The sequence below is a fragment of the Accipiter gentilis genome, chromosome 19 (genome assembly GCF_929443795.1).
Source record: "Accipiter gentilis chromosome 19, bAccGen1.1, whole genome shotgun sequence".
In the NCBI taxonomy this organism is placed as follows: Eukaryota; Metazoa; Chordata; class Aves; order Accipitriformes; family Accipitridae; genus Astur; species Astur gentilis.
The window spans coordinates 12,961,112-13,105,290 of record NC_064898.1 but is presented as its reverse complement, the minus strand read 5'-3'; the positions used below and the strand labels follow the sequence as shown (position 1 = coordinate 13,105,290).

The 144,179-nt window shown below is 40.4% G+C and overlaps 5 protein-coding genes across 5 annotated transcripts; all 5 read right to left on the bottom strand.

Moving 5' to 3' along the window:
- Positions 1-2,842: 2,842 nt before the first annotated feature.
- Positions 2,843-7,229, bottom strand: MMP7 (matrix metallopeptidase 7). Its single transcript, XM_049822742.1, has 6 exons — positions 7,057-7,229; positions 6,301-6,524; positions 6,046-6,194; positions 4,282-4,407; positions 3,615-3,776; positions 2,843-3,059 (listed from the first exon to the last, which is right to left on the bottom strand). The coding sequence occupies exons 1-6, from the start codon at positions 7,162-7,164 to the stop codon at positions 3,037-3,039; spliced, it is 792 nt and encodes a 263-aa protein (XP_049678699.1). The 5' UTR covers positions 7,165-7,229; the 3' UTR covers positions 2,843-3,036.
- A 59,548-nt stretch (positions 7,230-66,777) lies between these two features.
- Positions 66,778-74,278, bottom strand: LOC126048151 (matrix metalloproteinase-27-like). Its single transcript, XM_049822741.1, has 10 exons — positions 74,138-74,278; positions 73,556-73,794; positions 72,805-72,953; positions 72,579-72,707; positions 70,378-70,539; positions 70,082-70,205; positions 69,659-69,789; positions 69,272-69,431; positions 67,087-67,190; positions 66,778-66,878 (listed from the first exon to the last, which is right to left on the bottom strand). The coding sequence occupies exons 1-10, from the start codon at positions 74,252-74,254 to the stop codon at positions 66,778-66,780; spliced, it is 1,416 nt and encodes a 471-aa protein (XP_049678698.1). The 5' UTR covers positions 74,255-74,278.
- A 5,488-nt stretch (positions 74,279-79,766) lies between these two features.
- LOC126048149 (interstitial collagenase-like) lies at positions 79,767-86,323 on the bottom strand. The gene is made up of 10 exons (XM_049822738.1): positions 86,270-86,323; positions 85,134-85,378; positions 84,707-84,855; positions 84,491-84,616; positions 83,578-83,739; positions 83,111-83,228; positions 82,299-82,432; positions 81,095-81,254; positions 80,075-80,175; positions 79,767-79,867 (listed from the first exon to the last, which is right to left on the bottom strand). Exons 2-10 carry the CDS (start codon positions 85,283-85,285, stop codon positions 79,767-79,769), a joined length of 1,203 nt encoding a protein of 400 aa, XP_049678695.1. The 5' UTR covers positions 85,286-85,378; positions 86,270-86,323.
- A 10,108-nt stretch (positions 86,324-96,431) lies between these two features.
- LOC126048150 (stromelysin-1-like) lies at positions 96,432-105,059 on the bottom strand. Its single transcript, XM_049822739.1, is given in 11 exon segments — positions 96,432-96,532; positions 98,216-98,316; positions 99,593-99,752; positions 100,293-100,426; positions 101,499-101,652; positions 101,787-101,951; positions 102,510-102,635; positions 103,659-103,702; positions 103,704-103,805; positions 103,896-104,137; positions 104,952-105,059. Coding segments are annotated over 11 exon segments (1,437 nt in total).
- Positions 105,060-111,167: 6,108 nt separating this feature from the next.
- Positions 111,168-117,673, bottom strand: LOC126048148 (stromelysin-1-like). The gene is made up of 10 exons (XM_049822737.1): positions 117,538-117,673; positions 117,145-117,389; positions 116,537-116,685; positions 116,309-116,440; positions 115,299-115,460; positions 114,486-114,705; positions 113,236-113,369; positions 112,554-112,713; positions 111,610-111,713; positions 111,168-111,396 (listed from the first exon to the last, which is right to left on the bottom strand). The coding sequence occupies exons 1-10, from the start codon at positions 117,640-117,642 to the stop codon at positions 111,296-111,298; spliced, it is 1,512 nt and encodes a 503-aa protein (XP_049678694.1). The 5' UTR covers positions 117,643-117,673; the 3' UTR covers positions 111,168-111,295.
- Positions 117,674-144,179: the final 26,506 nt, after the last annotated feature.

The following is a 144,179-nucleotide window of genomic DNA, read 5'->3' as shown; positions in this document are numbered from 1 at the left end:
TTTTGGGTCATCATTCTAAGCTTAGATTTGGTTACAGTTTGTGTAGTAATAGTTCCGAACTGACATCCTGAACCTGTAAATAAGTTGTGTTTGTCACAGCACTTACAACCTAATATTCCTGTTCAATCTGGCTGTTAAATTTCAATATCACATAACATACCTACTCAATTTGACGGTTGCATTTTGATATCATTAAAGAAAATTTACATCTGAAGTATATCACTGCTGGCCTAGTGTTTCTGTGACAGCCCAGCTGCAGGCCCATCAGCTCATGTGCTCACTGGAAGCTGTCTTCCAGATGTCTCCCATTGTCAGGACAGTCTTCCGAGGAATACACATCTGGAGCTTTATCTCATTGCTCTCAGTTCATGCAGAAATTAATTGTACACTAGAAAACAGATATGCTACTTTCAGTCAAGTATTTGTTCTCATGCCTTCCTCATTTGTCAGTACAGTGCCTCCTCCAGCCTGCTGCATGGATTGTCCCATGAGTCCTCAGGAATGATTCTTTCTGCACAGTCTTTCCTCTGATGACGCCTGTCTTCTATGCCTGTTTTCTCTTTAAGAAGCAATAGGGAGTGACTTGAGCTCAATAAAGAACATGGCGTGTCTCTGTTTTTTGCTATGTTCCCTGTGGGGACTTTGGCCAAGAGAACAGGGTACTTTCTGTCAACACTTCATCTTTCCAGGACTCACCAGGTCGACCCAAGTTGATTGAGCACCCACACAGGCCATGGAGCTCACTAGTCCCATTCTTCGTAGTCTTTAATGCAGTCTGGGATCTGCCCTTCTATTCTGGGACTTCCTGATTTTCTTGTACATCAAGACGCCTGTGCCACCAGATACTATCCACTTAGCACTAGCTACTTCATCTTTGAGCTTCATATGGAAGAAATGGCTCATAACTGATGGAAGTGTTTTCAAACTTCTGTCTTACCAGAGGTGAGAAACCTTTCTGAGGGGGAAGCACTTGAAGGAACCATGCTTCATACCCTACCCTTACATATCCTTGACACTCTGGATGACTGTCAGTGACTTATTTCAGCCATACCACTATCTGGTGCTGTTTCTTGCAGCAGATATTAGGTTAGATGGACTGGACTAACAGGAAATCTTTATGGAATAAACTGCTATGCATTGGGCAGGTTTGGAGCTCTAATTCTCTCTCCTCACCTCTTCAGCTGGTTGCTCCTTCTCCTTATGGAGAAGGTGGCTGTAGGGTTGCTCCCTTGCCATTGCTGGAGGCACGTCCAAGGCAATCACAGAGCAGTGGGAATCTCATGAATGGTGAAGATCCTTTTTCTGATGCAGTACCTTGAAGATAAAGTGTCATCTAGGAAGGAATTGATTAGAAGAGGTCAGAAGGAAAGCAGCAAAGGTAGTTTCCCAATGTGACAGAGAGGAATTGACCTTCATTCCTTACAACTTGTTTCACCTCCCTTCTAGCTCCAGGGAGCCAGCAGGAGCAAACCCCAGAGATCAGTTGGTACCCAGAAACTTGACTGGGAATTAGGCCTACCTTGAGAAGTATATTAGTGTTTAGATGCTATCCTAGGAAATGTTTATGTTTAGTGGCTGAGAGAGCAGGACGTGAGTCTTCTGAATATAGCTAGATTATAATTGCCTCTCCTCCTTTCCACCCGGCCCTTGAATTGCAAAAGATGCCACCACTTTCTTGTGTCCCACATTGCCTGTAAGCAGACTTCCTTCTCTCAGGTGTCCTGCACCAAACCTGGGCCTGAGCAAAACTTTTTCCCAGTTTTATGTGGACTCAGAGCCCTTGCAATACCAGGCAGCAGCTCTTGAACTGGAAAAGGCTTTTGGGTAAAGGCTGGGAAATGCTGTCAATATTTTGAGACACTAGACCTTTGTGCACATTTGGCAAATGCATTGAGGTAAAAGCAGCCTTCTCTCCCCACTAGGGAGCATAAAAAACTCCTAATGGAGAAACCATTGGTCTCATAAGAGTTTATCCTGCTAAATATACACAAAAGCTCCAGTGTTTGTAGACCAGTGCCTGTGTGCAAAGTAAGCTATTCTTATCACATCCTTCCCAGCCTCTCCAAGGACTGAGCCCAGTGGAGGCTTTGAAGTTTCTCAGGTGATGCTTTGCTCAGGGAGCCAGGAAGGCACAGCCATTTTCTCCTGGGATTGAGAGACAAGGATGCATTTTCCCATGTCATTTCAGCCTTTCAGTTATGCCAGGAAAACAGGCATCCCACCCTGCAGCAGAAAGCAGCTCAGGCCCCCAGGACAACTGGCCAGCTCCAGCAACCAGGAGGTTATCCTAGTGTTTCCCAGGTTATGCCTGTCTGTGCTTGGTTTTGTTTTCTGGCAATGTGGGATTAGTCTTCCAAAGGAGGGAAGGAGAATCCCTCTTTGGTTTGGTTTTTTTTAAAATTTCAAAATACCTGATAGGTGTTTGAGTATCACAGTGGACAATGGGAATCCTAGTCTACTACTTCGCAAACCTGCTTCTCTGGCAAGCCAGGGAGGACACGAAGCTGAAAAACTGTTCCCTTTGCAAAAGCATCCCAGCCCATGCTGAAGGAAGCACTGTGGAGACCTGCTCCTCTACGTATGAGCCATATGGGAAGCACACTGTGATTGTGAGGAGGCAGCAGTAGGTACTGTGAAGGGCCAGGACATGCATGGGAACTGAAAGCAAGCCAGGAGCAGTGTTTGTAACCCCAGCAGTAAATGCACACCCACTTTTTAGGTGCCTGTTCCTCTATTCAGAAAGATATTTGTCTGTCTGTCTATCACATGTGCAGGCATTATTTAATCCCCCAGTGAAATGCCAGAAATAATAATTTTTAAAAAAATTAGACAACAGAGTATACAAGTTTGAGGTTTTTTTAATTGTTTTTAATTGTTAAATGAAATTTTATAAAGTGCAAACAAATCAATATAAAAATTCCGGGAAAGAAAGTGCAGTCCAGGAGTTTACCACTTTAATTAGCTAGAGGATTAAAATTGATTTGGAACACCAAAACAACCAGATATGAATTCTTTGGTCTTTTTGAAGCACTTTCTTCAAGAGTTTGACGACTTTCTCCCTGTGGGAAAGAAGCACAAAACATGGAGACTGTACTGGAAATGGACATCACAGGCAACTATGTTGTATTCCTAGTGTTCCTCTAGCATGCCCTGAGGAAGGTGTTGCCTAAAAAAAAGCAAGCCTGGCAAAGTTTACCCCGTGGGGTCAATTCTGGTTATGCTCCACTCCTACTGCTGAGTAGTTTCTGCCTTCACTGAACTGTCCCATTGACTTAGTAAGTGCCACAGTATCTCTCATTTCCCTGCCAGTAGCTCCACTCACTGAACCAGCTGATTTGCAGAGCAAGGTCCACAGGATTTGTTTGGCAACATGTAGGTGTGCAGGAAGACAGTGCACCAGGCCACTGCACCGGTGCTCCATCACCTCTTGGTTACAGTGGGGACACAGTAGGGAAGGAACATAGTAGATGGAGCATAAAGGCATGTGTTTTTCCCAAGTTTGTCCCTCTTCTTTCTTTTTGGTAATATAACAAGGACATTGCAATCAGGGAGAGCAGTGAAACCTGTATCCCAGTAGGTTTTATCTTGAAAATCAAATCTCATCATGAATTTACCGTATAACTTCTGAATTCCTCGCCTATCATCCTCTGGAAGTCTGAAGAATGCTGGGTTCACATATGAGTAGATAGGGTACATCAGAGCTTCACGGTCATTTGAATGAGCAAGTCCCAAAGAATGGCCAAATTCGTGAGCAGCAACAAGGAACAAATTAAATTCTGCAGCACAGAAGCATAAAAAAGTATGTTAAAGGTATGGCATTTCTTTTTAGCATACAAAGAATTTAAGTAGCAGGAGAGTTTATATCTTTCATTCCCTTGGAATGAGACCTTGGAGTTTTGATCTTTCTTATGGAACTATAATATTTTAATAAAAACATTGCATACACATCTAGACCCTGAGTCTCTTTCTAGCTCTGCTTTTAGTGAACCTTATTCCTACAAGCAAGTCATTTTACCTTTTCATAATTTATGTAGAAAACAGCAGCTTGTAGTCCTTGTTTAGCCTGTGAAAAGTGCTTTAAAATATGGATGGAACAGGCATTGTGTAGCTGCTAATGATAATGAAGCACACGTACTGAGAAAGCTAGTTTAAAAGAACAGAAATGTTGGTACTTAAATGGTACCAAAACATGAAGAGCTATGGAAGGCATTTCCTATGACTGTGTTCTTCTAACATGTACAATATTTGCCTTTCCCCTTCATACACACATGTGGGTTTTACCTCGGTTGGACTCTGACCACCTTTCATCATCATCAAAATGAGCATCTCCACCAAGCCCTTCTCCAGGTGCAAATGCATGAGCTAACGTGTTACCTCTTCCATCAAAAGGATATCCGTCACCATGCTCTGCATTTGAAAAGAAATAAATGTCATCAGATGGCATCAGCTGTAATGTTTAAATTCAGCAAATTGAAGCACGCTGTTTGTTTGTGCTAGTTTTGTTCATTACCAATCCTTAAAAAAAAAAATCCTACAATAGCAGCAAGGTTGTAAAAATGAGGAGCAAGGCTTAGAAAACACTCTCCAAATTCATGACTTAAGTTCAAGACTTGTATTGGATAATTAAGGCTTCTGCATGTTTCAGAAAGAGCTGAACATTTTTTCTGAGCCTTTGTCAGAAATGTGGTTCTGAGGCAGCAATCAGAGATTATTTCAGAATAAATACTTAATGATTGACAACATTATAAGCACCTGAATGTTTTCAGTGTTGGAAAGTACTGGGCAACATTAGCTGCAGACATTCTCACTTGTACTGATTTTAGTGGAAGACAATGATTTGGGATAGATCGTCATGTTCCTGAAGAGCTAAGTTCATTTGCCCCCAGCCTTGGGGTACAGTCTATTACCTACTTCTATCACACTGCATGTGGAATGTTACCATTTCCTACACTGAGTGCAGGAGTTGACAGGATGGTATATTTGTACCAGCTCTGAAAATTTCCCCCTACCCCTTAGTGAGCCTCTGACTTGATTGAGGAGTATTTGGGAACTCAAATGTCTACGTCCTTTCCACCATATCATGTGGGTGGACCTCAGGGCAGGTCTGACAGAGGCAGAAGAGACTTAGTCCTAGTGTGTGACAAGGGATTAAAACCTATTCCAGCTTGCAAGATCCTGTCTCACTGATGGGCGCATTAGTCAACTCTTCATGGTAACATAGTATGCATGCATCAGTGAAGCATGAGCTTGGGACACTTTGGTGTTTATATGCAGTCATCTACTTGTAAGCCAGGTGTCTGATCTTCACTTGGAGAGTGAAGATCTAGGAAATATTGTCAATGGATCTAGAGAACAAGTCAGCTACCCTTAAAGTAGGCATTTAGTTTGGCTAAGTTAAGTCAGTTTAGGTGCCAGGCACGGGTTAAAGGTATGGCTACATTCATGTATTAGTCTGAATTGCAAGTGAGTTTCTGAAGTGACTCTACTGGTCATCTGCATTTACCATGCTTTGGCTTGCAGCTTGGTGCAATCTTGGAGTGCACCAATGGGATTCCTTCTAGAAGAAAATCAACCAGAAGATACTCTCTATGGCCAAACCTAATGCATCCCCACTGCCAAAGACTGTTTAGTCCAGGGAACCAGACTAGATCTGGACAAAAGTAAATCCGCCTGAACCTGCCTGAATCCAGCCTGTGGAGGCTGGACCTTCAGAACCCTCTGGTTTGCTCTACAGATTTGTTCCCATTAGTTTGCACTGTTTATCAAGGCAGACAGAGCTTTGAACACCTAAATTTAGGAGCGTCATTCTGGAGCTGAATTCTCCCTCCATTTCACAGCTGTAACTCTGAAAGGATTTTCTAATGGTTTCATAGGAGTAAAACTGAATCATAACATGTAAATTTGGGGGCATGGTGGAAGACAAAATTTATGCAGACTTCAGTATAATTCCAAACTCTTTGTTCTTTCTTAAAGCTGTGACTATAAAAATACATGCTTTGAGTCTAATATGGACCATTGCATTTTAAAAACGGCAGGTATTCTCACCACGACGTGCAAATTCAATCATAATGTCTGCATGTCTGTTGAATACTCTTTGGAACTGCAGTGGGGTCACATCACTCCATACCATAAAAGCCTTTCTAATTGCATCATCCACTTTCTTTTGGGGTAGATCAGGTGTATAATTGACAATCCTGACAGCAAAAGGAAACAGATTAATGTCATTTAGGGTGTGAAGAAAACCCGCATAGTTAAATACAAAGCAACCCCTTTCCCTGTAAAACCTGAAACATCACTAACTTGTAAGTCAAATGTGTCTTTTTCCATCTTGGATTTCCAGGAAATGTTTTGTAATCTTCTATATCAGGGACTCCACATCTGGGCTGTTTCATTATTTCTTCTGTTTCTGCATTTAATTTTCCAGTTACAGTCAGGTGGAAAAACCTCTGCATTTCTTTAAGCCTCTCTTCTAAGCTTAGGGTTCGTGTTTTTGTAAGAACTGGAAAGAATTTATCAAGATATGCCTGGAAGAAGAAAAGGAAAATAAAAATTAATATGTGTATCTGTGATCTTTTGGCAATGCATTTTACATTTGATTAAATTGTTTCATCATCCTGCAGTCACGGCTAGATTTGGATGTATTTTTTCTTCCCATTTCAGTTTACCAAATGCTGTTCTCTCTGTAGTGTAGATTAATTAGCATATATAAAAAGAATTGCAATAGCAGCAAAACACCGTAAGCAAGGAGTCCTTTTAAGTAAACACAATTTACAGAGCATTCAAATCTGCAGCCTTCCAGTGTAGTCTACATAATATTTTTGAGATGTTTTAAAAATTACATGCTCCCCTTTATTTGCCAGTTGGAACTTGGTCTCTTTTGTAAGTTAGACTTAGGGTGCCTAAGCTAGTCAGCAAGTTTAAATTGTTTTATATCACCTCTGCAAAAAGTGTTGTGGTAATGTAAGATAAGAAGATAATATAAACAGACAGGAAAGAAAGCTGAATCAAAGATCAGGTTATTCATATTGCAGTTATGTTGCGCCCCTGCTAACATACCTTTACATTCTCAGAGTCTGTGTTGCTCCATGATTCTGTTTTAAGTTGTGCTGGAAAAGCAAGACTCTTAGGTAGGAGGATGGCAGCACAAAGTAGGAGGTATTGCATAGTGCCCAGCTTGCCAAGGAGCCTTGCTGCAGCAGAAAGGGTTTGACCTTCTGTCTCCCAAGACCACAGCTAAAATGCTTTTATAGATCCTGATAGCTCCAAGCAGCAATTACGTATGTGACTCACTTTTTGGTGGTGTTAATGTAATGTCATCACTATTCTAAGAAGTAAATGAAAGCATGTTAAACAAATCTTTCCTTTAACTTCCCTGTTGATGTCATGTCACAGCTAGCAGCCAGCTTTGGCTCTCTCTTTTCATATTATTTCTGTAGCGAAACCTCAGGGTCATAGGGAAGTTCATTTTATGTAACTTCATCAGTACAGTTACTGTATAATCACTTCTTACTGTGCTTCCCCCAGGTTCTTTATACACAAAGGCATTTTGTAGCAGCCTTTTGGTCAGGCAGCCTGCCTGTGTTAGTTAATGCAGAGGCAGAGATGAGATGGATGGGAGTGCTATTTCACTGAAACTACTGGCATTTCCCCAGGAGCTTGCATCACACTGTCTAGGTAATTTTTCTGATTGAAATTCTTTTCTGAGAAATCCTATCCTGCAGGAAATCCAGTTCAGTGAAGTTAATGAGGTTTCTGCTGTTTTTACAGAGATCAGAAGAGAACTCTTTAAATGTGCCCTCTAGAAATAGGAGGCAATGGGAAGCCTTTGTCCTCCTCCTCCCAAATGAGATGGCCTTTCAGGATAGTCTCTTTACATTGGAGAACTAGATGTAAAATGTAACTCACAAGAATGGGTGAAAGCCTTCATGAAAAAAGAGAGGAGCTTACCCTAACAAATGTGGACCTATCTTCCACCTCCAGCTGTACCAATGCAATCTGACAGAGGTCCATGAAGCAGTGGCAAAGAAACCAAAGCTGAGCAGGGCAGCCACAACCTCCCTGGTCCCCTGATACTAACACTGGTCCACCAAACCCTACTGGAAGTGATAGCTTTTGAGGACTGTAAACATGAGTCCACAGTCTGGCTTGTTATTTTTTCAGGGTGTGCAGTTTTGTGACCATATTACCACTAATCGGAAAGGAAAGGCACATAAATGGGAAAAGACCATTACTGTTTCTTACAATAGGACAGCTCATATGGGTATAGCTGAACATGTATGGAAGAGTTTATGGATTACTAGCTTAAGTCCAATGTACTTCTGACTGACATAATGAGAAAGGCTTTGATTTCAGAGAGAGATGAGCTATGCCAAAACACTACTGAATTATACAGGAGAGGACTACATTACACAGTAAAGTCTGAAACAGTCACTAAAGGAACAATGGTTCCACCTGCTGTTGAAAACAGCCCAGATACCTGCCATGTGATCATTTCTGTACATTTTGGTAGGCTTACAGGAAATTTATCGATGTCCAAATTTTAAAGCTTGATGAAAAAAAGCTGGTTTATTGTTAGGAGCAGGTTCATTTTTTTCTTCCTCAACAGCTGACTTTATGTCTGACTGTGGCAGTAAAGTAGGATCTGGACCAGAGTCTGGGTGGCAGAACATGAGCGTGTGTTTAAACCACTTTGAACTTCATGACTCTAGCATGTGGTACTTATTATTTCCTCATATACACAAAAGGAATTCGAAGGCCTCCAGAGCCCCATTCTAGTTGACAGACTATTGAGCAACTCAAATATATCTTTAACTGGGCCATGGGCAAAACTGAAAAGGAGAGTTAGACGCAAGAGCTTGCTGTGAAAAGACAGGTGTCATGTTCAATTTTATTTTCTGCTGAAAATTTGTCAACTCCCCTTCCTTTTTTTTTTTTTTTTTTAGAGAGAGAGGGTTTCAATGAACATTAATTGAACTAAAAAACTTTCTGTGAAAAGAATGTTCATTTGTTTGGGCTCAAAATCAGCAGGAATCAATCTAATACTAATAAGATCAATATCAAAAGGAAACAGATGCTGATTTTTAGATTTAGCTGTGTGAATTTTCCAGACTTTATCTTTTTGTCTTGATCTTGACTGACAAAAACTGTTGTGGGCCAGGAAAAATAATTTCCTGCACAATCACAGTCATATAATTTACATTCAGCAGAGAACCTGTGCCTGTGCCAGAGAGTATGGCCCGTGTAGAGAAAGTTCAAGGAGGTCAGAAGAAACACTGTTACAGACATTTAATAACAGAAGTTGGTGTAGCCACACGGTGAAAATAAAAGCAATCCATGATGTAAAATTCTATTAAGAAGACTCACAATATTGCCACTGAAATGTTTACACTGTGATACCCTACCCACTGAGCTGGGTAACCCTGCTGTGAACAAGGATGCTTCATGAAACTATGTTCTATGTGGAACTCATTGATGGGCATCAAAGATTTTGTGGTCTAGAGAAAAATACATTGAAACTAAGAACTGAGCCTCCTTTGGACATGACTGGGATGAAAAAGTGAAGAGGAACTGAATGATTCAGTGCTAAATGCACACTGTTTCTTGGTCATTTGACTTGGACAGGACACTCAGCTGGATTCTGCCCAACCTGAATGCAGCCAACAGTGTTAGTGCAAGTCAAAAGCTGTTCAAATGTTGTTGTGAATGTTATGGGTCTAGCAGAAGAAGAAGGTGGAGTGAGGGTTGTCTTCCAAGGTAGTCATTGCCTGGAGACTGGCTGGACATCAATCTGCTTGTGGCAGCTGGTGAGCCTTTGCATCACTTGCCCCCCAAGCTCCTTTCTTTCACTTATTAAACCGTCTGTATCTCAATCCATGACTTTTTTCTCTTTTACACTTCCTAATCTCTCACCCATCCCATTGTGCATGGGGAGTGAGTGAGCAGCTATGTGGGTGATTACCTGCTGGCTGTGGTCTACCCATGACAGTGAATATCAACCAAAAAGACTGGCCAAAAATTCCTGGGAAATTTTTTGTTTGGGTCACTTGTGAATTATGCAATGTTGTATTTAAGGTCCTACCTAACAGGATAGACCTAGATTCTTATGGTCTCCAGGACACCTGATTTGTTTTGTTCTGTTATCTGGTTATTCAATTTGACTAACAAAAAATAAAATTCAAACATAGCAAACATTTCTTCAGAGTAAAATTTTTTTTTTTTTGGATTGCAATTTCTTCAGGCTAAGCCCAGTGAGGCACAGTCTGCTTCAGAAACTTCCTGTCATTTTTCCACACAATGAACCTTCATCCTGCCTGTCTCAGCTTTGCATGGCACACTCCTTTTGGACGCAACATGGCCTCTGAGCAGCACAAATTTGAAGTCCCCTCATGGTTGTTATAGGCCATTTTTCTTGGCTGGGGCCTAGACTGTAGAGGGAGGCACGTCTCCATGGCTTCTGCACTCCATTTCCATGGATTTTACCCCTGAGGGGGCTCTCTTCAAAGGAGTCCCTTGGCACCTGCTGTCCAGGGCTGCATATCCATTTTGCAGGCTGTGTAAGGGCAAAAACCTCCAGTCATCCCTGCCTGGGCGCCAAGGTCCTGCTGGGGCCCCTCGGCACTACATCAGCCCATCCCTGGAGAGAGGCAATCCAGTTCTTCCCTCCTCTTTGGCTGGATCAAGGTGCACTGAGCTATTTCCCAGCAAGATCTACCTCACATCCTACTGCTTTAGGACAGGAAAGGCCTGAGGAAGGGATTAGATGTTCAGGTTCAGTACAAACAATGTGACAAAAACTAACACCTCTAAGTTACTAATATTTAAGCAATCAAACTTAACATATCTCAATTTGTGGATTTACCATCTTCTTACAGTGTCTAGAATTGCTTTGTATTTACAACAGTTTAATTGGGACATCATGTGGGAAAAAGGTGTAAATATAAAGATAAGTTTTTACAATAATAATCTTGAGCAATAAATCACAAGGGAAATGGCATTCCTGTAAATGTTACCTACCTGTGTTAGCTCTGACATCCTCCATTTTTTAATTTGTCTGCTCCTTTGATCAATGATCAGGAGTCTGTCTTTCCTCCAGCTAACAGAGACATATGGATCTCTCAAAGTTTTCCATATAATAATTTGCTTTATTAAATTTAAATTGAAGTCAAAAGATAGAACCTTCAGGTGCATGCAGTCTTTTCTTCCTCCAGAAGCACATGTACAGGACATGGGGAAGGGAAGAGGGCAGGAGGGCAGTCAGCTGCATTTCACTGCAGTGTGGATCCAAACCTTGCTGGGCAGCAGCAGTGGTGTAATCTCCTGTAGTCACCTTTCATTTGTGAATTTCCTTTTTGTAGCTGGCTGTTTCCATCCATTTGTAAGTCTGGCTCAACACTGTCCTTGAAGGACTGAGTCAAGATGCAATCTAAAGCCCTGTGTACATCTTGTTTTGACAAAACCATATCCCTTGATGTAGGAAACCTTTAACTTAGTAGTTGGACTAAGGCAACCTCAGACTGCCTGTAATCCTGCAGCAAATCTCCATGATAAGCAGCAGAGTCCCATCTAAAACAGACTGATCACATAACGGTGTTGCAAGAGCAGGCAGAGTAGCTGTGACAGCATTAGGAGGCATGCTGCACTCTGTCCACACTAAATGTAACCCAAACTAAGGAGCAGTCAATGTCAAGCTTTTCCTGACTCATCCTGAGGATCTGCACATGTCTGTACATGCCGGGACAGCACAGTGAGTTTGGGCTTCGGTGATAATGGAGATCGGGGTTTGAAAGGCAGGGTAGACACAGCAAGACCTTACCTTTTTGTGCCTTTACTTGTGCTGAGCCTCTTTGGTCTTTGGAAAAAGTGCTGGGAGTATAAATAACATTAACCAAAATTTTGCTTTTAGCCTGATTTGCAAAATCCTATTTCTATCAAAAAGTTAAACAGCCCCAAAACACTAGAGAGTTGCTAGACTTCATTGTAACCTGACATGCAGTAAAGCAATTCCAGAGGAATTACAAACTTATCACCAGGGTTTTATGCTCCAGTATAGAAGGTGTGAGATGATTGAATTTGAATGCAGTCAACATAACACCAGTGCAGAAGCTTGATTTACCTCATGTGTATTAGAGGGGGCTGAGATTCAGATAGGAGGATTGTAAAAAACTAGGAACAGCCATATGTGAACACATAGGTAAAGAAAAATTTTAAACCAGTTTTTTCCCCTAGAAGTTGTCACATATGATCATGTTATTGTCTCTATTCAAATGATTCCTGATTCACAGCACTGAGTCATGGCTGCAAGTTGTCTGCTGGTCAGACAGGTCCTCTGGGTGTGAGACGGGTCCTTTTCTATTCCTCTGTCTAATTTCCAGTAACTGAGTATAAAGACAAAAACATTACCTTGTTGGTAAACTTGGTTTTACCACTGAGATGTTCTTTCAACAAAAATTTCCTTCCTTGAGCCGAGTTGCAGCCTCTGTTTCTCATAAAGCAAGTTATGCTGAGTTTTCCAACACAGTGGATTTTGACTTTGCCTAATGAGCAACACAACCATTAGAAAGCTGCAGAGCCAAATAAGGACTGCTTGCACTCGGGTGGTGAAGAGTGAGTCACAAAGAAAACTCACTAACTTTAGAAGTTATTCACGTAGCTGCTTACCAGCCTGAGTAGTTGCTTAACCAAATCCCATGTGAGCAACTATTTTTCACTCAGTTTCTTTGAAACTGAGGGTAACACTGGGCTTCATATCATGTAACTAGATTCCTAAAATCACCTGGATTTGTGGCTTGTAACTGCCTACTGATTACTGTCTGCCATAGGGGGACACTTAGCTGAGCATTCAGATGTTGGTACTTACATTACAGATACCTGAAGTGTGCTATTTCCCAGCTCACAAACTGTCATCCTTAGTTATTAAAAAGCCTCTTACTGTTACTGCATGTTTTCATAGTACTGGCTCCATCTGTGATGCATTTATCTCAGATTTTTCTACAAAACTGCAAGAAGAAATACAATCAGATAAAGCCACAAGACCTCTTAATTGTTCTCCTTACTCTGTTATGATGAATATATAATTTAAAGACAGTAAATTTGCCATTAAAAAATGTTTGCCTCATGCAGACAATATAAAAATTCTTGCATCATTGCCTCAAGGAGATCCACAGAGCATGGAACACCCTCTCACCTTTTTTGATTTTTATTTGCCATGTCTTTTTTATGGTCCAATATTTTACTTTTCCATCCTGTCTGCTTTTCTACATTTCAGTTTGTTTTTTTCTCAGAAGGTCTCTTCTCTAAAATTTACCAAACTGTTAAAGCTGCTCCATCCAAACAATATTGGACGAAAGAGTATGTTACAATAGTGTACAAAGTTTAGATGATAGATATAGACTTGATGGGGTTGCAGCTGATTATAGCAGGGTTTTGACAGTGTCTCATTTGTAAAAAGCTTCATAAAGAAATTAATACACACATTTTAAAAGAACTTTGGTGTTCATCTAAAAAAATTGATGTCTACATGTCATTTCATTTCCTGTAAGTACAACCTCCTGCCTTTTCTAAGGCAATAACCCAACCTCGGGCAAAGCATTACTCAAGTGAAGCCCTGTCCTTGTTCCCCTCTCCTTTTTCTCATTTTTCTTTGTGCACGAAATGAATTTTCCTTTGTTCTCACCCTCCCAAGGAGGCTACAGGCCAGAACCAGCAAGTACGTAAGTCATGTAAAGCAGGAGGTAGGCAGATGTTAGTGTATTTAGTTTATGTGGCAAGGTTTTGGTAGCAGGGGGGTCTGCAGGGGCCGCCTCTGTAAGAAGACACCAGGAGCTGCCCCCATGTCAGATACAACTGGTTCCAGCAGGCTCCAATAGACCTGCCACTGCCCAAAGTTGAGCCGGTCCGTGATGCTGGTGGCACCTCTGTGATAACATATTTAGGAAAGGCTAAGGAATGCCTCACAGCAGCTGGGAGAGAGGAGTGAGAACATGTGAGAGAAACAACCCTGCAGACCCCCAGGTCAGTGCAGAAGGAAGGGAGGAGGTGTTCCAGGCACTGGAGCAGAGATTCCCCTGCAGCCCGTGGGGAAGACAGGCTTCCCCTGCAGCAAGGGAGTGGAGCAGATATCCACCTGCAGCCCAGGGACGACCACAGTGGAGCAGAAATCCACCTGCAGCCCAGGGAGGACCCCACGGATGCCCAAAGGAGGCTGTGACCCTGTGGGAAGCCTGCACTGGAGCAGGTTTGCTGGCAGGACTTGTGACCCCGTGGGGGACCCACGCTGGAGCAGTCTGTGCCTGAAGGACTGCAGCCCGGGGAAGGGACCCATGCTGGAGCAGTTTGTGAAGGACTCTATCACATGGGAGGGACCCCATGCTGGAGCAAGGGAAGAGCATGAGGAGGATCGAGCGGCAGAGGTGAAGTGTTATAAACTGACTCCAATCCCCATCCCCCCTGCACCACTTGGGGGATGGGGGGCGGGGGGTAGAGGAGTTGAGAACAACGGAGTGAAATTCAGCCTGGGAAGAAGGGGGAGTGGGAGGAAGATGTTTTAGTTTTGTTCTTATTTCTCACTATCCTACTCTGTTATTAACTGGCAATAAATTAAATTAATTTTCCTGTAGTCAAATCTTCCCGTGATGGTCATTGGTAAGAAATCTCCCTGTCCTTATCTTGACCCACCAGCTTTTTCATCTTATTTTCTCCCCCTGTCCTGCTGAGGAGGGGGAGTGAGAGAGCAGCTGGGTGGGCACATAGCAGCCAGCCAAGATCAACCCACTAGAGTTAGAGAGTTTTCAGGGCAAAAAAAGGGAAGAGGGAATTCCACGTTACAATTTCATTACTGCCCAAAGTCTGCTTAGACTCTTTTCTAGGCACCAAAAACTATGCCTATATTAAAGGATAAAGTGGATGTGGAGGGTAAAAGAACAGGTGCTGAAGTCTGGGAACCCATGTGGGAGGGGGCTGCTCCAGACCAGCTCAGGTCTGGTCCAGCAGGCTAAGTGTCCATCAGTGGGGTGGTGTGGGTTTTTGGCTCAGTACCATCTGAAAGGGACACAGTTTCCTCATGCCCAGCTGATGCCAGTGTGAACTCAAGCGCAACAAGTGCAGATGGTTGGGAGACTGGTTTCAGAAACACGTGCCTGGTCTGGAATGAAATGCTCCTGGAGGCACACCCAGTGCCCCGGCCCTTTAAAAGCAATTTGACGTCACCACGTTTTCTCCAGAGGCAATTGTCACTGCCAGGTGATTATGGCTGATCACAGGTCAGGAACAATAGGCTTCTGTGTATTTTAATCCTTTATCATCCTTTAATATGTAACAAAAAAAGATTGCACATTAAAGGAAGACTCTTGCCAGTCATCACTCTGTGTCCCAAAAGTTTACTGTAAGTAAAGTTTGCATTTTTATATAATGCAAGTCTAAATTTCTATGGAAGGAGACTGGATTCTATGGAAGGAAACAGCCCTCTGCAGTAAGAATTAATCTGTCACAGCACCCTGTCTGAACATAACCTGTCCCAGCCAGTTGTTACTCTGGCTTGCTCTGGAGGTAGTTGTCACATATTGCTCTGCAAAGGGTGGAAGCGGTTTGACTCCATCGCATTAGTAACAGATCAATGACCGTACCATGACAAGGAGGGAAAAAAAGCAAACCCAGTATGTTTTACACAATTCCAATACAGCTGGTTTTCTGTAGTTTACAATTAGTTTAAATTCATCACTTATGTACAGCGAAACCAGAGGTGTTGCACTAGGGATGTGCTCCCTATCTAGGCCACAGCAGGACATTAGCCTGTATGGTTGTTACAGCTGTTGCCCTGTGGATTATGACAGCTTCCCAAATCCTGAGAAAAAAAGTAGTCACTTCAATAATGTGAAAGTTCTTGTCAAGCAAAGGTGGCTTTTCCTGCTTTTAATACAGACAATAGTGCCAGATCTTAAAAGAGCAAGTGCATCATGCTCTCAGTAACACCAGTATTTGTGAAATTAGTAGTCTTCGTTCCCTGCCTTCTTATCATAGTTTCTTGTGAACAAAAAAAAGTCTTATTGTTCTACTTTCACTCAGGATGTCTGACCTAAACCACTGAGGCTGGTTACATTAATTGCAAGAATATATGAGCAGGAGTCAGCTTTTGGGAAACTCTGCCCTGGTTTGCCATACCTGTCCTCAGGCTTCAAAAAAACCCCAGCCCATTCCTGCCCAATTGAAAACTTCAGTAGATCATAAAACAGCTCTATAGCTGCCCACCAAACCAAATTTGTAGGCATTGTTCCATGAAAGCAAAGTTCACATGCTCTCACTAGAGGTCTTCAAGATGAAAACTTAGATCAAAGTTTGAGCAACTGTTTTTATGCTGATGGACAGTTTTCTCTGTTGGACCCAACATATAGCTGGCCTGTTATATAGCTTATAGCATCTTTTATATCTCTACAGAATTTGACTGTGTTGCAGTAAGACATTTCCCATTATTCTTTTATTTCTACATATTATTTTTATGAATTTATATGGGCCTTCTCTCTTTGCAACTTTGTCTTGTAATACTAATTTAAACTGAAAAGAAACAGATGTGAAATCAGAAGACATGATTATTTACTTATTTTTTATTCAGAGTGCATATATGCTATCAGGCTGTTCACCCCATGTAATATTTATAGCAGCATAACATTAACTTGCGAAGCAGGTATAGGTACAGAAAGATGTTCTATCATTAGGGACTCTATACATATGGGTAAGTGAAATGAGAGACTAATGCTATGAATGGAACAAAGTGACATGAGTATACCTCAAGATGGCAATACATTTTTCATATGGTGAACAAGCAGTAAATGAATACACTAAGCAGCTAAGGGAATATTACGCTACGTGAATAGTGAAACTCTAATGCTAGGAGATACATAGGAGCAGAAATTCTTGAGAGAAAAGATTTGAATGTGCTTATACTTAATGGCAAAAATTTTATGGTTAATTGTGAAAAGAAAAACTTCTGTAATGATGAATCTGCTTGAAATTTGCCAGTTTCCATTTTAGGGATGCAACCTCATGCAACTTTACTGACTTACCAATTCAACTGTGTGGAGGCCTCACTTGGTTTAGCTATCATGTGGTGTAAGCATCCTTGCAGAGATCAGGAAGCTATCCCCACTTCCCCAGCGAACTGGGAAGCCAACCCACTTGAATATGACTGTATGTTTTTCAGCAATTTTCTAGGCAACACCATACAATGAGACTACAATATATCTTTGCAGGGGATGGAGAGGTTTGCTTACTTTATCTGTACTAGCCAAAGCTGCATTGCTGTCACTAACATCTTTTGAACATTACCAAAGAAAATAAAATTCTGCTTTCATTTCACCATTACAGCTGGGAGAAGTTTCAGACTAAACTGAGTAACTAGCTGTCAGATGAATCTCTCAGCTAAAGCTGCTCTCAGATGCATGACTGAGATAACTGGATATTCAGAAAAAAGTCTCTGGATTCATAGAAGCAGGATCCGAGAGACCCGCATTCTCAAAACCACACAAGGACAACATTTGCTGTCTTGTGGTAAGGCAGGGCTCAAGGTAAACAGAGCACAGTTATAGCATTACTATGCTCTAGAGTGGGTGAGGATGGATGAGCAATCCACACAGCTCACCTGGCCTAGATCTGCTAAAGCTGCAGGCTGATGTGGAGGTGGTTGTGTGGTATGAACTAGAACTTTAATCAGCTTCTTCACAGCCTCCAGCCTCTTTTCCCAACAGCTGGATTGCTTTCATGTAATACGGAAAAACCAACTGAAGTTACATTAGCTTTTAATGATTATACAGTACATCCCTGTGGGACTGAAAGAAGAGAATCCTACAATCGTAGATAGCCAGTATGAAAACACTGTAACAGAAAATAAGACATCTGAAGCTATTACTGTTGTGACAGAAATGCCATGCAAGAATTTTATAACAACTGGAAGAGAGAGTAGAAAGCAGGAAAGCAAGCAAGCATGGGCTAAGAATAGATACATGTATAACCCAAACTCTAGCTTTGCCTAAAATACTATCACATTTGGCCCTTCTGCACACACCCCTTTTTCCAAAAAAAGGCACATTGGCTTGTGGCACTTCTCCTGAGCCTCCCTTGAGCAGGACATCTCCTACAGGATTTTTTTTTTTATTCTCACCTTACTAATCACTTGACTAAAAGGCCTACTACAGTAACCCAATTCCTTCAGTTTTTAGGGGTTTTTTCCCCCCTCATGCTCTTGTATCTTAGTCTTTCAACTTTCACACTGTCCTGCAATCTCAGCTGGTAAATAGCTAAAGTTGCACAGATGAAGGTGGACTCAATTGCCTTTAAAAGGGCAACCACAGAAGTGGAAGGCATACTATATATTCACCTAGTTCAGGGGGTTTGGGGCACTTGGAAAGATCAAGTCTTATTAAATACAAAATTATAGTGATAAATGAACCTATGAATGCTGTAGAGAGGAAAATGACAGACAAACACCATAGCAAATATGTCCTTAAAAAGAGATGCTGGAGTCATGTGAGGTATGTGGAAGTTGGTTTGGTAGGAGTGACTAAACTCTTTGAATTCTGCATAATGAGGGAAGAGATCACAAAACAACAATATATGAGAGATCCAATTTTAGAAAATTGAGTAATCTAGTCAACATGAAATGTGGCAATATGACCTTGAAACAGAGGCTGACAAAACCTAAAAGGTATGATAAAAACTGGCAATGTTTGCTTCCTCCGTGGGGATCACATTACCCCATATAAGCCCAGTCCTGCTGTGTGCCTTGGTTATGGATGACCAGAGCACAAGTATGGTCCCCAGCCAAGGAGCAGTTCAGCAGGTGACCCGGAGGGTGTATGTGGCTCTGTAGGAAGCTGGTATAGGGACAGGGGCTGACTGCCCACCAGCAGCTTGTGCTCAGCTGCAAAGCACACAGTGCTGGGCTGGCAAACCCGCTGCTTCTCCAGACCTGAGCCTGGTCTTGAAGAGAGCTTTCCAAAAGGCAGCATTGCTGCAGCTGGTGACTGCTCCTGGTCTAGCTACTTCTGCAGCTTCTGGGTGCTGCATGTGGCCTGTCAGCTCCTCCTGGGCTGTAGGAGACATGAACACCCCTCCGCAAAGATGTTCTGTGTTGTCTTGTGCTGACCTGACCAAAGGGGATCCCTGGAAGTTTTCAAGCCCTAAAAGAAGACAAGCAGAGTTCATCATTGGCTTTGTTAAGGCTTATTAAGTCCAGCTCCAGAAGGGATAATGTTTGGCCCAGTGCAATGAATAATCAATGTGTTTAGGGGTAAGCAAAACATACCACCCATGGATATCCTGTGTGAAGGAATTTGCATGAACAGACATTATCTTCTACAAGCAAAAGCACATTGCTTTGTCTCTAGAAACCATTAAATAAACTGAGTTATTTTTAAGAAGTCAGTGTAGTACCACTCATTCCCTCCCTCAGTGCTTTGGCTTAGTTTGGTGTTGTAAATTTAAATGCCACTTTTACATGATGCTGACGTCCTGTTATGAGAGTTATGGAAAATGCTTAAAATGAGCAGATCATAGAATCATAGAATCATTTAGGTTGGAAAAGACCTTCAAGATCATTGAGTTCAACCATCATCCATCCCAACTAAACCATGTTATGGAGTACTCTGTCTATGCGCTTTTTGAATACCTTCAGGGATGGTGACTCAACCACTTCCCTGGGCAGCCTATTCCAATGTCTGACAACCCTCTCAGTAAAGAAATTTTTCCTAATATCTAACTTAAATGTCCCTTGCCGCAACTTGAGGCCATTTCCTCTCGTCCTATCTCCAGCCACCTGACAGAAGAGACCAGCACCCACCTCACTACAACCTCCTTTCAGGTAGTTGTAGAGAGCGATAAGGTCTCCCCTCAGCCTCCTCTTCTCCAGACTAAACAGGCCCAGTTGCCTCAGCCGCTCCTCATAAGACTTGTGCTCCAGGCCCCTCACCAACTTGGTTGCCCTTCTCTGGACACATTCCAGCCCCTCCATGTCTTTCCTGTAGTGAGGGGCCCAAAACTGAACACAGGACTCGAGGTGCGGCCTCACCAGTGCCGAGTACAGGGGAACAATCACCTCCTTGCTCCTGCTGGCCACACTATTTCTGATACAGGGCAGGATGCTGTTGGCCTTCTTGGCCACCTGGGCAAAACATGTGCTACTAGACCTACTTATGCTATCAAATCTTAACAAAACAGACCTAGCCAAGTTCTGTCTGGCCACATTATTAAAATTAGAATTATTTGTGTTAGTGTCTCATTCAAAGTGATGGGAACTCAACAAATTCGAGTTCCCCAGCTTAACCTTCCATAAGGAGGAGAGAACAGGGTTTTCATGTCAGCATCCTGCATAGAACAACCCAAGGGAAGCTAAAATCCATGGAGGGTGATATCTGTTTTGTTGAAGCCCTGCCTTGTAAGTTATTGTTTATTAAGTCACTATTTGGAATGAACACAAGGACATACCAGTTCCTCATGGGCTAGATAAAGGATTAACATTAGAAATAAGGATTCACAGACATAAACAAACAAACAAAAAAAGATGATAAAAAATCATTTTAAAAACTGGAGTTAGGAAAAAAGTCAACTAGAGACTTTTTTAATGAAACATTTCATGTGAAGTACAGGTATCATGGATAGAAGAGGTGAAGCCTTCTGGATTTTGCAGGTGCACATTAAATCAGACTGTGATACACATTTAAGTTGGAAACATACCATTTGACCTCCAAGACCCGGCAAAACAGGATGCAGTTTAAAAAGGAATTGAGATCATGTGCTGTGGTTCTGGTTAAATATTGCATATTACCAGGCAGGATGAGGAACTAGTTAATAGTTGATCACAAGCTGAATGAGAGTTAAAAAAAAAAAAAGTTCTGCTTTTTTGAAAAAGGCAAACATCATCCCGGAAGTAAAATGAATGAAATAATTGTTCTGTTCCAACAAGTTCTAATAAGTCCCTGAGGAAAGTTTTGCATACGGTTTTGTGCAACGTGCATCCGGAAAGGTGGGGACCAACTGAAGGAAGCACAGAGGTGAGCCACAGGAACGTTATCTGAAACGTAATTTCCATGGAAAGCTTCAAGGCAATGGGGTTGCTAAGTCTAGAGAAGAAAGGGTTGAAGAAAGACACGATACCACTCCACAGCTACATGGGTCATAGTGGCAAAGGGAAAAGAAGTGTCTGCTGTGAAAAGATTTAGCTTAGCAGATAGGAAAAATGCTCTAACACCAGCATAGTTGAGGTTGCAGCAGATTGCTTGGTAAGGCTTCAGAATCTCCATTACAGTAAACTTCTAAGCAAGTTAAAAGACATCACTTATTTATCGACCACTCTCCTTGGAGAACTGGAGCTCCATTTCTAAATGCCAGCTGGGTTTTAGGAAGATAGGAGCAGGATAACCAGAATTCCAGTATCCAAGTTTTAGATCTGTTGTACAAAAGCAAGTGAGGGATTTTTTTAGGTACTATCTTGTTTGACCAAATATATGTAGAATGCATCAGTTTCTAGTACCACAGGTGCTAGTATACTGAAAGATCTTACATAAAATATATACATGCTCAAAACTGCATGCATGCAAAGGAGTGCTCAGTACTCAGATCAACAGCTGCAGGCTGCCAGCATCCTTTTGATGCTTCTGGACTTTAACATCCAGGCAGAACTTTTTCCCATTTGTAGTTGTTTGCATGTTCTTAAGAATCAGAAAAAAGGTAAATGAAATCTAGAAGAAAAACCCAAATCTTTATTTAATTCTACTTGCTCATAGTTCCTATGAACTATGTGTAAGACTATGAACATTGTTGAGGTTAAGAGAAAAATGGATGTGCTGGACCACGGCCACATTGACCACAGACCAATGTGAATGCAAAGTAAATGGCTGAGCAACAGCTGGTTTTCCTTCTCTGTGCTCTGTAGTAATGATTGCAGCATGTTAGTGGTCTCAGCAGGCTCTGCTTGTCATTTTATGACTCTACAGCCATTGTAAAATAATCATAATTTTGTTTCAAGCATAATGGAAGTAATTTACAGGCAGTATTGATAGCTGACTGATGGAGTCAGTATATTCTGCAAAGTGAAGTGTACATGTGAAAAAATACTACATTTAAACCTTTTCCTTCAGCTCAACATTACATTTGCCCCCCACTTCCTCTTTCAAATCCTGCATTTTCTGCATTTTTAATCCCAGTGAAAACGTCTTGTATTTCTTTACTTTAAAGTACTTTGTGAATTTCATCAAAACTGAATGAAAATGTGTATACCTATTTTTGCTTGAAAGAACTGAATCAAAATCTCATGGAAACAGCTGATTCAAATAAGCAGTCTGTAACTATTCCCACACTATTACTTATTAGCAAATTAGCAAAGGGATATTAATATCAGTCACTTTTTGTCTTAAAATCCTGTCTAAAACTAAATGAACTCTTTCATTTGAATTCTTCATTCACATATTACTGGGAACATGCCTGTAGTGTTAAAGAGAGTCCTGAAGTGCTGGGGGCTCACGGGAAAGGTTTGTGGACAGATGGCCTCCAGTCAGATCCCAGAGGTGTAAAAAACTTTGAAACAGGGATGCAAACCCACTGACAAAACACTGATTTGTCTTAAAAATAATAAAAAAAAATAGGCCAGAGCTCACACATCTTTTTCTAAACCTGAGGCACTTGGAGAAAATGCAGAATATGGGTTTATTCTTTTAGATCTTGTTAAATTTCAGTACTTTCAGCTTGTAGAGATGACACATTGCTTATCATACAGTTTATTGAACTACTCCTTCCCAACAGTATATAATAAACATTCTCACCTAAAGGGTAGGTAGAAGGAAGTAATATTATAAAGGGGAGTGTGAACTTAACTGAAAGGATTTCAATAAGGTCACTGTGCAAGTAACAACAGGATTTTTATTATTTTTTTTGGCTGGAGCAAAAGTAGCTGTATATAAATTCTTCATTCTTCTGCATTCTGGATTTTTGTTCAATATGTTACTTATATTCCAAAATACTTGGATTTGTTGCAGAATGTTATGCAGTGAAAGGTGTTCTTCTTGAGCTAATTTTCCAGAGGACATGTAAGGTTTTCCCACTGGTTAAGCATACTTTTATGATTTTTTTTGAAAATGAAGACTAATATTGCTAAAGGACACTCATATATTCCATTTAGCTATAATTATACTATTCCCTCTGGGCCTCAGCAAATTATTCATCCAATTTTAGACTAGAATTAATGTTATTATGCTATGAGGTATTACAGGGGAGGAGAGAAGCTTAGCCATTCACATGGGGACCATTTCAGTACAACTTGCCATACAAGGGCTGTATTCTACCCAAGGGCAGAATTCCTATGAGCTGAAAAATTTCTATGTTGTGAATATGTCCAAGAGAATGGTCAAATGCATGAGCTATCCTACCCCACTGAACAGATCATGTCCTAACAAAAGAAGAAAATCCATTAGGCTTAACATCAGATTTGAAAGTACAGTTTAGCTTTTTGACAGACGAATAATTTCTGCCTTTTGTGATATATTGTAATAAACCAAACATATGGCACTTAGGATTTTTAGACCAGAAAGTACAGTTGTGATCATCTATTTTGAATTTCTTCATAGCACAAAGAAAAGAGTTTCTTTAGCTTTTGTCCTTGAATTCTGCTACGTTTTTGACTGCAGTTTCCTGGGGTACCGGCCCTGCAGTCATCTCCTTGGGGAAAGCCAAATTTGGCCTGAAATCTGTAACACATCTGGAAAAGGGTTTGACAAAAGGGATATGTTTCAATGGTGAGTAGTACAAAGGAGATCTGTAGTTTTGGTCAGATGCAGCAGCACTGTGGATGGGAAGCTGAGAGGAGCTAATGAAAGACAACTATTGAGAATATGTGCAATAACCCTAAACCTTCCATGCAGATAAACCCATTCCTGGCCTAAGCTAGGAAATGGAAGGAAGCAGTAAAAATCCTTCCTAAAAAGGATTCTTGTAAACTGATTGTTCTTCAACCCTTTGGCATGTATCACAACACAAAATCCCTGGTGAAAAAAACTAAACAGTTTTGACTGAAGGTTGATATGAATGTGCCCGCTGAGTGTCGGGGTTGTTAGCTGCTGCACATAAGCGGTTTTGGATTTTCACACTTCCTGGTTTGCCACATCATCGTTCTGGGCAGCTTCCAAAGCTCATGGAAATCGGCAGAAGTATTTCACTGGTAGGAGGTAGATGACTGAGCTTGTGGGACATATTCCATTGTCCAAAATTCCTCTTCAACTCAGTGAGCATCGCGTCCTATTTCCTCTCTTTCACATCCTTATACATGACCTAGCACAACATGACATCTATCAAATGGGAAAAAGTTCCCTTGTTGTAGCAAAATACATATTGGATTTTAGCTGGCAGTTCTTGTACTCAGAAAAACAGTTCAATCCGAAACTACTGTAATTTGAACTCAGAGGATAATAACCCCTGGATTTTTCTTCCCTCTTAAATTGGCTTTCTTTCAAATCCCTTGTACGTGTTAAGTCAACAGATCCTATATTCCCAGCTACAGTATGAGCAACATCTAGGATTGCAGGGAATTAAAATTATGTGGGCTAATTAAAGACATCCTTCCCCCAACATAGAGAACTGCCATGGGTCAATTTCTAAGGGCAGTGGTAAATAGATTCTCCTAAAGTGTCTGTCTCCTAGCAAATAGTGGAAGAATGCATCATGATTTAGCATGCTTGTGACATGTCCCTCTCTCTTTCTCTTACCCCTTTATGCCCAATCATATTTACAAAAAGAATTCTGGTTTTCTGGATTTCTTGGTTCAAGAGAAGGGAACGTGCTACAAGAGCCAGAAACATGTATTTTAAATATTTTGGTCATCAGACTAGTCATCTGAAATCCATCATATCTTATTCATCAGGTTCTCTGTACAGTCAAATATAAAGGCAGACTCACTTCCAAGAAGCAAATAATCCTCTTATAAGAGGCACAATAGGTGGGATGGACACTCTGAATCTCTTGTTCTCTCAGTACTGGCCATTGATGGAGTCTAGACTAGACACCAAACTCTTACATGCCTAGAATGGAATAAGATGACCAAGACTGAGGGTAGGTAAAAAATTCAACCTTTAAGAGGTTTTCTTTCACAGATGTTGCACATATATGTTTCTAAACATTGAAAACAATTTGTTGTGTGAGTTCCAAGACTTAGGTGACATATTTAAATGGCTTCCAATTAAACTATTCCCTTGTGTGAGGATTTCTTTGTATCCTGGTAGAATTGCAGTTTTAAGGTCGTAATATCACACGAAGGCCCATTTGTTCACTTCCCCTGTTGTGGGTGGAAGATAAACTGTGTGTCTGAAGGACTGGAGGGCAGAGCATCCACTGCCTGGTTCTGCAGACCTCCCTGATCTGCAGGATACAGCAGGAGGGATGAGAGCAACTGGAGGAAGAAGAGAGGCAATACTCAAGCTGGCACGCTGGGGATACCGCTTTGGGAGTGGGACCTACTTGTTTCAGTAGTATGCCTATTTGCTGCCCATCAAAAATTCACAGATGGAATTCATGCTGAATATTAGCCACCTTTAGATACCTGTGTAACTGAAACATACTGTGTACACTTAAGGACTTGTGTGCACTGCTTTTCCTTAGATCACTTAAATTTGGGCTTTGGTATTTTGCTGCAGGCTGGACTTGAATTTCTTTTGGAGCTTATGCCTTGTATGACTGAAACAAGTTGTACTTCCTCGGCAGTGCTTGCATGGGAGGGTGACATAACATGAAAATTCTCATCACTTTTCATAGAAAAAACCCTCTCACTTCAAAATGTCCTTTGGACAGGTGACTTAAAAAAACACACAGGAAAAGCAAACCTCTTTAGAAACAGTGGTTATTCTGGCAGCAGTGTCCTCACTTTGCAGTTACACAGAGTTCAGAGGTATCATGTTCCTTGAGTTCCTTAGAAATGTTTTGACTATTTGATTCACCTCTTCCTAATGCAGGTCTGTGTCACTGCGCATAAGGAAACTTAAAAAAATTTCAGTATTGATATACATATATTTTATTCTCTGGCCTAGGAAGTTCTGCTTTGTTTATAGCCTCATACAAGTAGTACTATGAACATCCACCCAGTTAGAAATTGACACTGGAGATTCCCTTTTTTCCTGGTTTCAGCTGGGATAGAGTTAATTGTCTTCCTAGTAGGTGGTATAGTGCTATGTTTTTGAGTTAGGTATGAGAAGAATGTTGATAACACTGATGTTTTCAGTTGTTGCTAAGTAATGTTTAGTCTAAAGAATTTTTCAGCTTCCAACAAGAAAGCTGGAGGGGCACAAGAAGTTGGGAGGGGACACAGACAGGGCAGTTGACCCAAACTGGCCAAAGGGATATTCCATACCATGTGATGTCATGCCCAGTATATAAACTGGGGGAGTGGGGGTGGGGAGATCACTGCTTGGGGACTAACTGGGTGTCAGTTGGCAGGTGGTGAGCAATTGCATTATGCATCACTTGTATATTCCAATCCCTTTATTCTTGTTATCATTATTGTTATTAGTTTCTTCTTTTCTGTTCTATTAAACCGTTCTTATCTCAACCCACGAGTTTTACTTCTTTTCCTGATTCTCTCCCCCATCCCACTGGGTGGGTGGGGGAAGTGAGTGAGTGGCTGTGTGATGCTTAGTTGCTGGCTGGGGTTAAACCACAACAGCTTTGTGTGGGGGAAATTGTCTGCAGACATAAGGAAGTTGCAAGTATTTTCCCTCCTTCATCAGATCCTGAAGAGCTACTGTAATCTGCTTCTAGGTATTGTTTAAACAGAATGACATAAAATGTATTCTTTACCTTTTCCCTTAATATGAATTCGTTGTGGTCTGAAGGTAATGGTGCATTTCAGTGTAAAATCAAGGTGACAAAGATGTGGACCACTGCTCAAAGTCTACCCGTATCGCAGAGAAAAGGTTACACTCTGCTTAATAGACAGGCAAAAACCCCACGGTGTTTGGCCACATCCTTTGAAAACCCACTCCTGTTCTGTAATGACCATGAAACTGACTATTCTAAAATAGCATTGCCTAATGGTCTAATTACTTTGACCAATGCAGGTTGACCCAGGAAGGATTTTGACTGACTATGTGGCTTCAGCAAATAGTTTTTAAGACTAGCTTGTCAAAAACTTTTTCCCCCCTAAGAATGTTCAGCATCTGTATCTCTTATTATTCTATCTGTAGAAGCAAAATACTCAGATTTATTTCATATACTTACTTTGGATGGTAATAATAGCATTGCGCTACCTAACAGAGCAAAAGTGTCCTTGCTTTTGAGTGACATCCAGTGGTATTATGTTGCTTAGTTGATTCTGAAAAAAAGTCTAGCTGTGTCACTTTATGGATGTTATGAATTATGTCATCATATTATGTCTTCATAATGACAAAGTAAACACAGACATCGTTAGAGCTTCATCAGGTCTCTTCTGACTAGCACTTCTGAGAGATAAAACATATATTCTAATATTATGTGTTAAAGGGAATATGTGACTTCACAATGCAGGACCAGGAAGCGATGCTCAGGTTGACTCCCAAGAAAATAGTTCAGGTAGAAGCAAATGCACTGGGGAATGAGAGAGGGCCAAGCAAGAGAGCTGTACTGGGTATACCAGCACAGTGATGGCATGACAGCATCAAACTGCTGTCATGCTAGAACAGGTACATGCTATATAGTGCTCATCTGTACACCGTGGTTATTCCTTTTTTCTCACTTCAATTTATCTATGTACAAGAATATTTTTAACATGTATTAGTTAATGTTTCTTTAAGATTTTGAAGGATGTGAGGTTATGTGAGTATGACTTTGGCAATCACAGCAACAGTGCAAAAGTGTGATACCATAGTCAATTTGCTGAATAGATTTTCTATTTGTTTAATTTTTCATTGGAGTGAAGTATTTTAGGTATTATCAAAAAGAGGACACTTTTCTGCTGTGTTACCATTCTACATCTCTAAAGCAGTGGAGTCACTATTAGTTCTGCAGCCAGTGTGTAAGGATGACAAACAGCATTCATATGAAACCAAGGGGAGAGAGAGAACTGCTGTGTCTTCACATCAGGGATTCCACATTAAGACTGTTCATCTTTGTCACTGTCTAAGTATCCAACTTTGTAGGGATATGAAACCCAAAGAAAGTTTGCATTTCTTTAATCTTCTTTCTGACGCATTAAACGTACCTGTTGGCAGTCCCTGAAGAACTATGGTCCATGCTATAAACCTGCTGCAGATATTTCTGTATGAAAGTAGCAGGCTCAGAAGTTGTTCATGTCAGGATCGAGATAGTCAAAACAAGAGGTAATATGTCTAGCATACGAAAGAAAACCTAAGAATATTGACATTTTAGGCAAAAAAAATCAAATGCAAACTCAGAAGCAAATATATGCTTTGTCATTTCTATTTTGCATTGGCACTGACTGAGGAGAGGTGAGTAAGGAACACAGCATGCAGGAAAATGCTGTTAACATGAGCTGGAGAACAGAGAAAAAATCATGCCCAGGCTGCGTGTGTGCCACTCCAACCCACCTCTCAGGCTATCTCGTTGAAAGACACAATGCAGTTTTCGGATGTGAGTCATTGCTCAGTGTGAGCACTGGAGGGGGTTGGACGAGACTGCAAGTACAGGAGGGGACTGGCAGGACCCAATCTGCCCCTAAGGAGGCATGTGTTGGTGTCAGAAGATACAGAAGCCAGTCTGGTAAAGATTAAGAGAAAATCCTATCTCCAACCTGTGTTAATAAGGCCCAACTACTTATATGCTACTATAGTATCAAAGGTTAATCCTGAAAATAAAATTAAATATTACATAGTGTTTATCAATGGTTATTCCAAAATCAAACCATGACATTTAAAAGGATGACCAGAAATACTCATCATACTGTTGCAGTGGTTTGGTCTGAAGCTGACACACTTGTTAATTGTTCTGCTTTTTCATTTCTGTAACCCAGCCATACACTTTGACTACAGCTGTCTTTTTAATCAACCAGAATAACCAGCTGGAGACAGATCAATTCCTGGGAGCTAATTCAAGCCCCACCATCTACTGCAGGCAAATTCTCCTTCCATCTGGTTCATCTGATTAAGGACCACAAGCATTGCTTCACAGGTATCATCAACTCTTGCTAATAACAAACAGCTTCTTACTCCACCCTTTCCCACTAACTTGACTAGGGCTATTTGCAGAGTCCTGCAGCATAGCCAGGGCAATGAGATCAGGATTTGGCCCACAAAGTCTGCAGCAGTCCTCAGAGCCCAACATCGCACTTGTGGGACCCATAGGTCCTGTCTTCTTTATTTTGGTGCATCCCAGGCTGTGAAAGGCTTTGCACCTACCTTGGCCAAGGGAAGATCATGATGAGTTATTCCTTCAGGCTTGTGTTGCAAGGTTAAGCAAAAATACAGCTGTCCTGGTTTCAGCGGGGATAGAGTTAACTGTCTTCCTAGTAGCTGGTACAGTGCTATGTTTTGAGTTCAGTATGCGAAGAATGTTGATAATGCTGATGTTTTCAGTTGTTGCTAAGTAGTGTTTAGACTAAAGTCAAGGATTTTTCAGCTTCTCATGCCCAGCCAGCGAGAAAGCTGGAGGGGTACAAGAAGTTGGTACAGGACACAGCCAGGGCACCTGACCCAAACTGCCCAACGGTGTATTCCATACCATGGACGTCCCATCTAGTTTAGGAACTGGGAAGTGGGGGGGGGGAATCACTGCTCGGACTAGCTGGGTGTGGGTCGGCGGGTGGTGAGCAATTGCCCTGCGCATCATTTGTACATTCCAATCCTTTTATTACTGCTGTTGTCATTTTATTAGTGTTATCGTTATCATTATTAGTTTCTTCTTTTCTGTTCTATTAAACCATTCTTATCTCAACCCATGAGTTTTACTTCTTTTCCCAATTTTCTCCCCCATCCCACTGGATGGGGGGGGGGGGGGGGAGTGAGTGAGGGGCTGCGTGGTGCTTAGTTGCTGGCTGGGGTTAAACCACGACAACAGCCCAGAGATTAACAAAAAGAAGAAAATTGACCTACTAACTTTGTATCTTCTAACAGAACATCCTTCTCACAACCAGTTTCCCCCATTGCCTTTATCTGGCTCTGTGGATGTGATTCAATCTTCCTATAAGTGATTTACACCTACTTATATTTTGTGTATCTGGAGTCTACTCCCAAACCCAAGATTATTATGGAGATGGCAACATGATAATAGGTGGATCAAATATTTTAGGAAGAACGTTGTTGTGAATGTACTTTAAGGTTGACAAAAAAAGCACTTGGACATAACAGGCAATAATTAACTCCAAGCACTTATTCTGTCCAGTCAAATTTCCCCCTTTGTCTCTTGCCACTAAAAACTGGTGATGTGTGGATACACCTTGTGCAAATGTACATGTAATGCAGAAACAGAGAAAGGTGCATTTTGCTAATACATTTCAAACAGGGTGGAGTGAACTTTCCCAGGAATATAATTCCTCAGTTAAAATAATGCACTTTCATGTTGAATAGAACAATTTGTGAGTTCAGCCTGAATTCATTAAATAATTTCAGCTCTTCCCAAAAGTTTGGTTATTTTACAACTTTTAGATAAAATAGTTTCATGCTTTTTTACAAAATTATGTTTCAAAGCTACATGTAACTAAAGTTTTAAAAAAAGTAAATTAAACATTTCAGGTCAGACAAAATACTTTGACTAAAACACTAGAACACTTACCAAATTTTTTGCTTGAGTATTGAAGCAAATCAGTTTATTCATAATCTGATGTCCAAATGTAAGTTTCTGTTACTGAGAGACTTTAGGTGAGGTATATTGCTCCAAACATGTAGTGCTTATCACCTTGTGTGGTAATCTTACCACTAAGGCAGCTCTCCAATAGTATTTATAGGATTTGATTCTTGGGTATTTGGACATTTTTCTTGGGATAAAGCTGTACCTTCAAATATGTTCTTTATGTTTTGAAAAGGAAGGTACCTCGTTTTTCTAAAGGAATCTGACTGGAAAAACGACTCTGGCACTTTGGATATTTAAACTGGGAAACTGAGGTTTGTATAACCAGTTCCTTGTCTTTGAAATGAGATTTACATGAATGTCAAAACTTTAAGAGGCTATGACAACACATGGCTTGAATGCTTAACTCCTTGTGGTCTTACAGGCTTATCCCTGTGAATTAACAAGATGTACATCAGGCATTGACTTCAACTCAGAAAGGATAGTATGTACAAGGCTAACAACATACAAAAGGACAACTTTAAGTTGTATCTGGACAATTGGCCCTAACTTGTATTCTCTGCAGTTCAGTATATTGGATGTACTGACTCACTTTCTCTTGTATAGCAATTATTGTTAAAATATTTGCATTTACCATTTATGCTGGATGAACTTAACTGCATCTGAATGTGTTTAATGGTAAACTAAATGTTTTTGTTTGACTGCCCCCCTACTCAGTAGACCCAGAACAGTCTTATTCCCTACTTTCTGGATTGTGTTTGGAAGAATGTAATCTACAGAAATTAGGACACATCAGTTTAGTGGGTTTTAATTGAAATTTAGTGGAAGAAGAATAACAATCCTTTCTTCTTCTACCCTCCCTAAAAAGCCAGCTAGGAGGAAACAAAAAATAAATTGTATGCCAATGAACTCTTCATTAAAACCCAGTCCAGAAACTTCAATAGATGTGCAGCTGTGTTATAGGAAACAGTGAAGCCATCACTTCCTCCAATTACGACCTAATCATGCAAAACCCCATTTCCCTCCTGAGAAAACCCAGGACTTCTTAAGTTAACCAGCATTTAGTGAGGATGCCAACCTTCTGTGGTTGAAAGATTTCTGGGCTGAATTTCCCACTGTGAATCTTAGTCATGTTCTCAAATCAATTTTTCCAGCCCAGTTCCTCAACTCTAGATTTGACAAGAGTTACACAAATATGCCCAGACTAGAGATTTCTAAATGACCTTGTTATGGAAATTATCTGTGTACAGACCTGCAGTATACTTAGATCTGACCATTAGATTGCTGATGAATGCATTCATTCTTCACAGACTTATTGAAGACATAGTTACAAACTATGTTTGCTTCCAAACTGTTTATTTCAACTAATCTGAGTTTGTCAAGTGTGATTTCTCACACCACTTATAGTGCATGAGTTGTGCTTCCTGACTTGGCAGTGAAACTTTTGAATGACACAGTGATCAAATTATGTTGAGTTTTGTGTTAAAAGATGCACGAGCATAATTATGTGCAGCGTCTGATAAGAACTTTGCTGAACTCAAAGATAATGATGAGAGATACTCTTTTGTGTTCTCTGCTTCACAGAACATTTCATAAAAAATCACATTTTATTGGTTTTATTTTTCAGATGTACATGCTTGTTAGCATGTGAATTTGGGTAATCTTATGCACAATGGACAGCAATTAAATAGTCATTGGGTACTTACTGATTTGCATTAAGCAAAAGAAGGAATCAAGCAGCTATTTAGGAATGCTAATTATAATTAAAACCTATACCTTTCGATGGATTTATAACAATGAACTGAAAATTACCATTTTCTCTTTAAACATGTAGTTGCTTATTTATGACAAATTATCATGACCTCAACTCAGATCTACAGGGTTGCTAATCTTCAAATTCTCTGTCTTCTTGTTGAACCTACTGACAAAGCAATATGGAAATTTCTTTCTTCCACCCTTTATACTATTCAGTGAAATGAGCAACTGTGAGTAACCCCTTGATCCTGTGTGGTTTGATGTCATACCTCTATTCTCAGCAGCTCATCTTCACTCTCTTCTCCTAGAACCTTATTTCAGTTGTTCATGGACAGAGTCTGAGATTCTTACAAGAATCAGAAACTGCTTACAATTCTTACAAACTCAGAAACTGCTAGAATATTTAACTTTTTCCAATGGTCCCTGTTGGCTATCATAGTATTCCTCCACATTTATTCTTCAAAATATATTTTTATTCTTCTCTACATTCTGACCCCAGCCATTCAACATTATGCCAGTTAAATTTACATGCCTTCATGTTTTTTTTTCATTTTCCTTTGTGGATACATCAGAGGAGGAGTGGGTAAATGAGCATGAATCAGTTAGATGGGTAACTTCCCCCTGCCCGATTGTTACATTAGCGTCTACAAGCTCATGAGTAAGGTACTCATCTAATGTTAGCTGGTCACGTGTGCTTTCTCTATTGACAAGAATGACGAACAAACACCACTAGGAAATGATTTATCCTATCCTAAAATAGGCAACAGAAAATGCTTCAGTCACCTGAAACAAACAGTAGAAAATGCTAAGTCATGGGTCATGCCTTTCTCCATAACTGGTATTATATCATTCATTTCTGATCCTTAGCTCAGAACTTTTTCCAAAATTGAGACACCTTTCAGCTGCTACTAAACTACACTTTGAGAGAGGAAAGAGGACAAGCTGGGTACAATTGTGTAGCCAAGAGATTAGTTTGTGTGCTAGGTGAGAGGAGACCTGGAAGAGCTAGACAGAGAAATTATTACCTGGGAGATCTTTTGGACCTAGAACATGGGAGAGGCACATAGCTGCTGGACACAGTCAACACTGAGATGTTTACAGACATATTCAGAAGCCAGCCTTTAAGTGGGGTATGGGTTTCACTTAGACATCCACACCTGAGGTGTCCAATTTTAAATATCTATTGAATCTCTTTTTGTAGTCGGTGGGAACAGAGAGGCACTTCCCACCTGTCTGCTCATCTCAGAGTAAGAAAAAGTTTCTTTGCATCCATTCTTATAGACACCATTATTTTCCTATAGCCTTTCTGTGCCTCCAGAAACCATCAGACAGAAAAATACCAGGATGAAGGTTAGAGAAAAGACTCCACAGTATTCTTTGCGGACAGAATCAGTAGCTGTCCCCCAAAACTCTGGGGAGCATAGCAGCTCTGAACAAGCATAGGACTGAACCAGGCCCGCAATCCTACTGCTCAGCAGGTCCTGGTCTGTATGCATGTGGTGATGAGAGGCAGAGCTCTTGCCTTGCTCACTTTGCTCCAAAATGGCCTCACCTGACACTTCAACAAATTGCAAACATTGCTTCAGTCCTTTTTCTTTTAGGAAACCCTTTGCATCTTGACAATGGCAACTTGAAGGTGATTGAATTATAGAATCATTTAGGTTGGAAAAGACCTTTAAGATCATCGGATCTGACCATTAACCTAGCACTGCCAAGTCTACCAGTAAACCATGTCCCTAAGCACCACATCTACATGTCTTTTAAATACCTCCAGGGATGGTGACTACTTCCCTGGGCAGCCTATTCCAACACTTGGCAACCTTTTTGGTGAAGAAATTTTTCCTAATATCCAATCTAAACCTCCCATGGTGCAACTTGAGGCCATTTCCTCTCATCCTATCACTACTTACTTGGGAGAAGAGACAGATACCCACCTTGCTACAACCCACTTTCAGGCAGTTGTAGAGAGTGAGAAGGTCTCCCCTCAGCCTCCTTTTCTCCAGGCTAAACAACCCCAGTTCCCTCAGCTACTCCTTATAGGACCTGGTCTTTAGAACCTTCTCCAGCTTCATTGCTCTTCTCTGGACATGCTCCAGCACCTCAATGTCTTTCTTGTAATGAGGGGCCCAAAACTGAACACAGTATTTGAGGTGCAGCCTCACCAGTGCCAAGTACAGGGGGACAATCATGTCCCTAGTCCTGCTGGCCACACTACTTCTGATACAAGCCAGGATGCCACTGGCCTTCTTGGCCACCTGGGCACACTGCTGGCTCATATTCAGCTGGCTGTTGACCAACACCCTCTGGTCCTTTTCTGCCGGGCAGCTTTCCAGCCCCTCTTTCCCAAGCCTGTAGGTTGGGAAAGTTTGCAGCTTACTCACCTGATGCTTTGGATCCCATTCCCCTTTACTAGAAGTTACTGCCAAATGTAATTTCACCAGTTTTCTTCCATCTCACATAAATCTGTTCCTTTATTCAGCTCATCATCCATCCCTTCTCTCTCACTCTTCCTGGGAGTTCTTTAGCAATTGTCACACTAGCCACAGACGACTCAAACAAATATACATTCTCCTTGTGTTTCACATCCTCTGTATTATAGAATCACAGAATCATAGAATGGTTTGGGTTGGAAGGGACCTTAAAGATCATCTAATTCCAAACCCCCTGCCATAGGCAGGGACACCTTCCACTAGACCAGGTTGCCCAAAGCCCCATCCAGCCTGGCCTTGAACACTTCCAGGGATGGGGCAGCCACAACCTCTCTGGGCAACCTGTGCCAGTGCCTCACCACCCTCACAATGAAGAACTTCTTCCTTACATCTAATCTAAATCTACCCTCTTTCAGTTTAAAGCTGGTTTGGGTTTGTGTGGCGGGATTTTTGGTAATGGGGGAGGGGCTGCAGGGATGGTTCCTGTGAGAAGCTGCTAGAAGCTCCCCCAGCTCCAAGTCGGACCTGCCTCTGGCCCAGGCCAAGCCCATCAGCAACAGTGGTAGCGCCTCTGGGAAAACAGATTTAAGAAGGGGAACTTACAGTGTGGGAGGAGATTGGGATATGAGAGAAACCCCTATGCTGACACCAAGGCCAGTAAAGAAGGAGGGGAAGGAGGTGTGCCAGAGGAGGGCATGCCCCTACAGCCCGTAGTGAGATGGCAGGCTGTCCCCCCCAGCCTGTGGAGATGAGCGGGGGAGGAGTTCCCCACCTCCAGCCCGGGGAGAGAGGAGTCCACGCCGGAGCAGAAGGATGCCCCCCAGGATGGCCAGGACTCCATGGGAAAGCCCATGCTGGAGCAGGCTGTGCCTGAAGATCAGCCTGTGGAAAGGACCCACGGCAGGGAAGTTCATGGAGAACTGTCTCCTGTGGGAGGGACCCCACACTGGAGCAGGGGAAGAGTGAGGAGTCCTCCCCCTGAGGAGGAAGGAGCAGCAGGGACAAGGTGTGATGAACTGACCCCAACCCCCATTCCCCATCCCCCTGCACTGCTGCAGGGGGGGGGGAGGTAGAGAAAATCGGGAGTGGAGTAGAGCTGGGCAGGAGAGAGGGGTGGGGGAAGGTGTTCTAAGATATGGTTTACTTCTCAGTACCCTTGTTTTGATTTGATTTGTAATAAATTAAATTGTGGGTTTTTTCTTCCCCAAGTTGAGCCTGTCTTTTGCCCATTACCATAAGTGGTGAGTGATCCCTCCCTGTCCTTGTCTTGACCCACGAGCTTTTCTTTACACTTTCTCCTAATCCCACTGGGGCCAGAGGGGAGGAGTGAGTGAGCAGCTGCATGGTGCTTTGTTACCAACTGGGCTTAAACCATGACAAAAGCCATTACCCCTTGTCCTGTCACTACATAGCCTTGTGAAAAGTCCCTCCCCAGGTTTCTTGTAGGCCCCCTTTAGGTACTGGAAGGCTGCTATAAGGTTTCCCTGGAGCCTTCTCTTCTCCAGACTGAACAACCCCAACTCTCTCAGCCTGTCTTCACAGGAGAGGTGCTCCAGCCCTCTGGTCATCTTCGTGGCCTTCTTCTGGACTCACTCCAACAGGTCCATGTCCTTCTTATGTTGGGGGTCCCAGAGTTGAACACAGTACTCCAGGTGGGGTCTCACGAGAGCTGAGTAGAGAGGGAGAATCACCTCCCTCGACCTGCTGGCCATGCTTCTTTTGATGCAGCCTAGAACATGACTGGCTTTCTGGGCTGCAGACGCACATTACTGGCTCATATTCAGTTTTTCATCAACCGACACCCCCATGTCCTTCTCCTCAGGGCTGCTCTCAATCCACTCATCACCCAGCCTGTGTTTGTGCTTGGGATTGCCCTGACTCATGTGCAGGACCATGCACTTGGCCTTGTAGAACTTCATCAGGTTTGCATGGGCCCACCTCTCAAGCCTGTCAAGGTCCTTCTGGATGGCATCCCTTCCCTCCAGTGTGTCAACCGCATCACACAGCTTGGTGTCATTGGCAGACTTGCTGAGGGTGCACTCAATCCCACCATCCATGTCTCTGACAAAGATGTTAAAGAGCGCTGGTCCCAATATTCACCCCTGAGGAACATCATTCGTCACTGGACTCCACTTGGACATTGAGCCATTGACCACAGCTCTCTGACTGCAACTATCCAGCCAATTCCTTATCCACTGAGTGGTCCATCCATCAAATCCATGTCTCTCCAGTTTAGAGACAAGGATGTCATGCAGGACAGTGTCAAATGCTTTGCACAAGTTCAGGTAGATGACATCCGTTGCTCTTCCCTTATACTGTACACTGTAATCCTGTCGTAAAAGACCACCAAATCTGTCAGGCACGATTTGCCCTTAGTGAAGCCATGTTGGCTGACACCAATCACTTCCTTATTTTCCATGTGCCTTAGCATAGTTTCCAGGAGGATCCACTCCGTGATCTTGCTGGGCACAGAGGTGAGACTGACTGGCCTGTAGTTCCCTGGATTTTCCTTTTTTCCCTTTTTAAAAATGGGAGTTATGTTTCTCCTTTTCCAGTCAGTGGGCACTTCCTCAGACTGCCACAACTTCTCAAATATGATGCATAGTGGCTTAGCCACTTCATCCGCCAGTTCCCCCAGGACTTGCAAATACATCTCATCAGGTCCCATGGACTTGTGCACATTCAGGTTCCCTAGATGGTCTCGAACCTGATCTTCTCCTGTGGTGGCTGGATCTTCATTCTCCCAGTCCCTGCCTTTGCCTTCTGTGACTTGGGTGGTGTGGCTGGAGCACTTGCTGGTGAAGACTGAGGCAAAAAAGTTGTGGAGTACTTCAACTTTCTCCATGTAACCAGTTCTCCCGTTTCCTTTTGGAGAGGAGCCACAATTTCCCTTGTCTTCCCTTTATCACCAACGTACCTATAGAAGCTTTTCTTGTTGCCCTTGATGTCTCTGGCCAGATTTAATTCTATCAGGGCTTTAGCTTTCCTGACCTGATCCCTGGCTTCTCAGACAATTTCTCTGTATTCCTCCCAGGCTTCCTGTCCTTTTTTCCACCCTCTGTAGGCTTCCCTTTTCTGTTTCAATTTGTCCAGGAGCTGCTTGTTCATCCATGCAGGCATCCTGGCTTTTTTACTTGACTTCCTCTTTGTTGGGATGTGTTGCTCCTGAGCTTGGAGGAGGCTATTATGCGTATTCTGGTAGCCTAATTATTAACATTGTTAATGGGCAATGGAGCGAATGAGAAGGTAGAAGGCATGGTGATTTGGTATGCCTTCAAGTGCAACTTTCTGTTGTGGTTAGAACATCTCTCCATGAAAACTAAAAATAACAGTAGTAGTAACACTATGAAATTGACCTCGCACTTCAATTTTTACCATTTTGATTCTTTTCTAATAATGGAGGAAGCACACATGAAATTCTTAAATGATGCATTTTATTTCAATAATTTTTTTTCTCTAACATGGCATTTTGAAAACTTGTGCATTGCTTGATAGATTCTATTCTACAGGGGTTATAAAATGTGTGACAGAATCCTTGTATTCAGAAAAAAAAGTACCTTAATATGTTGCATGCAGTTTAAGTTTCTCAATATAACACACTGAAGGTCACTCTTAACAGACAATTGTTTACTATTCAAACAATAGACAGATTATGTCTGTTTGTTTATAGTCTCAGATAAGAAGAAATAAAACTACATCCTTTTCTTTTGTCTGTTTTGAAAACAGATTAATTTGAAAATTCATAGAACAAACTATATAAAGATCAGAGAAATGTGGGTTAGTTTGCTTTCGTTCTTAAAAACCTTGATCAGGTACAAATGCACATTACTTAGCATTGAAGAGGCATTTCCTGGCTTTCCATAGCCTTTTCCTGGCTGTAGGATTTTGGGTTCAGGGGAGAGTCCAAGGCAGGAGAAGGAAATCACTTCTCCCATAAAACATGCTCAGGTAAGGAGTACCTTTTCTTCCTCATTGCTGATAAGAATGAATCAGAAAGTCCTGTTTCTGCTGGAATTACAAGATTTGTTATTCTCTTTGTTTCCCAGAATGAATATGTATAGTATTTACTGTACCCGTTTCTGAAGAACACAACACTTTTCTCCCAAACTACTAGCAAGATTGAATGTTAGGTTAGTTTTACCTGAGGACTTGGATTGATCATTCCTAGGTGATATAAAAGGAATGAAATCATCAACATATTTGTCCAAACACTAAACATATTTGCCAGAGCAAGGCCCATTGTCTACATGCTTTGCCTTGTACTTTCCAAGCACCTGCCACTGGCTGTCATGGAGACCTTGAATCTCATCTAGTAAGGTATTAGCATATGTTTCTTAAAGTCAGTGGCAGCTTTGCCAGAGATTTTCAATGGGGCCAGGATTTCAGCCCAACATGGATTTGATTCCTTATGAGATCCTTTAAGAAAGGAGAAAAAGATTTCTTGATTATACATTTCCTGTTGACTTTACACAGTAGTCAGGAAAGGTAGAGAGTATCTCTCAAGCTAATGTTAAATAAAGTGTGTTATGTTTGTAGCCTGAGGTGCCGTGCAGAGGATCTATGGCAGTGAGGATCTTGAGGAGAAACTGCATCTGCTGAATTTGACGTTTGTGTCTGTTGAAGGTTATTTTCTTTCCTGTGGTGGGTTTTATTCTTCTGTTCAGTTCCACCTGTTTTATTTCAACTTTAGTAGGGATGAATGAGATTTACAGTACCATAAAGAAAGGAAGAATCAAGACAGCTTTTTAAAAGAAGATCCGTGTTTTTCACATTTCTTCATGCTTATTTAACTTTGCACACTAAAGCATTTTCAGGGAAAACAGCAAGACTGCTCTGAGGAAACATTCTTTCCCTGTGTATGAGTGTTTCCAGAACTGAAGTCTGAGAAAGAACACTGCTCTACTTGCGAGTGCAGGTATAAAGAAGTATGTATCAGGAGGGATTTGCTGGGTTTGGCACACTTTATGGTTTCCTCAAACTTCACGTGTACTTTCAAAATGAAACCCTTGGGTTCACAAACATTATCTTTGTATTAGTGTTCCCTCCACCCCTTAACTCATCTTTGTATTTCCGTATTAAACCAGATGATGCTCTTGGCAGCAAGCCCTATTGGGTAACATAAAACGTCCTTTGATGCACTGAGTACTGTCATGGTTTAACCCCAGCTGGCAACTAAGCCCTGCACAGCCACTCACTCACTCCTCCCACATCAGGATAGGGGAGAGAGTCGGAAGAGTAAGTGAGAAAACTCGAGATAGAGACAGTTTAATAGGTAAAACAAAACAAGGAATTAATTCACCATGTCCCATGGGCCGGCAGGTGTTCAGCCATCTCCAGGAAAGCAGGGCTCCATCACATGTAATGGTGACTTCGGAAGACAAACACCATCACTCCAGACGTTCCCCCTTCCTCCTTCTTCCCCAACTTTATATGCTGAGCATGATGACATATGCTATGGGACATCCCTTGGGTCAGTCGGGGTCAGCTGTCCCAGCTGTGTCCCCTCCCAACTCCTTGTGCCCCCCCAGCCTCCTTGCTGGTGGGGTGGGGTGAGAACCAGAAAAGCATTGATTGTGTGCAAGCACTGCTCAGCAGTAACGAAAACATCCCTGTGTTATCAACACTGTTTTCAGCACAAGTCCAGAACATAGCCCCATACCAGCTCCTATGAAGAAAATTAACTCTATCCCAGCCAAAACCAGCATAGTACAGAACTGTAAAATGTAGCTCATATCATTCAGTGTCATTCATTCATGTGCATCCTCAAGGGAAGGTGGTGGCCCAGGAATGTTGTGGTTTTGGTATCTGGGTGCTTCAGATATGCTTGGTTTTGGAATGGGGAAGTCAGAGTAGTCAAACTGATGAGCAGCAACAAAGGGCAAGTTAACACCTTTAAAGGACAATGCAGTTAATGAAGAGGAGAAATAACAGTTTCAAAAGGTGAAGTAAGAGTGTGTCACAGGGAAGTAGAACACAGCTATGGTGAGGAACAGGTATGAAGCAACAGCTGGGGAATTTTTGTTTTGATACAGGGTGTCTCTGAACAAAATATGATCAAGGCTTGTTCTAGCCAGGCTTAAGCACCAAAGTGGAGTTACCCCCACCATTTTTTTCTCCCCTTTTTTCACACTACACATCAGGAACTTCATTTGTCATTCCCATCATAGTGTATGTCTACTTCAGATGCAAGTCCTAGCACAGGAGCCAATTGCCTCCCTGGCCATAGAAAGTCTCTATGAGCTACAAAGGTATGTATAAAAACATGATTCCTTTATGTTGCATACTAACTAGGCTCTTGAATCAGCAGACTAATCCACCACTGAGTTATCTACAGTATGTGCTTAGGAACTACTGAATGTAAAATTCAGTAAGTTTACAGAGCAAGGACAAAAGTATGCCCTCCCCTTAAATACATTTGAGTTATCTTTCTTTCAAAAGCTTATCACTGTAGCAGCTTTTCTTGCACTCTGTGGCAGAAATATCTGCGGGGCAATGTCACTCAAGACTCTTAAAACTGAAGAAACAAAGTTCTACACAGTATATATACTGATAGTCTGTAGAAAATAAGACAAATTCTTAAAAGACAAAGAAGTCTAGAAGCTTAGATGACAAAGAGAAAAAGTGAGAAAAAAGCTGAAGTTTTGGCTGAAGAAAGACATGGCACTGATAATAGTTAGTGATAGCTAAAATACCCATTGCTGTGATTAAAAAATGTAGCTTACAGGTACTTCTATAAGTCCAAGTTTGTTGGTAACTAAAGATGATTCCTCTACAATGTGTTGCAAAGTAATTAACAACTGCATTGTTTTAACATAACTATGGCCTAGTTCCACAGATGTTTGCCATATGTTAAGCTGGACTTCTATTTCCCTTTACTGGGCACAGTGCAGACCCTTTCTGCAATACCTAAGTTGAGCTAGACTGCACAGTGCTTGCTTGATTTTCTCTGAGTTACACAACTTTGTACTATGCAAGAAGAGCCGTTATTATAAATCACAGGGTATGAGAAACTTCAAAATGAGGAAAATACTTACATAATGGATTTATTGTGTAGTGGTTTGGTTACATAAGCATGGTACAACACACTTCAAATTATTATAAACTATATATGGGAGCAAGGCTTTGGGATGCTGGCTTCCAAAAGTTTTAAGTTTTAGGGTGAAGCCTCTGACCCCTTGAGGCCAGTGATAAAAATCATGGATTTCAATAAGGCCTGCATTTCCCTTCAGCTGCCTTCACCCCATTCTCACCAGCTGCTGCTCTGTCACAACCCATAGAGAAAAAACGTAAAGAACTCTCTCATTATAACCTACCTGTGCATCAGCCTTCAGTAAGAAAAAAATGTTACTGAATTAGACTGTCACAGTTTCTTTTTTAACTTTACAGAAATGAGGACAAGTTGAAAAGCAGACACAGTATGTCTCTTCAAAGAGAAGATTAAGAACAACACAAATATTATTTTCAATAAGCAAAAAAATATTATCTTGCTGAATATATTTACTGGTAGTAGATGGGACCCTTTTTCACACTGAAACTGGAAAACATTCATTTTTGTTGACAGCTTAGCTAGTACTTCAAAAGATTTTCACTGATAACATGAAATAAGCTTCTTGTTAATTTCGTAAATCATGGATATTAAAAAAAATACCCTTCCCTGTGCTTAGTCACAAACCAAAATATTAGGGAAAGATGTACTCCCATTGCGCAACACTGAATCTTTTGCAATCGTTTCTTTGACTCAAAAATTTTGGCATGAAAATAATTGGAAAATAATGCGATCTGGATGGTTCAGATATACTATGTTATGTTAAAATTCCCAAAATTACACTGAAAATCCCAACAAGAAAATTTACATAACAAAGAATAGAGAGCTTCTAATATTCTATTTCATTTTTAATTAGAAAATTACCATTGTTGATGGAACATCCGTGCACAGCTTCTTGCTAGGTTTATTAAAATCCAGTTAGCTCACAAGTTTCTTGGCATATTTACAGTCCATGCAAAAGTATTTAAATACAAGAATTACAGATTTGAACTGTTAACTTGTAAGTCCACAAATAAACATGTTTTCTACTGTGATAGTAGTGTCACTTAGAAGCTGTATTTTGATCATGTATAATTATAACACATTTTCTTTACATTTATTTAGTTTCCTATTTTGGTGTTTTAAAATGGTTTTATTCAATAACCCAGAATAGGTACAAAAATCAAAGCAATCAATTGCTTAGTACATATGATCCCAGAAGTAGATTCATTTCCTCCACAGAAAAATTATTCCTCTCCTTTCTCTATCCACAAGGCCAAAATCTTATTAAATTTCCTGTTTTCCCTGTATGAGGGGGTTCTGTTACAGTGGAGAGATAGTGGTATGGCTTCTCCAAATTTGCATCTAGGAGGTGTATTGCTGAAAAAAATCAGACTCTTAATCTAAGATTTTGATGACATGGAGAAGTCATCTATTAAAATAGCACCTGCATTTCTTATCTTGGGAAAAGTAATCTGCCTTTATCTTAGTCAGTTTTTTATGGACACTGTTGCAAAGAGTTACTGTGTTTCCTCATAGATTTGTGGCTTTGAACAAGTCTCTTTGAACAAACCTCTTGACAACTGCTTCCTTGTGTGTTTACACTGATTTTCAGGATTGCTCAATAATGTCAGCTAAATTCAATAACAGCAATAAATAGCTGTTCCCTTTTATCAGCATGTTTGACAAATCTTGTTTGCACTTTTTTGCTCAAAGAGCTAGAGATGAAAAAAGTTTTGTTTTTCACCGATGGCAGTAGAAAATAAAGGGATGTGTATGCAGGACTCTCATTTGGATGTGCAAAACTGGAGGCTATTTGTAGTAGTACCACACAGGGACAAATTTGTGCCAGTTTTGGATCACAGGTTTTTTTCCCACTTTGATGTGAAGTAGATAGAAAGAAAGATCCATCCACAAGAAGTGGGACAGGAAAGTCATTCAATGAGTTGCAGATACCTGAAATTATACCTGTACTTCTGCATAGGTTCCATAGTTCTGCGGGGAGGCATAACACCTTTATGACCCACTTATACCTTGGTCCCAGGCTGTTCTGGGGTTTAAAATGGCTGCTTTTGTCATATAAATAAATGGAACAGAGGCAAAGAAGCTCTTGCTTAAAATGCCTTGGGTGCATTTTGCACATTTGCACTTTCTCTGTAAGCCTGATCTATTGGCCAGTCTTTTGGCAGTCATCTAAAGAGCCCTGCCTGGAACAGTTTCTGGTAGAGAAAATTTGTGATTGGCATACAAAGGCACAAAGGAAGGAATATGAAAGGTACATATGTTTAAATATCAATTATTTTGATTTAATGCAAACAACTGTGACACGACGATGACAACAATAAGCACCAGACTTCATACATATCCATACTTTAAACTATGCTTCCCCAGTGTTTTAATGGGTGATATGCAAATCCTCTATCATTGTTTTCAACAAAGTAATTGTGTAATTACTTTGTCAGGCCTCATTCACAAGATCACACAATGAGTTCTTTCAAATTAAAATGGAGAAGTGGTGATTAGCTACTTCTCTGTCATCACCTTTTCCTTGATGAAAACAGATTGTGTTGATGAAAGGTCAGACCAAAGAGTCTGTAGACTGAACTCCAATAATTAGACACTGGATGGGTGTGAATATCTGCTGCTCTGCTCATCTGTCTTGCATAGGAGCGCTTAAACCACAAGAGCAGTTCCTCCTCTAGAGAGCTGCCCTTTCTGGGATATTTTTGCGGGTTCCATTGGGAAAGGGTCTGGTTAGTCACAGCTTCTGCAATGGTTTCCCATTATGTCAACCTATTTCCTGGAAATGCAGGTCCTTAGGAAGTGGTCAGAAACGATTTCTCACTGGATTTCATTAGAATTGATTCTAGGCAGGTGAAAAGTAACAATATTCTGAGTACAGGAGTTTCTGAGGTGAAGCTCTTCAAAATTCCAACATTGATGTATTTATTGGAATAGTTTTGTATTGCTGGGCTGAGTTGTAGCATTCCTTGTGCTATGTGTTTATGTAAAAGGAAAAGCTTAGAAAAAGAGTAACCTTGTTTCTGGTCCTCATGGTCCAGTTTTCACTTTCCTCTACTTTCATCTGATGATCTGCTGAGGACTGATACAGCAACCAATCTATGAACTGGTTTTCACAATATTAATCACATTTTCCTTCTCTCTGTCATATTTATAGGCTTTTGGACCAGAAAAGAAGTAAATAAATACTTTAAAATGAGAAAAAGGAAAAAGGAAGTGTTCATTAGAGGAACTAGCTCATTCTAAGGGCTCTGTTGCAATAGTTTGCAGCTACGTATGCATGTTACATAGTGACCATAAAATCTGAGTGACTTAAAACAAGTCCATATTTCCAGGCTTGTTTTCTAGCAGCTTTTTACGTTATAGAGCTGTAACATGCCTCATAGATTTTTAAAAACACAGAATTAGCGTATAATGCTAAATTACTAGTGATAAGTTTTAGGTCTGGGGATGCTAACTTTTGGGAGTCACAGTCAAGAACAAGTTCACACCCACACCCAGTTGTTTGTTTTATTACATCAGGGTCTAGTACAGGATTCCCAAATTTGGGGTAGCAGCCTCAAAGGTGCAGGGGAATTACATGCTGAACTGCCCATGCATAAGTACATAGGGAAATCTGATGTGCAGTGTCCCAGATGCCTTCCAGGTTCTTCTCCAGAAAGACATGGGCCCTCATTTGTTTTGTGTCATGTCTCCCTGTTCTGTGTGGATGTCTTGGGTACCTGACTCTTTGACACTAAGTAGTCAGCACTATGCATGTAGATGTAGATGACTGGATCTTGCCCCAGGTGTTTGACTTCTGAACAGCTAGTGCTTGATGCAGCTGTCTAAATGTAAGCATCAAGTGCTATTTGAAAGACCCTAGAATAAACTACCTGGCCCTCAGGTGCCTGTCCAGAGGGCATGACCTTACCATATATCCTGACTCATATCTACCAGCCCCATACAGGTGTTTTGGATACCCTCAGGCCTCTCATATGGCAACTGAATTTCTAAAGTTAGACAGGATTAACTTAACCTTCATGAACAAACCAGTTTCTAGCCTGATTTAAGAGAGCTCTATAGCCTACTTTGAAAGCAGTGTAGTTCAAAGACAGCCAAGTCAGCTTTAAACTGAATTGCTGAATTGCTTGCTAAAGTGTGAGTAGCTTGAAGCTTACTGTAGCTAAGGATTTACCCTGTTCCTATGGTATGTGCTTCATGCTGCTGCAAATCTAGGCTGTTCTTGAGGTGCTTTATCTAAACTTAGCTTGAATGTCAATGATATGTTTCAGACAGAATAGACAACTTCACTCTCATGCGTCTTTAACTTGCTGTCATGAAGAAAAAACCTGGTGAAGAATTTCTGGGATTGAACAGCATGCTTGCCACATCCTGTCTGCATTCATGAAATGCTCCTACTGCTATCTGTAGGGTAGAATGTCTATTGGCAAATCCACATGTATGTATTTGTTGTTGAGTCACTGAGAAGGATTTCACAATCATCTCTAGACAGAGCTCCCAGAAGCAGTTCCTGCTGTTGGAGAGTATGAGATGTGAGCCCCAGTAAGCACCATTTGCTGTGGACTAATAAATCTGAACATCTGCAGAACATGTTTTGTGTTGAATGCATGTCAGTAGCTATTGCTACCTGCGACAGGAAAAACTGTTTTCCTGGCTGTTACCAGCTCTCTTTTCAGGTTTTTTTATGCTCTAGACAAGTTATTTATATTTTGAAAAAAAAAGATCTTTCTGCTCTTAACTGTTTAATAACTAAATTACTTTTTCTGAAGAAAAAAAAAAAAGGTTGTTTATTTTATAGGGACTTTGTTACCTATTTAGAATCATAGAATCTTTTCAGTTGGAAAGGACCCTTAAGATCATTGAGTCAAATTGTTAACCTAGCACTGCCAGGTCCACCACTAAAACATGTCCCTAAGCACCACATCTACAGGTCTTTTAAATACCTCCAGGGATGGTGACTCCACCACTTCCCTGGGAAGCCTGCTCCAATGCTTGACAACCCTTTTGGTGAAGAAATTTTTCCTAATATCCAATCTAATTCTCCCCTAGTGAAACTTGAGGCTATTTTCTCTTGTCCTATCACTTGTTACTTGGGAGAAGAGACTGACCCCGACCTCGTTACAACCTCCTTTATTCATTGCAGTGATGGTCATCACCCCAGCAGTATGCCTCAGAGACTCAACTTACACCATTAGCCAATATTGAACTCTGTCTTACCCCAACTCTGTTTTTAGCAATACTTGAGCTGTTGACATGTGGTGTCTAAAGGTAGCACAGGCTGGGCTATCAGGCCTGCGCTAACTGTAGCACATTGATACATTCATTGTCAACCAACTCAAATTCATTGTCAAAGCAATTCTAAAATACTGATGTCCGTACAAACTAACAACTCCATTGTTATTAACATTCATGGGTTCAAAGTGGGCCACTCCCTTCTTCGTTATGGTAGGTCTTATGCCAAAATAAACATAGAATAGAATAGAATAGAATAGAATAGAATAGAATAGAATAGAATAGTTCAATTGGGAGGGACCTACAACAATCATCTAGTCCAACTGCCTGACCACTTCAGGGCTGACAAAAAGTTACAGGATGTTATTAAAGGCATTGTCCAAATGTGTCTTAAACACTGACAGGGTTGGGGCATCGACCACCTCTCTAGGAAGCCTGTTCCAGTGTTTGACCACCCTCTTGGTAAAGAAATGTTTCCTAATGTCCAGTCAGAACTTCCCCTGGTGAGGATTTGAGCCATTCCAATGTGTCCTGTCACTGGATCCCAGGGAGAAGAGATCAGCACCTCCCTCTCCACTTCCCCTCCTCAGGAAGGTGTAGAGAACAATGAGGTCACCCCTCAGCCTCCTTTTCTCCACACTGGACAAACCCAGAGTCCTTAGCTGCTCCTCACAGAGCATGCCTTCCAACCCTTCCACCAGCTTTGTTGTTTTTCTTGGACCTCCTCTTGCTATTGACATACTTTAAAAAGCCTTTCTTGTTGTCTGACACAACATTAGTGACTTTCAACTTTAGTTGAGCTTTGGTTTTCATGTCTTCTCCCTGCATATGTGAACCACACCTCTGTTGTCTTCCTGTGGAGCCTGACCTTGCTTCCAGAGATCATACAATTTCTTTTTCCTCTTGAGTTCCATGAGGGATTCCTTGTTCAACCAAGCTGGTCTTCTGCCCTGCTTACTTGACTTATGATGCAATGGAATTGCCTGTTCCCATGCTTGTAACAGGTGGTTCTTAAAAACTGACCTGCACTCATGGAATCCTAAGCCCCCAGAAGCATATTCCCAGGGGACACTGCTAAGTAGCTCCCTATGCAGCTTAAAGTTTGCTTTCTTGAAATCCAGGATAGCAATGCTGCTGCCTTTTTTTCTCATTACACTGAAGATTTTAAATTCAACCATTTTGTGATCACTATGGCCAAGAAAGGTACCTACCGTCACATCTCCCATGAGTCCTATATTCACAAATAACAAGTCTAGGAAAGTATCTTTCCTAGTTGGCTCATTGAGTACTTGTGACAAGACATTATCTTCAACAAACTTCAGGAATTTCCGAGTCTTGCTTGTCACAGCAGTATGGTATTCCTATAAAGTCTATATTGAGATTCAAATCTTTCCTGCTGGAGCTATAATTGTATGAGATTTTCAAGTCATTTTCAAGATTCAGAAAGGTAATTTTTTACTTGTGCAATAAATATGTATACAAAGTTTCCTAACTGAAATCTCAAAGGTTTTGTGTGCTGTGGCATTTTCAGCAAAAAACTGAAAAGAGAGTATAAAACTAACATGGAGAAAAATGCTAAACTAAATGCAGAATTGTATCTTGTGGTTTGATATCATCTGATGATTTCATGGCTTGGATGTAGAGCTGATACGTTGCAGAGTCTTTGTTAAAGCAGCTGGACAGGAAATCTCATTCAGCTTCATCACAGAGAGAAATCAATAAAAATGCTATTTTTGGAAACAGACATTGTGCTTATATTAACTTCTTTACTTCCACAGAGGACAGACTGGCAGGATCAAGCCTGTTTGCTGTGTAGTTAAATACACATTATTCACTTCCAGTGCTGTCAATACTTTGCTACTGATTGCTCTGAACTCTTTATGAATACTTTTTGGACGGTCTTTTCCCATCTTTCTTTTCTTTTCATCATAGCTTTGGAAAAGAAAAATTATTATAAATGGATCAGTGTTAATGCTAGTTTTTTCATACTTTTAAAAAATGTATTTGGAATGGCAAGGCTTCTTCACTGCAATCAAAAAATGAGATCTAAATAGTGCCTTTGATAGAGAACTTTGAATATGTGATATCAGAAAGTGGGCAGAGGCAGCTCTTTTCAACTTATTGGTGATGTATAAGGAGCAATAAGATAATAAACAACCCCTTCCTGCCTCTTTCTGCTGTCTCTCCCTCAGGAAAACATGCAACCCTTACACTTGCTCACTCCCAGTAGCCCTGCTGTGGCTAACTAACCTTTACTCTTCACCCATGCAATTGGTGTCAATATTTCACTTGGTTGTGCAGTTTACATAACATAGTCTGCATGGATGCAGTTAGACAACCTCATACCTTAAAAAAAAAATGGACTACATAGGCCAGAAAAGGAAATGTTTGAAGATTTTGGTTAAATGTGCTAAGTAGAAAATCTATAGAGAGCCACAGGAAACTGTTTGATTTAAAAAGAGAGCTATAGAAACTGCAAATAAGAAACGTCATTAGGTTTAGGATAATGGAAATTTTCCAAGACTGGTAGAAAAGGCTCATGAAAACCAACCCATGGTTGGTTTTCTCTAAGATTAGCATCCCACTGTCAAGTCAATAAAATGCAAAATCAAATTAAAAGCTTTCATGCTACTTTTAATGTTAGTCTTCAAGGATAGTTGGATGCTCTCTATAGTAACTTTGCTAAGTACTATCTACAGTAGTACAGACAATTGGTTTAGTTCCATCCATATTTATTTTATTACCCATGCCTATGCCAGAAAATACATATGCTCTGTATTCACCAAGTCAAATGAATTTAATACCTCCTATGAAGATTTTTATAGCTTTTCTGAATGTGGTTTCTTTAGAATGAATCAATGTGTTTGCTCAGTGGTTTGAACAGCTGTAATAATATTGCATTCACTCTGCATCCTTATTTCATTTGCTTAGTAAGCGTGAGCTGATTTTAAGATAAGCAGGTCAGAATTTTCCAGAAAACTTTTCTTGTAAAAGTCATGGATTTTATTTCTTTTTAGTAACTACATCTTTCTTAAATTTTCAGTTACCACTTTTTTTCCCATTTTATTAGGAAAAGCAAAGAAGGCAAAATTATTTAGACAGGTAAGAAAAAACCCCAATATGTTAGATAAGAGAGATAAATAATCAAAATTGTCTACGAAGGCAAAGATGTGAAAATATTTAATTGTTTTTTCACTGATTCCTCTTATCATTTTACCAATTTAAGATATTTTTATTCTTTATTACCTGAACTATTGTTAAGTATTTCAAATTGCACTTCTACTTAGATGGAGTTAGAACATTTTAAGGATGATTAATTCTATTTTAAATGCAGGTTTGATTAGACTGGCTTCTGGGCTGTGTATATTACTCCCCAGAATCTTCCTGGAGAGAAAACAAGTGAGTGTGGAAAAGGCGCTCATGGTAAGAAGGGATCTACTACACATACCTAACAAATTGTCTGCTGATTAAGGGCCTAGGACTTACGACATCTCTGTGACCTCTCTTGCTCTCTTCTTCTGGTGTGGTTTGGTGTTTACAGAAGATCTTTAGCTGAACAGTTTATTTCAGGACTGTTTTGTGTCTTGTACTATTTGGAAGAATATGAGATAAGTATTTTGTGGATCTTCTAAACATTGATACCTCTGAAACTGGACGAGCCAAAATTTTATGAACCATGCCTATACTTTGTGTTTAAGCATGGCATGAGAGTGTATCTTACTCTGCTTATGAAATTGGCAGCCTTGGGGAGGCTGGAGAAATGGCAGAGAAATCTCTGTTTGGCTTCAGCTCTGTTCAGTGGAGGCACCCTCTAAATTACTGTCCAGAGACTATAGTAAGTCACAGGTCCAGACTGAGTATAATGGGAGTCTTGCTTGAAATACTGTTATGCAGCCATATATGTTCTAGATGTCTACATTTTGTCAGATATAGCCCACGCTTCCAATGCTTTTAGTTTGTCTGCATTTCCTTAGTGAAAAATAAAATCTTTGTTTTCCTATAGATGTACAGTCCAAAAGAGTCAGATGGTAATGAATGTGTGTGTGATATTCATCACCCTCAAAGAAGAGAATCTCCTTTTCTTCCTTTAGGTAGTCCTCTGCATCAATGTGCTGCACTTGTTTGAAAAACCCTGAGTCAGAGATGGTATAAGAGGGGCTCTGTGTTTTAAATCCTTGAGTTACCCAGTAATGACGGCCTGAAAAAGGAAAGGTGTTATATAAAAATTGTCAGTTTCCTAGCAATTCTTGAATCTAAATTTGAAGGAAAAAGATGCCACTGCTATGATTCAGCACAAAAGAAAATAAAACAGCTACACGATGCAACTGGTGATGGTTTTCCATAGGATCTTATGCCATCAGCACAGACCAGGTTGAGCACTGGTCTTCCTATATATAGCTTTAGCATCTGACAGATGATATCTAAAGCCCTAAAAGGCTTTGGATCTGATTAAAGATGTTTCACTTTCCTATGCAAATTAATAGAAATAGTTCAAATGCTAAAACACCTCATTTAATGAATTGGGAAATCCTTCATCACTTGATGTCTTTAGATAAAGACTGGACCCATTTCATTAACAAAGCACAAAATGTAAGGCCTCTTGGGTGGAAGATAAGAAATGCTGGAGAAGTTTGTGGTCTCTGTGTTGCAAAAGGTAAAATGAAATGATGGAGTAGATCCTTCTAGATGTAAATATTCTTGTGTCCCAATCCAATGTCGGGGAAGGTTTCAATATGATCCCAAGAGTGAGATTAAGACACAAATGAGGTCAAATGCCGTACACCCCAAAGAGCTTTTATTATCAAAATTAGAAAATAGTAGCAATAGGATAGAATGGAAGAAAAGGCAGAAATTAAGCAAGTAGTCAGTATAGAGTTGCAAGGATAGTCACCACCACGGATCCAGTGGCATCCTGTTGGTCCTCAGTCTTCAATTCTTCGGTGATGGGTGCACATCACAGCTTGTCTCCACAGTTTTTTATAGGGCATAGTCTGATGATGCATACACATATGTACTGTTCATGCACTGTTCACGCACTGCAGGTTTCATCTACCACAGGACCTTCTCTTGATCAACACCAGAAACCAGTACCCTATCTCAAAGACTACAGTTTCCATGACAATGGTATTTTCCACATTCCTGCATGTTTCCCCCAGCTCCAGCCTGTCCCCTCCCCTGGAGGCCTCAGTGGCCCGATATGGCCTCATGGCCTCCTTATGGACAGAGGAGTGCCATGCTTAAACAAGCCACCTCTGCGATAAGTGGCTCGAGATACACAGTTCACAGTTCAGTCTCTCACAGCAAACAATTTTTGAGACAAAGGACTTGAGATAACAATTCAGTCTCTCACAGTTTGTAAATGGCTCCTTCGTTATTAAACCTTTTGGTACCCTAAACTTCACTTAGTGTTCAGCAGTATTCACTTAAATTCAGTAAGTGTTCTCTTCAGGAATAACTTTTCTATACAGAGCTAGAACTGCTGTGCAAGACATGAAGTCCTACCTCATATATAATTCTTCCTGTGACTCTTTAGGAAACTAGTATGTTGTTATAAATTGGAAAAGTGTGGGCAATATGGCTAAAAAGTGACTTAGAGAAGGCAGAGTTTGGTTTAATTTCCTGTTGTGATTGCTAAAGATAACCTTAACTGTTGTATCTTTCTCCACCTCCAGCTGACTGATCCACACAAAAAGCCATTGAACTTATATTTAGCTTTAGAGATTCCCACTCTCAGTGTTGGATCTGTACTCTAGTGACCCAAACTAATGATCAAAGTTATGGACAGTTGTGTTCATCTTCCAAGAGACCAGTAGGCTTGAGAGCTTTTTCCTTGCTAAACAAATTTACTCTTTTTCTATTTCCCCCCACCCCCGATATAATTGATCTCTGAAAAAATAAACCAAACCCCTCTCAGGAACTTCATAAGCAGCAACAACATTTAATATGAGGTGAGGAAAGGAAGGAATGATCAGTGAGCCTCACATTGTTGTCGATGGCCCCGCTTTGATGAATGGCACATGGCAGTGACTTCCTTGCCAGCTTCAATTTTGCGTTCCCTTCAAATGAAGAGATTAAAAAAACCTGTCAGAGTTGTAACACTGGGCTAGCAACAAGGAGAACACTAGTGTAGATCACACCTGAGTCTTTGTCATACCATCAGAAGTAGGTTTTGATGTCAAGTGTGGATTAATCTCTCCTGAGTTTAGCTGTTTGCTTTTGAATGAAACAGCTCATTCCCCAAAAGTGCTTGTTTCTCTGCACTGGCACTAAGGATTAACTTTCATGTAATCACCTGTATAGTAGATATCTATGGTTAAGTGAAAGGGATGTCACCTGCTGATGTCCTGTCTATTCTTCACTATCTGCTGCTAGGATGATCTAGCCCAAGACTCTTCATGACAGATAGATAGTCTGGGGCAACACAAAGTTCTGGTCAAGAAAACATCCTCCTCCATGCTTGAATCTGAACATGTGATGCAAGTGGAACATATGTAAAAGATTGATTTTTACAAGACTTTCATCTGGCAGGCAGAAAACAAATTTATAGGGAGTCTATCAAGAAGAGGCTGTAGAAAATCTGCACTAAATTTACTGCAACAAGGACTACTGCCTTGGTCATAGTAAACCCACAGCTACCTTGATGAAGGCTATGTGGAGTGAGAGGAAGAGCACAAGAGAGTCAAAGGGCTACAGATTTGCCGAGTGCAATTTGCCCACATGCAGCTACCACACACACAGCATCTCTGCAGTATGTTGGCTGGATCCTCCTCAAAGTTATATAAATATATGCACACACATATGTATATATACATGTGCTCTTGTGTGCGTGTGTATGTGTCTAAAAAGATTCTGTGCAATTTTACTGGGCCAGCTGTCCAAGGTAATCTTGTGTCTGTTCATCCTACCACTAGACAAATGTGTTTCACATCTGTTTTAAATAAGCAGTAGCAGTCTCCAAAGGATATCCTGCTTTATAATTTCTTCCCCTTTTTTATTGTGGTGTTGTGGCTGCCTGTAAGCCACTGATATGTTGCCTCTTGTGAAATGGTTGCAGCAGCTGCAACTCTGATTCAAATTCTTGTCAAAGTCATCCAAATTCTCTTGTCAGACTGCCAGGCATAATATTAAATGGGAACTAACTAACTGGGCATAAAATTGAAAGGAAGGAGACTAGGTGGGAAGAGCAGAAAGCATTTTGCCTTGTGGACCTCACTGGAAGCTGCTGCACTGGCATCTGTGGGCCTCGAGTTTGAGACAAATAGATGCTCAGGCTATGACTGGTATTAGTAAATTTTGTGGTACCAAAAAAACATTCCCAGGCACTAGATCTCAATCCTCTGTACTGCTAAATTGCTAGAGTGGCTCTTGGGTGGTTTCACTTCAGACCAACCCTCTGAATGGTTCCCAGGCCCTATTCAGAACGTGTCATGGGTCAGGGGCATTTCCAATAACCAGCTTGGGTGTAGCCAACCTATCTCAGAGATTAAGAGAGTTTAATAGCAAAGGCATGAGCTGCTTCATACTTGTTGGCATGTCAGAAAGTGGTCCCAATTGTATTTTATTTCCTGCTACAGTTGTAGCCTTAGGCTTTAGGCTCCATTTGAAATGCCATCTTACACATTTCAGTCTTATAGCCTCATCATATCAGTCCTATGATTTCTCCTCGATCTAGTCATATTGGTTATATCTACAGCTGAAGATCAGTCCCCAGCACTGATTAATGCATTAGTCCAGCTACAATCATGTTCCCTCTGGTCTGTCAGGGGTTTTTGCAGGTGGTATCTCCTCAGAATAAAAAACTTAAAAAAAAAAATTCCTGCTATAGATCTAGAAGATGACTCACAGGCCACAAAGGAAATGGCAACCAATTTATGAAATCTGGGGCATTTTTCAGTTCCTGATGAAAAATGAAATTTACATAAATTGCATTTCATTTTAGGAAGCTTTCTTTGTTTTCCAGAGTATTTTGCTGACAGTCATTTCTGGCAAAGTGCTATTAAGGCACAAGTCCAGTGAAATCCTGCATGACTCCCTACCAGCTCATGGTAGGCTGGGCTGAAGTGTGGCTGCAGTATATGGGATTTCAGTGGACTGTTGCTCCAAAATGGTACAAACATGCTGACTGCTTTAAGTCTGGAAAGCTCAAGGGAAACAGTGATTGCCACAGCTTTAAGCAGAATGCTGATTGATTGTTATCGGAAAGAACTTTAAATTTTTTGCAGAAGAGGTTCACGGTCCCCTTGGTCCCTGGCTTCACAGTTGCTGAAGTGGCAGGCCAGCAAAGAGGGAGATGTTGTCCCAGCTCAGAAGAAGAATTAGGGTTTGGGATTTCTGCTGTAAACTTGGGCTGAAATGGACCCAAGCAATTGTTTGCCACCCTCTTCTAAGTGATAATTTGATTGATGCTCTCACACAAAGGGCGTGCATCCATCTTCACCCTCCCGAGCTGCTGAAGTGTCTGCTCAGGAGGTAACAAGTCCAAGACAAACTGTCCTTGATTTCAAAGGAATCCTTGCAATGAGGAATGATCACCTGTCCCAAAGATGAAATATCATTATGTCTCAGAGTGTTCTTTTAGTCAAGGTATTGTAATCCCTTAAAGGCAGAGTCTTCCCCCAGGTATAAGGGAATTTATGACTGACTTCAGTGCAGTCGTGATTTAACCTCTTTGGAAGAAAGAAAGTGTTCATCTCCTTTATCCCAGCTGGACAACAGAGTCTTAAGAAAACATACAGTTTTCATCTCTTTCAAAAGCTTATTGCCAACAAAACCCTCAGGTTTCAGCTATTCCAAAATGAAACTATACGAAACATTGAGAAACTGTACAAAACAAAGAAACCGTGCAAAACATCTAGAAACATTTTAGTCAGGACTAGTGCATTGGATGACAGAGGGAGTGTAAACCTTACCCTTCTCTGAAGAAGAGAATTACTTTTCCCAGCACTGTAACAGCATCAAAAGAGGCAGAAACTGCCTGCAATTCCTTTCATTTCATGTTAAGTAGAATGTCCTTTAAGAGGTATACAGAATGTTCCATACAATGCTTGTATCACTTTCACATTGTCCTTTGGCAAACAAAATCCAAATGAAGACTGGTATTTTTAAGTAGGATACATGAAAGCAGATGGATCAGTTGGATGGCTGAGGCCCAGAGCATGTCCAAATTCATGGACAGCAACAGTGAATAAATTAAATCCTAAATTATTAAAACCAACCCACAGGTATTTCCATTATGGGCAGATGATTGTATTTCTTACCACCTGAGGGTTTGACGTCAGGTTTCTGAGTTTACACTGGTTTTCAGAAAAGGTAAAATTTTTCTATATCTCAGAAGACCAAATTTGGTGAACATTTGCAGAAACTTGGAGGAGATAGTAGCAATCTGTGCAAGTGGTGATATTTGTGTCCTTGGGAATGCGTTCATTTGGGTCAGTGATCTATGGCTGGAGTTGGACCTATCTGGTAAACTGAAGGAGAAATAGTGTGAGATTTGGCTCCTAGATTATTTAGATGAGACAATCTATATGGATGCTGAAATTAGGCAGATGAAAGCTGAGCTCTGAGGCAGATTAGAAAAAAGATAGTCCAGAGCATTGAAGATCCCGAGGTTTGGCAGAGAGGACTGCAGGCAGTAGCTTGTCAAATGCCTTGGACATCTTGGTTGTTGTTTTGACTAGAGACCAAGTGACATGGTAATAAAAGACATTAGTCTTAAGTCTGCCTTGTAAAGAAGGATTTTATAGAGTGTGGTTGGACAAACAGCAGGCATTGAACAGGACCTCCCATGGCAGTAGATTTCAGTAGCACTATCAAGCAAACCGACCCACACAGGACTGAGATGATTGAGAGGATATGCTCTCAAAGAACCTATTATGAAGCAGTGGAATATCCAGAAAAAAAGGATTTGCAATATTTTACAGGCTTTTATGGTTGGACCTCTGACTTCTAACTAAGGGTCAGGATTGTTTTCCTTATTAGCTCCCAAAAGAAAGATTACTAAAACCTGGATGTGCTATCAGAGCACCCGGAAGGGGAAAGGATTGCGTGAGACCCAGATGGATGACAGACAACCTATCAGGTGGGAACAAAACCTGATGATATAAACAAGAAAGCAGGATCAGTCATGTCATGCTTATCCCCATGAGTGTGGCAAGCCATCAAAGTACAAAGAGCAAACTGACTATTGCTGTACTAATAAAATAAATAGGCCTGGAACCACTCTTATCTAAAATTATCTTTCAAAACAGGGCAGGTACATGCAGACTGCTTTTTGAGGAAATTATTTGAATTGTACTGACTCCCAAATCATGTCCAAATGCTAGTTTGTCAAGGACAAAGCTGTGTCAGGGACAAAGTTAATGATTTAATAGTATAGATTATTACTTCTCTGACACTGCTTAATTTACTTTATTGAAGACAAGGAACTCACAGACATTTCAGGATTTTTCTCCTAAATAGTACAAGCTGATAAATATTCCAGCACTGATCTTGCAAAACTCTTCAGGATGGGTTTAGCATTAAACCACATGAACAGTCACTCATATTAGGGTGATACAACCACCTGTCACACAACAGGGAAACAGTTCTCCAGTGGCTCCTTAGCAAAGCACAACAATAAGCAACATAATGGGTTTCATTATGTTGCTTTATGTTTCATTATGTTACACAACTTATATACATGTGTTGATCCTCAGTGGCCAGCAGTAAAAACTGTGGATTGTGTTATTTTATTAAATTATAGTTACAGATAATGATGGATCAAATTTTGTTCTCCCAGATCCTGGTACACAATGATAGGTCAGAAATAACTCTTTCAGGATTTACTGAGTTAGTCCAGTTTTGAAAGAGTGACATTAGATCCTTTTCTTTATATGAGTTTTCTTGGGATTAAGGTTTATCAGTCTGTTCATGTAGTATCCACTTTCCAAACTGACCTCAGATTTATCCCCTAATAAAGGATTTCATGTTTCACACTTCCCCATTTTGAACTGTTCTGACATCCCACATTGTTATGCTGTTTCTCCTCAGGTAGCTCAGGAATAGACTGGTTTCTGGACGTAAATTTCAAGGATTGTTTCACAGGAAGTCCTTGAATCTGCAAAATTTGTAAGCTATATCCATGTACCATTTGTTCCCATGATCCACTTCTATGCACTGTCAAAATGATTGTCCCCTCCCAGTCCTTCACTGGGGCAAAAGCATGTGCCAGGGTCCCATGTGGGCCATCAAAGGGATAAGAGCCATGATGATATACCAAATAATAGCAGAAGAAAGAAAAAGAAACCCCCACTGCATAGGGTTTCAGAAACTCTATCCTTAATGAATACTGAGGCACTGCTTTCTTGAAAGAAAATATAACCAAGCATCAGCCTAGGAAGCAGATAATGAGAGAAGACGCCTTTTCACAGCTGTGACCATGAACAGCGACTGAAAGACTTCAGTGAAAAGGAATCATTTAGACACTTTTGGGAAGGAAATTGAGGATCAGATTTAGAAAAAGAGGTCATATCTTCAGTAGTGCAAAGACAATGATTCATGCCTACTTAGAGCATTCAGCTGAAGGGATAAGGCTGTGCAGTGCCATGAAATAGTATGACAGCATGGTTCTGATGCAATTTAAAGTCCCTTTCTCATCCCAAGTAATTAACTTATGATTTCAATGTGTTATGCATTCTGTCGCATGGCTTTGCCTCTGTAGTTAGGAAGGGATAAGTCTGACATCAGCTTTGGTTTTAGTATCATTCACTGTGACCAAAATTAATTTGCAGCGTTCCACTTTACACAAGGTACTAGGAGAGAATGAAGTCCTCTGAAGCACTTTTTTTTTTTCTATAGACGTTGATAGAGCAACCAGATTAAACCAGTGTAATCACAAAATACAGAGCTTGTCCTGTATGCTGATGAAAGTGGGAAGCTTTTTTGTTCTGTTCTACACAGAACATTGCCTTTTCCCCATCCCTCCCCTTTCTAGCACTTGTCCTTAGAAGTTGTGACCATGATGACAGAGGAGCAGGATTCACAGTCCAAGGCTGGGTACCAGGATGTGGTCCAGGGCTGTCTTCCTAGCTCTGATCTTTGCAAAAGGTCCCTTAACCTGCCATGGAGAGTATTCAACCCCATGACATGACATAGAGGATGTACCAAGTCTCCTTTTCTTTACAGTGTCCAGTTTGCCAGCTTCCTTGTAGGTAAACATAGCACGTTATTTCATCACCAAGCCCCCTAGTTAGTGTAATCTAGCTGTGAGCATGGGGCTGAAAGGCAAGGCCATTGAGTCAACTGAGTTGTAAATATAGGTAAGTCTATACTGACTGAAGGAACTAGACCTGATAAATTATTTTCTTTATATGATTTTAATTTGCATTGGGTAAGCTCTGTGTTTCAATTTGCTATGCATTATTTAGTGTTAGCATTGTGGTAATGCTGAAGAAGTCCTGTAATGAATCAGGGCCCACCTTGAAAGGTGGTTTAAAAACAGTGTAAAACCCCAGAAGAGGAAGGTGGTTTCAGGAGCCTTCCTGTATTCTTGTGTGTCAAAACAGTGTGATTCTTCCTGGAAAACCAGTAATTTAATACTGCCAAAAGCTAAAGATCAGTAAAGCTACCTTTTTCTCCGGCTATTCCCCTTACCCTGTGCAATGCTTTCTTCTAATTCAGCTGTTAACGAGATTCAGGCATTTGTGGGGACCGGTGGGGCCCTTTCATACTCTGACATCTAGTGGCAGCAGTGTGTAATAGTAACGAGATAAAAAAGCCGGAGAATGTCAGAAATATCATAACATGGGAAAATTTTAGCCATTAACATATCATGAGATCATTTCATTTTGTGATAGCCAACCTATGTTGTTAAATTTGCAGTCTTCTTAATGTAATGCAATGCACTTAGTGGTGCAGTAACAAGTTTGTGCTTCTCGCTGAAACAGCCCAAGAATTGCTTATTTGAACTTGCATTGTGCTCTTTTATAATACAGTCTTCCCTTAATTCTAAGTACTAGTAATTTCTGGAAAAATCATAGACACTCAGTACAAAGTCCTCACTGACTTTATAACAGAGATAAAATATTTGAAATACAAATAGGAGACAACATTGATAAAAATTAAAAGATGTTAATGGTGCTTTTAAATCATCCAAGCAATGCCTACTGATTTTCAAAGCCAGAAAACCCACAACTCATCCCCTGTGCATTCATGTATTCTTTTCCTCAGGTGCAGATTATTTTAGGACATAAATTCACAGTCTAAACAAATTCTTACTGAAATACCATGTGTGCAAGAATATCCCACAGCATATTCAGAAATGAATGAATGAGCTCTGATTTCCCTTTGTACAATTTGCTATTGGTTTAGCCTTTTGTCTTTTGATGGCACCGATTCCCTAAATTATGTCCTACAATAATCTGCACCTGAGGATAACCTTTGCAAAACCAGAGGCAGAAAGGTTTGCAGGGTGGCAGGTTAAGCTCTGGGGATGAGAGTTGAGGGGACTGCAAGGGGCAGGAAGATGGTGGGGTCCATTCTTGTTTCATGTGCAGATCACTTTGAATGTAACAGTGTGAATGCATATTTCTTCAGCCAAGTGCTTGAGGAATGGCCATGCTTTGTGTGAACTTTGTTATGGCAGTACGTTTCTATGTTCATAATAAGCACAGATGTATTCATTAGGACTGAGCAAAAGATTTCAGAAGTAGTGTTACTTAAATATGTGTTTCAATTTTGGCATGAGCTTGAAGGTTTTGCTGAATCAGCACCTTTTTCTTTAATTAAAGCCTGTCCTCTATCTCATGATGTACACAGGCTGCACTGTGATCTTGGAAATGAGGGAAGAGTTTATCACTCTTAGAAATGAAAAAGACTTTAAAAAAGGCTGTTCTCCTTCCATATTCTATTCTTGTTAAACAACATGTCCAGGTGATGTTTCTGTACATCTTTGTAAACAAACACTTGTTAATTTGCAGAATTTTGCTCCAGAACATACCTGTAGCAGTTTGGTTTCTTCCTGAGATCAGTGTAACCTTTACTTGCTTCTTTAAACAAAGTGTATTTCTTTTGCACTGAGAGCCTGGTTTGTTCACAATAATCCTGTGTGCAGTAGTATGAAGTGATAAATACACTGTTCAACTCCTTGGAAAAATGTAATAATCTAAGCTAAAGTACACCATGATTTAAAGAAAATAATTCATATATATGTTGTATAAATCAGTTCCTCTATAATCTTGGGTGAAAATCAAAAGCAGTTCTTATAAAAGTAATGGTGATAATCTGAAACATAGCTAGAGGTAAATATGCGTATATATTTGTATTATATACATACACACATCTGAAAAATATTTTCCAGTGCTTTTTGTAAACTATATGTTTTTCATCTTTATTACCAAGTTCTTCTGTATAATAATGACATTTACTGTATGTCTGTAAGCTATTTTTTTAAAAAACACTTTCATTTTTAAATATTGATTTTTAATCTTGACCAGTGTAACCTTCTCAGTCTAGAGTGAAACAGCTTTTACCAGTTCCTATAATAGTTGCTGACAATTTAGGGGACTCAGTCCTTCAGGATGTAGTTTCTAGTACTCTATCAATGTTTTTCTGTATGTTTTCTCTTTGGTGATTTCGAATCACCAGCGACATGGTAGACAGAGTGCTCAGTTTATTTAATTTAATTTACACTATCTATAGATTTAACAAAGCATGTTTCATTTTCAAAACTACGTGCTTCTCCTTGCATATATTTTTTCTCTTTAAAACACCTTTATGCAAACTATTACTTAGAAAATCGTGAGCTGCGCAACCACACAATTAAAATCGAGCATCTGAGGAGCTGAGCTGTGGGAGCTAACCTGGACAGATACTGGGGCCGCTGTGACCCGGGGGTGGCAGCTGTGACCCCCCACACCAGCCCAAGGACCCCAGTGAGCAGGGTGCTGGAGAGCAGCGGGCAGTCCCTGTGCGCTGTGGCAGTGGCATGCGTATGATGTGCTCTGCCATGTAAGCTCATAACTCCATCCTCTTGCAAGAAGCAGATTTCTTTGTCAGCCTGTGCTACTCTTTTGTATCCTCAGCAACTGCTCCAAAAGTAACCACCACCTTCATCCGTCCAAGGTCAAAGAGATGCCCCACAGTCACTTATATCAAAAGCCTGTGTTACCCACCCCATACCTAGTCTTTAAGAGCTCATGTTGGCTCTCTATCTGATGGTTTAAAACCTGTGTTGCTCAGTTATGTGGAGGCTGTATTGCCCTCAGTTCTACAAGCAGCATTTGTTCATAATATGCACAAAAGGCATTTCCATGCAGTTGCTGAGTTCCCCTACTCCTTTAGCCCCTGAACTCCTGCAGAGCCCCACAGAGGCTGCACAGACACACATGTACCCATGGGCAAGGCAATTCTATGGTGCACACAAACATACACACACACACGCACACATGCATCTATGTCTGCTCACTTATTGAAAGGTAGCAAGACACAGTGCTTACAGATAATAAAAACACGTGAAGCATATGACGCATGAGGAAAAACCCCAACAGACACTCTCCCTGCCCCCCCAAACTGATTTGATTAATTAATGCAGGCAGACCATGAAAAACTCTGATTCAGAACCCAGAACCTACATCTCAAACGTTTAGGTCCTGTCTACGAAGTATGCGTACAGGATGCACTCAGTAATGTCACTGAGACAGCTGCCATTAAGAATGCTCACCCTGCCAAGATCCCTGCCTGTGTTTGTAGCCCTCAGAGAAGTGCTCTTTCCTGTTCTATCCAGGCACATTGTGCAGCTCACCTGCATTTCTTGCCAGCGTCGTGTCTCAGTACCTGCAATGGCTGTACTAGGTTTTAGTACCCTGCTTTGGGCACGATTCTAGCATGTCTGAAGGTTCAGTGTTCAAACTTCATAAGCTGTCCAAAGAGTTAAGTTGGCTATCAATGCTTAAATACTGGCCTTGCAGCTTCCTTTTCTGTTATCAGGATTTTGGCAATTAGCAGCAAGAGACATGAAGTTATGAGCAAGTGCAGGGAAGACCAGGTATGTACATCCAGGTAATGACAAGTTCTTTCTCCATATGTAAGCCCCCATGCTTGTCTTTTTTCTTCCTTTCAGGTACCAAACCCTTAGAAAGATTCAGTATCAGTTTTCTCAATGCTTTTGGGGTACCTGTCTGTCACCCAAGAACACACTAGATAGGTTGCTCACCTGAAAGGGTAAGGGGAAGAGGTGGGTTTTAAGCTCTCTTTAGAAACTATTTGATTATACACAGCTCCTGCCCCACTCTGGTAGCTAAAGCACTCCCATACCAGTGCTGAGAGACAAGGCTCTTGCAGGCAGAGAAGTGAGCAGGACTTTTCAGACAAATCTACCAGGGACACTGTACTTCATGTGTCTCAGCAACACATTACATTAGGAGGCATCATATCATCATTTCCTAATCCAGTCTCATCATCACAATCTTACAATCCATTTGAAAAACAGCTGTTAAAGAAAAACATTAGTTGGCCAAGAAACAAATGGCCATTTTTTTTCTTTGTGATATCAAAAACAACTGGAAAGACAGGTAAGGATTAGCTTTCTCCTTGTTTTTCTATCTTTTCTGCCTTGCCTTGCCTGCCCTTCCAAATTCCTCTGGTCAACAGCAGGGGGACTATGACATTACAAAACCAAATGGAAATGTGCCGTGAAAAGCAAGAAGAATGTTTAGTAAAAACACTGAGACAATTACTTCAGCTTGACCACGTGGGATCCTTTTTTCTGTGTATCTGTTTGTGTGTCCAGCTGGTCCCACAGTAACTGAAGGTACTGGCAGACTTCAGCCAAGCTGAACTGAGACGCTGTAGTTCCTACAGGTTTTGTGGAAAATACCAGCTGGCTAGAGGAGAAAACACCCTGTTAATGGGAAGGTGGATAATTCATCCTTTGGCTGGGCTGTAGAGCCAGTGGCTGGTCAGCCCATGGGTAACTGGACAGCATTACTCAGCTGGTAACCTAAATGTAGCATGGGGACATGCATTATAAGGAGCTATAGGTGGCATAAGAGAATGCTGGGGAGGTGCTGTTGGGTGCTCTCTAGGGCTGTGGGAGGATACGGTGAGGTGCAAGATATAATAATCCCATGTTAGCCAGGCTCCTGGCAGAGATGGAGGGGAAGGACCACCACTAAGCACTCACCACTTACTGGATTTCTGCTGTGACACTCCTATTCTGGCTCCTATTCCTCCAAAGAAACAAGTGAAGAGGGAAAACTGAGTGACCAAGCTGTTTTCACTAGTCAAAAGTCAAGTCTTTTTGTGCTGAGAGTGACTTTTCAGGCCTTCTTCGCAAATAAAGGGAAAGCAGTACTCATTGCTTCATTTATTTTTGCAGGTGACCTGTAAACACACACTCCATGCTGTTTTAACAGAATGCCAAAGCTGCCAGTCAGAAAACTTCATTAACAGCATTTCACTGTTGAAGATTAACTTCCTTTAAGACAAGTTGTGAAGCAATGTTTCACCTGAGAAAAGAAGGAGCACAGAGTAGCTATGTTTGTTTATGTATCTGAAGACAGAGGAACTTGCCCATGTATTACAAAGGACTGAATAATTTCCTTGGTGACTCAATGATTAAACTTTTCTTGCAGCTAAAATTACAACTGTATTACACACTGAGCAGAGTGTGTGTGAAAAAGCAATCTTGCCTCTGAGTATAAACACTTGGGTGTAACTTGGCAGTTTCTGTGATTGGGCTGACTGATTTCTACACAGCCATCAACTGAATTGAATGCTGGAGAAGAGTTTAAGAAGGCTGGAAATGCAGAAATAGGTAAGGAACCGTCTCCATCCCACCTGCCTCCGGCATGTTCTGCTCTTGTCGTGGGATATCATGATCACTCCACAGGCAGTGTCAGTCCAAGCAGGTGCCTTCAGACAACTTTATCACTGGCTTGTCATGATATAAAAAGCTGCTGGTGTATCTTGCCAGAAAGTGAACATCAGAGAGGATAAAAACAGGATGTCCTTCTATTTTGGATCACATAAAAACTGAAAGATACCTAGCAAAGATACTATAAATGTCACCAAACTTTAGCTGTTTGAAAGTTAGCTACTCTGAGATAGTTGGCTAGCCTTCCTCAGCAAATAGGTGTTTTCTCCAGGGGCTGAAGGTACTGGTTTGCCCAGGCACAGTCTTTGGATGAGACGAGACAAGTAACATTGTGGAGAACTTCTCCCTCTTCTTTCAGTACAGGGATATTCCCTAACTCATGTAGAGTAGAAATGTAGATAGACAGAAAGCTAAAGTTAAGTCAGATGAATCTCACCCAAATGTCTAGCATTCCATCCCACTTTAAGTTTAAATTTTGTTAAGGATCTAGAGTGTGATGGTGTTTACCACGATTAGTTTTATAGATTGATGAAACAGCATATCTGAGCCTCTATTTTGATTTGCTGGTGGGAACCAAGACAGTGGGGTTCTTACAGCAATAGCAGCAAAATAATGGTACTCTCACTGTTTCCACCAAATCAGGTAGGTAAGGTTCAGATTGGGATCATTGCCTTGTTGTAACTATCTGGGACTGTAAAAGCATACAGCAAAAAGAAGCTTTTTATTCAAACATGCAACAGGTGTGCCAAACAGCCAGGTATGTGAGAACTAGGGAGCAGGAGGACAAGGCAATACTAATAAGAACATATTCACAGATATATTCAGCCATGCAGGCAGTGTGTTCTGGGCCTGTTTCCAGAATTAAATGTAAAGGAAATACTTGGAGAGGATATGGCTGTGACTTTATAGAGTTTGTCTGATTTTGTGAGGAGTTTGCTCCATGTGTGATGGCAGCATGTAATAAATCTCAGATATATGTGTACTTGAAAGCACATGCTTTGTGTTAGTGGACGAAAGGTTGTGATTCACGACATGGTAATTGAATCTATTTCTTGAGTAGGACAGGGCTGATTTATGAAGGATGTCATTCATAGATTCACAAAAAATGGCCACTGATGAAATGCTTATTGTTATGCTACAAAGACAGATCAGAGTTGGATAATGTATTTAGGCACTGGGGCTGGAGGGTGATTTTGGTGGCAAAATACTGATATGATATGATGTGAAAGGGACAAGGCTATAATACTCAAAGAAGAGCAGGAGAGGATGCAAGACAGGACAGAAAAAACAACTGATAATGAAAAGCCTGGATCTTGATGTTTGGAGAGAAAAGAAGTAAAATACAAACATTGTATGTTGGAAGGATATTAATATATTAACCTGAAGTCTTTCACACCTCAGAAATACAGAACACCTTCAACAGATGAAGCAGAAAATAGTTGACATCAACTTAAAACCATTTATTGCCAAAATATTTGAAAACCCATCTGGAATATTACTGCTAAATTATGTTGGACATTTTGCACTTAATCAGGAGAAAAAATGCGGTTTTGTTCTAGCCTTTGGAGATACAACTAGAACTGGCATGCTGATTTATTGAAATAGTAGTCATATATGAAAACTAGTCCTGTTGCCTCTTCTGTAGAGCAATGTAAATAGGAACGACCTCTGAGCAATCTATAATGATTTTTATTCTCATTTGCTGTGTATAAGTAAGTTTAATGATATTAACAATTAAACCAGCTGTTACTCTTTATTTCACGAATAACTTTTTTAGCAGTAGGGTCAAATTCCCACTGCTTCGATCCATGGAAGAAGTAGAATAATCCTGGAAATAAAAAAGTAAAGCATTATGTTATGGATACAAGAAACAGCTTCATTCTGACAAAGCAGGGAACATCATCTTCGTACACACAGGAGAGCACCTCTTCAGTTCTGTCTTTTGCAGGATACAGCAATAATGACATTCATCTTAACTCCAGAACTTATGTTATTTACAAGTAAACTGATTTTACTTAAAAGCTCATTTCATTTACCTTTCTGTTGGAAAACAGCATCAACCTTCTGGCTAATTCCTGGAAAGTCATCAACTGTCCGTCTAGGATAACCCTTCTCCATGGACTGGCTGTTTTCATCAAACCTAAATCATATGAAGGGAAACATGTAATTTTACAGAGTTTAGATATCAATTTTGCAAAGAATTAAGCAGCTGCTGAAAGGTGTCCACTGTCTATAGTTTGACTAATTTCAGTGGGGTTACAGAGAGTAAAGTTATCTACTCGCACAAATGTCTGTAGGATCTGGCCATTGCGTTTTCCATGACGTGGCTACCTGTTTGCTGATAAAGTGTTGTGGCTTAACCCCAGCCAGCAACTAAGCACAATGCAGTATTGGGGAAAAAAAAGGTAAAACTCATGGGCTGAGATAAAAACAGTTTATTAGAACAGAAAGGCAGAAACTAATAATGATAATAATAATAATAAAATTACAATAATAGTAATAAAAGGATTGAAATATACAAAACAAGTGATGCACAATGCAATTGCTCACCACTCGCTGACTGACGCCCAGTTAGTTCCCGAGCAGTGATTCCCCTCCCCCCCCAGGCCAACTCCCCCAGTTTATATACTGGGCATGACATCACATGTTATGGAATACTCCATTGGCCAGTCTGGGTCAGCTGTCCTGGCTGTGTCCCCTCCCAACTTCTTATGCCCCTCCAGCCTTCATGCTGGTTGGGCATGAGAAGCTGAAAAATCCTTGACTGAGTATAAACACCACTTAGCAACAACTGAAAACATCAGTGTGTTATCAACACTGTTCTCTTACTGAACCCAAAACATTACACTATACCAGCTACTGGAAAGATAATTAACTCTATCCCAGCTGAAACCAGGACATAAAGGCAGACATCTCCAAAGAAGCATCTGGAGTGAAACAAATTGAAGGAAGACCTGTGTTTTTGACAGCAGGGATGGGATTTACCTCCTCTAATGATAGCAGTGTGACAGACAGTGCGTGGAAACTGGACAGGTTGATTCCCACTATAGCGACTGCACATATTTATTGCATGAAATTTAAACTCCTCTTAGACTTTTATATGATATTGTACATAATCCTCTACTAGCTGACAGACTTAGATGGAGGAAAGGAAGCTGATATTTCTAGTACAATCAAGTTGTTCCTAACTGAGCCAGGACAATTTTTATGAGATTGGGCTGAATTTGGGGGCTGAAAGAAGGACCTGAAAGGTTCCTCAAATCTTGAGGAACCCTCTCAGGAAAAAAAAAAACAAACAAGCAAACAAACAAGTCTTTGTTTTACTTCTCCTTGGATACAAGAAATACTTTTCACAGGGACATGAGACTGAGAGAATGAGATACTAGGTAAGAAATCCTGTGGTTTTCTTGAATGCTTTTGTCTTGTGACCAAGGCAGTAAAATAGCAATACAAGATATTGTAAATACTCTTTCCAAAACTATCACAAAGGAAATGACATACAGCTCAAAATCCAGCTGACATTGTCTCATTGAGGAACTCCACAATTAACCACAATAAAGTCTGTTTGACCCATGCATGCTCCTGGCTGCCTGCGGAAGGCCTTTGCAGCAGTTGTCCTTGCAAACAGGAGGAATATATCAGCTTCCCAAAGCTGATTTTTTGCTTCCATTTGCATGGTATTTGGGTATCAGGACTCATTCATGACAGCTTGGGAATAGAATTTAGAAGCAGCATGTGCAAATCCAATACTAACTGGCCAAAGAAAGAAAAATTAACTAGCATTTCTATCTCTCTAAAAAAGATAAAATAACCCAGGACTTTTCAGAAATCAGAGAAATCCTGCACAAGCCATCCCAGACAGCCTTCTACTGAAGTAGGTTAGCTTTCAGATCTTTATTTTCTAGAAATAATTTTGTCTATCATGTTTGTAAAACTCTACATGCTGGAATTTTTGCAGCTTCAAGGTGTAATGCATCAAAATGGGTCCATATCTTGAATGCCCATTTCAGGGCACCCTTAAGCTCTCAAAAGTCAAAGCTATATTCTTCTCCTCCTGCAGGAGTCAAAGAAATGTTTCTAAGAAAAGTAGGATTACTATAGTCACCTGGTTACATATAGTTACCTAAAGGTCTACTTTCTCTTTTATCACATGGACAATTTTAACTGTATACAGATTATAATGGAGTCAATCATAATAAAACATTAGTCAATTTTTCTTACCTCCAGTACTTGTCACCTGTGAAAAAGACTGTCTTCCCTGTCTGCTTATCACAAACAGCTGCATCAATTTTCTTGACACCTTTAGGGAAGCCCAGTGTGTTGATATTCATTGGATAACCAAGCAACACCTGATATCCGCTGATAACCCAGAATTTATTGCCTGTTAAAAAAATCCCCAAAATACCTAGTTTCACCAATGATTTTCAGACAGTAAAAGAAAAAATGCATTCCCTTAGTGTAGATTGTAGGAAAACTAGATTTAATGTGTAAGTTTTTTATTTATTTATTTGAAAAGTCAATTCTATGCACATATAGCTACGCTTCCTTCCTCCCATCTTCCCACAAAATTAAAGGTAAGAAAAATTTACAGAAGATCTCATACTTCACCTTTGAAAAATAGGATCTGGTCTTTCGTGTTCTCATACACAGCTTCAGTACCAGGTGGCAGAGTTGGCCAGAAGGTAGAAATCAATTCACGTTCAACTTCTGAATTATCAGGATAGACTCGCCATAAGTGCCTGATTTAAATATGAAACAGTTTTTGTAGTAAATAGTAAACCACAGACACTTCTATATATGCACAAGAATATGAACCATGTTGTGACTTACAAGCTCTTTCTCGACAGTGGAGCTTTCAGACTCTGCAAAAATAGTAATATAACTTGTATCTGCTAAAAGTTTTATTTCCATGAACTGAAATCTATCCATTTGTCTCATTATCATAATCATGTGAACCACTAAAGTATTCAGTCTTTGTAGAAATCAGGAAAAAATAAACCTCACAGAGACAAATGTCATATCAATATTTACCTGCCCTTTAGAAAAATTAGTTCTCGTCGGAGTGTAGTTATAGCATCAAAAGACATCTGGGAGCCACAGGTTTCAGGGAAGGTAGGGATGGCTGGCCTTTTATCTGGGGCACTTGGTGGAGATCCTAAGGGAGACATTTTAGAAAGAATATACCAAATTTGTAGAAACATGAAGGTTTTCACATATAAATGTATTTTTGATATTATGAGAATACAATTATTTTTATCGCTAAAGTTTGTGAAAGAGATTATTTCTCTCCTGCTTACTTCTTTTTTTAAGCCATGGATTTTACTCACCGTAAATGGACTGAATGCCACTTATATCATCTGGAGAGAGGGGAAATTCACTGGGGCTGATGTAGGCATAATTGGGGAACATCAAAGCCCTCTGGTCATTAGAATGGGAGAGACCCAGGGCATGGCCAAACTCATGAGCAGCAACGAGGAACAAGTTGAACCCTTAAAAAATGGATGGACAGAAGAGATCAGTCTAATTTTGGTCTGCAGATGGCTGATATAAACACAACAGGGCTATTGCTCAGTGTTAGTTTTCATAGAATATGTTGACATTCACTAGGGTATGCACATACATAAACATTTTTTTAATAGGATAAAGTGGTGTACTTCCCCCACTAGAAGGGAGTGGCTTTTGGCTCTCTTTCCTGCTGTTCTTTCTGTTAGCTACTGAAAGTATGTGTGCGGCATGAGTAGCTGTCTGGGGGTGAGTGTGGGTGCAGCTCTGAGGAATGTCCTGGCAGGGTTTCCTGGCTGAGCTAGAACAGATTAGATAGTGAGTCAGGTCAAACTAACAGCTCTCCAGGGCAAGGACAGGACAATGCACTCCATGCTCGCTCAAAGTACCAACGTGTCACTCTGTGTGGCACTCTGTGTCCCCCTCCTACAAAACTAAGAAAGAAAAGTGAGATCAGGAATAGACAAGGAGAAATAGAATGTTAGCAGAATGATTTACCTTTTTATCATTAGGACTTTAAAGCATATGGTTTCTTTATAGCCTTGTCAAATAAAATATCTTTTTAAAATATTATGCTCATGCATGCTTATTCCCAGTGATATATGTTTACACAGTAAATAGATGAAAATGGAATTTCCTTCAACATGCATCCCTCCAAGTAACGCTTTTTTCTGAATTAGGGAAGAATGATCATCTGCCCTGCAGACCAAGAGCCAGCAATATCAAAAGACTTAATGAAGATCACAAGTCTGTGTCAGTGCAGAGGACTGGTCATTGATTGCCCAAGAAAGGCTGGCTGAAGCCAAGGTATCTACTTCTCAAAAAAACAAACAAAGCCTCAATTTTTCCACCCATATTTCCAGTCCTCCCTTCTCACAAGTCCTCCAAGCTCTGCAGTGAGTTCTGAAATGCCTGGCCACTGGAGCTGTGCTGTTGAGGAATAGCAGCAAAACTGGGGTTGACCCATTTAGTCCCAGTGTGGGGAAAACATTACAACTTATCAGTGTGACATGCCCACCCCTCGTCCTTTTTTTTTTCCCAGCACAATAAAGCAGCGCCTCTCCTCCTCGTGCAGTGTTCTTATAGCACCTTCCTGTTTGTTAGCTCCTTGCCTTTTCTACAGCTTGACTTCAGTTCTCCTGCTACAGTTATCCTCTGCAGTTTCCCATCCCCAAAACTGGATGAGAAAAGGATCTAAAGTACAAAAGAGTAATGTGCCCATGTACTGACAGATCTGTCAGAGGCAGCATGCGCTGTATAGCCAGCCTGGAGGTTGAGGGGAGGGGATTGAGGTGCGAAGATGGGTCCTGGCCAGGTGGTTGAGCACTCGGTATTCCCCCTCTCTTCTGGTCCCGTGGCACACATCTGTAGTCAGCTCTACACACTGCATCTCAGCCCGTGGGTGGCTTGAACAGCATGTTCAGACTCCCAGCTGCTGGCAGGCAGCTGAAATTGCTTGGAGAACACTTTCATGTATAATCCCATCCTAGCTTGAATACAGAGTAAAGCTGTAACAGCCTATAGCTGGACCTATCTTGGTATTATTAGTGAAGACTCTTTATTATCACTGGTGGCTGTAATGTTTTTTAGGTGGTGGGGATCTCCTCTGAGGGCTGCTGCAAGGCATGGTATGCTTCCTCTGCAGTGTGTGGTAGTGCCAGAATTGGTGCCTGCATGTGCACCAGGAGGGGAAAACGTCAGAAACCTTTTACCACGGGTTGTGAAACTGGTGGGCATGGGCCCTACCAACTCCCAGGTGAAAGTGGCCCGTGTCTGTAGCATTCATATGTGAAAAGGGTTGTCCTGGTGGTAACTTTAGCAGTGCTAAATAAGAACTAGAGTAGATCAGAATGATTTTATGTCGGTATTATTATAAGTATCCCAGTTGGAGGATGGCTGTAATAAGCTCAAACTGCTCTTATGGTTAATTCTGTGTTTCATCTCAGTCTATTCCTTCACTTACATAAAATCAAAAAGGAATTTACCCATATGCATAACACTTCAGAAACTTTTTTTTTTTACCTACCAGCTGAGCCTGTGGTCCAATCTTCATCCTCATCAAAGTGCACATCACCACCAAAACCATTGCCAGGTGGAAAGGCATGAGCGAGGATGCCAAGGGGGCCATCAAAATAACGAGGGCAACGTCCATGAGCTAAACGATAAGATGTTGAAACAATATTGAGTTTATGTCAAAACTATTGGAAAATCTTTACATTAATCTTACCATTGGTATGCAGTCAGTGTATTACCTTTGGTCCCAAAAGCAATCATTATATCTGCTATTCCCTCATGAATACGAGTGAAAATCAGCGGGGTGACAGTGCTCCACAGTTTAAATGCCTTCTGGATTGCTTTATCCACATCCTCTTTGCTCATATCTGGTGTGTAGTTCACAATTCTACAGTTATGAAGGTTCAAGTAATAATACTTAGTGTTTGCAGAAAGAATTTCTCCAATATTAAGATGATGAACAGAGATGTAAAAGAAGCAATGTAACCTGTAATCCAATAGCTCCCAAGATTCATTTCTGACTGAGTTTGAGGAATGTGATAACTGTCCAACTTGTCTTTTTCATAATAATAATTGTGTACACAGTATCTGTTTTTCTCAAAATGGCCCTTAGCCAGGAGGTCATCTCTTGAGATGAGGAAAGTCGTCTCCTCAGGTTTCTGTGACTACTAAACTGTTGGTCTTATCAAATTTCGAAGATAACAGGGTTTGTACAGGGTGCAATTCATATTTCTGCTTGGCTCACAGAATATTTATCAGGAGTGATACATGACAGGCAAAATACTGTGGTTGACTCAGAAATTGTAAAATACCCAACTTGACTCTCAGAAATTCCTCTCAGGAATATGCTTAGCTAACAGCTGGGAAAAGAGAAACATTTTTGTATTCCCTACTGGAAACAATTGCTATAGAACTTCTATTTAAATATAACAAATGTGGATACCCACAAAACCAAAATTTAAACTAAAAAAGTAATTATTGAAATACTACCTGTATGTCAGCTTGGTTTTCTTCCATCCTGGCAGAGTAACACCATAAAGACCCACATCAGGAACTCCACACCTGGGTTTCTTCATAATTTCCAATGTCTCACTATCTGGTTTTCCAGTTACTTTCAAACCAAAAAATTCCTGCATTTTCTGAAGTTTTTCAGCAATGGATTCAGCATTTATTTTCCATCCAAGTTGATTTGGATCTGGCTCAATAGCATAGAATTTATTTAAATAGTCCTAGTGGAAAAAAAAAAGCAAGCACATTTCACATTTTGATCTGTTTCTTAAACAAATACCTTAGGACTGATATTGTTTGTGTACTTTGCTGGCAAAAACCATCTGCCTGTGATTTTTGAGCACAATAGACGTATTCCTGAGGATTGTAGCTAAACAGAAGCAGACAACATTATCCCTGACTCTTATTTACTTGACATTTCCAGTTTCTACTGTTTATCCTACTTTAGTAAAGTTTGGGCAGCAAGAGTTCTGTGTAATATCATTGTCTCAGACAGCTGGAACACACAGATTGTATCTAAAAAGAGAAGGCTCAATAGATCTCAGGTATGGACAATGTAGTTACCTGTACAAGCTTTACATCTTCTTCTTTGCTGTCTTTCTCTGGGTGGATGGGAAGAGTGTTAGAAAGAGCTGCACATGTTAAGAGCAAAAGTGAAAGATCCTTCATTCTTACTCCCATCTCTGTCCTGGTAGGAGAGCAGTCTGCTTTCTACTCTGTGCGTATTCTCTCTCGCATCCCAGTTCGTACAGTTATGGGGTGTTTTGTAGAGTCAGCTGTAGACTGACTCAGAGTTTATCATGCTCTGCTTACCTCTGCACAGCCTATAACACTGACACGATAAAACATAATTAAACCCATCTGATTTCACAGACATCTGAAGTCAGTTAATATTTGAATAATCCTAAACTGCTTGGATACCATTTTAAAACTGGCACTCAATTTTAGTTATTTTACACTGAATTTTAGCAAACCTGAGCAATTTCATACCAGATGAAACCTTTTAAGTTTTCTCTACCCAGCTGCGTGAAATGAGGCCACCAAATGTACAGGGAGGGACTCCTAATTCTCAGCTTAGAAAATGGGAGTCATGCACCAGATATGAATCCCATCCAAAAAAATTAAAACCTTGGGAGAAATTACTGTAAGCAGAAAGTTTTCTTTTTAAGTTGATCCATAAAGTGAGAGTGGGTGATTTGGAAAATGGATGAAAACCCCAAATCATTCCCCACCTCTTCCCTGCAACTCTTTGAAAAGGTTTTTCCTAAAAATTATACTGGTAGAATCCAAGATATACATAATATACATAAACAAAAAAAAGATTTTACTCTATAAATCCAGCCTAAAGGAGGTGAATAATCTTATAGCTCTGTCTGCATTTATCTTATCTATCTATCTAATCTATCTATCTATCTACCTACCTACCTATCTGCCATTTCATCACAAAAGGTTTCTTCAGTTTAACCACATTAGCCACAGGGGATATGATTATTTCCTGTCTTAAGTAATTCAGAATAAAGGAAGTTTCAAGAGTCACACAAGCTGTGACAAATTACGGGATTTCACCCTATGCTGGCCAAGTACCTTCCTCTTCCACTGGCAGCAATGGAAGCTGAAGGTGTTCAGCATCTCAGAGGAATTCTGACAGAATGTACTCAACTTTTACAAAACACTTGTAAGAAATACGATCATGTTGGACTGTGGCTTTCTCAGGAAATCCTTGCTTCTGTGTTTTTGGCTTTTTTGATGTCACTCGCAGCCAACTTTTCTCCAGCTGGAGACGTTAATGACGAATTTTCTGCCCAAATTTCACAATGTAGCCTCGTTAGTTAAACTTCTTTGTTAACGGCATTTCTCAGCTACCATAAAAAAAAAAAACCCAAACCAACAAATCCTTCCTTTAATTTGTTTTTAGTATCATTGTATGGTATGGTAAGAAACCCGTAAGGCCTGGATCCCATTCAGTTCTGTAACTGAGGTACAAACTGTGACAACAAATTTTCCGAGATGGAGGGCTCGACTGAACTGATGCTGGAAATCATGTGTGTGTTTATCCAGAAGTGCAGACTTTTTTTTTGAGATCTGTCTTATGTTTTTAAATGGATATATTTGTTTGTCTCAAAGGTTTTAAAGCTAGAAGGAATGCCCATGGTGCTATCATCTGACTAGATACATGGCATATGTCACAAAAGACAAACCCCTGTTCAGTGGCTTTTGCACCAAGCATATTTTCCAATGGCACTAGAACACATTTTTGGAAAACATGTTTTGGCCTATATTAATTTAATTTTCTAAAAAATCAAGGCAGCACTATGAGCAGATTTGATATGAACTGGAGAAGTGGTTATCTTTTTTCCCACTGTGGTTGGCCATAAGATCCCCACAGCTGTCTACTGTGTAGCAGTAGAAGGATAGAGACAATGAGAGCAGCTATGTTAAGATTAGTTGCACCTAACTTTATACATGTATTAGTTAAGCATTCTTTTATAGAAAATGGAGAAATACGTATCTCTGGAGAGTGATTCAACCAGCTATCTTAGAGTAGGATGAACTGGCTTCCATAGGTTCCTTCTGTCTTTATTGAACATAAAGAACCTTAAACAACCAATTTAGACTACGTTTCTAGTTTCAGCCAACAGCTCAAGCTACATTAGTGTTTACTCAGAAGACGTTTGAGTGACAGATGATGGAGGCCTATGTCACTTGAAGCACTTTCAGGGTTTTGCAACTTGACCACCTCCACAACACAACAGCCAGTTCCTACTGCCCGTGGGAGAGAAGCCCAAACACGTTTTTTTGCATGCAGTTTCACAAATATGTCTATAGCTGCCCTTGAGATCTGGGAAAAGAAGCTGTATCAGCAGCTGATGGTTGTGGTTTCCTAATGCTTTTCTTTGACATTGGTTAGAGTTGGCTGATGTTGATCATGACTTCTTTTCTTATCCTAGAATTGGTTTTATCCACACTGCAATAATGTGACCTATGTTTTAGCCCAGAAAGGTAGCTGCCTATCTTCATCACATTGGTAGAACAAACTGATGCTACACAGAGCATCACAGGAATCATCAATACTGCTGCATCAGGGTGATCTTAACACAATACCAGCAAGGATTCATCTTCCCTAAGTGTTCACGACATGGGTGTCTGCACATGAGTTAAGTGTCTAAGCTTGCATTATATCAACAGAAATCTAATCAATATGGTCAAATGGCATCTAGAGAGCATTTCATCTGACCGCGTGTAAGAGGTAAACTTAGGATGGTTTGTGCAGCTCTGAGGAGCTCACCAAGTGTTTCAACCAACACCATTGACATGATGAGAGCCTAAGCCTAAGATCACATGAAAACACTTAGGCTGCAATTAAGATGCCTAGACAGTGATTTGCGGTGCTTTTGATACAGTCTAGTGAACCTGAGACATTGACACAGGTCTGGTGGCTGTGACCCAGGACCTAGAGGGGACATGTGGCTTCTAGACTGGTAGTTGGAGGCCAGCTGGAAACCTTCAGGTACCTTAATGGCACTAGATAACTGTTCAGTCAGGTGAGCTAAGCAACTACTTTGCAGGCTCAATCTTACCATAGAGTCAACAAAGGTGAATCATTACTCAGCTTGAATGAAAAACATGGGACAATGGCAAATGGCTCAAATAATATATTTAACCCTTGGCAAACCTTTAGCAAAGACTGCAGCCTGTGAAGGCATGATTCAACCACCTAAACATAGGAGCCTAGAGACAGTGTAGGCTCTGTGGGTCTTTGGGAAGTGCTGGGCTCCCAGCAGTCCTGTTTCATGCCTGTGTGAGTGACTTGGATACCCTACAGCACCTCAAATGCACTAAACATGTATTTAGGGAATTGGATCCCTTTCTGGGCAAATCTGTCTCAGTTAATAACGATATGGGCTATGAAGACACAAAAAACCAGTAAGTAACCAGACACTAGGGATTGGGACGGTACTCTACCATAGTACAGTAATTAGCAAATAGGACTGTAAATTTATCAAAAGAGAGCAAGAAAATGGCAGGTGATTGTGTGTACTGAGCAGGAAACAAGACCCAGATTCCAAATTACTGAAAGCAGTGCTTGTGTCTGCAGGCAGGTCAGAGCTGCTGGCACCAGATATGCCTTCCTCCTAATGGTGTGGCTGGAATGGAGCAATTGCCATGGTCACACAGGCAAAGGAAATATTCACTCACATAAGCACGGTGAATATTTGTCACAAAGAAATCCTTCATTTTGAGCTCTTGGTCTTCCTGCTCAAGGAAAATCCACAAAACAAATTTCAAAAATATGTGCCTGGCAACTGAAAATCAGAACTTCACAGGATACCAAAAAGCATGAACTAAAAATATGCCATTATAAACTTCATCCTCTCTTTAACTTCTTCATCTTCCATGGTCTGTAAATTACCCTTCACCTCTCTCTTTCCTCCAAAACATAACTACCTCCTTAGCCCTTGTCCCCATTTAACATTTTCTCTGCCCCATGAGTACCCACTACTTTTTTCTTCTAGAGAGGGATTCGTGTTCTGCTCTAAATCTGAGGAGCTGTTCTGGCAACACCTTGAGGTCTTCTGCTTCTACTTCATATCTGAAGGGAATGTGTGCCCCCAATTTTTATTTTTTAATAGATAATTGGTCTAGTAAGAAATATTATCTTTCCCTGTATATCTTGTGTTATGTTTGTAGACCATCTCTGCTAAACCAACATAATCAATTTAGATTTATATACTCCTAAAACAATTTTTGGTTTAATTGTCATTGGTAGTTCAGTAGCACTGGCTTACACAAGAAAATATGATGAAATAGCATTGCTACTAAGGTTTCAAATTAAAGAACTGGTACCTAAATCACCTTATGAGAACAGGTTTCATATAAATTAATTTCTTCATTAAAGCCTTTGATTTATTGTAGTTTATTTTTATTTTTATTATTTTTTAATTTTTGTTTAGGTTTTATAAAGAGTATAATATATCCAAGTTAATTTTTAATTATACAGTTTCTTATCTTTGAGTAGTATTTAGACTAATTTTTACTCCCGTATTTAATAAACATAAGAACTACCAAGTCTGTTCTTTATTTATGAAGGATACGATTTAACAGGCTTTTAATACAGAAAGCTAAGTTACGAAAAAAATTGAACAGATATGTTTTTATAAGGTTACACATTCTTTTCTCAAAATGCAATTACTTCTGTTACAGTAACCTGAAACCTTCCTCTGAAGTATGTCGAATAATACAGATGTCATAAGATATAATACATTTTGTTATGGTCATATGGCTTCTAATGTTATAAGCTGAGCTACAAAGACTAAAGAGAAAGTGAATAACCTTTCAAACACAATTTTTGTTGAGCACATTTGAAAAAATTGCAGTTAAGATGGAAGTTAAGCTGTCTTTTTCATGAACTTTTTCTATCAAATATTTTTGGCCAAGAATATTCATTTTTTAAGCAAACTTCTTCATCCTTTAACCCACTGAAATTAGGAGGGATTTACTAACTACTGGCGTAGTAAGCACTTGAAAGAGCCTTGAGTAAAGAGGTTTATTTGTCTGTTATATGTTGTGGCTGCCTGTGTTAGCAAGGGACTTGTTTCAGTGATCTCAGGGGTCCTTTTCAATCTACATTTCCAGGCTTAAACCCAGTTCCTAAACCCAAAAACACGAGAAGAAAAAAAAAACCCTGCTTACACTTGCAGAAATATACACCCTGGAGGGAAGGCTAAGAGTGGAAGGTGGGGAAAGAGGAACAGACAGTGGAAGCGTGATTTGTAGACTGATGTTAATGAGCCCCAACTGGCCTAATTACCCACAGGATTTTCACCAGGGCTTGTATGGAGTGATGGAGTTCAGAGGCAGCTGGCAGCTCCTTTCTCTGTTTTGGGGAAAAAGATCTGATGTTTCATGCCAGAATACATTTTTTAGTGTTTGGAAGTTAGACTTGGCTCTTGACTATTAGTGCAAATAAGACATCAAGGACACAATGATATGACAAACATAATTTATTAAGAAACTTTAATGTAGCAGGTGAAATGGTGATAAATTATATAAATGTATTTACTTACAGTAAATAATTATTAAGACTATACTCCCACAGCATTTGGGCAGAAATCCATTCTGACCTGATAGTCATGAAACGCTGAAAAGTTCAGCATATAGAAATATACAGTGTGCATATAGAAAAACATTGCAATTAACAATTAAACCAGCTGATGCTCTTCATTTTTCTGACAATCCGTTTGGCACGAGGATCAAACTGGAACTGAGTTGTTCCATGGAAGAAGTACACATAGCCTAGAAATAAAATTTAATCCAATTATATTTCATAGGTGACTTCAGTATTTTGGGAAAAAAAACCTCCAACATAATCCATCCATGTGTACTTGCTATTTTTCATTTCCATCTCATTAAGTTTAATAACAGGCTTTTGAAAACAGATGATTCTATCTACAGAAGCCCAAATGTTCAAGTAAACCCAGATGAAGGCTATGTTTTACTTACCATTTTTCTGGAAAACAGCATCAACTCTGCCAATTTTTCCAAAGTCGGAGACTATTTTCCTGGGATAACCACCATCCATGGATTTTTTGTTTTCGTCATATCTTAACACAAGAAACATCATTACAATTTGTGAGGAAGCAGAGAATATTTTGAAAGTCTGAAGCAAATTCATATACATATGCAAATCTACTGTTACTATGAAGTCTTATAAAGATTAGTGGAAGTAGCTTTTTGGTTCTTCCTGTTATGTATTAAGGTTCCCACATTATGAGTGTCTTGAGATTCAGAAATCCTGCCTTTGGTAAAGTTTGTAACAAGGCTCTTAAAGACCTTGGAAATGAAGCCCAGGAATTTATTAATGCATTTCTGGACTGTCCAGAGCCTTGGCCACCACTTGCCCATAAAATGAGCTTCTATCTTGAGGCACTGGATATCCAGTTCAGTATAAAAGCAAAACATGAAAAACTTGGGAGTAGAAGATGGTAGCACAGTCCTGAAACATATTTGTATTAGTGTCAACCATGTACTTCTTAAACAAAATTATTCTCTGGAATTTGTCATGAGCTACACTTGAACTATAAATATGACCAACTGTACAATAAAATATTTATAGTGTGTTCATAGAGAAATTAAGTTACAACCCTTTTTATTAGCAGTTCATTTTGTTTGAAATGTGAATGAAAAGTGGACACTATCACAACATTGCACAGAAAACCAGCACTGTTGTGGAGAAAAGGTGAATAATTTACTAGAAAATCACTCTTTTATCGGGCAGATGTTTCATTCACTTGCAAGTCATTATATTCCTGCAACAGGAACATAATGAATGTCAAAAAAATTCTATAGAAAAGTTGACATTTCCTAGCAAGTGCTTAAAATTTTTAAACTTCCAGAGAATCCTGTTTAAATTTCTGGAGTATATCTGGTTTAAACATCGTTGCACTTGAATTTTATAGTAATCCATCAGTCCTCAGGGACAAGTGAAGATATGCCTTCTAGTAAATGAATATTAAGTCTTACCTCCAGTATCTGTCAGCTATAAAGAAGTATGTTTTTCCTGTGGCTTCATCACTGTAAGCTGCATTAACTCTTTTAACAGTCTTTGGGAACCCCAAATGATAGATTTGTTTAGGATAGCCAGGTGCAATATCATATCCCCTGAGAAGCCAATATTTATCCTCTGAAAAATATAAGCAGATTTAATTTGGGTTTTTTTCTATTTATAAACAGCATTTAATTGCATTTTAGATGAATAGCAAACAATGTGTCTTAGATATCCATATTATTCCTTTCAGTTTATTACTTTAGAAAATGGTTCTAATTCTTACACTGGGACTACATCATGAAGACAGTGGAAATGCCTTTTGTTTATATGAGTAAAAAATTAGAAGCATAAGGTATATGGATAGTACTTCTAGATTTTTTTCAAATTAATATAAAGTATGTGTCTGTGTAACAACTTGGGGAGGGCTGGGGGTTGATGAGTTAATCCATTGACATTGGGTTGAGATATTGAGTTTATTAAATTCCTGTAATATGCTACTTGATTATAGAGCCATATAATATTTTGAAAACTAGACAATGTGCATTAAACTAAACTGTTACAACAAAGGGCATATGTCTAATCAAAATGCTTTAGTAATTTTAGATGCAGTTAACATATTTATATACGGTAATATATCATGTACTGTAATATGTGCATAATTAAGTTATTTGAGACATTTAAAGCGTATTTGAGACATTTAATGAAAAGGACTGATAGTTTTTTAAGTGAACAATTTTCCTCTCACAGTATGCTTTTCCACCAACATTTTATTGTTGTTGTTGGGTTTTTTTCAAAAATATCACAAAATACTAATAAGCATATCAATAACAGTAGTGTACAAATTCCTGTATTTGCCAACTGAATTCAGCAAAAATCCTTCTGTGTAAAGCATAATGCTGTTGCCTGAAGAGTACTAGACCTGAAGAAGGGAAAGTATTTTCAGGTCTTGTTTTTCAGAGCATTAACTATAACAGAGGGGTAAGTTTTCAGGATTATGACCGCTGAAGATTCCTTACAGCAGTATAACTATGCACCTCTCGTTTAACTATTTGCAGATCTGTAAGATTCTCTGTTTCACTGATCTTCCTTAAAAAGCAATTTGACTTTTGTAATTGCATAGTTTGCAAAGGAGCAGGAAGTAACTGGTCAGAAAAAGTAGACAATTTCAGATTCCATTACCTTTAAAAAGTAAAACTTCATCCCTCTCAATGTTTTCATAAGCAGCTTGAATTCCTGATGGTAACTTTGGCCAGAACAGTGAGATAAAATTGAGCTCTGCCTCTGTCCTCTCAGGATGTTTGCGCAGCATGTATCTGGTTTAAACAAAAATTGATGTAATAAAATAGTTCCACTCCTATCATAAGTGCAAAATAATTATTATAGATCCCAGAGTATAACATGGGGGAGATGTGTACCTGGGTGTGAATATCCCCCTCCACTGAATGTAAAGGAAATCTAGAGCCACTTGCAGTCTTAACTTTAGAACCTCAGTTGCATGCTAAAAACCAGACAAGATGAATATAAGCCCTTCTATTTCTCTGTAGGACAAGCAGGCTAAGAGTTGGCTTCAGTAACCACCTAACAGGCATCTTTCTACATAACAGCACTTTCAGTTCTGCCCCTGCTCTTGTGTTGAGGAGTAGCAGAAAGGTTACAGTGTGGGACCCGTGGACACATTCCTAAGGAATATATGAATGCTCTTGCTTTGCTCTTAGTTGAATCGAGTTCAGAGACAAGTCTGTGGCAGCAGTGGCCACAGCAGCAGAACAGTTGGAAAGCATCCTACAAGCCCTCATCTCCTTCATGGCTCTTGTCAACTAGGGCACCTAGGATTCATGATTTGAGAACTTTTGCTTGTGTAAATACATAGTGGTTTTCTAGGGCTTCCCTTTGTACTACATTCCAAAAGAACATTTTCCCTCATGGATTACAGATTTTTTTAAAACTACTGAATATTTTAAATAGATAATATATATGCTTATTGTTGTTACCTGCCCTTGAAGAATATTGTTTCTCCACGTAGTGTAGTAATGGCATCAAATGTCAAATTTGGGTCACAAGCTTGGGGAGTTACAGGTCCTGTTGGCTGCACAGCAGCATTAGCCTGTCCTATAGGAAGAATATTTTATCTTTAAGTATGAAGAAATACAAAGACAGCGTTTAGAAGGTCCTCGAGGACACCAAGAACCCTCTTCACAGAGAATGAGAAGGCATGTGGTTTTAAACTAAGAGTCTATCACTGAAAGCAGGCTTTGTGTTTATCTTTTCCAAAATGATTTTTTTGCAGAACTGGACCTCAGCTGAGGTTAGCTTCCAGGAAATTTCTGTCTTTCATTATTCATTGTTCAGCAACAGTTAAATCTCTCATTTTGGTGGAATAACCATATTTTAAATATATTCTTATGACTGTTAACCAGCCTCTGAAGTAGAAATATTAAATAAAAATATTATTTCTTACCATAGATGGCTTGAATGCCATCAATGTCATCCTGAGGAAGAAGGAATTCATTGGGATCTGTGTAGGAGTAAGTTGGATACATCAGTGCTCCAGGATCATTTGAATGAGACAGACCCAGCGAATGACCAAGCTCATGGGCAACAACAATGAACAAATTGTAGCCTGTAGGATAAAAATCATATGATACAAGGTAAAATCTGTTTCAGTATTCAGCACAGTTGACTAAATGGGGAACAGTTATGCATCCTCCCAAAATACACTACAGGTACAAGAGAGGCTGTAAGTAATGCTATCAATCAACATCACAACTCAAAAATATTGTAACAGAAGAGCTATATGAGTACTTAAAGAATGTCCAGCCTTAACAGTGGTCTCATTGTCCTTTCTCTAGTGTCTTTGTGACTTAAACACAAACCCTATTTCTCCTGCTATCACATAAACTGCTCAGATTGAGGATCATGCCAACAAGTGGAGGTTCAGTGATGCAACAGAAAAAACCTTCAAAACAAACACTGAGATAACAGTTTTGGTGGCACTCAAATACCCTAGTTAGCACCAAACTTTGAAGTGTTAGCTTAAGAAAGAGAAAGGATTTGATTTAAGAAGTTTACCACCAGATCTTCCTGTATCCAAGTTTTAGGTTTCATCTGAACAAAAGAAGTATTTTTAAGTGCTCACTTAGTTGCCATTATAAACCACTATGACCTAAAAAAACTTTTTTCTGAAAATAGATTCCTACAAATAGAAAAAAAAAAAAAAAAAGAGCTAAGCAATTTAAAAAGAAAACTTCTGCTGCTTTTGCTCACTTTTTGCCTGTAATCAGGCTCAGGAACTAAGCGTCACATGAGATAAGATTGTACAAGGTAAAACTATATAAATTAAATATAAAGTAATCCAGTTATAGAGTCCTTACCTCTTCCATCTTTTGTCCAGGCTTCCTCCTCATCAAGATGTACATCTCCACCAATACCTTCACCAGGCTGGAAAGCATGAGCCAGCTGCCCATTGGGGCCATCAAAAGGAGAGTTGTCTTGGTGGTCTAAAATTAAGAGGGAAAAAATCAGTTAGAATCCTAAATTATTTCTATGATTGCAGATGACTATTTAATATGTAAACATATCAATGTTACCTCTATAAGCAAAAGAGATCATTATATCTGCTTCTTTGTCCTCAAGTTTTTGGAATGTCAATGGTGTCACGTTGCTCCAGACACTGAAAGCTTTTTGGATTGCTTCATCTACATCAGCTTGTCTCATCTTTGGGGTGTAATTCAAAATCCTTCAAAGCAAGCCCAGCACATTATATATTTTTAAGAATACAGCATTTTAGCTGAAAAATAATAACTTGTACAAAAGTCAGAAATCTTAGACATATCCTTCATGAATGAAAATTAATAATGTCTTCATTTTAGATACCACCTTCTAGAGTGCCTGTCTTCTTCCAGAAATCAGTTAATCACTCTGGATATCTGTATATGGCATAATGTACTTACTTCAAACCCCCCAAAATTAGGATGCTAGTTTTATATCTTTTTGGATCTGATTAGGAAAGGTTACCTGTATGTCAGATTATTTCTTTTCCATTGGGGATTCCCTGTTGTGAACACGTATTGCCCTATATCAGGTATACCACATCTGGGTTTTCTCATCGTCTTCAAAGTGTCAAGATCAGGTTTTCCAGTCATCTGCAGTCCAAAGAATGCTTGCATTTCCTTGAGCTTTGCAGCAAGGGAATTTTCACCCTTCTTTCTTACATGAGGCTGGTCATCCCTTTGAAGACCATAGAAATTCTGTAGATAATTCTGAACAAGAGTTTAAAAAAAGAAGAACATTGTGGCATATCAGTACTGTCTTCAGTCACACTTAAATTTTCTAAGTAATCTTGAACTGTTCCCATATTGACATGCCCTCTGTTCACCAGCAGCAAGAACAGCCTATTTTCTCCGGGAGCTGGTGTGAGGAGTCTGATATAACTTAGAGTTTTCATATAGTTTTCAGAATTTCTTGTTTCACAGGTGGTATATGTGAAGAAATGTGTTTAAAATCTAATATTTACTCTTAATTATTAATTCCACATTATTTATGGTGCCCAATTACTCTAACAGCAAAAGTTATGAGGAAGCTTATAACTGTTCTCTTTCAAGGAAATAGAGATTGGCAGTGAGACTCCACACAGCCAGGATTCCCAACAAATCAGGTGACTACTGCTAGAGAGTCAGCACATGGCAAATCATGCCATTTATTTTTAGCTACAAAATAAGATATTAGGAACTCAGGTCTTCCTACTAAATTTCAGCAATTTTGTCTCCAATAAATGGTGTTGTTTTCTATGTAAGTGTTGTATTTCTCATAGATGTCCCTTTTTTTCAAAGTATTCCATAAAAGATGCATTCAGCAAAATGTTGAAATACATGCCTGCTTCAACCAAGTTTCCTCGCTTATGTTACTGAGATCAGTAATACCAGAAGTTTCAAATTACATTCTGACATGTAAATTGTTGCTGAGTTTGACTACTTCTGCACAGCCACAGAGCCTTGCTGCTAGAACTCATGCTTTGGTAGTTTTGTTGTCACTTTACTGACAACATGAAAAGTGAAGTTATACAATATTCAGATGACTTTTGGGTAAGTAAGTTCCACATAACTTTCACACTACCTTATGTTTTACTTAGAAATGCACTGAAAAATATTTACCTCTACAAGCCGTAGGGTTTTTCCCTCATCTTCTGCTTCTGGAGCCACAGGAAAACCAGAGGAGACAGCCACATATACCAACAGGAGAAGCGAAAGGATCTTCATCCTTGTCTAAGCTTGTCTGCCTCAGTTTCAGTCTTGAGCTATTGAACATGCTTCTCAGCTCTGTTTATATAACTAATTCGTCAATCAGTGACAGTCTGACTCATGCTGTATAATATCCTCTGATTAGTAAAAATGATGCATAACAGTTTCTTCATCAGGTAATGACGCAATGTGTTTAACTAATGCTACTGTCCTTACTTTGCCTCAGCCTTCTCTTTTGGGCAATTTTGTAGTGTGTTTAATAAATAAGGAAATGCTATTCAGGTAAAATGTGGAGCTACATTTCACAGGTATTTTTGAATCATGAATTTAGACTATTTGTAGGACAAGGTCTTGACAAACTGGAGAAATAATAAGAAATAACATATAATAGTAACATAACGTTGTATTATAATGAATAACATTATGCTATATATATGATATATATGTTTTAATATTTAACAAGATATAGCATATTATGTCATAATATGTAATAATAAAATATAAAAGACAGTACAAAGAACCAATCTTATCTAGCAATAATCAACATCATAACTCCAGTAGGGCTGTCATCAGCTATTGAAAAGTTCTGTCCAGAACAGTCTTATGAAGCTAGCAAAACTGAGTGCTAAAATGATTCAACTTTTTTTGACTGATATTAACAAAAATCAGTCATGTTACTGGGATGCTAAACTGCGTTCCCATATGCATGGTAAGTAAAATAATGTTTATACCCTTGCCAGCACAGGTAAGGTCTCAGCTGCGACAGTGTGTTTGGATCCAGGCAGAGAGATGACCTCTGGTTGGAAAGATCCCATAAAGCCCAACAGGAACTTTTGTGAGTCTGGAAAAGGAAAATTAAAGTAACTATTTTGTGACTCTGTGTTCACTGTTTCATGGAAGGAAGAGCAAAGGGAGCCATGATAAATGCTGTTAAATACAAGAAAGTTTTTTCCTAAAAAGGAAACAGTGACTGCTCTCCAAGACTCTAGAATGGTCTTAAACAACAGCGATTAAGTTTAAACATGAGGTTTGGGATTCAGCTGCCTGAGCATTAGTGCTATTTGAGATGCTCTAGGGAATCTGACCTGACCTCCAGATGCCCTGGAAGGATGTAGGTCTCTGTAGCTCCTGTGTCATGGCAGCCAGCCCCAGGTGGGTGTCTTAGGTACAGGCAAATGAGCAATAAGGTGCATTAAGCTTTAAGTGTTTCATTGTGTAGATATCTGTAAGTTATTTAGGTGTCTAAACACTCATTTTGGACAATGGTTTCTAGAAAGTGATTCAACTGACTGTATGACGTGGACTTTAAGATGAGATGAACTGCTCTCTATACTTCATTGACTATATTGGCTAGGACTGTATCAATGATAAGAGGAGTTTAAATACCCAGAACACATGTGGGAACCTACAACATAGACCCCTAAACTGAGGAAAAAATTTCTAACTGCAAGGACAGCTAAACGCTAAAGTAGATGGCCTGAAGGGACTGCATGTTTGCTAACTCTGGAAGCTGTCAAGTACACACTGGACACCTTTCAGAATGGTTTTGGTGTTGCTGTCCTTGTTGGAGGCAAAGACCCTCCTTGGGGAACTTAAAAGGGAAAAAATAAATGCTAGTGTGAGAGGGACAAATACAAATATGTACCTTTTTTTTTTTTTTCCCCCCGATATATGAGCAAGTTTTGCTTTGAAGGAGCTCAATACAGGATGAAAATTTTAATTGTGCTGGGAAGTACTTCACATAGTTTCCCAAACGTCAGGGAAAAATAATGTACTTAGTATATGATTCTACACTCACTGTAGTATAGCTCCCCCTAATTATATCTAGGTTCAGCACATCAGGCATCATTCCTGGGAAAAACAAATTACTTCCAATGCAAGTCGCATTGCTTGTCTGGAGTAATTGACTAAAGCTAATACAGGACATTTCAAAAGCAGAAGCAACAGTCCAGTCCTGGTATTTGAAATTACCAGGAAAATAATTCTTCAAAGGGTAAAGCTTTTGTAGATGTAAAAAGATTCAGCCTCATGGTTCATAGTCCAAGAAAACTTCATTGTTGATTATTCTTGATCCATCTTGATTTTCAGACATGAACAAAATAATTTTGTGTGTTAGATACTTCTCCAAAGTCTTTGCTACAACTCATATGATCCTGGGATTTGTGAAATGCTGCTTAACTTGTCTAACTCTGTTGCTAAACAAGTGTTATCTCCCTGTAAATATTTCTCCTTCATGTATTTCTGTAGGCTGCTTTATATAGTTCCTGATTCAATACCTCTGTTTATTTCTTCTTCTTTTGTTTCCTAAGGAGTAGTTATCTCATTTCTTCTATCCCTTTTTCTTTTATTTTCTGAAGGCATCATAGGCATGTTTAAACACATGAGATGCAGATTAATCAGATGAGTCCGGTGGCTGAGATGGGAACATTAGGAAATCACATGTTGCAGCTTGCACAGAGAGGTTCTGCTGCCTTGCACACTTCTGCGAAGGGTCTATGGCCAAATTTTAATGTAATCATGAGGATATTGAGTCAGGCAGAGGGTGAGAAGGAACATCTGGTTGTTTTCCAGGGAATTTTAAAAAAATTACTTTCCAAGGCAGCCAGTGGCTGGACTAGAAAGTCCTGGACTCCAGCACTAGCTGTGGGAACTGTAAGTATTTGAAGAGTCATCAAGTGGTAAACCTTAAACAGCACCAGGAAGAGGAAGCAGAAGCAGTGGCTTCCCTCTGTCTTGGGAATTTCCACAGCGTTGGGCTACAAAGTCATGTCCCGTTTCACCGTCTGCATTGGCTTCCTACTGCGTGTCCTTCAGCACATCTCCCTCAAACAAGGGAAGGAAAGGTTTCAGGCATCTGCTCTTCCTATGGTGTGACAGCTAGCACATTGCCACCCTCTCCTTTTCAAGTACTTGCCTTCAGACAAAAAACTCAAAAACCAAGAGGAGACATGAATATGCCAAAATGAAACTGACACCCCTCGAAATACACAAGAATTTTTACTGAGTGCCAACCAATGTCTACACAGTGCCTCAGTTTGCTTGTGGGACCGTTGTGTTCACCTGCACCTGACCAGCACAGTCTGTCCTGGCCTCTCACTAAAACACATTTCTAGCTATTTTCTTGGGCTCTGTCCTGTGTGCGGGGGTGTGTGTGGAGGGGTCTCAGTGACAGCCCCTGGGGTGGCACCAGAGGCTGAAGGCCCCCATGTCTGTGGTGAGGCAACTGGAGAGACTGAGGTGCATGCATGTCAGCTGGGTGCATATGTAGGTCTGGAAGCACTAACAAAGATCCAGCTGGATGAGCCAGTGAGTAGGGTAAGAGGTTGGGAGCTGGGTATCAAAGAGGCCATAAGCCAGGGCTGGATACTGGAGAGACCAGGGTTCTGTGGGTTGGCTACTGGAGGGACCGGGGGCCCAAGTCAGTAACTGGGGAGGCTGTGGGATCTGGGGTCAGCGGAGAAACCTGTTTGTGTGGGTATCCATGAGGCAGCAGGGGACACCAGCACATCCCAGGGCAGCTGCTGGATGGATGGGTTGTCTGACCCCAGCTGCCAGGGGATCCATAGTGTCTTTGTGTGTGTGCACTTGTGTGCGCATGTGTGTATGTGTGTGTACATGTGCCTACTGGGAATACACCTTCAGCCTTACTGCTGGCTGGACCTGGGGGCTTGGAGCTGCAGCAGCTTCACCTCTGTCAGGGTACCAGATTTGGACAACTCCTAACACATTGGCCCTGCCTGAAGTTTTCCTAAAATCTCCATGTAACCCATGAAGACAGGTAAACTTTGCCCTTAACTACCCCCAATTGTTCTTCGGAGGCAGCCCTTGCCTGGACTACGAGCACCAGTACCTCACTCAGGTCGCCCTGAATCACCCCACCAGGTCTGGGACCCATCTGCTAAGTCACTGCTAAACCGAAACTGGGCACCTAGGGAAGAGGGGATAGACACTGCTGTTGAGAAAGGGTCAGTGTTTTCAAGGGTTGTTCCATTGTACACCCAGGCAGCACAGGCTTGCGTCTCCCTGTATTAGCAATAATCCTCCTTTATTTGCACTCTTCTTCCTCAGCAAAACTGCACCCTTGATGTTCATGTTGAGACAAGGGACCTCGAAGTGTCCCTTTTCTAGGTACACTACTTACTGTTCCTCATTCATCAAGTCTGCATAGGAATGTAAGCACTGCCAGAGGTCTAACCAGCATGTGTCCTCCTTCCATCATTGACAAGGAAATTTAGGCAGAAGCATGAGAGGAGACATATTTCCCCAGAAGAGTCTCCCAGCCTGGAACAATTTTCTGCCTCAGTGATTTTGATTTACTTTGTACTTTACTATACCTTGAGCTTGTATCTGGCTCTTCAGGCTGTTTCCCTTTTCCCCTAGTTATATCTGATAATGTTCTAAAATGTTTAAAATGTTCTAATGGCTTTCATCCTTCACACCACACCCCTGACTAAATAATGAAAAAATAAATTCACAGTGTGAATCATAGTGGGGTTTCTCTAAATCAAAGTCTCTCACTACAGAATTACTGTAGAAAAGGGAACTTCGATTGGTAGTTCTGTAATTTTGATATTACAAAAATTAAAAGTGGTACTTCATAATTCTAAGAATTGTTTACTATTGCAATCTGTCACAATGATGTTTGCAATTGCTTTCTCAGTAGCAGGTGGCACTACAAAGTACAGTCATAATTCTTGCAGGAAGTAATTTTATGTCCATTCCATGCTCTTTTGCATATCCTCATCTTTTCCTGTGTTCCCAATCTATTTTGAAGCAACAAAATAAAAATCTTTCTGCAAACCAAGTATGTTGTCCTGAAACAAGCTATTTTCCTTGGAGCATGTCACTTTTCATGTGAAGACTGAAGAGTCAAAGGTATGTCACTGTGCAGCAATATCTAACTGGTTGCCAGATAGTCACATGAAGTTGGAGAATTCATTAAGAATTTTCTCTTAGTGAGCAAAGTGCATTTTAATACTGAGATGAAAAAGCCAAAGGCAACCCTCCAAGTCAGATGTCTTAAAGTTTGCACAAGCTTGTGGCTTAACGTCACCCAATGTTAAACATTTCCTTTATAGAAAAGCTGTTGATTCTGCTCCAAGGGAATGATCAGTCACTCCATTTACAAACCAGGGTGCTATGCTGGTCAGTGTTAGGAGCACAATGATATAGTTCAAACCATGCTGAAGTTCAAAGGCCACCACAACAGGGCTCAGGATGTCAGGTGTTGAATCAGTCCTAATTATTCTATTGTAGAAGACCAATTCAACGTGACAAGTTACAGACTGGGGCAGTGCCTCGATACACCTCAGTGACTTGCACAGTCTCAGACATTGCATCATCAATGATTCCAGTAAAAGGAGAAGGGAAGGAGTGCCACTTTCCATGCCAAGCACCTGTTTCCTGAACACGCAGGAAAACCAAATCACGTTCTTCATCCCTGCAGCTGAGCTGTTGCCTGGGATGGGAACCTGCTCTGTTGTATCCCGGGCATGACTTCCCTGTCGGCAGAGAGGCCCTGGGATGCCTTGCAGAGCCAACCTTACCAGCTGGAAGTCCTTTGCCTTTAAACTTGGTGGTTGTCACACAAGTTGTGCAGATATAAAACTTGCCCTGAAAGAGGCAGCAAGAAGAGATCAATGTCTCCACACTGATCTACAAAATAAATCTGCATATGCCCCGGGGCTCTGGACGATTTGGGACATACTGGAATTGCTGCAGGCTCACAGGCCCCCAGTTGGATGCATGGCACAAATGCCAAAAGATGCCATGAGACAGCTACCACTTGTCAACCTGCAAGATCCGTTGTCCTGCTGGCGGGGAGCAAACATGAACAGGCTGGTTGGAGACCAGCCAGATGGCAGTTCAGAGTCTGCCAGGGAATCATCTTGAAACAAAGTCTGCTCCTTGGCAGCCTTTAACTGTTTTCTCTGGAATACGAACGGCAGCTGAGAGATGCATCTTTGCAGTTCTGAGTCGCCTTCAGTGCTTCTGAACTCACAAATCTTCTGCTTCTGCCACCAAAAAAGGGCGCTTTTTTCCTCCCTTTTCCTTAAACACAAGCCAACATTTTACTAGGAACAACCTCCTGCAAACAGTGGTTAAATAGACTCATTTTAATTTTGCTCTTTTCTGCCAGGATGTATCAGTTACCTTTGTCTGTTTTACTTAGGTGGTAAACTCTCTGTGGACTTTTAGTTCTGGGTGTCCAAATCATTACACAATTGCTTTTCTGTTCACTACCACAGCCCTACCTATTGTGGTAATACATATGTGTTCCTGCCAAGAACATTATCAAAGGGCATTTGGCCTTTCTGGGCAGGGTGAGTGTGTGAAATCAAGAAAACCAATAAATGGTTTTCTAAACCAAAGACAAAGAACGTCCAACAAGCAAACTGTTTTTTTCCTGGGGTAGATTGTGTTGGGCCTTTGATGTTGGACCTCCTGGATTGTGTCTGACAGACACACTACAGAGCCCTTGGCAAAAAGGCAAATAGATATATTCAGATGTAGGCAAAAAGTCCTCCAAGATGAGATGGTGAAAATCACAACAAATGAGACCATTATAAATAAAACATTGAAGAAAACAAAGTAATTTTTGTGACTTGAATTCTAGAGGAGAAAGTCACATAATAAGCCTTCCTTGTGAAGAGACTTCTATCTTCACCCAATTTTCCATGCAAACAGGCTAGAAATTTGCTATATCGTGGAAAAAACGGATGTGTTTAGAAGACTGAGAAAACCATAACTGAAATGGTTGCACTGAGTGTACCACAGACAATGAACATATCAACTCAGAGTCCAGGTCTCCACCTGTATCTCAGAAGAGCACAGAATATCAAATATGGTTCAATGACCTTCAGTTCAAAAGCGTGCTTTCACTCAAATGGTGAGGCTGACTTGTCAGTAGTACCAGAGATTTTCAAAATAAGATTTGTGAAGCAAAAAAAGACACCAACATCCAACACTAAACCACCTAAATTATATTAAGATGGATAGATCTAGAGTGGGTTAAGCTCTACTTCTGCTACAGATCCAAGACTTCATATGCGACAATTAGTATGATCATCTGTGTGCAGTTAGTAAAATAAGGAAGGAAAGAGTCCTGACTAATCAGAAATCATCAAACCCAAGGAAGAACTAGTCGGATAAGTATGTGGGAACCAGACAAGTACAAAACAATCATGAAAGGTCTAGGACAAGCCAGCTTTGCTCTGAGAACTATAATCCCATCTGAAAGAGAGTATTTCCAGAGAAAGTTGGAAAGATCAGAGCCAGAAGAGATTATCCCACTTAAAATAACATGGTCTAGTGCAGTTAACCACAATGGCAGTGCTATGGAGGGCACAGATACTGTAGAGGAGGATCAGCAGTAGGAAGAACTGAAGAAAACCACTTAAACCCAGGACTGTTAGAAACTTCCTTAAGGAACTAAAAATCTATCAAGTGTGAGCCAAACTGTTCATTCATCGTTTTGACTTTTACTGTTATAGCTGAGACCACGGACTGATTAAGCCTTGCAGTTGTGAGACCAGTCAAAAAGCCATATAAGAAATGTGAAAGAAAACCAGAATTTGAAAACAAGAACAGCATGAGGCAAATAATAAGGAACAAATAAACAGCACTGAAATATTTCCTACTAAATTCAATAGAAACATTTAAGTTAGAAGACTTAAACCTGCTTCCCTAACCGTGGCAATATCAGACACCAACCAGAGCTACTCATCTCCTTTTCTGGAGGTGATGTAATTAAAACTAAACATTTTGATTCTAGTTTTGTTTGGTTAGCAAAGTCTTGTTTGCCACCTCCACAGCAGGGTGTGGCAGCAGTATTTGTCTTGCAAGACTGAGAGTGCCATAATATGTTTTGGACCTTGACAGAATTCAGATAAAATTTGCTCAGTGTCTAGATCCACACTGGAGTGCCCCATTTGAGTAGTTCTGCTACTAGGGTTTTTAAAAATGCATCAGAAAAAAAGGTTCCATAAAGTGTGTTGAAATAACTCACTGCATTTGTACAATACAGTTGTATGTACAAATACAATACAATTGCCTTGTCCTAACAGGACCAGAGGCAATGGACAGAAACTGAAACGCAGGAGGTTCCCTCTGAACATCAGGAAATGCTTTTTTACTGAGGGTGACCAAGCACTGACAGAGGCTGCCCAGTGAGGTGGTGGAGTCTTCTTCTTTGGATATGTGCAGAAGTTGTATCTCCAAAAGCCACATAGAGTCTTGACAACCCACTCTAGGTGGCCCTGCTTGAGTAAGGGTGTTGGACCAGATGACCTCAAGAGGTCCAACCAGCCTCAACCATTCTGTGATTCTGTAACTCATGGAGAAGAGGAGTCAAATAGAAGAACTATCTTTTCTCTGTTTTTTTTTTTTTTTCTTTTTGTAGGGAAGTTTTCTAATGAGGGGGAGACAGTGGGTACTGGGCAAGATTTTTTACATGCATAAAAGAAAAGATACCTTCTCTAAGACCTTAGATCTTGCTAGCCATCTATCTGAATGGTTATGGGCCCCTGTGGAGCATTACCAAGTGACACCTGACTTCAGCAGCAGGGAGATTCTGGTCAGCAGTACTGAACTGGCAGGTGCTGCATGTCTGTCCCCCAGGTCCAGAGAGCCATAAGGCTGGCCACAGAGATCATTGCAGATGGAAGATATGGTGCACTCGGACAAATATGAAAAGGACTGGTGGCCCCATCCTGTTCCTCCCCTCTGGCTGATGAGGATGCCACCATCCACTGGTGAAACATCAGCATAGAAATATAAACAGTGTGGATGCCCTCAGCAGCCAGGCTCAGACACGCAGTCCTCCCAGTAGCTGGCTCGGCATCTCCTGTATTCCCAGTAACGTATGAGTCCCTGCAGCTTGCAGCCATGCTCTGCCTGCTGGTACTCAGACCTTATAACCTACTCAGCAGCCAGTCCTGCTTGAAGTTCACCCAAACACATATAGAAAGAACTCACCCACCCATAAAACATGATTTACTGAGAAGACAGGCCCAAATGTGCAGGGTGCAGCCAAAGAGGCACACTGACCTGCAGCCTGTTTGCATGCAACCAGCCCCCTTCATCCACTTAATCCTATATTTTCCCACACCTGTTCCTCCCCAATCTACTTTTATCCTTCCAGTTCCCTGTCTTTGGTTTCTCCCCTAATGAACCCACAATAAATTTTGCACATTCCCATGGTCCCCTTCAAACATGACATAGTAAGTTTTATAAAATCCCTAAATGCTCTTCCCCTGGATACTGAACCCTCAGCCTCTGAGGTGGTGCGGACCCTCTCCAGTTGACACATGGTGGTGGATGTTCCCCAGCCCATCGGGGCTCCCCCAGGACAGCTGGAGAGGAGCAGAGGCAGGTCAGGGATGACTGGGTCTCCCCTGTATGCCAATGTGTACCTCTGCTCCTGTGTTTGTGGAGATGAGCCTTTAATCACATATATATCAATAAATATCTTAGGGTAGGATTCATCACACTTAAGCTTAGCCTTCTATAACCAGGTGTCTAACATAAACTGCTCAAATAGGCTGCCCTTCCAGTCAGTAATGAAAAAGAGCACTTCCATCCCTAGGCACCCACCTTAGGCTGGGAGGGATCGCTCTCTGGAGCTCCTGTCTGTCTCTCCATAATTATGAGCAGTAGCTTTGATTTGCCTGTTTGCTTAACTTTGAAATATCTAAAACTGGTTGAAAGCAATCCTAGCTCTAGGAACACGAATGCTTTTCCTGTGGACTCCTGGCTGATTAGGGTTTTGTGTAGGGTGATGTACAGCATGAAGAGTGGAAAGAAGATGGTAGAAAAAATAAAACAAGACACAATTTTGTATCAAAAGTGAAAACTGCATTGTCCTTTGGTAAGCTAGCCATCCTGATGTTAATTACAAGCATATATACACATCAGTATGTTAAATACTGTTATGTTATATACAGAAACAGATTGTGCAAGGGCTGAGGTTTGCTAACACTGAAGTACCTATACATTCCATTTATCTATAAAAGAAAAAGTGTTTCTAGTGCAATAACACTACATTCTTTCCAACACCATTAGAGATTTCATTTTCTTAACATGGAAACCAGAAGTTTGTCTTTAGGAGGCGTGTAACTCTCTTCTTATCAGGGTCAAACTCAAATTGCTTCCTTCCATGAAAGAAATAAAAGAAGTCTAGGGGAAAAAAACCCACAGATGAATCATGATATTGCAGGTGTAAAGAGTAGTATGCTTTAACAATGTCTGGAAAGAGCTCAAATAAACTTTGGATACACTTACACTGCCAACAGCATCTGCTTCCAGGTGTAACCTCTGCAAAATGGTGCACAGCAGCATGGGGACACCTTCCATAGCAAACCAGCCACGCACACATTGTGTAATATACTTAATGAATCCCGTGAGGTAACCCTACAAAAAATTTATGCTGTGTGTTTCTGCAGTTTAAAATATCTGCTGTTATGCAACGGCTGTGTTGAAACCCTCCAGAAGGGCGTATCTCCGGCCTCCTGTGGGAGGCATTGCACAGCCCGGAGCGTGGCGCAGAGCAGGGCCAGGTGCGTGTGGGTACAAGCTTTCGGGTGTGCTGCCAGATACTGTGCAGGGAAGGAGAGATCCAGCCTGGGGCAGCCATGTCCACGCTGGCCACCAGGAGTGACAACTGCAGTTACGGATCCCCAGCACCAGGTGTAAGACACGTTTTGGAGGAAGCTGATAGATTTGCTGGGAAGGAATTAACATGCACGGGTTTTGATGATCAGGAGACGAGGAGCCAGGAGACAGCTGTGAAGCTGTGCCATTTGGCAGTGTGGATGTACCCTTGAGTCTGTTCCAGCACCTCCCTCTCTAAGTAACATTATCCCTCATGCAGGAGAAGTTACTGCTATGTATTATTTTCAGAGCATTACCATTTTATGTGGGCCAGGCTGTGATAGCCTTGCTCACAGCAGGTAGACCTTATGTCGTTGAGATGTCACAAATGGAATGGAGCTCTTCGTGGTGTGAGGTGCATATCAGCATGAATACAGATATACAGATATATCAACCTGTCCCTTAGAGCTGGCCTTTCCAGCTGTGAAAAAGTCACCAAAGATATACCATCACTATTTTTCAAGGGGATAAAATGAAGCATGGGACTGTTATGTGACTATTTCAAGATCTTGTTGGTCATCCTCAGGGCTATGAACATCATTTAGAAGTGCCTTTCTCTGTCCAAACATTCTCAGCCCTATGACCCTGAGTATTTCTGTTGTGGTTTCAGCTGAAATAAAGCTAATTTTCTTCCTAGTAGCTGGTATAGTGCTGTGGTTTGGATTTAGGATGAGACTAATGTTGGTAACACTGATGTTTTAGTTGTTGCTGAGCAGTATTTATACTAAGTCAAGGACTTTTCAGCTTCTCATACTGCCACGCCAGCGGAGGCCAGGGGTGCAGAAGAAGCTGGGAGGAGACACAGCCAGGACAACTGACCCCAACTGGCCAAAGTGACATTCCATACCATATGATGTCATGCTCAGCATATAAACTGGGAGGAGTTGGCCAGGGGACACCCCATCTCAGGGCTGGGCTGGGCATCAGTCAGTGGGTGATAAGAAATTGTATTGTACATCACCTGTTTTGTATATTCTATTATCATTATTATTGTTGTTATTATTATTATTTTCCCTTCCTTTTCTCTCCTATTAAACTGTCTTTATCTCAACCCATGAGTTTTACTTTTCTTTTCTTTTTTTCAGTTCTCTCCCCCATCTCCCTGGGAGATGGGAGAAGAAGTGAGCGAGCAGCTGTGTGGTGCTTAATTGCCAGCCTGGGTTAAACCACGACAATTTAATACAGATTTTATTAAGAACAGTTACTCACTTTCATGTTGAAAAACAGCATCAATCTTCCCATTAATTCCTGGAAATGCATCTCTTATCAGTATGGGCTTCCTGTCTATAGACTGACTTCTTTTATCATAACTGGGAAAAATGATAAACAACATGGTGTCAATGAAAACTGCAAACAACTCATGATTAATTCAGCTCACTTTATTATCTTCTACCTACCAACAGGTAACTGAGTTCATTGAAGACTTTCAGTATCATTTAGGTAGCATAGACACAGATGTGATGTGCCATAAATAATTATTACTCTATTAGCTGCACTGGAAGAATCGCTTCTGTTTACATCACCTCAAGATACATCTAAGAATACCTAGTATTCAAACCATTATCATAAATCTGCTAAATATTTTTTCTGAGAGACTGTACCTAAAGGGGAGGTGGATAATCTTATCTCAAACATAATTTAGATTTGTAAGATTATAAAAAGATTGCTTTCATGTTGTCTATCTGTAGGAGATGTTTATCGGGAAAAAATCTGATTTTTTTCTTAAGTTATTAGTTATTTTAAGTCATTTTACTTAAGTTACTTATAGCAGGGTGTTATATTTTTAGTGAAGTGCAGTTTATCTATCAGTGCTGGAATAAGCAGGCTTCTGAAATCATGTTCTTTCTGATACCTTTGCTCAGTAAGAGATTTAATGATCAGACAAACTGCTCAGCTGAAGTCCTTCAAGCTATGAGAGTTTGAACTAAAATGTGGAAGTCTGATCTTCTGCTTAAACTACAAATACGTGGCTGAATAGTTACTCCAAGATGATCTCTGTAGGTGCAATGACTTGGGCATTGTGGTGACAGGAAAGAGAGTTGTCTCATTCATCTGCAAAAGTTCAGGTTATATACTGTATAGGAGCAGCTCCTTCAGTTGTTAGAAATGTATGTCCTGTAACACAAACCTGAGGAGTAGGGATTGAACTGAAAAGAGGAAATAATAACCATGCACTGCAGATAATTCTTTACAGTACATGGCATTTATGAGCAACTTTATGAAACTATCTGTTGGTAAGTGGAAAAAGGGCGGGATACTCCATCTTACCATGCAGAAACGTTTTTGATATAAATAGTGAGGTTCTGACTAATTTCCTGAGCTGACTTGTGGAGCTGTAGGATAGCTTTTTTTTTTTTTACCAAGGCAGTTAGATTAAAATAAATAAATAAATAGTCAAAGAGTTAAATCAATTAAAAGGAAAGCTAAAAGCACTGTTTCTGCTCCCTTTCAAATATTTTTCCATAGCCAGTTGTGACACTGAAAGAGATTACCAAGTGTGTGACTAATGCATCCTAAGTCATGACAGGATATTGATCATGTGATTATGTTTGCTCCTATTTAGGAAAGTATCACAGGAAATATTACCTCCAAAATTTGTCTGCTATGAAGTAATATGTTTTCCCCTCAATTCCATTATAAAAAGCAGCATCAATTTTGGAAACATCCTTTGAAAATCCCAGGGTGTATACTTTTTGGGGGTATCCAGGAAGTATAGTATCTCCTCTCACAACCCAGAATTCATTCCCTATCAAGAAAAGTTGATGAACATATGTTATCAGAATCTACTTCTGGGAATGACACAAACCTTTTCATGAAAGCTACTCTTTTAATGGAAAAATGCAGAGAGAAAATAATGGTTGCTTGAAAACATTCTACATACTGGTTCTAGAGTCCAAAAAAGCTGCAAGAATAGTTCTTTGTACCACATTTAATGCAAACTTAGATTTTAGTTTACCTTCATATTTATGTTAGTTTTCCACAAGCTAGGAAGAAGCATGTGTTATTATTTTTAAATTCAATAGATAATCTTCCAGAAAAACAGGAAAATAATGACATTTATTTTGGCAAGGAAACTTTTGTATAATGACATTAAAAAGTAAGATACATGTTCCTTATCTTGGATAATATTTTTTTTTAACTCTGTGATTGAAATACACCAATTTATTGGACTAAATTAAAGCTTGTGGAATCCTACAGAAAGAGCTGAAGGGGTTTTTAAGCCAAATATAAACTCTCAAGGCTACTTGGAAAGGCAATATAGGAAAATAAAAAGACAACATTTTACCTTTAAAAATGACAGTTTCGTCTTTTTCAGGAATTTCATATGCAGCATCAACACCAGGTGGCAGCCGTGGCCAGAACGAAGATATTAAATTAAAATCAGCTGTTCTGACTGCAGGATGCTTGCGCCAAAAATGCCTTACATAAATATAGAACAGGTTTTAAATAAAATCAGGCATTCACACACACTAATGCATGACACCACATCACTGCAACCAGGGCAGGATTTATCTGACTAAACCTGGCCATGTACCCTGAGTTAGTCACTGTAAGGTCTCTGTAATGTCAACAGAAAGAAAGGTATTTCCATGGTGAGGTTTCTCTCATCTTGATGTAGACATCTGAAATAGGTCAGATGAACTGTTTTGTCAAAATGGTTATTATTTTCCCTTATGCAGAAAGGGAGCCTAGAGAGACCAGGCTCACATGGCTGGTATGGGGTAAGATTTTGGGAATGAACCCCCACCTCGGGGTTACCAACACCAACTTAGAGAAACAGTTGGTGTGCGTGAGGATCTTCTGCAAAATAACACGTTACTGGCTTTGTGGACTCCAAATTCTGAGGTCAAAACTGGCTTTAACATTGTTTTTGGGAAGGGTCTGAAGCAGGCAAAACACAGCCCTACCACATGAAAAGGAAGGGAATCAGCTCTTTTACCTCTTCTCTTCAAGACTTTGGGCTGTCATGCCCTGAAGAGGGACAATTTGCCTCAGTTTAGCACTGAATCAATTATCCTTTCCTTTTATTAATATTACTATTATTATATTAATCAGCACTGCAGGGGATCTCCAAGCAGGTATTGTGTCAGGACTGGTAAACCTTCAGCTCTCTCAAAGCAAGGAGAGCAATGAAGGTGCCAAGTGTCCCAGGGCTGGTGGTGGCTTTTGCCAAAGCTGAACTCTCCCAGAGGCCAAACACTTGGGAATTGCTTACGGCCTAAAGTGAAAACAGTCCATGTTTTCAGGGGAGCCATCTTTCCCCATCCTATTCATAGCATGCTCTGTTTCAAAGGTGATCTTCTTCCTTATACTTATCTCTCTACTTTTCTCCACCACCCTCTTTGTTTTTGCCTTCCACCTCTTATCCTGATTCCCTGTCTCACCTTCCTGCCTAGAATGGCTGATACTCCGGGTAAAGTTATTTTTCCATGCTGTGGAGCATAATTTGAAAATGATACCCAACTATTTTACTTTCATAAAATTGACTTACTTGTCTTTAAAGAACATTATTTCTCCACGGAAAGTGGTGACAGCATCAAAAGTTAAATCAGGGCCACAGGTGTTTGGCAGTGCAGGATCTTTTGACTCAGTAGGGTCTTTTATCTCAGTAGATTCTGTTTGGTTATTGTGGGTGTTAGAAGATGGTCATAAAAGAAGCAGTTTATGGAAGAAATTAAAGTGAGAAGTCATTCAGGTATATGCAGTACACAAAAATGTCACTGAATAGTATTCCAAAGTCTTTGAAATTATAAGCACTAGTTAATTAATAATTGTGAATTACCATAGAGGTATTGAATGCCATTAACATCATCCTGATGAAGAGGGAATACTGAAGGGTCAAATTTCCTATAAACTGGATACATCAGAGCATTGGGGTTTTTGGAATGGAAAAGTCCCAGTGAATGGCCAAACTCATGGGCGGCAACATAAAACAGGTTCGTACCTGAAAACAACAAACAAAACACATAATAGGAGAGCTATGTCTTTTCATTTGTCCTGAAAACATGAAAGACATAAGGCAGGTCAGAAGGTTTCAGAACTGCTTGCCTAAGCAAGTGAAGCTGTTAAGGGAAAATCATTTGGAGATTAAATTCTGGTCAGAAAGAAAAATAATGAAATCATTACAGCAGAGTACAAGGACATAGTCTGCAGATGCTGCAGAAGTCAGTGTGGGAGAAGGACCCTGGACCAGTGCAGGTGATATAACTGTGCAGGGAGAGACAAGCAGGTAGGAGGAGTGGGAAGAAAGGGGCTGCCAGGTCCGTCAGCTTCTTCCCAGATAAATCTCCACCCAGTTCATGGCAGAAGTTCAGCTGGGGCCCTAACTTTTTAAACCAGAAGGCTCAGAGCCTTTTTATAACTGTGGAAACCAGCTGCGCAATGCTCCTTCAAATCAGCCACATTTTTAAACACTTCTTAAGGAAGAGACGAGACAGATGCTGCACCCTTGATTTCATGTACAGCCTGCTTAAGGAAGGGCTTGGAGAACTTAATTTCCTACCCTCTGTGCTTTTGGTCCAGGTTTCGTCCTCATCGAAGTGAGCATCTCCACCAAAGTCCTTGCCAGGTGCATAGGCATGAGCAATGGACCCTCCTGGGCCATCAAAGGGGATGAAGTCGTTGTGACCTGAGGAGCAAATCCCACACACAGCTGACTGGGGATTATGGAAGTAACAGATCTCAGCAATGCACAGTGCTCTCTGTTCTGCTGATTTTGTAAACTTTCAAGTTCCCCTTCAACAGAGATTTGCCAAAAGCTCTATTTTTCACAGGGAAAACTTAGGAAAATTTGAACTGATGCATCAGGAGTGAAATCTTGGTTTTCTTAAGTAATGGGTGGACATTTACATACTGCTGCCACAAGAGAAGAGGAGGATGTGGTTTAGGTTGAAATATGTTTCCTTTCTTGCTCATAAGGTAAAATTTTCATAAACTCTGTGTCAGCAGTCATCAGGTTGTTACCTGGTCCTGACTGGTAATTTAAGTGTTGATGGCAGAAGCAGGATCCTGGGAAGACTGTAAGCCCTTGAATGTAGTCTCCAGAAAAGGTTTTAAGGACACAGAGGTTATGTGTGGTACCTGCACACTCTGCATAATGCAGATGAGTGGTATGTTTGGGTGGGAACAAAGGAGCTGACTAGAAGAGTCATACTAGAGTATGATTGTTAATAAAAGAGGAAAGGCTGCTGGTAAGCCTACCCTGAGGGCAATGCCAAAAATATAAGCATTTAGTCTGTCTAGAATTTATTTAGCTCACACAAAGAACATGTCTAATCCCAGGAGTGTAACTAGAGCTACCCACTCTGTAATGATCTGAGCCTGGGTATATCTCACAAGCCCTAAGACTCTTGTGGTTCATGCACACACTGGGTATCATATACTAGGTATAGATCCAGTTAACAACAGGCAGCTCGTTACATTTACTTTCTCCCTCCTTCTCTTCAACTGCCTCTATACCCTCCCCCAAAGATTGTCAAGAATTGTAGCTATAGCACCTTGAGCAGGAATTGTGTTTTTCTGTCTGCTTGTTCAACTTGACACTGACCTTTGCACGTGCTATCTGTGGGAAGAAATCATCAGCTTTTCAGGTCAACTGCTCCATATAGGCAGTAACTTGGCAATAACTCCTAATAACTGCGTAGAGCTTTACCTCTGGCTGCAAAGGAGATCATTATGTCTGCATCACCTCTATCCTTTGATGAATTTCAGTGGGGTCACACTGCTCCAAACACTTAACGCTTTCTTGATCGCTGCATTGACATCTGTTGGACGCAGGTCTGGTGTGTAGTTTAATATCCTTTAAAATATAAGATAGAAAACAGATATGTTCTCACAATATATGCTGTGTAATGCACTGTCTTTACACTAAGAATTCAACTATAATTACCTGTATGTCAGAACTTGTTTTTCCCATTTTGGCTGTCCTGTGAAGGTGGAGAACGCAGCTACGTCAGGGAATCCACAACGATGTTTTTGTATCAGGTCCAAAGTGCCAGAATCCAGTTTCCCTGTCACGTCCAGTCCAAAGAATTCCTGCATTTCTTTTATTTTTTGGGTCATGGGACTATTATTTTTCCAAATGAAAGATTCCCCATCTTTCTTGAAGCCGTAGTAATTTTCCAGGTAGTTCTAATGAAAAGAAAGCATTTTAGGACAGTCTATGGTGTTTGCTTTTGAAGCTTATATAAAAACTTGTACTAACACCACTTCAGACATGTACCTTTGCTACTTTTCTCTCTGTTCAATGGGAGCATGAGTAATAGAGTTTCTTAAAGCCTGTATGAATATTTTTCTCTTAATGATAGTTTTTGCAATATATTATCGTTATAAATGTCTTGCAGTTTACTCAGAATACATTCAAAATTAGCATTTGTCTAATAAATTCATTATTTGCTGGTAATGTACCCTCCACTTACCCTGTGCTCTAGGGTTACCCAGAGTCCTTTAGAACAGGCAGGGCAGAAGCTGTTTGAAATATATGACTGAATACAAAATTTCAGCAGTAGTATTCCATTTTCCCACTTTTTTTTTTACAGTAAAAATTCAGACAAAATAATATCCTTATTTTATGAAGAATTATGTCTCATAATACCAGAAGTCACATAAATAACCATGTTTCCACCATTTCCACCTGAACTACAAATCAAATGTGGATTGACTCAGGAGTTTGGTTATTTGTAGAATCAATACGTAAGTGAATGCATCATCAGTTTTATTTGTTCTCTACAAAAAAATAAAGCAAGAAGGAGTCAGGGTTAAAGAAGCCTTTGTCATCATGGTACAAAATGCAGCCCCCTCTGTTTTGAGAAATACTCAATCATGTTATTCATTCTACTGGAATTTGCAGAACTAGCTCCTCGGCTACTATATACTAGTTCCAGACATGGCAATGGATGCTCTATAGTTGCTAAAGATCACCTCCCCAGAGGTCTACCTTCCTTACCTGGATAAGCTGCATGCCGCCTTCCTTCTTCTGCCTTGTATCTGCAGGAAAAGCATAAGAAAGTGCTGCACATAATAACAGGAGAAATGGGAGGTTCTCCATTCTCATATCCACTAGCCTTTAGAAAAGTCTTCTTTATAGTCTGCCACACACCTGCTTCACCTTTATATAGTACTCATTTGTTTCATAAAGCTTTCCAATCTCTGACTCATTGATTCTCACAATTTCTAGTTAGCAACAGTACACATGCAAAACAGTGGTTTTACCATAAAAAAAACTGGTGCGTCCTTCATCCGGTTCCACCCTTGTGCAGGTTTTGCAGCATGGAAATATGATTAATGAGGAGATAATAGACCTGCAGTTCTTTTTAATAAGGTCATTAACCTTTTAGTTATTAAAATGTAGTCTCACTCTCCAAAAACATTAAGCATATCTCTTTAATGTTTTCCATTCAAAGTTTGTATTGTTTTCAAATGTGTTATTGAAGTATCTAAAGGGAAAAGCATTCACAGAAGGTTACAGGACTGTAGACTACGAGTAGAAAATTTGTTTTCTAGGGTTCTTTTTGTAGTTGTTTGTACAAGAACATGTACTTTTGGAGGCTATTATAGTGCCACCATCTTTCCCTTTGGTAGAGTTCTTCAAAATTAAAAGGCCAGTGCTGTAATTCCCTGTTTGATGAAGCAGTGCTTTGTTTATGCAGTTTTTCTTTGATACTGTTCTCACGTGGATGAAACTTCCTTTTGTCGGAAGGAAAACATGGAATTCCCACAAGGAAATGAAAACGCTTTTCTCAGCATGGTTAAACTCATTATAAAAATTGAGCCAAGGTATTTGCATGGCACTTTTATTCAGCAGTTTCCATTGTTCTCAGAGAATTGCCCAATTACTTTGTATTTTAGAGTCTCCTTCTATTATACTTACTATAATGTTTTAAAAAGCACTGAGTTTTCCTGGATCGAACTCTGATGGCTTTCCCAGTCAGAGGAGAGGGTCCTCTGTTCTCTATGTCTGCTGTTGGTGGTAAGAGCTGCTGAGACTCAGTATCAGGTCTACTCTAGCGTTGGGTCCACTTTTCCTCCACGCGCAATCACACCCTCCACGCACTGCCACAAATGAGGACAAAGCAGAGGTGACAGTGAAGGCCCTGGGAATCCTGAAGAGAGATCTCTACTTCCACTGAAGATAGTCTTCTGTATCTGAGACTTCTGCGTGGAGCTGACACAGGATTTAGGGTACACCTGCAGCATTGCAGGGCACGTGGGATGTTGCATGTGCGGAGAAATAAAACCCCTTCCACAGACCTGGCAGGATAATAAAGCTGTGAAAGGAGACATTATAAATATATTGTACATGTGAGATATTTGCTGAAATCTTTTCCTGCTGAAGAGCACTCTGTTGGTACCAGAAGGATCCCCAGACCACAGCATGCCTTGTGGCCATTCACAGTGGAAAATGGGGGACTGCTAGGTCTCAGCAGCTGAAATGGGGCCAGACCCTGGCAAGGCTGGTGGGACTCTGAAGGGGTTGTCCGGTTACTGAGGACTGAATTCCTACCCTGAGAGCAGACATCTAACTGAGGCATTCATGTTAGGGCAGTGGTCCCCTCCCTGGTCCAGGAAAGTGATGGACAGGCTCAGGGAATGACCCGGAACTGGGGCAGCCAAGCCAAGGGGAAATGGTCCTCTGAGGGAGCTTTTGATAATGACTTTACTCACATACTTATGTTAGGTTCCCCTAGCTGAGTGGGTGAGATTAATCTAAATATTGGGTGCAGAGTTCTCCTGTGTAGCTTATACACCCACAATACCTCTCTGCAGAAATAGTTTCTGGTACTTACAGCCCCACTATAGCTTTCCAACTTTTTTCTTTTCCCACACAGTGTCTCTGCATGTACGGTGGGTTCTAGAGGAAAGAAGTAATTTTCCAGCCTGTGTGACTTGATAAATTTTCTTCACTCATCTTTTTGTCTAGTGAAAGGGCCATTAGAAGCTGTCAAAACCATCTAGGAAGCTATTGATGAAATTTATAGTTTTCTGATTATCAGCCTTCTCAAACACATCCTTTTGATACTCTGTCAAACTCTTTCTCATTTTTCTTGATACTATTCACCATTGCCCTCAAGAGATCAATTACCTCCTCAAGTATTTTTCAATCACCTAGAATATACTTTATGAAGAAAATTCCATAACCACAGAGATCTTCTTTGATGTCGTCCTTTGAGGTGACTTCATCCAGAAGTAGCACAATGCATAATGACAATCTCTTGCTTTGGCTTAAAGAAATGAGTGTGAAAATTGCTCCATTCTCCTTCTTTCAACCTTTAAAAGTGCCTGGATAATCTCTTAGGATTGCCCTTACCTTTCCCTCTTCCAGAGTCAATCTTCTGTGTTGGATGCATTCCCACAGTCCCAGCCCCTGCTAGCTGTACCAGAGAAAGGTAACACTAACAAGAAGTGTTAAAATTTGCTGCTTTTTTGAAAAGGTTATTGCTAATGCACAGTTTATATATTTAAAAACTAATGCATACTGTAGTACAGAGAAAAGTGAGAGAACATCTTGTAGACCCTCAACAGGACATAATTGGAACAGTTGGTCTGTTCTGCAAAGGGCAAGGGCTTAATTACATGGAGCTTGAAACTGCCCCACTGCCTTACACACCCTCAGTGTCCTGGCCAGGCTGGAATCTGGTAGCAGTGTAGGAGCCCTGGCCAAAACCTGGGAGAGCAGGTCCATGCACGGGAAACTTCTGAGCTGCAAAACTGCAGCTTCAGCCTGTGCTGCCAATGAGTGGTGCTTAACTCAGCACCTCCCTCCTGGCTGTGCTGAAAACCCTCAGACCTGGCTGCACAAACGTAGCCTCAAAAATATCACGTTGCTGATGAAGACAAGTGTGTGACCTACTTCTGGCTTTTATATAACAGGCATGCATCTCCAGCACAGTAATGCTGATTCACTGACAGGGCCCCATTTGTCCTAGTCAGCTTGCACACCAGTCACCCTGGCTCTCCAGTGCTGAGTATTCAGGGCCTCCTGGTAGCTTATTTCTTCATTTTCTTCTTGCTTGTGGCAGTGTTGTCTGTCCCTGTGAGTGGAGTCTTGCTTTATATGCAAAACCTGCCAGGAATGTCTTAAATCCCAGGCATTAGACATATATTTCCAAATTTCCTCCACAACCACAGCGACCGTCTTGAAAATCAGGCTAGGAAGAGGAAATGCAGAAGATCCTTGTCACAATATTTCCAAAGACTTCTGCGTAACACATTCATTCCCATTCCCAAAAAGCAACATATGACAGCTGCTGCTAGTGGGACTAAATCAGTCTTCCAGCTACAGAGGGAGTGTTTGTGACTCAGCTGTTGGATGTCCAGGTCTGGAGCCCATTGCTTTGCCATAGCATTTGGAAGTGTTTGGTATATGTGACTGAAGTGCCAGGAGAGCAGACGCTCCCCAGACTCTATTTGTTTCTTGTGCTCCCGACATTTTTGTGTTAGTACGTACTGTTACAAGCTCGCACAGCTAATATTCTGTAAGGGCGCTATTAAACTGTCAGTGAAGTCATTAAGACATTTTTGCCTGAGTTTTCATGTGCAAGAGATTGGGTCTGGGACAACAGCTGTGCAGTCAAGAATTTCAGATGTAACTGGGTTTTTTTCTGTGTCTATTTTTGCATGACTGGTCTCAGATTCCAGGGAAAGTTCATATGCATAGAGGATGAGTACCTGAAATTATGTTTATGGACAAATTTCCCCTGCTGGTATCCAAGAGGCCTTTAATTCCAGCAATCCTTTATGAGTTATAACAAAATCATGGTTACAAGAAATCTTCTCTTGCCCACTAAGTGTAGACAGGCAGCTCCAGCACTCCTGTTTCCAAACCCATCCGAATTACGTATTATTATACCATTTGCCAGGAATTTCATTGCTTTTCCCAAACCAAAATTAACGTTCTTTCATTGCTGAAGTTATAAGACAGTAACAAAGCAGAAATACGGATGGAAAATCCACAGTTAACACATCTCACCATTCCCTTTGTCCAGGTGAAATACATGCCATGCTGTCTTCCATTTATGGTCCAGGTTAGAAAAAAAACACAAGACATGTTCTAGATTCTCCTTCACAGCCAGGTAAGTATCATTTGTTTTTCAGATACTAGTAGTTTAAGCTAAATAATACCTGGAGGTGGGGGGAGTATTTTAATTTAGCTGCTTCCTTGACATCATAACTAAAAAACATTACCAGCCTTATATAAGAGAAATAAGTTAATATAATGGCCAAGGTGAGTCATTGTAAACATTGCCAATGTTCTGTTTCACCGTTGCTGAAATGTTCTTTTTGGTTCCTCCTTAACCGCTTTCAAGTCTCAGCCAACAACCAGAGCCTAAAGGCCTGATTTCTGAAGGTAGCCTTCACATACAAGAATGTATGTGGTTAGGATATCAAAGTGTGCAGGCACTTTTAAAATCAAAGGGAATTAACTACATTATTTATGTACCAGCAGTACTCACAAGTGCCCTGCCTAGACCTGGAGGCATATGAAGTCCTTGGACTCAAGTTTCTTCTGGACAGGCTGTGTACACAGCACAAGCTATTGAGAAAGATACTGGGAGACTTTGGGGCAACACCAGTTTTCCTGTGTCTCTGCCCTGCCTGGACTGCCTCCAGGTGAGCTCACCCACTTGTCAGTCAAAGACTTTACAGTGGTGCACCATTGCCCTTCTGGCACTGTTGAGCCATTCAGCCTCTATCAGACGGTTAAGCCCTGCTGAGATTCACAGCTTAATTTCTCACCCAGGTCAGTTTTACACCTTGCTTTAGCAGTGCACAGTGCATATCTAGCATAGCACAAAGCGCACATGAGGAGCAGAATGTGGCAGAGTAGAGGTTTTCCAAGATCAGACATGGCAGCATCTCGGCTGCCCATCCTCGGTCTTGTCTGCTAGCCCAGTGGGACAGTGGGTCTGTGGGTACACTGGGAGACACACAGCTTCCTCCGGCCCTGATGGATGGTGTGACAGACATTAGTAGGTGTTTTGGCCAGATGTCTGAGGGATCTGCCCTGTGCAGAAGACCAGGAGCAAATCTCACCTCTGCCTAACAGGATTTGAGCTGTGGTAACTGGAAGACTGTCCTCATCAACCATTCCCATCCCATCTTGCTGCCTTTGCCAATTCTGTTAGAGAAAGAGGAATAGTGAGGAGGAGTCAACTTCTTTGTACAATCACATCATCAGAGCAGTTTGTGATACATGGAATCAAATCCTTTCAAGGAGAGGACGGACTTCAGCCAAGCTTTCTTACAGCCCAAGGGGTGTTTAAGTCACTGTGAAGAGGACCTAAACAAGGTGGATGGAGGAAGAGCATGTGCTTTTGTTTGTGTTTCACCACTCTTCCTCTGGAGGATTCACTTCTGGTAGTTACATCTAAATCTTGGGTTTTTTCTTATCACTTTGGCTTGTTTGCTGTAGGAAGTGGTTCTCATCAGTGGTTTCTTGTCCAGCATTGAACCGTCAGCCCTGACTCCATTCCCATGGCACACGGTCACAGCTCAGCAGGGATAATGCCCTGACTCCATGGGACCCTGTGACCATAGCTTCATCACTTCCCACCCTGCCTGTGTGCTGCCTCCACCCCCAAACTGGACACCTACTCTTCTCTCTGGTTGCTCATGTCCTGCTGTACCAATGACTGTGCCCACCAAAACCACCCACAGCAGCACTGGCACGTGGGTCCTCTCAGCCCATTGCCATGTCCCCCATCTACCAGAAGGCAGCTGTCCCTGCCCTGATCCCTCTCTCCCCATGCTGTGGAGCCATGGCAGGTGAGGCCAGAGCCACCAATCCCTCCACAGCCTTTCCCACACCATCACGTAGGATGTCCTCCTACCTCTTCCGCCTCCACCACATTGTTCCTTAGTGTCTTCATTTCCCTCCTCTGTCTGTCAGGTCTGTTGAAACTGCCCAGCTACTTCTGCTTCTCTTTAACTTCCCCCTTACAGGCACTGAGCCTGGCTAAAAATGGTGATGGAGTCCCGGCCCTGTTCAGGCTTCTGTGTAGTTATATCAGATGCCTTGTCTCCGGCGGACTGAACCAGAACAAAATATTGCTGCCATACTCGAGCAAAATACTTTATTACTCAAAAACAACTTGATTAATAAATAGTTGGAAAACAAAATAAATTAAAACTATACATTAAGTTTTACATTTTTAGGGTTTTAAATTAAAATTATCAAAGGCCATCATTTCAGACTCAGATGCACAGTAACAGCTGAATGATATTGTTTATAGAAGGACCACGAAAAACCTTTCTGGTACAAATACAGCCCTGAACCATCACTTAATATTTCTAGCAATTAAACCAGCTGTTGCTCTTCATTATACGGATGAGTTTCTTGTTCTTGATGTCAACCTCATACTGGTTTGATCCATGGAAGAAGTAGAAATGTCCTAGAATTGGAAGCACAAAATATTGCCAAATTAATATTTCCTTTTTTTATGCCTGTTGATATACACTTGCTATTTTCTTGGGTGATTTTAAAAACATATCAGAACAAACATTTCAGATAGATATATATATGTGCATGTATTTGAAACATATACTTTTTTGGCTTTGGTTGGTGGTATTTTGTTTTGGTTTTAATTACATTTTAAATTATTTACCATTTTTCTGAAGGGCAGCATCAACTGTGTGGTCAATTCCTTGGAAGTCAGCTGCTATTTTTCTTGGATATCCCCTTTCCATTGATTGGGTATTTTCATTGTAACTAAATAAAGAAATTGCATGAAAACAAGAAACAAGCAAGTGATATTCAGTGTTGAAACCAGGTGGAATTTTTTTACTAAATAAGCCTACTCTCAGCTGAAAATCCAGTAACTGCAAACATCTGTGATATCATAGAACTGTATAAATCCTTACATCTTTAGTGGCCTATGCAAGGCTGTTTTCAGAACATCAGACTAAATAGTTCACTTCCATTCCCTGAGACTAATAATAAAGTTGGATGGGGCCTATACTATGTAATAAAATTAAATAATTATTTAAACTAAATATTTTAATTTTATAGCATTTAATCTATGAAGTGACCCCATGGGTGAAATGTAAACTTCTGGTGTAATAATACTTTTTCAAGATAATATTACAGATTAATTATTAGGGCTGACATTACTGCTTAGCTGAACTGTTTCTTAAAAAGTAATTATTTTAGTCTCCTTCCATAACTTTCTTGATACATTTGTCATTTATAAATTTCAGAGAGCACTTCTGTCCCTTAATAGCTACTGAATGAATACGACATGATGACAAGTCTACTCACATTATCTTTTTATACTGAGTTCACGTAATACTGCTTCCTAACAAATAAACAAAGCTCATTTATCTGTTAATCACAAACTGGTAAGAGTAAATGGACGTTGTCTTTATCTCAGGTGTTACCGACTTTGTTAGATGAAAAGACGTAATTAGCTCTGAGTTTCAGCTTTATGCTGGCTGAGAAGGCTGACAACAAGAGGCCATGAGCTTACTGTACAAATACTAATATAATTTGACATTTTAAAAGCTTGACATTTTTTTATTATCTGCTGTACAAAAGAGGAATGAGCCTTACCTCCAGTACTTGTTGCCTACAAAGAAATAGGTTTTCTTGGTATTTTGATCATGAACAGCTGCATCGATTTTCCCGACACTGGTGGGGAAGCCCAGGTTTTGAATAGGCTTGGGGAAGCCTGACTCTATACTGTAGCCACTGACAGCCCAGTACTGGTCATCTGCAGAAAAACCAGAAAAAGTTAGTAGGGATTCCTGTGGAGGCTGAGCTCCCATTCATCAAAGCCCCAGAGTTTTCTCTGTAGCAAATGCCACCAAATAGCACAGATGCCCAGCTGAGAACATGACCCTCTAAGGTGCTCAGAAATTTGAATATTTCAAAGCTGTTGGATTTTCCAGTTTTTATAGTTGTTAAGAGTTACTCAATATTTAAAGCTCACCATATTTTCTAGATGTGTTTGGCACCTTTAAAAATGTATTTAAATAACAATGTAGACAATCAGTTTTGTCTCAGGTATGATCTCTCTCACTGACAAAAAAAAGAGTAATATATTGTACAGGGCTGTTGTGAAGCAGCATTAGTTAATGACAGTAACAGCATTTTCAAAATGAAAATGGATTTAAATATTAAGAATATCCTCTATTAGTATAATATTACTTCCATTATTATTACATAACATTAGCAGTACTACTATAACTTTATTCATTCATAAAAAGGATTAATGGAAATATAAGAGAAATACCTTTAAAAAATATCACTCGATCCTTCTTGTCAACCTCATAAGCAGCATCAAAGCCAGATGCCAGTGACGGCCAGAACGAGGAGATGGTGTCATGCTCAATGTCTGAGAAATATGGACTTTTGCGCCAGACATAGCTGATAGAAATGAAAATAGCACTGTTTCATTGTCTGTTTTTCACTAGGAGATGGGTAGCCCAGATTTAAATCTTACTGTCTGGGTGCTGGAGCCAGTCCTCCCTATGAGGCAGAGATATCACCCCTTTTGGGATGCAGTACTTCACTTTGCCCTGCTCTCTCATAGACATTTGCCCTTTACTACAGTTTGCTCTGAGGCCACAGAATGGTTGAGGTTGGAAGGGGCCTCTGGAGGTCATCTTGTCCAAGCCCTCAGCTCAAGCAGGGCCACCTAGAGCTGGTAGCCCTGTAGACCTCTCCACTGGCACCCTGATGGCTTGCCCAAGACAAAATGTGATTTCTGTGGTAGTGCTGACAGCTGAAGATTTCTCTTCACCATGCCCCATGCAGGTAGGCACAGCTGCATTCTTAATTTCAGTTTGGTTACAAATGTCCATTAAACACTCTTGAGAAACATGTTAAAACCCAATTTAAGGAGGAACTGCTCCTTCCTCCCCTTCCCTGAAAATTATCAAATTTTTAGGCTACAATTCTTCATCATGTGTTTTAAAAGGGAATCAAAGGAAGCTTGTTCAATCAAAACACAATTACTAACCCAAAAAGTGGATGAAACCCGGGGTCTGACACACTGTTCTCCCTCACCAGGGTAGATGTGCCCAGCCAACAATCCTCTACAGTGCCCAGTGTCAGACCATGCCCAAAAAGTGGACACCTATAAGAGCAGGGGGTCCCTACAGACAGTACTGGGCAGTGGTCCAGTGCAGACTCCTAGGTCAGAGTGCCACCAAAAGTCACTAGTGACATTTTCCACAGCTCCCTGACCCACACATGGGATGGTGTGATGAGGACGGTGCTGCATGCAAAGCAGCTGCAGGCTGGGGAGTGACACTGGGATTATTCAGCCTTGCACAATTTTAACAGACATGGGTGATGATATATGATGGCTTAAAACATTTTACTCACCTGTCAGTAAACCACGTTACTCACCCAGTCCAGCTGGGCTAGTAAAATTTTGCAAAGTTGCCTTAATACTTTCAGAAAGAAATATCTTCCTTTGTAACCAAGGGAAGATTAATTCCTTGAACTGAACTTTATGCTAGAATTGAAAGCACTTACCTGCCTTTGAAGAACAGTATTTCCCCACGGAGAGTGGTGATTGCATCAAAAGTCAAATGAGGGTCACAGTCCTCTGGTCTTATGGGGGTTTTGGAGGGTGTCATTCCTGTTGGTTCTTCCCGAGGTGACATTTCAGTTGGTGCTTCTGCAGGTGTCATTTCAGTTGGTTCTTGTGGGTGAAAAGCTTTTGTTGGAAGTGCAGAAGTTTCTCTGGGGGGTCCTTTGGGAAACAGGTAAGTGTAGAATTGGAAGGCGAATTAGAGTGTTCCATGTTGCAGAACTTCAGGACGTACCATATGAAGCCAAATGCATAGGTTTCTTAAGGTTAAAACTCAACCAGTAAATTAATACCAGGGAAAGTTCCTGGTCAATTTAAATTGGCTACCTGTGCTGCTGACTGTTAAAATGGCCTCTGGCATTATTTTGCCTTGACAAGCCATTGGTCTGCCAAACTGTATGTGCTCAGGAGTTAATGTAGAGCAAACACCATTTCCAAAAGGCAGTTGTGCATGTGACCACCATTTTCTGGAAGATAAGAGAGTTTAATACTACAGACATGGGCAATTCCTCTGGTATCATTGGAGAAAGGCTTTTGGACCTTTTGACTTACTGGCATGGATACAGCCCACATTCCATTTTGCAGATGTAGACTCTTAGCCTCAAAGAAACCAAGAGCTTTGCCCCAGAATAATATCAGGATATTAAACCTCAGTATCCTTCTGGCAGTAGAAAGTTTAGTACATTTTAGCTGTTGGGTAAAATTAATTACAAATGCTTATCCATCATCCACCAAAAAGAATGTTTCTTGCTTACCATAAAGGGCCTGAATGCCATCAATATCATCCTGAGGAAGCCTGTAGTCCCTTGTATCCCTGGCCATATATATAGGATACATCAAAGCACCGAAGACATTGGAATGACCAAGACCTAGTGAGTGGCCTAACTCATGAGCAGCAACAAGAAATAGGTTGTATCCTAAAAAAAATCCAGCACAAAGAACAAACACTAAATAAATTTTCTTACATGCTTGTGGGATACAGGTGCCATCCTCTCATGCATGATATATTGTTCACGGTCTTAATAAAACAGCAAAACCTAACTATGTCCCAGGTTCTCTGCCTTCCTGGAGGAGAAATTAGTTTTGAATTATAAACATTTATTTCTTACAGGGAAACCAATCTGAGGACAGTTTTTGCTCATGTTGCAGAAATTTTCCTGCTAACAAAAATCAAAGTTTCTTTAACGTTAAAAATGGCTGAAAACTGGGTGAGAATATTTTAGTCATCTGGTCAGATTTTGGGAATCATAAATGACATAGAATTCACCTGGTAACTACTTCACGAAGACCAGTAACATATAACATCATCTCTGGACATTGCTGGAAACCAGAACACACCACTGTTATATTTAATTATATTTACTAACAAACTCAAGGGTTTTTTTCCTTTGCAGAAGTTAAATATTTGAATCACTTTAAATCAGGAAAAAAAAAAAAAAAGTGAGACCTCAATATTACATCTTTTAACATCATTACCTGAGGGTGAAAATTCCCTGCCTTACAATGTCATGATTACCCAATATTTCTGTTTCATGTTAATCTTATTTCCTTCACTGGTGCTGTAATTATAGGGTGTGCATCGACTTCAGGGGACTGTCATGACTGCAGCCCAGGTAAAAATATGCAGAATCATTTTACTGAATTACACCGACATTTTACATCTCAGTAAGTACTGAAACTACTGCCATGGGATTTGTGACTTTACATTGTCTTCAAGACAGCACTGTCTAATAAAAACAGGCAATGCAATATTAAGGTTACCTACCATTATAGGTAGTAAATTTGGTCCAGTTTTCATCTTCGTCAAAGTGGGCATCTCCTCCTATCCCACTGCTGGGGGGGTAGGCATGAGCCAGAGTTCCACCTGGACCATCGAAGGAATAGAAGTCACCGTGAACTAAAAAAAAAGGGGGAGGGAAAGTGATGCTTTTCGTCATCTCTCTAAGAAAAAGTGACAAATACTTATCATTTCCAGACAAGGGAGTCCCCTTACATCCAGCTGCAAAGGAGATCATTATATCTGCTTGACCACTGTAGAGCCTGGTGAATCTCAAAGGGGTGACACTGCTCCAGAGCTGGAAGGCTTTTGCAATTGCTTCCTCTACATCAGCTTGTAGCATGTCTGGAGTGTAGTTCAAAATCCTGTGAAATAAGTAGAAAGGAATTAAAAGCAACCAGATCACATGTGTCTGGGGCACATAGTATCAGGGTCAAATATTTTAATTAGTGGTTATTATTTCTTATGTGTCTCAAGTTGTTTATTTTCAAATTATTTGCTTACATAACAAAGGAAGTTTTCACAGTTTTCTTTCTTGTCTTTCAGAAATCCTAACATATATGCTCTTCACTATTCTATCCACTGAGTATATTATTTAGTAGGTTGTTAACCAACTAATGTAAACTCCTGGTTTGGTATTTTCTTCACTGTTTAGAAGCCTAAAGCAAAGGATATAAATAACCCCCACATTCATGGCTATTTCATTCTGAATGGGGCTTTTATAGAGAGAAATACAGGAATAAGTAGTAAAGAACCTGTTGGCCTTACTTCTGCCTAGCACTCACAAAGTTTCCCAGTGGTTTACAGAGAAACATGTGTCTTACTGATATGTCACATCTTCTTTCTTCCACCTAGGGCTCTGCGGGAAGGTGCTGTATGAACGGACATCTGGTATTCCACATCTAGGCTGCTTCATCATGTCCAGCGTCTTATGATTCAGTTCTCCAGTCACCTCTAGCCCAAAGAATGACTGCATTTCTCGGATTTTGTCAGCCATGTGATTGAGGTTCTTTGCTTTAAAGAAAGAATTTTTCTCTTCTTTAAAATCATAAAAATTTTCCAAATATTTCTGATGGGAAAGAGAAAGCAACAGTTTAGAACATAAATGTTTCTCTTCGAATGCAGAGAGTTGTTTATAAGATATGCTACAACACTAATACATCACTGCATTCATTTTCTCCATAAATTATTTCTTAAGTTCTGTCTGTAGTCCTTACCTTAGCAAATTGCATATCTTCTTTTTCCTTTTCTGGAACCACTGGGAACGCACAGGAACATGCAACATATAGTAACCCAAGGAAAAGAAGGGTCTTTGTCTTCATCTTTGCCTCCCTGTCCTATCAGCCCTTACTTGAAGACCTCTCAAACTCTTCTTCTTATATCCTAGGCTTGCCAGTGTTTCTCTATTTATATCAGCTGTGTGCTTGCTAAAGTCAATAACTGCATGACTCAGTTTATAACATCCTCTGATTTCCCACAGAAACACAGAAAACAAATTTGGTTTTAGAAACAAGCTAACACATGACAATTCACCTTGCCCGAAAACCCCTGATTTCGCAATCATATTATTGGACAGTATTTTTTTTCTTCATTCCTAAACTGGACCAATATTTTAAACTTACAAGTATCTAAATCTGGAATTGGTTACCTGGATAAAAATCACCTCATTTTGCAGAGGTGTTAAAGGGACCTGGCTCTTTGTGAGGGACAACAATCTGTACTTCCTTGTAGCATGTGATAAGAGACCTCCTGAAACTGCTCCTCAGATTTCTCAGTGTGGCACCCATGCAGGACCTCAGCATGTCAGGGACGAATCCCTGCCTTTAGCCCATCTTGTCCCTGATCATTTTAGTGACATATCTGATTAAACAAATGACTCATTTATCTCTTCTCTTGAACCTGAGATCCCAGCATGGTTACAGAATGATCACCTGTGCTGCTACCTGGCCTGTGTAATCACAGATTTATGGCTGCATCCTCTTGTTCTCCCATACTCGCCCCAGTCAACCCCCACACCACAATGTAAAGGTCTCCGTAGGGCACCTCAGATCATATATGCTGATCTGCATAGCCTATCAGCCAAGGGCATTTTCACAACTAAAGAAGAAATGGCAGAAATTGCCCTAGAGAACTACAGGCACCTTGGGTGTGTGGAGGTCTTCAGAGGAACTTTTTAATACGTCTCCAAAGTTAGATGGAAGATGACAAGGAGTTGAGCTGTACAGATTTGCCAGAAGTCCTACTTTCAGTTCGTATGTCCTTTTCTGAATGTGGTGCATTGCACTTTATGCAGGGGTTGCAGAACCACTGTCACTCAGTTCGCCCTTTCTTGCCTGTCATTTCCGAGACATCTATCTTTTGAAGCAGGATTCTCCTGTGTTGACTTAGTGCCCAAATGCTAAGTTCAAAAGGAGAAATATGAGCTAAAAATAAACTTCTTTTTGAACATGAGAAAAAGAAGGAAAAGAAACCACTTTTCCAGTGAGAGCAAACATATTGGAAACTTCATAAAAACAACCCCAGCACCACAGCAGCTGAGCTCTGCAGTCTGTGAGGCGGCCTGGGGAAAAGGCATGGCCTCCTTCCAAAGGAAACTGGAGTTGAACTGCCCAGCTGGAGTAGGGTTACACTGCACGCATGACCCAGGGTCAGAGCCCAGGTCCCTGAACTGCTGAGTTAAGTGGCACAGATGTTTATGTCTAAGGTTGCAGTACATTGAGGGTGGCTTTTCCAATAGCTCACTGCTGCTGTAACGGGGTGCTCCTACTCCTCCCATCCCGGCCAGCAGTCCTGCTGTTTTCCTGTGCCCTTCTGATACCAACTGTGCCCTCAGTGAACTGATTCACAGGGCTGAGGCTGTGGGAAAGCAGCCCAGAGAAATAACTCCAACCCCACCAAGTTTCTGCTCAGGTTAGCAACTGCACTGGCTCCCTAAGGAGTGAGAAGAGCACTCAAGCCAGCACGAAGGAGGCGTGGGATATCACAGATGGGAATGGGGATGCATGGAGGCAGGCAGGCAGGAAGGAGGCTGGGATGCTAGGACCTCTCCTTTTGGCAGCAGCAAGGTAAAAGATTATCTCTGCTGGTCATGGAACAGCACCCCAAACTGCATTCGTAGAGTATGGTGTCTGCATTTCTACAAAGAAATTCAGGCACAAAGCTGGGACATTTTAAATACTGTGTTTGTATCTCTGCACCTAGCAGCAGCAGTTAGTATATGGCACTTATCCTCTTTGCTTGCAGCTAAATGTTTTATAAACACCCTGCTTGCTGTATCCAGTGGATCTGAGGCAAAGCACTCAGAGAAGCGAGATGCAGAACAACCAGTTGGCAAACGTTTTAGCAAGCCATTTTTAATGTTTAGGAAGCATTATTTCTCACGGACTTTTTCATGGCTGCCAATAGGCATGTTACAGCTCCTTTGTAGCTGTTGGTTTCCCCTTCCAGAGCCTGTTGTCTGCATGCTGGAGCTGACATTTATGGAGTGGCTGGTGAGTGCTGGGGAGGAGAGATGGGTCTTGCCTTGTGAGCGTGTTTGGCAGCACAAGTAGGGAAAATTCACAGCTGAGGCAGCCTGCGCAGCTCTGAGATGCGTAGCAAGCGTGCTTTTTCCTTGCATGTGGATCCAAGAGAGGACTTGCCATCTTGTGCTGACCCCAAAGACATCAGCTGCTTTTAGGGTTCAAACTAATATGGGAACTCAGTCCTGGCTTTAGGCATTACAGGATGCAAAGAGGAATTGTGTTGTGGCTTTAATCGGAGGTTTAAAGTGCTTGAAAATTACCTTGTCAGTGGACACGGTGAAGATTTATTGGCAAAGACACATCTCTGATTTAAATGGGGTGAGCTGAACTGAAGAGGTGACCTCACATGGCATTTTTGCCTTACCTATAGGTCTAGTGGTTCATGAGTTCTGCTTCAGGGGTGCCCAGGAACACTTAATACCTGACAAGGCTGAGCAGGTCGGGTGCCTGTTTCATGCCTTGGCACCACAGGTAACCCCAGCAAGATGCTGATCTTCACGGCTGCCCTGGGAGGCTGCTCCCTTCTGTGCCCCAAAGTCGCTGTTGCCCTCCAGCTGGGTTGTAGACTGCACAGTCCTCAGCGGTGACTCTTGCCAGCTTATACAGCAGCAAAGCAGCCAGGACAGATTCAGAAATACTGCTCATTTCTTCCCTCAGCTCATCAGCATTCAGACTCATACATCCCGTATCATTGGCGACTGCCTTAATCACTGTAGTCAGGGACAAGAGTGGGTGCTTTCCCAGGAAGACCCCTGCAGTAGAACAGAGCATTTCACTGAAAGCCTGCCAACATCCAGGCTAATACTCCTCCACCACAGAACTGTTTGTCCTCTGGCAGGGTAATTCATATTATCCTGTGGGGTCTAGTCCAAGTGCCAGGCTTTTTTGCAGATTTGTCAAAATTCTAGCAGGGAATTTTGCCATTTCTTATTTTTATGTGGTTGAAATTCCACCCAGAAATGTCATGCCAGTTCTGTTTGGCAGTTTTGACTTACGGAAAGAAGAAGTGGAAGGATATTTAATGTAGTCATATAAACAATTGCCATTAACTGTATAAACAACTGCAAATTCGGTCAAAGGAAGCTTGAACTAACTAAACATACACACACTATGATTTCACCTCCTAAATTTATAGAAGGATCTGTAGATGTCTTCTTTCCCACCTCCTCTTTGCTCATACTCTAAGTTTCTGAACTCTCTCTCTGACTTGCCTCTGCCAAAGAAGCAGGATGGGGTATGAAGGTCTTTGACATGCTTAGACATGGAAGAAGCTGCTGGTTTTTTCCACTTGAATGGGATTGGGAGATAAATTCATACAAACATGTTCTGGGACTTGAGGAACGATAACTGAACAGAAAATGACACAAGCCCTTTACACCATTATATAGGCCAGTCTTTGCTAGATATCAGCTAGATAATAGCAAAGCAGTGGTTGCGGGAGGTAGGCAAGAAGAAGATTGGCCACATGGGAAAAAAAAAAAGTAGCTCTGCTGTTAAAAGACTCAGGGAAACCAGAGAACATATGTTGAAAATCAAGCACTTCCTATCTATCTCTGCAAGACAGCATTTTGAGAGTATTGAAACTGAGCCTGAAATGGGTATTGACTTCAATTCCACAATTTTGCATGTATATCCACATACTTGAATTCATCAGTAGGATCTCTTCATCCTAGTTTTATAATACAGAGCTGCTGCTAATAATTATGTAAAGTAATTTTTCTACTTCATCTGAGCATTTTGTCCAGGTTCCATTGCAAACTGAGAGATGGCATGTAGAGATAGCCTCAATGGCTGATTGTAATTAAACAGGAATTCAGATATTTTTCTGATGTCTGTATCCTCTCCTTGAGTACTATCAACAATAACAAAGCTGAAATCATTTCCGCACTTGTATTTAGTGTATAAACAAGTTTCATAAGATGCATGTCATTTCCTCTCAGCAATGTCTGACTTAGTAGCTGCTTAGGAAGGCATGGTCACAAAACAATTGCAGTCCATTGGTGTTACATCACCCCCCAGTGAACAAGAGGTAGGCCAGAGTCCAATGCCCAAGAATTTTAAGGTTTGCAGGAATTAAACTGGAATACAAAATTTTGAAATTTTGGCACGCTACAGATGACCCCTTATTTCAAAAGTGACAATATATCAGGGCCGTACTCTGAATTTAGACATGGCCCTGAGCAATGGGTGAGGCAGGAAGCACTGAGGTTGTGAGACACAATTAATTCACTGTTTCCTCTTTACCATTCTGGCCCCTACTAGATTCAGATTATGTCACTGTCCTAAAACACCAAACCATCAAAGAAACTGAAATGTGGGCATGATCCCACCTTTCCTTCTGAAGGGGAATGATCAATATAATGTTCTCCCCCTCTCTTCTCCCATGCATAGACTTTAATTGTCAAGGACCAAAACCTGTGAGATTCTTCTGTCATAAAGGGTATCAATAAGCTTCCAGATCTCTGGGTTGGTAGTTAAGGTAATGGTCATTTAGTCTTAAGAAGATTTTCTGTAGTTTCTTGGTTTTGTAGGACAAAAAACAAGGCCACAGAAAATGCTTTCCCACGTGCAGTTGGTCATCCCCAACTCTTAACAACTGCTTAAGCATTTGACTTCGATATTTCCATAAGTCATGTTGTTAATATGTTATACGTTAATGTTATATGAACTTAATTGCAATGCTTTGGACTGGGTATTAGGAAGAGATAGGGAGCTTTGCCATTGAAAGAGTCTCCAAACTTTTCCGGAATTTCTTTTGGTGTGGACTGGAAAAAGCTTACAGCTTTGATAATTTGACATGGAAGCCCTGACTAAGATTTTCAGCCAAGATGCTATAACTGCATGTGCTTCAATCAGCTACTGGCAATCTTGGTCTTCAGTTCACATTGTATATTTTAATATTTGAATCTCATACAACATCCGCTATTTTTCATGTGTGCTTCTTAAGCAGAAAGTCTTCTGGATACAGATGACTTGTGATAGATGCAACATATTATTTATTCAGGTGTAAAGACTAGAACAACCATTTTAAATATTGAGTAATGAACTTGATCAGTGATTGGTGCAGTCTTAAGCTCTGTGGGGAAGGGGTCCATTTTTTGAAGGGGACTTGTATATTAATAAATTTTGAATTCTTTGACATCCTCATATTTCCTTGACCCTTTTTTGATCTGGATATGATCACCACTTTGTATAGAGGTCTACAATGACCCCTAAATAGCTACCAGTAGACCATGAGTACCAAACGTGAATTTTACCTTCATTACTTATCATCTTCAGCTGCAGATCAACATCATTTGTGGAATCAATCATTTCTTTACTTTGAAGACTTCTGTTAGAGAGTGTATAGTATTCTAACCCTCCCCTTGTAAAAAACATATATGTGTGGCCACCAGATGCACTGGAGATATTTAGGAGTTATTGGTATGGATGTAACAGCCACTCAGTTCTTTACCTTGTCCTCACTGTACATGCCTCATGCATTGGCCCTGCATTCTGAGACAGCTCTTTGCCAAAGAGAGCTGGAGGCAGTAGGGAAACACACAAGACAGTGGAAGACACCACGATTTGGTTCAAAATTTCTGGTGTCTCCACCACTGACAAACATATATATTTTTCAAATGGCCCATACTTCTGAATCAAATGTCTTCTTTCCTTTCAGATAGTACAAAAATCACAAGGAGGAGGTAGAACCTCCTGTGGAGCTGCTCACCTGCTCAGAAGTGCCAATAGCCATCTTAAAACCCTGTCTGCTCCAGGCAGCCCTGCACCCACAAAGGTTTCACTCATCAGGATGTGGCTTCATTGTAGTTTTGTAAGACTTGATCACAGTCTTTCCTTTCCAAAATCCCTTAGGATAATGCTTCAACTGCTAAAGACCCAGTTCCCAGAGCTATGAGAAGCAGTTCAGGTGAATGTGAACATGGAAAGGCAGGAAATGCTGTGGGTTGTCATGGAGTTTGAGGAATGAAGTAATAAACAGCTGTGTAATTCATAATGACAGATTTTTCTGTAGATCATGCATTTACAAGACACACAAAGCTTGTCAATGCATCTTCTCTGTCCTTACTGTAAAACCATTATAATCCCCAGATCATACATGAACTTCTTGCAGCGGAAGACACTTCTTCCAGTGTAGCATGTACTCTCTTGGTAGTTATGTAGGACAAACTAAGGGAGACTTACACAATGCCTTTCAAAGATGAGCTGGAAACTAAAACACATGGCTCTGCTGAATACCAAAACCACAGCATCAACACACAATAATGGCACATTATCATCTCCTTCCCAGTCACTAATCTATCTACTGTCCACAGGTCAAAATTTATCTTTCTCTTTCTTCTAACTAGGAAATTTTAGTTAGCCTTACCTGTCTCTTAGTAATGGCATCTCAGCCCCACATATGCCAACTATCTTTTACTATAGACATGATTACTTGATACTCCTGTAATTAAACTCTAAATAAATAATCTCATGTTGTATTTAACTCTGAAGCCATCTGCTTCTCTTTCATACCCAAAGAAAAGTTTGTTAGTGTGAAAATTTATCTATCTAATGACAGAGCTTCTTTTATCTATGCTATTTAGCAAATGGATACCTAAAACATAAAAAAAATAGTAATCAGATTCAGTTTAATTAGTATTAAAAATATCAAGAGGCCACAGGGAATAGGCTGTGATTTTTAATATATTTTGCGTATTTTTTTCATATTTTAATGTTTCTTGAAGTGGTCACTGATCTTTGGACTTGCTCTTCAAAACACAGGATTAGAATTTCCTCCGATGACACAGATATCCTTTCAGACACTGGTATTCTCAAAGGAGCTACACTGTGGGGAATTTGTCTTTGCAGCATCCAAATTTTGCTCTGTTAAAGCCAGGATGCTGTGTAAAATGGATCATTAGTTCATTCCTCTAACACCTATGCCATATGTTCTCTCCTCATTCTACCTGAGAATACAAATAATATTTGTAAAGCAGTTAAAAAATACAATAAAATAGAGAGAGGTACTATCATTCTATTCACACTATACAGAAGAAGAATAAAGAGAATAATATTTTTTATTGTACTGATATTATTGTTAGTTGAAGACATGCAGTGAAAGGAGAGCAGGATCATTTAGAAGCTTGATTTCTTTCTATTTTTCATCTGAAAAAACTCATCTTTTTGACATGCCAAAATACTGCAAGAAACAGTTTTGTCTTCCTTTATATTCTGGAAAAATGTAAAGATGAGAAAAAACTCAATTTGTTCAAAGAACAGTTCATCCCAATGCATCTGAAACCAACTTCTAATAAAACATCTAGCAATCTATTTCATTGTTTATTTCTTCTGAAAACAGGTATTTTGTATTGTTTGTTCCTGAGTCCTGCAAAGAAAGGACTTCTTTTCTCCTTTGATGAATATTTGAGAACATATTCACATGTTATTTTGGGGTAAAATTAAGAAAAGTTTAATTGACATGAAAGATTGATCATTTTATGTAAAGTGAGAATCTGATCTGAATTCCTTTAGGTGTTAATAGGAATTTCACGCATGGAAGAGTGAAAAAATTCCCCTAAGTTTTAGTGTTGCAATAATGGCCGAAATATGATTCAATTTTAATAAAAATCATAGTTGGGCAGATAATGAAATAAATTGCTGCCCACTTGAGAAATTCCATTTAATATGAATCAGGCACTGAATATGTGTTAAAAGTACTCATATGAGACTGTTAAAATGTTAATAGAGAATTTTTCATTATTTCTCAAACATAATATGCTTGGCAACTCTTTGCTTTTCTTTCCTCCAAGAAAGTTTCTTTTTCCTTTAGAAAATATACTAGTCAAATATGCTCAAAATTTCCCAGATTATATTTTAGCTCTTCCAAACTTCTACATCACCTATTACTTCATATATATAGAAAACAGTTTCCTGCCCAAAGGTGACAAATAAAGGGAAAGAGCTTATTTGCAACATATTTTTAAGCCACATTAAATTCAGAGGGTGTTGAGTGCCAAGAGCCCTGAAAACATTTGAGGTTAGTTTTTCTCCTGAACTTGGCAAGTTTTGATTTCTGGTTTTACACATTTTTTTTCTTTCTTTTTTCTTTTTTTTTTAACACTATTAGAATTAAGGCATGAAGTCCTATCAAGTATATATTGCTTGTAAAACACATTTTGCATTTAGCAGGAAAAAAAAAGTTTTTTCTTAAAACACAGTATATAAAAGAGCACCTAATGTTCACCTAAGTGCACAGAAATGGAGAGACATAGCCATTAAACTTACATGGTGCCACAGATGGTACATGCATCTATCCATGCTGTTTACCTGTGAACCTACCTCATATACAGAGCAATGCAGTGAATGTAAATACAGGCATATAGATGGGTAATTATGATGAAAGAATAAAATACAAAGCTCAGATGCTTCTCTCTCACAGGCTGTCCTTCCTGCACCTGGGTCAGGCCAGCCTCCAGTATCAAGACAGGCTGGGGGATGAAGGGGTTGACAGCAGCCCTGTGGAGAAGGACTTCAGGATACTGGTGGATGAAAAACTGGATATAAACCAGCAATGTGCGCTTGCAGCCCAGAAAGCCAACCGTACCCTGGTCTGCATCAAAAGAAGTGTGACCAGCAGGTCGAGGGAGGGGGTTCTCCCCCTCTACTCTGCTCCTATGAGCCTCCACCTGGAGTACTGCGTCCAGCTCTGCAGCCCACAGTACAAGAAGGACAGGGACCTGTTGGAGCAAGTCCAGAGGAGGGCCCTGAATATGATCAGAGGGCTGGAGCACCTCTCCTGTGAAGACAGGCTGAGAGAGTTGGGGTTGTTCAGCCTGGAGAAGAGAAGGCTCCAGGGAGATCTTATAGAGACCTTCTAGTACTTGAAGGGGGCTTATAAGAAAGATGGGGAAAAACTTTTTTTTAGTAGAGCCTGTTACAATAGGACAAGGACTAATGGTTTTAAACTAAAAGAGTGTAGATTCAGACTAGATATAAGGAAGACATTTTATCTGATGAAACTGGTGAGACACTGGCACAGGTTGCCCAGAGAGGTGGCAGATGCCCCATCCCTGGGAACATTTGAGGTCAGGTTGGATGGGGCTCAGAGCAACCTGATCTAGTTGAAGATGTCCCTGCTTATTCCCAGGGCATTGGGCTACATGACCTTTAAAAGTACCTTCCAACCAAACCATCCTTTGATTCTATGATTAGTCAGAGCTTGTCAGATGGTGGGAGAGGAGAGTCACAGAAGGTGCATGTTGTACGTACCCAGTTTTTTTACTTCTTTCCATCAGAGCCTAAAGGACACAGTTTGGAGATGGAACATGAGGAGTAGTAGGTCTTGCTCTCATTAAGTGTGGCACCTTTGATTTTCCTACCAAGAAGCTTCCTTCCTTCCTCTTTCTTCATTAACTCTTGAAATTCTTGTCCTTTGATGCTACTTTTCTTATCTCCAGGTCTCTTTTGTTAGGTTAAATATGGTTTCCTTTGGACTATTCATTTGAACTTCAGACTCAGAGAAGATCTCTGGAGAAATATGTGATACATTCCCTTACTGGTACATCATCTTACTACCAAAGGATCACAACACAGATGAATAATCACTCACACGCACACACAAATTGAACACAGTTCTAACTAATAGGAAGTGAAAGTAGCCATCTTTGACAAAAACTACCTTGTAACTTCTAGACTGAAATAATCACATCCATCAGAGCAGGGGGAGACCAACGCTCAAAGCAATATTTGTGATTTCACCTGTCACAGCTAGTAAGGAAAACTTAAACACATTCTGTATGCCCAAAGGCAGATGGAGAGCAAGGAGAGCTAGACAGCTACAGTAGCTGTTTGTATACCTTGGCTTATCCTGTCTGTCCTAAACCTTTCTTAAAAAAATATTAATAAGATTGCTGGATGCACAGTTGACTTTAGAGAAAAGATAATTTACATGTAAAGGGATTAGAGGGACAAGATTCCCCCACTGCACTAGCAGAGCCTGAAGGAGGAAGGACATGATGGGAGGTCTTTGTACATGCAGACAAACTGCTTTAGAGGACTGGAAAAAATCACTGCAGCCATGCCCTTCATTAGTACTAAAAAACCAGTATATTAAGGATGAGGTTCACTTAAACTACTTTTGTCTGTGTAAAGTCAGGGATCCAGTTTGTTAGTAGTGTAGCTCCCATTACTCTCAAGGTTGTGTAAGAGGCATCTGGGGAACATAATTCTCTCAAAACTGGCTGGAATAACTCCTTTAGGATGGGCTGAACCAACTCTTAGACAGTTTCCTCTGTTTCTCCATTGACCATATAAAGAAGTTTATAACAGTGAGATAAATGCTTCCACACGAGGCATTCCACATTTTGGTGCAGCTGTACAAATAATTCTGTATTTTTCCTTTTAGTGAAAACGATAGTGCCAAAACCAGCTGGCTGTCATGTTAACTACTGAATCATTAGCACAGAGAATGGCAAACATGGACAAGAATGTGTTCTGCTCACAAGAAATTTATAGGAGACTCGATCTGGTCAATTAAAGATAACAGTGTTTGCTATTGATACAAGAAGGATGATGAAAAGAAAAGGTAAAAACATCAGGTTTGCCGTTAAACAAAGAATAATACAGGAAGTACAACAGGATTATCATCATCCTATAGCATCTTGTCCCCATGGCAATAAAGAAACATATTTAGTTAATTTCTCTGGAGAGTTTTCTAGAAAAAAAACCTCCAGTGCAATCACTGCTACTGTACTCCAGTTGTGGAATTAAGCAGAATGTGCTAATATATCTCAATTCTTCCGAGCAGGCATTTAACTTGTGTTGGTGGAAAATTATTTTGACTCAGTAATCTGTATCAGGTTTTTTTGAAGTTAATTCTTTCTTAAGAGCGTTAAAATTATGCATGACTCAGGTGCTTACAATTTATTTAGCAGAGTGATTCAATTATTATTATCTGCCTGAGGCTCTGTTCTTGAGCAAAGACTACTGGAAAGTATTTGCATTTTGCTGCAATAGTCACGTACCCACTTCCACGGCTGGCAGAACTATTCTGATGGGGACTGAACAAATGCCTAGAAGACACAGGTCTATGGGAATGAGGAAACACAACTAGGACAGGGGAATATTCTGACAAACTTGTGTACTTTAATGAAGACCTAGGCACTGATCCTTTCCAAGCAGTAGCTAAGGCCAACAGTTGTTCCGAGAATTTCCTTGAGAGAATGCATTCAATGACAGAGTTGAATTCATTGCCTCAAGTCTGAGGCACATCTACATCTTTAAATAATTGCATTGGTACCAATGCAGGTGAGGCAGCACAGGCCGTAGTACAGAAATCTACACTGTGTGTCATGTAGGTAAGCCCTACGCACCCACAGGAAGAGGGGGATGACAGCCTCCTGGTGACGCCTACCCAGGTTTATAAAGAGGATCACGTACTGGTCCTGGAAAGCATGGTGTGCCTCATGCCCTCCTGTGGCCAAGTTTCTTGCCCTCCTTGTTCCAAAATAGGCACCTTTCACTCATGCTGTCAACTGGGGTGCACAAACATTGCCTGCAGGGTGCTAACTGGCACATGGAATGGGCCAAAAATGGAATAGCACAGTCAGTCACCCACCACTGCTGAAGCCCTGTCACTATCCCCTTAGCAGCGTAGGTGTAGTCTTTACTGTCACAGGTAATATTTCACCTGCAAGCCATAGTAGCTGCCAGAGCTGGGGACAGAACGAAGTCAGAAAAAGGCTCCTTCCCTCCTTTTCCCAGTGCCATGCCGGAGTCTGTGCAACTTGGTCCCCATCCCAGGAGGAAAGCCTGCCCGCTGAGTGGCTGCCACTCCATATGTGGTCTCATCGCACTTGGCGGAGATGCCACCGCTCTCCTCTTTTCTCCAGGCCCTGCCAGAACATAGGACATAGACCTAGAAGTGGAGCTGGAGTTTGCTGATGTCTCACTTTAAAATATTTAACTGGTGGATTTGGGCACCTCTTTATTTACCAGAAATACCAATCCTAAAGCCAACCAATGTAACAAACACAAGTAAAAGCTGCCATTTACCTGTCTGTAAATCTGAATTTATTACTTGTACAATATTGATCAGTCCGGCTGAGAAAACCCAGAAAACTGGAAGAGGTGGAATCCAGTAATCCCTCTCTGGAGATCTGCCTTTCCTCCTTCCCTTCCCTATTATCAACAACAGCAAGGAATTGGCTTCTTTCTGTCTTTTCCCACACTTCTACATTATTTGTCCAAGAGCATTGTTGACCACAGAGGCTTCAGAATCTTTCTGCATCATCATTTTTTTATGTCCTCAAGCATAGTTTGAAAACATATGTACACTGGAGATTCATTTATTGAAAACAATTGCTTACAAGCAAATATATCGCTTTTCTTCCTTTTTGTTATTTTACATTATTTATTTTATACTTTCTCACCACTCCTTATTAATTTTTTTATCTTGCAGAATATCCTTGAATTTTAACTCTGATTTTTTTTAACTCACCTTTAATTTTTTGACTGTAGACAGAGACACCAAACATTTAAATGCTGAAGGCTTCCAAATGTATTAGGTAGATAGTATCTCAGAACAAGGATCCAAGGACTGAGTTAGCAATAACGCAACAGAGCAACAAGTGTGAGTGGAACATAATTACTATGTGTGCATGCTGTGGGCAGACCTAAGAAGGAAGAAAGGAAAGATCAAATAGCCTTAAGCATTATGATGTGATGGAATAGAAACAAGCAGGTCACTCCCAAGGAAAAGCAATTTATCTGGATCAAAATTATGTGCACTTAAGTATCTGATTGAGATCCCTGGGTAGATTCTGAACATATCCTTTGGAATGCTTTTAGAGAAATAAAAGGTATGAAAGTCATCTTCAGGAGTGAAATTAGTTTTCCTTAATGTTGGATCTCTCCCTCTGAAAGATATGCATACCAAGAATGTTATTCATCTCACCCTAAAGCACACACTTAAAATACATGAATAGAGCTTTGTAAGAAGTATCTATTTCTTTGCTTTAACTGTAACATGAGACTAAAAGTAATTAGCATGGGTTTTGTGTTTCATCAGAAGGGTTTCACCCTAGCTTCCTAACAAATAATATTAACAGCTGCAGGGTCCAGATGAACCTTGGTATTATAGTCAATACAGTGTTTACCAGTAATCATTGCCCCCATTATGAAGTATTTCTATTTTGGCTTGGGCTTTGCTAAGTACCGAGGATATTAAGGAAGACTTGACTACAAAATATGTAATTGCATTGACTGACTAGTAATAGCATCTTGACTGTCATTGGGCAAAATCAAGAAAGAAAAAAAAAGAAACTGGGTCTCCAAAAAATACAATCTTAGAAAACTACTTCAGCATATAAGAAAACTAATAATTTGGTTTTTAAAAAAAGCAAAGATGATACATGTAAGGGACAGAAAACTGGATAAATCTAAGATAAATCTCCCATAAAGGTAAATGTTGCATAGATTTGTCTAGATTAGGAACAGAGTAATCCAGTTTCCTTATTACAGTCAATGAAGAAAAGCTGTCTTCAGACAGAAGCTGAGATATTAGCGGGTTGAATCACTTTCTGTCTATCTCTCCTCATTGACTATATGGGAAGCAGAGAATAAATTTACATCTGGCTTAGCATTGCATTTAGATGCCTAAAGTTAAGTGGAACAATGCAGGCATTCAAAGAAGGCTCTAATTTAGAGGTTAGGAAATATAGGGATAAAGTGAAAGCTGTCAAACCAAATTAGGCCTTGAAACAAAAAGTAAGTAGCAAGAAAAATGTCAATCGTGTAGAGAGATTAAAAAAAGAGGGCAAGACAAAACAAAGATGATATGTGTAAAGTGGGGTACAAATTTAAGATGCTCTCGGTATGGTTTGAAAGCAAAATTTGTCATTCCACTTTTTAGTAGGAATACTGGCATAGAACATCAGACCAAACACCAGATGAGTAAGAGGATGTGGGCATGGAGTAGAAAGCTATATTTTTAAGCTGCAGCATAATTCAGAGCAAAATATATGAACCAAAAACTCTGAAAAAAGTCAGTAACAAATGTTGGAAGAAGTTTGTTGAAAAGGAGTGACACAGAATTACTAGAATTTAGCAAATATAATATCCATATTGGATATAGTGGTACAGCAATCCAGATGAAAGAAAGCCTGTTAATCCAACCATAGTAGTATGCAAAGTATTAAATGAATTTGAAGGTAAGGATAACTAAACATGGACGCTAACAGAATATGAGATAAGCATGACATGAACTTAGAAAAATAATTTGATAAATGAACATCATATCTTCCTTTGACTAATGCAAATGTTTTAATAGACGATGTAAATGTCTTAGATCACATTTTCTTGCACTTCAGTAAAGCGTTTGAAGCAATACCAAATGAAAATTAGTTAAAACGGGGAACATGATGATTAGAAGTAGAACTGCAGGAAGAACAAAGAGCTAACTATAAAGAAGATCACTACAGGGTATGCTAAGAGAAGAACTGAAAAGCTTCAGGGACTGGCTGTGTCATGGGATCTTCTTTAGTAATTTAACTAAAGACTCGAGCACAAAAAACTAACTCGAAGGCACTGTCGATATACAAAAGGGTGATGCAGGATGACCCTGAGAACTTGTATAAAAGAAATAGAGTGAAACTACAAAAATCAGAATTGAAGACTGTCAGGAGACTGATGAGATTCCTTAGTCATAATCCTTCTAATACCCCTTAGACACCTTGCCAAAAAGGTGCTTTCAATTACCTGTCAGTATTGAGATTTCCCAATGCATCAGATGTAGCACAACACAAAATATGTACTGGAGCTCTAGAAATCTTCCATATATTACACTAGGCGTAAGACACCTGTACAGTATATCTGTCTATCTTTTTGTTCTTGTGAGAACAGAGCTTGTACGGTACAAGTCAACTCCACTTAGACAACACACTTGGTGTCCAGAGAGCTGAATGCTTCATATTAAAGATAAGAAAAAAGCAACTAACAAACTTATGAAAGAGACAGTAGTAAACCATACCACTCCTTGATAGCTAATATTTTGAGTCTATAGCTCACAGTCTCTGCTGCATCCTTGGTTCATTACCAGTTCCCTTAAGCAAACCAAACAGACAATTCAGACTCCTGATGGGCATTCTGTCAGACAGTGCTCACTAGAAGTGATCCTTAAAATATTATATAGCCCCTGATGTGGGTCTCATTCCCACAACATCCCTTATATCCTAGGCAAGCATGTTAAAAAAAGAAAAGTGAGTTTTATTGCATATTGATTAAAAAACATCAGGGATAAGCATGAAAAAATTAATATCTTCGTCATCTTTGAATTTGCTTATTACATTCAGCTAATTTTATTGCCTTTTTAGCTGTTAGGGTGGGCTGAATCACTTCTGGATGCATAAATTTCTCTCCCTTGACTATAGAGAAGGTCTATACAACTTAACCTTCAGATGACTAAAGTCAAGCAAAAGTTAGTCCTAGCCTAAAGGTCCCCAAACTAATAATCTAAAATGTGTGTTATTTCAGGGGTATTTCAAACAGCTGTCTTTGGTTGAACTTCAGTTTCCTCTCGCCAATCAGTCAAGATTCTCACTCATTTATGCATATGCTTCAAAAAATTTAAACCAATTGAACTTAGCCTTTCCCTCCCTTTTTATTCCTTTTCCTCATTATTTCAGCTTTTTACAAAACAAAAAAAAAAAAAGAAATAAAAAAAAGCAAGAATTGGGCGATCAAAGCCACAAGTAAAACTCAAAATTCCAAAAGGTCCTCTAGCATACCTTTAATGCAACCACATGCATTAGCATTGTATATTTTTTATTATACCTTGTTATCAAAAAAGCTGATATGACTATTAAAATGGTAGATAATATGTTGGTTTTAATAGAAATGCCTTATTAAATAGTGACTTTCATTGGAAACACTGACATACCTATCATTTGCTTTCTGGTGGGAGCAAGCCATAGAGTACCAGTAAAAGTAGACTTCACTATAACTGCCAATCCATATTCATTAAAGCTTCTGCTGCTATTAATACCCATCCACAGAGCAAATTAGCCTCTCATAAAAGTTAGTCACATGACAATATTTGGCAGCACTGCAACAAAGAGGCTTTAAATGTGAATTTGCTTGTAGGCAGTCTGGACTGCCTACCGGGGTGCCAAATCTTAACAGAGTACAACATACATATGTGATCTAGCTCTATTTAAAGACCTGTGTGAGAAACAAATGGTTGATATTGCCAGACTGATCTGCCTTTAACAGATGAGGTTATGTTTGTGAGAGAAGATACTAAGGCATAATATTAGGCAATCAATAGATCTAAATCAGCCTAGACTGCACTATGAAGCTGTGCAAAGGACTTGGTTTATAACTCATAAGGGAACTTTCTTTGGGAAGTTTATTATGAGAAGTTTGCAGTGATACAAACGTCTGCTGGTGTTCTGGTAGGAGGACAAATTTGCCTAGGGCTTACGGCAGACCACAGGTGGGAAAGGACAGGGAGTGGGGCAGAGCTGGGAGGGAGTTCCAGCAGGATGGGTCCCACAATTGCAGATGCAGAGTGGGAGCAGAGCTGGAGGGTGACACCAGGACGGGCTGCTGAGAAGGGCCCTGAGCCATGACTAACAGCAGTCTGGGCTGAAATCCTAATCGAGGGCTCTGCAAACCCTTTATCACACACAAAGATGAAGACATGAGGAGCCACCTTGTTGCAGTTGGAGTAGGAGCTTACAGTTAGTGATCTCAGTAAGGAAATGAAAAACAAACACCTATGTCTTCAACCTATGCTTTCCTCTAATAATAATTTTCCAGCTGAGTCACTTCTACAATTTCAGAATAGGCAGGAAAAAAAGCACTATTTTTTTAATGTTACAAAATCATCCTCACTAAAGAATCTGAGTTATCAGTCTCAACATAACTCATAAAGAGACATCTTCTTATGGTGTTCTACGCAGGCAACAGAGCAAGAGGAAGGTCTGGCTAAATCCAGCTACAGAAAACAGCTCCACAAGCATCACTGAAATGAAAATATTTTCCTATTATTTTGTACAGTACGTCTTGCACTTTGGTGCAACAGTATTTTGTGACTCCCACATAGCTATTCTGAACACACTTCCTGAAGAAATACTTTAACAGAGTTATGATTATACAAAGTGAATATATACCATTATAATCAATACTTTCAAAGCAATAGATTTTGAATTATTTCACTTTGTCAAAATTCTTATCACTGTGTAGCCCAGTAAATCAAGTTTTTGCCATTAGAAGCAGTCTTTGTACTGACCTGCCAGGATTTCTCTAGATTTGTTTCAGCTTGAACAGATTCTAGCTTGTTTCAACTGTGATAGCAATTGTCTAGGCAACTGTTATTTCCTAAATTTCAACAATGCCAAGTGCCAGGTCCTGCACTTGGGTCACAGCAACCCCATGCAGTGCTACAGGCTTGGGGAAGAGTGGCTGGAAAGCTGCCCGGCAGAGAAAGACCTGGGGGTGTTGGTCAACAGCCAGCTGAATATGAGCCAGCAGCATGCCCAGGTGGCCAAGAAGGCCAACGGCATCCTGGCTTGTATCAGAAATTGTGTGGCCAGCAGGAGCAGGGAGGTGGTTGTTCCCCTGTACTCGGCACGGGTGAGGCCGCACCTCGAGTCCTGTGTTCAGTTTTGGGCCCCTCACTACAGGAAAGACATGGAGGTGCTGGAGCATGTTCAGAGAAGGGCAACCAAGTTGGTGAGGGGTAATACAGACTGTAATACAGAAGAAAAGGGGTAAATGCTCAGAAAGTTGGTTTTCAGTGTGCCAGTTTCAATGGCACAATTGAAGCTTTTTTGTATTAAATTGGACTATGAGTGAACATCACTGCAAGTAGTCTAGTAATTTTGTCTGTCACACTGCCAAAATGTCCAGTATGTTAGGTTATGTGGTAAGAAGCTGGTCTCAATGCACAGAGGACCCCCAAGATCAGTGGAGGGGACCCCAGTAACATCTCAACCCAGCTGCTCCCATGGCATTGCAAGAGTGCAACCAGCCTCCAAAAGGCTGGCGTGTGCTTACTGGGAATACATGCCCAGCCTAGCTACTGGTTGGACCTGGGGGCATGGAGCTGCGGCACGCTCACCTCTATCAGGCTTCTGGATCTGGTCCCCCTCCTAACAAAGGAGACATACAAAAATTATTAGATCTGTGTAGGGCACCTGTTCCAGTTTTGCCCATAATAAGATTTTGAGTGCAAACATCAAAATTTATCTAGATTAAGATTTACTAGTGTAGAGTCCGTTACCATGGCTAATACAAAATACAGGAAAGGCATTCGCCATTACTGCTTGCCCCAGCTACTGCTGCTCACCAGCCACTGCTGTTTGCACTATGCTAACTACTCAGTTGTGTGCCAGCTCTGCGCTCAGTTTCTTCCTGCAATTTATTTTGATTACAAATGACATAATGCATTTAGTGGCAAAGGAACATGTTTTATTGGTCTCCTATTCATGGAGGAAGGTGGTATTGACACTCAGTTTCAAGGTTAAAAATTGCACTGAAGTCAGCAGAATTACACTGAACAATACTTTCTCAAATACACATGGGAAAATTGTTTGATTCTGAACGTGGTGGTTGTAAGCCACTAATACTGCACTAAGATATTAAAAAGATGTGAGGAAGATCCCTCTTCTTACTACCACAACCAATAGGTCATCATGGCTTCAACATTTTACCTCTGCTATGGCTTGATCCTCAGTCTGCTCTAAAGGAGATAGATGGAAAAGCAAGACAAGATGAAGACATCTGTTGACCAGTGGAGATTATTAGGCAGGTTGTACAACTGCAGGAATGCCTGGGATGAGGCAGAAAGAGAACAAGACTGAAAAATAACAAGAGTTCCTTAGGTAATGTAAGACAGGTTTAGCTTATGAAATGGAGCAGTTCTGCATTTTGCATAATGCACAAGTACCTCAGTGTGTTGTCCTTATTTAGAGCATTAAACTACCTTCAGTAACAACCAAAGCTTTCTACTTTCTTTATGCATTTGGCCATAAAACAAATCTTCCTTTTTTTGTTTCTGTGCTAAAGGTGAAAATTGTTTCATTTACATAACTCATGATGACAGTATGACCAGTGATAGGACATGAGGAAATGGAATGAAGCTGCATCAGGGGAAGTTCAGATTGGATATTAGGAAAAGGTTCTACAATGAGAGGGTGGTTGGTCACTGGAACAGACTCCCCAGTGAAGCAGTCACGGCACCAAGCCTGTCAGAATTCAAGTTGTGTCTGGATGACACTCTTAGTCATATGGTTTAGTTTTAGGTAGTCCTGTGAGGAGCAAGGAGCTGGACTCAATGAACCTTATGGGTCTCTTTCAACTCAAGATATTCTATGATGCTATGATTGTAGAATGATAGAAGCTGTCTTCACCAGTTCCCCCTAATTCAAAAGTTCTGGTGGGATAACATGGTATGGGCAGAGTTCATACTGCTTGGGTATTGTCTATTCTCTTGGCAACTGTATAAACCAGCTAATACTCACAACAGATTCTTTATCACTGGCTCTATCTTATTCATGAGAAATGTAATTGTGTATCCATTTCTAATCTGGACATCACTGTAGCTTTTGTCAACCTGGCATTTCACAGATTTAGTATAAACCACCACAGAACCATGATCTGTGAATCCAATATATTTTATTGTTATTTTTCCACATTATCCATTGAACAGAAATATCAGTTAATTCAGCAGTTCTAGTTGAACTGTTCTCATAAGGAAACTAAATAGAACTCAAAATTATAGGTATGGGGTGGGTAGAAGGTGAACCTCCCTTCCTAACAATCCAGCTAGCCTCTATGTCTGGAAACTAATTGCAAAGCCACTGGATTTTCCCCCCAGAACAATAAATAATTACTGTAAACCAACTTATTCTTCAATCAAAATAATTTCTATCTTTCCAAAAGAGGAATTTGGTTTTCTCTTATTGTCAATCAGTTCTACTTGCAAGATACATCACCTCTTCCTTAAGCTCAAACTAAAATTAGGTGCATGATGTCTCAGTTATTTGACTTTAAGTGAACCCTGGTTCAATGAATGCAAAGAAAAGAAATTACATTAACCTAGAACTGATGACATAGACAGAAGTATTCACTATTAATAAAAAAGTAATTACTCCAGTGTGCTGCCTGTGCCATTTCTGTCTCACAGCCAAGTATGAAAAAAGGAGTTTTACAATTTATCCTGTAGTTCTGTGGCACAAAATGATTTGCTTATTTCTATTACATACCTAGCTTATTTTCTTCATTTTTCTGTAATAGCATGGAAGCATTTCATCTGGTCTGCTGAAACAAACCTTTATGCAAGTGTATGTTGTTTTCTGGGTTTATACTTTCTCTTATAGCCCTGAAGGTTCTCCTGTACTTTCCTTCCCTGAATAACTCTGTTCTGCAATCGCTCGTTCTAAGAAATTAGTCCCTTATGTTCCATCATCTGCCATCATGTGTTATAACCTGTTCACTGCCAGGTGGTTTGGGGACAAGACTATAACTGGGAAGTGTTTGATAAAGTCTCAAGGCATTTGTATTACATCTCCTTACCTGCAGGGTGTTTTCCACTGGATGATACTAGAATTCTCTACCCTTTGAAACTGAACAACATGAAAGATTTTAAGGTATCGGGGGGTAAGGAATGAGATGCCTAATTCATGTCATTTGTGCGACAGCAGTGCCCAGGGGATCCAGTCAGGTTGGGGGTCCTGCTTACTTTGATGACATCCAAATGCAGACACTGCTACAGAAATTGCGTATAAGCACATTAACAGGCTAGGGACTAAAGTTGCTCTTTCAACACTAATCCAAACTATACTAATCTTCATGCAAGTCCTAGCAAGCATTATTTCCTGTTGCATGATATACCAGAGCCTCGTGCATTTGCTCTTTTGCTGGTTGCAGAAAGGCCCTCCAGGTCTTCGCTATTTAGTCCACGCCATCCGAAGCAAGAATGCCTCATGCAGCAAACGAGAAAAGATTTGTGGCACCTGAGAGCTGAAACAAAATTAAATCTGTGCAAGCTACTTGATGGCATTATCTAATGATTCAAAGTGAGGAAACAGACTAGTCAGCTGGATCATTCTAGACAAGTACTACACCCACACATGAAATCTGGGATGTTCCCAAGAAAAAAACCCAACCGTTGTTTATGATCTCCAGTATCAGAAATAACTGAAAATACTGTTGAGCAGTATGGAGCAGAGTCACTTTCTCAGACCTCCACAGAAAAATTGTTTGAATTTGAATGAGTTTAGTGCAACTAAGAAAGGTGGCACAGTCCCCTGCTGCCAGGTGGTCTCCCTAAACCTGGGCTCCAGTATCACTGTCTTCTTGCTGGCTTAATATGGTTGTTTATACAAGAACAGCTTCAGTGGAAGGGCCCAAGAAAATGCCTTTGAGAAGCTCAGTAATCTGGTGATTACAGCTCTCTCTAGGAAGTAGGTGGAAGGTATTTGGAGCTCTTAGGAAAAGAAGGATTTTGAACCTGGATGTCTTGTATTCTGCATTCGTGATCTAACAAATACCAAGTGAGACAAATGGTTCTGCCTCCTCCTCAGCCTTCAAGGGTTTTCTGTGGGCACTGACTTGCTTAGACCAGAACTACCACGTAAAGTGACTGAGACAATGTCCTAGTTTCAGCTGGGATAGAGTTAACTGTCTTCCTAGTAGCTGGTACAGTGCTATGTTTTGAGTTCAGTATGCAAAGAATGTTGATAACACTGATGTTTTCAGTTGTTGCTCATTATTGTTTAGACTAAAGTCAAGGATTTTTCAGCTTCTCATGCCCACCCAGCGAGAAAGCTGGAGGGGCACAAGAAGTTGGCACAGGACACAGCCAGGGCAGCTGACCCAAACTGGCCAACGGTGTATTCCATACCATGGGACGTCCCATCTAGTATAGGAACTGGGAAGTGGGGGCAGGGAATCGCCACTCGGGGACTAGCGGGTCGGCAGGTGGTGAGCAATTGCCCTGCGCATCATTTGTACAGAAGAGGGAAGGGAGGGAGTGGCTGCGTGGTGCTTAGTTTCTGGCTGGGGTTAAACCACAACAGACAATAAGGTTGAAGAATGTATAGGTCAGCTGCTGTGCTTCATAACATGCTGCAAGCTGGTTGTATGTCTAACCTCTTATGCAGTTCTGGCCATGCCCGACATCAGAAATATCAGGTGCCTTATGGACTGATAGAGTTAGCTGGGAGTTTTGCAAACGTACAACTAGACCACTGAAAGACACTTAGCTGTATAAGTGACATGTAAACGTAGTTCCAGATGCTGAAGAAATATAAAAAATTTTGTCTTTTTTTGTGTTAAAAGCTGTGGAAGTGACCACAGTGACTGTGCCTGTGACAGCGCATCTCTGGCATTATCACTGTACCACCAGCTTGCTCTTTGCTCTCTTATCATCATAACAGGAAGAAAAGAAGACAACATGACAACCCAAAGCTGCTTCTTAGTTAATCTCACACATGGGGTTACAAGGCTTTCCTTGGCATTATTTGTGTTGAGTAAGGTTAGAATTTTTTTGCAGAAGGATACGTCATTTCAAACTTAACACCAAGTCTCAGTAAATCTCTCCTTTTGTTGAGACAGGGGACACAGGATTTGGTAAACCAGTTCATGGAAGATGTTTGTTTACAGAAAAATAACTCATTCTTCTTCCTTTGAAACTTCAAACAGGAAGAGTTCAGTCTGACTCCAAAAACAGTCCTGACAGAATAAACAGGAGGGCTTGGAAACTCTTTCTCTATCTGGCTCTGCATATGAGCCTGCTATTTTCTTAACAAAAGATCCAGTATAGACCATACTCTAAAAAAACAAAGCTCCATTACCAAGCACCATTAATATGAAAGTTTGAAGACACAATGTTAAATCATGCCATTTAAAGTGACCTATAAGAAAGCTAGGGCACTTATCTTCCTTACATCTAAGCAAAGGGATTTGGGAGCAATTCCCAGCTCGCAAGTCCCTGGCTATGTTTCAGTTCCCTCTGGGAATCAAATCAAGCACAAACTATCTCCCCCACAGAAAGGAAACTGAGCAGCAGAGGACCCGCTCCAGTGTTTCCCCATTGCAGCTGACCATATGAGCGGGCTGTGTTCCAGCATTGACCTGCCTGGCAGTCCAGAGGCAGCCTGAGATAATCACCCATCCTCCTCACCTTCCGTGCCCATTGCACTTAGAATCATAGAATCATTTAGGTTGGAAAAGACCTTCAAGATCATTGAGTTCAAACATTAACCATGCCCACTAAACCATGACCTGAAGCGAATTCCGCTCACTTTTTGAATATCTCCAGGGATGGTGCCTCAACCACTTCCCCGGGCAGCACATACCAATGTTTGACAACCCTCTCAGTAAAAAAATTTTTCCTAATATCTAACCTAATCTCCCTTGCCGCAACTTGAGGCCATTTCCTCTTGTCCTATCTCCAGCCACCTGACAGAAGAGACCAGCACCCACCTCGCTACAACCTCATTTCAGGTAGTTGTAGAGAGCGATAAGGTCTCCCCTCAGCCTCCTTTTCTCCAGGCTAAACAACCTCAGTTCCCTCAGCTGCTCCTCATAAGACTCATGCTCCAGGCTGGAGCTCTGCTCACAGGTTATTGTGGTTATACCTGCCAGCTCACTGTGTGTTACATCTACCTGGAGCATAAACTTTTTGGAGGAGGAATTGACTCATCCCAAATTGGAGGTATGAGACTGTTTTTACCTGATCCACAAGAAACAGCATGTATGTGCCAAAACAGAAAGCATTTTACCTTGAGTTGCATGGTCTCTAAAGCCTGCCTCCGTTTCTGTCCCAATATTTCAGAAGAAGCGAGAGCCCCTTTGGTCATTCTCAATGTGAGTCATTAATGATACAGTAATTGTCATATCTTATAAGCTTGTGGCTTCTGTCTTGGCTACTTAGACATACAGTATGTTGCTGTTTAGTCACCAAACACAGAGGAAATGAGGCTAATTATGACATTGTTGTATTTGTAAAAATAGATATTTTACATGTGCAATATTTTCAGTAACAAATTGCATTGCTGGAAATAATACTGAGAATTGTTTTGATTATATCATCTCACCAACATTTAGCCTACCCATTCCCAGTCTAAACACATCTGTGCCACCTACATAGCTGTGGCTGTTGTAAGGTGTGTGGGATGAGGTGGTGGAATTACAGCTCTGTAACCTTGTAGCCCTATCTGCAATGATGCATGATTTAATCTGCCCATGTATTTCTGCATAGGATCAAATCTGTGGGTCTTCCATATTTGTCAAAGTTGGCTCAACATTTCTTGCTCTTGGGACTTTTGCTTTTATGTATCCTCCCTTTTAAGGATAACAGCACTGGTGGAGTTTACTGGCAATGACAACCTTCCCCCTTTTCCTGTTGCCACAGTTTGTTCCTATCCTGTCCCCCAAAGTCTGCATTCCGTACATTCATTAAACTTCTACCCTGTCATAAAGTAGCTTATTTTCCCAAATCCTTTACTTCTGAGAAGTGTATTTTCAGGCTGGGTTTCTTTCCTCCTGGCCGTTTTTTAAACTCATCCTCTCAAACCTGGCATCATAAAATTGGCACAGTGATCTAAGAGGTAAGTAAGTGCCCTGTAGTGAGATACATCAGAGGAGGTAAAACAAGTCATAGTTTCACAAAGCCCTCTGTCTTTGTCTAATGCTAATATCTATTACTTTAGTCCTGAGTGGGTCCATTATAACAAGATGGCTGGGCTTTTTTGTGATTCAGTATTGGCAGTTAGTGGTGACGCATCTTGAGCTTGTAAATCTTTGACCTTCAATAAACACAGAGAAAATGGTAAACTGCAGATAACTAATCACTGAAGTAATACTGATGATGTCCTTGGCTTCTGCTTATTTGTCTGTAATTTTGGAGGAATTCTTAAATTTGTGTTGGCTTGGCTTGGCTTCCCTTATTAGATGGTATTTCTGGTAACAGAGGTTAAAGTAAACCTCTTAAAATACAGCTGTCTATAAACAATAAGGTTATAAAGTATAGAGAAAGAGACTGATGATAATTCTAGAAACATAATGACCTGATTCAGTCTGACCTGGATATTGTGTCTAGTTCTGGTCACACAGTCTTACAAAGAAGATAGCAAGAACAAAAGACTGCCAAAACTGTCAGGAGAATTAAAAATATTGCTCACATCAAAAGGCAAAAAATTGCAACATCAGTTTTAAAGTTAAAACAAATAAGAGATCTGCTAAAGATACATAAACAAGCAACTTACAGAAAGTAGGTGCTCTTATTTATTCTGTCTCTCGATATAAGAACAACGACACATTCAGTTAATTGGGACAATAGTTTAAAAATAGATGATAGGGAAGTACTCTTTCATAAAGGACACAAAAAATCTGTGGAGTTTACTGTATTATTTTAAATCTGAGATTCAAGTGAGAATGTGGACATTAAGAACGACTGTATCTACGCAAGAAAGAACTAAAGAAAAACAATGCAAAATTCAGCAGCTCTTTAAATATTCCACGACAGGATTTTGTTTACTCGTCGTTTCCATTAAGGATAGAGAGGAATAGGACAGTCTGAGACAGCCTCTGGTTTGAACATCTGGGCAATTCTAATGTTCTGCAACTGTAATCATTATATCCAAGTAGAAAGTTCACACTTTAAACATGTGTCAATATGACACAAGCCATTCCTTTGAATGCCATGAAAAATCCAATGCAGAGAGCTGTGAATGGAGAAAAAGGAACCATAAAAATTAAAATTTCCAGTGTTTATTTAAGGCTGCATGCACAGTACCGGTTGGTTTGAACCTGAATTTTCAACAAGTATTTTCCCTCTGGAGTTGATGCTTGTGCAGCCTCACACAGGGACAGTGAGCCCCCAGCCGACATTTACTTTGTGCATCAAGTGACACAGTTTCAGAGAGTGTAACTCATACTCTAAGTCTCATGAACATAACACACAAAATTCCCAAAGGTGAAACTGTGAGCTGTGTGTTTCCTCTTCAGCACCCAGTAGAAAGCTGCCGAAGGGCTTCTGCTGTCCTTTGGTGGAAACACTTGTATGGTACCAGATCCAGCTGCTCTTCCAAAACAACGCATTTATGTTGTTAGCATCTTCTCTCAAGTTATTATTAAACTTAAGACTGCTTGTATGGGAGGAAAAAGTCTCCCTCATAGTCTGAAAAGCACCTGTTATCTGGGCAATTACTTCCTGAATCAAAGCCAAGTGAAGTCAATGTTGAGATTTCTATGTTGTCTGAATTTTGGTTCAGACCCTAGCAAGGCTTCTTATTGATTATTTCTTTTTTAGTTCTCACACTTTAGATACTCATAATTGTTACACA

What these genes read in the sequence shown, in the direction of transcription:
- MMP7 (XM_049822742.1), bottom strand. Translation starts at nt 7,164, where the DNA reads ATGCAATACCTCCTACTTTGTGCTGCCATCCTCCTACCTAAGAGTCTT. An exon ending in GTGGTCAGAGTCCAACCGAG is followed by an intron (nt 3,777 to 4,281) that starts GTAAAACCCACA and finishes TCTGTGCTGCAG; the next exon opens with AATTTAATTTGTTCCTTGTT. An exon ending in AGGAATTCAGAAGTTATACG is followed by an intron (nt 3,060 to 3,614) that starts GTAAATTCATGA and finishes TCTTTCCCACAG; the next exon opens with GGAGAAAGTCGTCAAACTCT.
- LOC126048151 (XM_049822741.1), bottom strand. Translation starts at nt 74,254, where the DNA reads ATGGGAGTAAGAATGAAGGATCTTTCACTTTTGCTCTTAACATGTGCA. An exon ending in CCAGATCCTATTTTTCAAAG is followed by an intron (nt 69,432 to 69,658) that starts GTGAAGTATGAG and finishes TTTTTTTAACAG; the next exon opens with GCAATAAATTCTGGGTTATC. An exon ending in TGCTGTTTTCCAACAGAAAG is followed by an intron (nt 66,879 to 67,086) that starts GTAAATGAAATG and finishes TTTTATTTCCAG; the next exon opens with GATTATTCTACTTCTTCCAT.
- LOC126048149 (XM_049822738.1), bottom strand. Translation starts at nt 85,285, where the DNA reads ATGCAAGCATTCTTTGGACTGCAGATGACTGGAAAACCTGATCTTGAC. An exon ending in AGAAATAATCTGACATACAG is followed by an intron (nt 84,856 to 85,133) that starts GTAACCTTTCCT and finishes CTTGCTTTGAAG; the next exon opens with GATTTTGAATTACACCCCAA. An exon ending in ATAGCTGACAGATACTGGAG is followed by an intron (nt 80,176 to 81,094) that starts GTAAGACTTAAT and finishes TCTTGTGTTAAG; the next exon opens with ATATGACGAAAACAAAAAAT.
- LOC126048148 (XM_049822737.1), bottom strand. Translation starts at nt 117,642, where the DNA reads ATGAAGACAAAGACCCTTCTTTTCCTTGGGTTACTATATGTTGCATGT. An exon ending in GATCTCCTTTGCAGCTGGAT is followed by an intron (nt 116,441 to 116,536) that starts GTAAGGGGACTC and finishes CTTTTTTTTTAG; the next exon opens with TTCACGGTGACTTCTATTCC. An exon ending in TGGCATTCAGGCCCTTTATG is followed by an intron (nt 114,706 to 115,298) that starts GTAAGCAAGAAA and finishes TGTTTCCCAAAG; the next exon opens with GACCCCCCAGAGAAACTTCT.